Genomic DNA, 138,635 nt, shown 5'->3' with positions numbered 1-138,635 from the left:
CTCGATTTCTCATAATCAATAAGAATATATGACATGAATTTTTGAAAAACATCCTTTATGAAACTGTGTTAACTACTAAATTTATGAAATATACAATTATTATTTATTACTATAAAAATTTGACCCTACATTTAATTTTGTGTTGAAATTTAACAAATTTCACATGATTATATTTTTTATTCACATATATGAATTATTGTTATGATAAATGCTGATGATTGAAGTTTTCCACTCTTCAAAGATTTCAATTTCAAAGAAAACAAACAAAAGAGTCACGAGTATAAAACTACAAACAAAACAATAACAGTAAGGAACATATACTTTTGTTAAAACTGTTATATCACATTGACAAATTTTAACAACCATATAGTCACAAGTCAAGTAAGGAGTATACATGAATACATGATGCATGTCCTAGTTTTATTTAGAAGCAAAGTGATAGACCTACCTTATTATGTGTATATTTACATCAAGTATTTACTTTTTATGTTGGCATATTATTCACAAGATAGAAACAAGGCAGTAATATCCTATGATAGCCTCAAGGCCCTCAACCAGCAGCAGAATTTCCTCACTTTTGTTTTCCTACATAGAATTTCATTAATCTGGTGAAACAAACTCCCAGGTGCCATACTTAGAGCTGAAAGTTTCTCCTCCATGACTAACGATATAGTCGGAAATAACCGATCGAGCACAATCATTCCAAGCTCGAGCCATGTCTCCTAGTCCTAGTGACACAAGACCTTTAAGGCGCCTGTCAAATATAGCTCTTGCCTTCTCCAACAAGTCTTTAGTCTCTTTACTGAAACAGAATAGCCAATTTGAGTTAAATTCATCGAAACCCAACTTTAATTTATTAGTCATGATACACATTTCAAGCATGACATTAAAATAAAAACGGAGGAAGTATTCACTCACCAGCATTCGTCAGGTACCCTGTCTAAGATCTTAAGTGGAGTGTTAGGGTAGTTAGAAGGAACAAGAATCTTGATTGAAAGAGTCAAGATCTGCAAGTTAAATGTGAAAAGTCGTCAATCATAAGTAGGGTCGGCTACATGAACCAAAAGTGATTATTCCATATAGCAAAAACGATGATCTAATGAGTATGTATATAATAAATACAAGAACAAAGCACAGCTGTGAGCAGAGAATGAAAAAACATACTGATTCCATAAATCCAAAATGTCTCTTAAAACTTTCACTGTAGTACACAGGTTTATAGGTACATTTGATGATGGTCTCATCGTTACTAGAATCAGAATCACAATCTACTTTTAGCACTGTCTCAATAAGTCTCTGGTTTATCTGTCTGATTTCATCCATTAAGTCGTTGTTGACCTGCACAAAGTTGAGAGATTACGAAACAGCATAAGCACGCGCTTTCCAAGAACCTTACAGACATTTATAAGGCCTCAAAACTCTAGTTCAAAGATGATTTTGCTGTAGTAAACATACATCTTGTCTATGACTAAAAACAATACATTTTGCTCATGCTAAATTATGCTGCAGGAAAGTGTATTATACCTCCTTTCTCAACTTTTTTCTGCAGGAACCATAATTATCCAAGGCTGACACAACCCCTCTCACTGAATTTATGTCACGTTTCATTTTTTTACAGGATGTGTATCCATCACCAGTACTACAATATACTGCTGGTGAATCAACATCAATTGCATACGCGGGCAAGTTATTCACAGCACTCATGGCCGAGGCAATGTCATCCATGGAACTCCTCAGAGCTTCCTTAGAAATACGCTGCACCTGATAGATAAAGATAAACATCTCTGATTATACTTGGCTCTTCCCTATCTTATTAAACAGAATGTTGTTAAGAAGTGATTAAGTAAAGCATAAACAGAACAAGAATTGAAAGACATACTGCTTGAATTAAGCGCTCAAGAGGCGGCTTTGCAGAATGCGGAAGTTGGTTATTTACTTGGCCACTGGAATCAGAAGGCAAGGGAGAAGCTAATACCGCTGGTGCTTCAAAGTCAAGATCCTTGTCTTGGACCTCAGTCGTCTCACATTGAGCAGTGCTTGCTTGAAAGTTTGTTGGCGAAACAGACATAGCAGGTGTCCCAATTTCCTTTGGTGCAGAAGTTGGTGTAATAGGAGATGAAGGTGAATCAACTGTAATGATTATGGGCTTAGGATGTTGCATTTCTGTTTCCATTTCTGGCAGCTTCTGTGGCTTCCTTGTTTGCGGAATTTCTGTATTTTGGTTCATACTTGTAATCTGATTTTATTGTGGATTTTGTTTCAAATTGAGATGCTGTAATAAGCAGTAGGAAGCTCACATCAGAACTTAGCATAGCTTATGAGTTTATACTTTGAACTTATCTAAACTCAAGGTCAAAACAAAATTAGAAAAAAGCATAATACAAGCAAGATCAATCTACAAATGTAGATTGTGTTAAGTGTATTCATGGCTAATTTGGTATATTGAACTAAAAATTTTGTAAATGAAAAATGGATGGGAAATACATATTCCATATAGGATCAGCAGTTCAGCACAGCACAAATATCAGTACACTCAGCCACGCAGGCGCGAGCACAGACACACACACACAGTCAAGAACTAAAAGTTGAGGTCGATCAAGTAATCTGCATCTTCTGGCAGGTGATTTGGCATTGTTGGTTTCGTCATTTTTAGAGTTTAAATGACTGAAATTGGTTCAGATTGTAATTCAGATTTATTTTTTTTTATCAAAATAGTAAGAAAACATGTTTTGTTCCTCTAAGTTGCCATTTTAAAAAATGTAAAGAAAATTCTATCAATCTTTTACAAAAAAATATGATGAAAATTAAAATTGCCTATAATTTAACAACAAACAATTAAATATACCTATAATATTACCCTTTTATCAAAATAGAAAGAAAAACACGTTTTGTTCCTTGAATTAATGAAGTTGCCATAATAAAAAACATCAAGAAAACTCAATCAATCTTTTACAAAAATATGATGAAAATTAAAGTGCCTATAATTTAATTACAAACGATAAATGTAGTCTTCTTCTTATTATCATTCCTGAATTGTGGGTAACTTTTTCAACTTACAAAGTAAAAAATCTAAGTAGCCATTTTACGTAAGATCATCATTATTCATCAAATCATCAAATAACATAAAAAAAATTGACAAAATTACTAAGAATATGAAATAATTAGTAAAGAAAAAACGAAAACAATTAAATGAAAGAACCCATGCATAAATTTGCACGAGAACAAAAACCCACCAAAAAAAATCAATTAATCGATCAAACTCTAAGCTAAGAACTCAAAGTAAAATAGAGCAGAATTATACCTTTCCAGCGAGAAATTCTCCAGAAAAAGCTAAAACCCAGAAGAATATGATGAAGAAGAGCAAGTTTGTTCTGCAAGAAAATTATGAATATTCAAGAAAATATGAAGAAATTGTAGTAAGAGAAGTGAGAATAAGAGGGAAATGAAGATATAAAGAGTAGAATATAAATGAGAAATTACAGTTTGTTAATTGCTATTATTATTAGGTAATGAAGCTTTAGTTAAATTTGTTTCTCTTTTATAAGCTTGACTTGAAATTAAATTGTTGGAGTTTGGAACGAACTAATTTGACGACTATGAGACTTCTGAATGTATGAGTGTATGACCGTGACTATGTGAGTTTACGTACGTACGATTAGGCCCGCGCTTGGATACGTGAAATTTCAATTGTTATAATAACTAGTAAAAACGGAAAAAGTATTTTAATTGATGTTACGAGTCGTATAGGTGTCAATTAAGATACTCTAATCATTTCGGTGAAGGTGGGGTCGGGCTTATTTCAAAGTTAAGTAATGTTAAATTATTGTGTTTATACGAGTCAAAATCTGAAATGGATTTTTTCGAGTTAGATCAGATCAGATTAATCGGGGAAGTTTTGACAACTCTTGGTAACTATTTAACACTCTATACTACACTTAAACTAAACACGCATGACAAAACACAATTTTGCCCATTAATTTATCTAAATATATGAAAATAAAATTATAAAAAATATTAATATTATAAAAGTATACACTATAACAGACAAATACAACAATGTATTATATACAATAATATTTGCTTTAATATATTACTCTTGTAGTAAAAATAACCAAGTCAAAACCATTACGTGAATGTAATGGAAAAAGTCAAAGAGTAACACTTTAAACATGGAAGTAGTACATAAATTCATTCTATTTCTACTTATCTGATTTCTACATTTGACGGTTTGGCCTCTCCTATCCTTTATAGATACAGCTCCTCTTTCGTATCAAAGAAGTATACAAAATTTCAATCAACAAACACCCTCTACATTGTCCACCAAAGAGACTAGTGTTAGCTAGCAGCCTAGCACCATCGAAATATGATAGTCCAACAGTTTGTAACCTTGCACGATAATTGATGGGCTCTTGCTCAGCCTCATACACACACTTCACCAAGAGTTCGGAAATTACAGAAGACATGGCTGAAGAAATGGGTTACACCGAGCTAAGCTTCCATAAAAAAATTGGCCTAAAAGCATTTTTTACCCAACATGGCTTGATGGCTTCGTGCTGTCATGAACTAGTAATTTATAGGTTAATCTCAAGCTATTGGAAACTAACATAGTTTCTAACAAATGTCACAACCTTCAGTCCACAGGCCATGTTACCAGCAATATTCAATAGATCTTGATTCCCAAACAATGTCACAACACCAGTTTGCTTCAAAAGAAACTGTACCAGCTGTCACCTCGAAGAATAGGGAAACAAGTACCAGTTAGATTGACATACCTCAGAATAAGAAAAATCTAATGTACAGAGTGATGAGAAAAGCATCCTCTGATGATATGCAAATACATTAGTAAATACATTCTTCATGCAGTGAGGACAGTCAAATGAAGTTCGAGTTCTTCAATTAATTGACAATACTAAAACTAGATTTCAAAGAGCAAACCAGACAAACTAAGCAGATGTACACAATCAAGTAAGTTGTAGCACAGAAAATTCAGAGTCAATGTCAATTTAGCTGCATTACCCCAGGCTTGTACTTTTGCAGATTTGGAAGCAAGCTTGTTGAAAAGTTGCATCAGCTGGACATGACTTTCCTTTTCAAAGTGCAAAGCATACAACATTACCAGCCTTCAACGATTAATGTCGGAGACATTTTCATTGTTGAGAAGAGTTGTCACAGCCTACAGAGCAATGCATTAGATAACGCCATATGCATACCAGTAATTTCAATACTAAACACATTGTCGATGTCATCATTCCTAATCATCAAGAAATATTGAATAGGCATTGCAAACACACAGCACAGCTCCTTTTTTTGAAAGATTTATCACGACAAACAGATATGCAGGTAGACAAACAGCTACATAGGTAACAAGCATCCCATACTACAAACAAGGACATAAATCACTATTAAATGAAGAAAAAATATCTGAGGAACCACCTTGTATACATCAGCATACTTCAACTTTTCTAAAAATGCAGTAAATTACGGGAACAGATCAATGTATAGTTTCAGCATCGGTCATCCAAGGATTCCAAGCAATTATGATTAACCATATAGACTCTATGACCAACAATAATTATATAAAAACCAATAGCGTTTTAATAAGTGTTACACTTCCTGTTTTTGCAAAAAGCTACATTAAAATATTATATCTCTCTCCTCTCATGGTCCCCACCCAAACCCTCTATTACTTTCTTTATTATATCTCTCCTCTCACATTCATTACTTTTCAATAAATTATTAACCCCACTATTTTTTTTTTTTACAATTTTTTAATACTCCAACTACTCCACTTACCTGTTATTTTATTTAAGTCAATTAAATTGCCTAAAATTATGTGTTGGTCAAACTGTAACAATTAAAAAAACACGAAGGGAGTAACTGTTTATTTTTATTTTTTATATACACCCGGGTATATAGTACACCCAACAAACCTAAAGTTAGTTTTTGCTCTTCATTTAATGAAAAAATGAAAAATAATTATCGAAATGAGAACAAATATTCATGGGTATACGGTACAACCGGGTGTATATAACAGCCTCTTAACGTATTTACCATAAAGTACTTTATATTTATATTGGCATATTCACAAGATAGACAAGGCAGTAATTTACTAATTGCCTCAACTGAGCATCAGAAATTCAGGAGCCACACCCAGGCAATCAACCTGATTTACAAAATTTTGTAAATCAGCGCTTTTCGTGGGCCCCACAGCGTACTTCATAATATTTTTATATTCTTCTGTAGTTTTTGTCGTTAAGGACGGATTTATGCCGTTACTGTGGTCGATTAGATCCGTTGGAAGATCAGTCGTGGGTTCGGAGTATGACATAGTGGAAAGGTCGTCGATCTTCTCAATTAAAGTGCTTACCCGTGATTCCAGGTTTTTTCAATTCGGTTTTTTGATTCCGGTTTGAATGTACTGGTTAGATCTGTTTTTGGGTGTGGTGTGTTTCGAGCAGATTGATTTGTTTAATTCAAAAGTATATGATTTGTAATTTCGAGCAGATTGATTTGTTTAGCTACTACCCATGATTGGCTACCTTATTTTCAATACAATTATCCAATTTTGGCATTTTGTAGAATATAATGGCTTGGGGTAGAAGATGGTAATTCAGGGTGTTCTTGGTCTCGGGGAAGATGTTTCTCCCAGTAGAAAAATAAGGGTTCTTCAAAATTGGGAAAGTGATGTTAACGATGTTAACGCTTTGACTATGGAAGACGTTAGTCAACATTTATCAACAAACATTAACGACTCGCTAATTTTACTTGTTTACCCTTACCTTTAATAGCAAATTGACAATACTACCCCCTGATTGACATTATTTGCCAATCAGGCTGATGTACTTGTATTTCCCCAATTTTTCGTTTGAGTAGTCTAGGAGTGCTGATGCTAGTAATCGTCTTTCAGCATTGATCATTGATATGTTTGCCCACTCTACACTCTGCACACACACTTATAATATTAGGATCCATATAAGAAGAAGGTAAAAGTACGTAGTGTAATGTTAATCAATAACCAATCATTAAGGACTCATTTGACGTTGCTGTGATTTTCTGTTTTTTAGTTTTTTGTTTATTAAAAGTATATAATATATGTCACATAATGAATAAAAAATTATTTAAACTTATTAAAATCATAATAATATTAAAACTGTCAATAGAAAAGTGAACGCACTTCTTTTTTGTTTCTTGTTTTTAGTTTTTAGTTTTTAGTTTTAAAAAAAAAACAAGAAACAGATGATAGATGCATTGCATACACCAAATTAAATTAGTGTAACATTTGTATCGATTGATGTAAAAGAATTAACGTACCTTCCTAGGAATCCTTCTACCATGGAAGACAGAATCCTTAGGCATAGGATCAGTGTAATTAGGATGAGTATGGATGTAAATAGAAAATCTATCTTCATGTCCTTTAAAGAACATCTCCCATAGAGGAGCTAAAGGCAGGGGACCTCTTGTCAAGAACAAGAAGGCAAGCTTTGGAACACGTCGAAAAGGGTACTCCGGTATCTGAGACACCAATGACCCCCTCCATAACAACTCTGCATCGTCCTCAATATAATGCAGCAGTTTCTCCCCTGCAGACTCGTCCTCCTCTTCGCGTGGTGGAGGCGGGGATGGAGGGGGAGGGGGAGGCAGTGATGGTGGTGGTGGAGGCGGCGATGGTGTAGATGCTAATGCCTGAGTTACATGTTGTGAGGATGTTGATGTTGTGCATGCTATTGCTAACAACTGACTCTGATTTGTAACATAGTAAAAACTGAGGATGTAAAAACAGGATGTAATTCCAACAGACAAACCAACTACAAAAAAGACAAATTTAGACACTGAACTTGTTTTTTGATGTTGTTGTTGTTGATGATTTCCCATTTTTATTAATTCCCAAGTTGCATAATACAAGTAATTAAACAACCATAATATGAGTGAATAAATCGAAACGGAAGTAATTACATATATGTATAAATTATAGAGAAATGATAGATATTGTTGTGATGAGATCTGAACATTTATGTAATATGTTAATAAAGTCATGGATAGATTGCTCCGTAAAAGAAGTCGAATAAGAATTGTGGTGCAATAAATCGTGAATAAGGGCTAAATTAATTAAAGAGTCGTAAGTATACCAGATCTTAAGCAACCTACACTTTATGTAAAAACAAGCTTTCCCACTAACATTATTTCAGTTAGAAGGCACATAATTAAAACAAGTCAACATATCATTAAACTTAATATATTATATATTAAGGGTAAGACTCATTAGTCGTTAGTAGAAAGCTTAATGAAAATTTCTAGACCGACTCTCTTGGTTTGATCCTTAGAGGGTATTAAATAACATTCACTTATCAATTATCATTTCAAGTTTTCAACCAATTATAATTAATTTATTACGAGTTTGTAATAAAATTTAAGGGGTTTTTTTTTTTTTTTTTTTTAAATAATTTTTATGGGGGTAATTAAACTTAGGAATTAAAGTATAAAACAATGACAATTGTATGTGTGTTAGGTCCATGGGCACCTTCAGCCAATTATTTGGTTGACTTTTTCCAAGTAAAATGCATGTTATATGAAAGTTGAGCAGAATGGAGGATCAAATGAAGTCAAAGTCTTCAGCTATAGCCTAGAAGAGGAAGCCATTTATGGACTTCATCATTTATGGAAGGCTCATGCAGCATCCATAGTCCAACCACTCCAAAAAGGAACTCTCTTGTGAGGAGATATGATAGATTATAGGAAAATTTGTAATTATTAATCCCAACTTTCACCCATTTTCTTTCATTAATCCCAACTTTCAGTTATTACAGATTAATCCCAACTTTCAGTTATTACTGATTAACCCCAACTTTAGTACCCTTTTTTTTTTATCCGGCCATTTTGACTGGTGACCGGTTTAAGAAGTCAACATATTCCTTTGTTGACTTAGGAAGGTGATTTCCCTCCCTAATTAAATGTCGAGTCACCTCCTTCAACCACCCCTCTGTTCTAATTAATTCCCCGCCATTACTCCTCCCCTTTAAGCTTCTCTTCTTTGCCATAAACAGGAAAAAAATTTCTCAACAGCCCACACTAAAGGCGAAAGCGACTGTTCATCCATATTTGCAAGTGATCGAGTTTCCTTTTTGGGTAAAAGCGCTGAATTTGGAGCAAGACTCTGCTGATCTTCCATTTGAGGTAAAACCCTAAATCCGTACTTGTTATGATGCTTGAATGGTGTTTGTTTGCATCTTTATATGGAAAATGTGATAAATTTAGGTCATTTGTAGTTTAATTTGATGAATGTATGCTGTTTTTGTTTTGTGGAATGATTAAAAGTTTATGGGTGATTGAATGGTAGGTAATTGTTATTGTTTGCGAATTTTTGGAATTCTGGGTGTAATTGTTGCTTATTTGTCTAGGCTTTGGTAGAATTGATTGCTTTGTTGTTTAATGTTGATGCAAATTGTAAGGTTAACATGGTTGGTACCTTTACTCTGAAGATATGGTATGGGGGAGTGTTTAAGCTTGTTAGTAACGGTGAATTAGTGTATCGGGGAGGGTCTTCTTGGACAAAGCAATTAGAACCTGATGTTTTATCGTATTCTGAGCTAATTAAACTGGTTGAGGGGATTTGTGGAAAGAATTATGGGGGTCTGTGTTATTTAGTCCCTAAAGTGAGTTTAACCACTGGGTTGAGGAAGTTGATGGATGAAGATGATGTTTGGGAGGTTTCATATTTTGGAGACAAACATAGATGTGTGGAGGTATATGTACAGCCTGTTCAAGAGGCATCTGTATTTGAAACAATTGAAACCCCACGTGTTGAAACACACTTCCAACCCCTAACCCAAGCTTCTCAATCTTATGCAGCTACTACAAAAGCCAAAAAAACATACCCTAAAAAAGGCCCCACCACAAAGTAAAGATGCTTTGACTCTAGGAGTTAGGTTTAGTGGTAGAAGAAAACAGCCCACTGCCCCACATTTATCATAAAAAAAACCCCATTGGATACTGATGCCTCCTCACCTACTGAAAAGCAAACCCCTAGCTCACTCATTCATAATGCACCTAAACAAAAAGCAGATCTAGTTTTTCCTTCAGGTTTTAAACAACCAACCGCATCCATCAAAACCCCTTCCACCAAAACAAATAAGAAAACCCCTTCACCAGTTGAACCACCAGTTGAACATCAAAGAGAACCAAGTGCAGCTATTGATGACTTTGAGTGGTATGATAATAGGCCTGACAGTCCACTCACTTTGAATGAGTTGATTGGAGATTACAGTGAAAAGAGTGATAGTGGAGATCCAAAATTTGTGCCTGAGTGTACTACAGATAAGGGGAAGGGAGTTGGTTTGGGAGACAGGTAGTAAAGGGAAGGGAGTAGTTTTGGGAGACAGTAGTAAGGGGAAAGGAGTAGTTTTGGGAGACAATAGTAAGGGGAAGGGAAAAGCTGTTGCTGAAGTGTACAGTGATGTGGATACTGATGATGATTCGGGGTTTGAAGATGAGGGAGATGTTTTTTAGAGCATTTAGATCCAGAGGTTGAGGATGAGTTTGAGGAAGAAATCTTAGAGGAACAACAACAATTTGATTCAGATGTCAGTGATGATGAATACAACACTGCTAGAGAGAGAGTGAATGATTGGAACAAGGGGATAGTAGAGCTAGCCCAGAATTTGCAAAGGGAAGCAGCTGCAGGGAGGCTTAGTTCACAGGATATATGAGCCAACAGAAGGAGAAGGTACTGTCACTGGTGCTCATGCAAATTTGAGTGATGAAGACAGTGAGGAAGATAAAGATACCCCACCATCTTCTGAAGTTGAGGATGATGGTGTAGGTAGAAGAAGGAGATCTGGTCTTTTAGTAGGCCCTAACACTGATTTTAGTCAATTTAAGTGGAAAGTGGGGTTGAGATTTGCTAGCAGGGAGGATTTTAAGGAGGCAATAGCAAAATATGTCATTCTGCAGGGGAAGAATTTGTTTATAGCTGATAGTAACAAAAAAAGAGGGCAAAGGGTAGGGGTGAAGTACAGTGAGGGCTGCCCTTTTTATGTCTATGCTTCATGGCATTCTAGAAAAGCTGCATTGATGGTGAAGAGGGTTGTTAGTTAGTGTAACACCCTAGAAATTCCTTTCTTTTAAAATACCTGTTTTGCCATGTTTAAAAATTTAAATAGGAATATCTAAGATATTACCGCCACCGTGAAAACGACTAAGGCAACCATCAATGACACGCAGCGGAAGACTAATTTCAAAACCATTCAAAACATGTCAACCAACAAAAATAAAGTCAAAACCAAAGTCAAACGAAGTAAATAAAACCATCCTACAACTTGGAACCCTTGTAGGCCCTTATTAAAACCAAACCAACTTTAAAACTTTTGCGTTAGTCATGCATGATAATAATATCTTAAATAATTAAAACATTAAACAGATCATATACTTATAGAAACTAGCATGATTCGCTCTTCACTCATGCCCATTCATGAATATGCTTCATCACCTGAAAACCTCCTCTCTACTTGTCCCCACTACTCGCCATTAGAAAATGGGTCGTCGTAGGGTCAAAGTAAAGACATGGCCAAACACACAAACACACACAATCAGCAAAGCTGAGTACATAAGCGTAATTAAACACACTAACATGCTTTCACCTATCAACACACACTTACTTCATTGCACCTGTTTACAAGCACACACAACAATCAACAAGACACATTAACTAGACACTAAATAATTCATTTAGCGTGATTACGCATCGAACGGGTTTCCAACTATACCTCCCCCAAATAAATTGAGGTTAACTGACACGGGAGCTAACCGTGCCAGCGACAAAACCACTCAAAGGTGGCGGAATTCCTGCGCATAATAATAAATAAAAAGGAATGTAAAGCGTCCTGTACTCCATTAGAAGTTATGGTTACATATAAAACCCCATAACTCCCCCCATTGTTCATACTCAAGGTATATACGTTCCAAGAGTTTTGGTGCGTAATCTCTTTCACTTTACGTTATTTACGCGTTATTGGACTTGGTGATGACTCTCAAAGCATAATAAATCAATCAACAATAATTATTCAATCAAACAAACATACCAATTTAATTCTTGAATAATTAGTGACCACATATTATTTAATGTTGAACCCCTTTTAATTCTAACTCAGTGTCAAAGACACCTTAAACGCATAAAGCGCCAAAAATCCTATCCCTCGGTGTTAAAAACACCTTAAGTGCACAAAGGCACCAACATACAATTTATTCCTCGTGTACATAGACATTTATATAGCTCCTTCCTCATCCTTAAAGCATCAATAAAAATTATTTGAACCATAATAAAATTCTTTTTCAATATTCCAAACATAATTAAACATGTAGTTTAATTAATCATGCACTCTAACATGCCATAAATAAAAGTGTGGTTCAAACACAACATGCCCAAAATATAATTTTCCAATCCATAAACCATCAAAAATAATTCATGCTTCACAATTCAATCACCAACACCATTAATTCACAATTCCATACATAAACCTTAGCATGATACTACTTGTAATTGATTGAAATCAAGCCTAGCATGATTCTACATCATCAAAATATGCTAAGTACGCGAACGTACCTCAAATAAGCCCTTAAAGTAGCCGATTACACTACAACAATTCCCGAACCAAGTCTCCTACATAAAGGGACAATAATACTATATTAATTACCCTTGTATACACAATTTTCAGCAACTTAAACTCATTTTAAATATCTTATAATAATCTGAAAATTATTTAAAAACCCCTAATTAAACTCCTTTTTAATGGATAATCACACCCTTTTATTAAAAATCACAATTATACTACTTTAAATAAAATTCCAACATTTTAAACTAGTAAAAAATCCTTTAAAAGTTCATCAAAATACATCTATATACTTAAATTATCCATAGAGACATTAAATTATCTCTTACTCTTTAAACTCAAGGATAAAATTTAAAGCATAAAAAAAAAACTTTGTTAAAATCAAAAACTGACCGAAAATCATATTTAGAGGCTGAATTTGGCCACGAGAGGATGGTGCTCACTACCATAGGTAGTGAGTCTTTCTTAAAACGTTGTTTTCACATGGAAAACACTACTTCTTTTTTTTTTTTTATCAAAATCGGACGAGTTCAGAACCTGATCGGGATTAAGACGGGATTAATATTAACGAACGAAAATCTAATTATTAAAACATGAATTTACGTGTTCAAAATAATCTGGAATTAAGTTAAACTAATCACCAAAATTTCAAAACATCATTACTATAAAAGCTCTAAATCAATTGTTCATAAAAACCCTAAAATCATGATTTTCAATAATTAAAAACCCTAGGTTATAAAATTTACAAAATCTGAAAATTATGACATTTATAAAATCTAAAATTATAAAGTTTAATCATCAAAATACAATTTGATACTAATTAAATTAATTTCAAACAATAAAATCAAAATCCATAAATCAATAATTATAATTACACAAAATAATAAAACAAAGGAGAGAGAAAATAAGACTAACCTTTTTGTGTGGGAAATTTTTGGGGATTCATGGGGTATTTATAGAGTAGAGAGTGTAGGGTTAAATTTGGACTTATAAAAATGTGGGCTTGAGTTATGGGATAGGGCTTAAGTTATGGGTTTTGAAATGGGTTATTCTAATAAATAATTTACATTGCCCAATAATTAATAAACGTTTGGCCCAAAACATATTTTACTTTTATAAAACTTTATATTTAAAATACTTTAACCCTTTAAAATATTTAATTAAAATATTTGAGCCCTTGAAAATACATTTTATTAATACTTAAATACTTCATAAAAATACATAAAAATACGGGGTATTACAGTCAGCACACTTGCCAGAGATGAAGGAGTTATGTCTTCGATAAGTGCAATTACTACATATATCAAGGATCATTATTATGGAGATAATAAGTTCGTTCTTTTGGGTCATCATTGTTTGTTGCTAGATATGACAAATGATCTTTGGGCTAGTTAAATAGTCCAAAGCCCAATAGAATGGATCTTATGAGGTCACACACAAGGGTATTGGGTTAAGCAAGTTAGAGGCCCATTAATGGGCCTCATGAGAAATTAACTAATCATGAAATGGATTGGGCTAGCATAGTTAGATGAGAATTAGGTTTTGGGATTTTGACATGGGCTCTTATTTAGAGATAGGATCTATAAATAAGATCCATGCCCAGGGTTGTAGGAAAGCAGTCATAATTCACACATAGTGAATTTTGACATCAAGGCAACCAATCCCAAAACCCTAATTCCCTCTATATTTCACGGCTCCCTCTCCTTCCCCTTTGGACTCACGGCCGGCCACCCTTAGTGGCGCGTGTGGTGGTTCGTGGTGGTTTGTTGCTCGCTCAAATCTCCGTTGAAGGTTGATTGAAGTGTTCAGTCACAACTAACTAGCATTAGTGGAGGTCTTAATCTGTGCCCGTGGACTAAGTAGAGGAATCACGCTTGGGGTTCTTTATCTCCCATTGTTCTTGCTCGATCGCATGTGGAATCACGCTTCAAAGGTACGGTTATATGTTCTTTATTTGTTATGCATTAGATCTTGGGATTAGGTACTATATGAATATGATTCATGTTTTTCCGCTGCGTAGTACCTATAAACTCCTACAGTGGTATCAGTTAGCCTATTGCATTTACGCATACTGACTATAATTCTTTGATAGTCCACAATTTTAATTCAATTAGGAGGGGGAATAATTTAACTATGGGTCAATTATTATATTAAATGTGATTTAACTCTTGGAATTGATTAAATGTGATTTAATAATGCTCAAAATAGCCATGAAGAGATCTGAATTTTGCCTTAGATTACTCGAAAATTTTGAACCCCCACCTTATTTTTTCGAAAATTTCGAAACCCTAACCCTAAATTATGAATTTTGTGTTTTGGTTTTGATTTAATTCGTTTACTATGTAACTAATGATTTTAATCTATTTTATTTCATGATAAATTATGAAATTTTCATGATCAAATCATTTAATTTAAGAGTTAAATTAAATTGGAGATTAATTTCATGAAGAACCCTTATTTCAAGATTGAATGTGATTTAATCTTGAAATTAATTGGACCACATTAACATTAATTTAATTTTACAAAAGATGTTTTGTTTTTTTTTTTTTTTAAAGAAAGGGTTTTTTAGCGGCGGCAACCGCGGCTGGGTGGCGCAGCCACGGCGGCTGCCGCGGTAGGTGGTCCAGAGGGAGGGGCGGGGCAGGGCAGCAGGTCGGGTCAGGGGTGCAGCAACAGCAGCATCGTGCAACAGTTGCACGGAACTACTGCTGCTGCAGAGCAGCGTACACCTCACGGTGTACGGCCACCGTGGCCGGCTTTGGCTGGCCACACCACGGTGGCTGGTGCACGTTTTTCAAAAAAAAATATTTTAAAAATATTTCAAGATAAATATGATTTATTTTGGATGAGATAAAATATTTTGAAAATATGATCTTTTATTTTGAAAGATAAATTCGGTTTTATTTGGATAAAATCTTTTATTTTAGGATAAAGTCAAATCTTTCAAAAGTTGTTATATTTGATATTATCCATTTTAAAGTTGTTAAATTGGTAATTATCCATAATTAAAGTGGTTAATTTTGGATAAGATTTGTTAGGATATTCTGAGCATATTCCAAAAGGATAATAATTGATTTAAATAATGTGATTATCCCATAATTATTTTTGGATATAATTGATTTAAAATTTTGTGATTGGCTAGTAATTAGGATAGAATTTCCTAACTTTGTTAGGATAATATTTGAGGATAAATATGATTTATCTTTTAAGATTAAAATAAGATTTGATTCTATCTCATGACTAATTTAAAATATACGATGTTTTATTGATGGTCATGAATAATATATGATATTATTTAATTGCATTAATTAAAATATGAGATATTTAGATGCCATGTTTCCTTAATTATGATCATTCGATGTTGTAATTTAGGAAAACATGATGAGTGATTTATTATGTGGCACTTTATAATATATGATATTATTTACTACTATATAATGACTAGTATGGCCCAGTAGATTACTAAATACGATCTGCGCATCGTGATGTATTTTTATAATCTTAGTACGGTCTACGTACCGGTAAAGTATTTTTGTAATTTATTTTATTTTATTTAAGTAGTAGATAGAATAGAATATTATTACAGGTTGCAGTTAATCCAAGAAGCTCGTGAAGGCCCAAAGGAGCAAGGTGGATAAGATCCATGAAGGTTCAAGTGGGAGCTTTTGCTTTATTAGTTTTCTTAGGATTAGGGGCCATGCTATGTCTTGTTTATGCATTCAGTTTATTATGCATGTTAGATTTTATTGATGTTTTGTGATGATGCGTTAAAGTTCACTAAATAATCACAACATAATAAATCTAGGTCCTAGTAATATTGAGGTAGCTTTTCCAATCAAAAACCCGATGAAACCTTCGATATTTATGATGGGTCATGCTAAAGCTGGGTGTCATATTATATCTTAGGGGAGTGGGGGTAAAACAAATTTTACACTTTTGATTGGTTATACTCAACAAGGTTACCTAAAGAGTTTAGAACTTTGAAGCTAAGGGTAATAATTAAACATGTGATGGGTAATTATTCAACCAAGAATTACAAAGAGTTGTAATCAGTAAAGAGTTTACTCACCTTGAAAATGTAATGGTTGATGGTAGGGCCAAAGTCCGGTCAATTATTGCACAAATAAAGGATCTTGGAATCATTTTATTCAATAGGGATCAATTAAAATTGAATAAATGTTTTAAAGTTGCCAATTTAATTCGCTTATGGCACTTTAAATTTTTTTATTAAACATAATTGAATTTTGCGTTTACTTATAAGTAACATGTCGTTCTAAATTTATTATTAAATATTATCTCCTCGATTGAAAATAAAGTTGAGAAATGCTCTCAAAAGGTTAAAAGATAATCCATAAACCTATATTCCAATTTTGCTAAGATGGTTCTAAAAGGCAAGTTTTAGAAGTCCATGTCACATGTCTAAGGTTGGTTTTATTCAAAATGTTTGAGTAAAATGCCAACACATCTTCATTTTGAAAAGTGTTTCAAGGGATATAATGAGATGGGAGGTACAAACCCTCTAAAAGACAAGTATAAAAGTCCAATAAAATCTTTTATCTTAAATATGATTGAATATAAGAAAGTGATTGGAAATCTCTATGATCAAAAGTTGATCAAATGACGCTATTCTCCATCCGCTTTATATAAGAGTTAAATAGTTGATTAAACTATATTATAAATAATGATTGAATAGACTTAGAAAAATCATGAAAAGTGCTTAAAGTAGTTAAGCAAATCATCATCTTGAACCTAAGAGAAGTGCTCTAAGTGGCTCAAATGGAAAATGTTTAGGAATATATGAGGATTGCATTAAGAAGTTATAGGCCAAGAAAAGCAAACAAGTTGCTACTTCTCAAACCTAGAACTACTTACATGCTAAAAGTTGTTATGAACAACAAATGTTTGCAATTAAATGGACCAGTTCCAATTAATTACAAACTACCTCATATAGTTAGAAGGTAAAAGAACGGAAATGTTCCAATTTAAGAAGTATATTATAGAAATTGATTTAGCACATTGCTACTTCTTGGACATATGATGTCTTGTTTAGTTCTCTCTCATTGAGAATGAGGTTTAACTAAATGAAGAAGTATAATGTTGCTACTTCACAAGTAGAGTCTACGAGTCTGGAAGCAAAAGTTGCAACTTTACAAGTAGAATCTATATTTCACCTTACCTTGTTATTGGCTAGAATTAAGTAAATGTTATTCATTCTTGCCATTATCAAAACACCATTCAATGTTAGTAAGATGATTCAAAAACGTGGAATAAATGTTATTCTATGCTTCATTGAGTCATAATGTGTTTTGAGATTGCTAAATATATAAATTGTCTCTAAAATGTCAATTAATTCGAATAAAAAAAATTGAAAATTGCATGCGGAGGATCCAAAGGGATGGACTTTCAATATCATTGGATTATGAATCCATTGATATATGTAATTATCATTCTAATTTGAAATTTTTACTAAGTCACCATTTAGAGAAATGATGATGTGAACTCGAGGTCGAATACATATCGATGTAAGAAAACCAAAGGTTCAAAGGCTAGAGACTGACAATGAAACTTCATTTGTGATATGATCACTATTTATGCTTAGTTGAAGCATGGAAATGAAAATACTGAAAAGTTCAAAAGGTTCGGTATGAAGTTCAGTGATACTTGACAAGATAATGATTACATTAAAATATGATCGTAATTGTGAAAATTTAAGTCAAGACATATAATTGGCAACACATTCAAAGTATTGCGATATGATCGTAATAATGAGAATTTAAGCCAAGACCTTGATGAACATCCAAGAGTTGTGAAATCGTTTTACGACAAACTCCGAAAGAAAACCTTGTGAAGTGTTTATGACGGGAGCTATCAATCTACATAAGATATATTTTGATAATGGATGAAAATTACCTATCTTCCAACCATTGTTCAAGGGATATACTTTTAAGATAAGCTACAAAACTAAACAAAGAAACATAATTCAAATCAAAATGTAGCAAAGGTTTCATATATGATATGGATAAGAAAAGTTCTTATTAAGTCTTTCTACAAAGCAAGGAATAAGAGATGTATTAAATCATTTGATGCATGTTTGATTCCTATATAGAGCAAGGGGTACTACTATACAAACCATACTTAGCACAAAATGTTTTTTGCTCAAGTAGGTGCCCTTATGGAAATTGTTCCAAAAGGTCAAGTGGGAGTAGTGTAAATCTTGAAAGAGTTTGAGAAAAGCAACAAACAAACGTGGTTCAAACCATGATTGGTTCACCCTATGCTAAAAGTGCCTCTTCAAAAAGGCAAGTGGGAGTATAAGAATCTCGAAAAGTTCGAGAGCCTTGAAAGAGTTCAAGAAAAGCTAATTCGAAAATCTTGAAGAAATTCGAGAAGTATTTGAATAAAAGCAACAATATGAGCATGATTCACCTCATGTTACAAATGACAACGCGTGGTCTCATTAAGTGTAATGGGAATAATAACCATGTGTCGAAGGTAGTACATTCCAAGTGCACATCCTCAAATTGTCGTTTCTCATTGAAAACTAAACAAAGTTGTTGTATGAGTTTCAATTGTTGCATCAAACCCACAATGATGACTAGCATATGTAAAACTTAGTCAAGGAAATATGATTTCATATTGACTAAGAGTTCTAAAATATTTATTTTGGAACATGATGATTATGCAAGTAATGAAGATGGTTTGACAAGTTATAGCTTCAAATGGTTTAAAAACCAGGAAATCTGAAATAGATTCTAAGTCTGTAAGCAAGTGTATGACACTTGAATAATTTGCCTAATTGGGTGAGACCCATTAAGCAAAACAGACAAGAAAGAAAAATGCTTTCTAACTAAGCAAAGACTTGTTAATGGATTCAACAAATTCATAGTATGACTATGATTACGATGAAACCTTTACATTAGTCACGTTGCAAAGATCTATTAAAGATGTTTTAGTGATTTCTACCTTATAAGATTTGGTTGATGGATTTCAAAACACTTTCTTGAAATTTTTCATGAAAGAAGATTTGTATATGATACAATCAAAAGTTTGAAGATCCAATAATCCTAGGGATGCATAGCATCATGGAGTTAGTGTTCTTAATTTTGTGAGTTAATCAAATTGTTTGATGTTCTCGTAAAATGAAGAAATGGTCTTGTGTGTACAAGATGTTTAGTGGAAGCTATGAAGTCTTCTTGGTCTAGTATAAAGAGAAATTATTCATTGCTTGAAGGGTCAAGTAATGGCTAATGCATTTTGTATGAAAAACCTTGAAGAGAATGATAAGTACATTTAATTTGAGATTCAAAATCTATAGAAATAGGTTTTGATGGATGTTTGAGTTTGGTTAAGAAGCTTATATTGATAAGATTCTTATAAGGTTCAACATTATATTGAAAGGAGTTTCAATCCCATGTAACATGGCACATTGCTTAATGATTCAATACTTTGAGAAAGGTTGATGAAATTAAGGTTTTGAGTGATGATCCTTATGCAATTCTCAAAGGATGCATCATGCATGCCATGGGATATACTCGTCTATTTGATTCACGTGTTTTTAGAACAAGTGATGATAGATTTCAATCGAAATCCAATATAACTTTGGAATACAAATTAGAAATTCCAGAGTTCCTTGAGAAAGGGCGAAGAAAAATTCTTAGCGTATGGAGATGAAAATGATTATAAGATTTAGAAATTGCAAAATTCATGTTTATGAGAATGTCTCATGAACTCTACTTAGTAAACCCCTTCCATTTCCAAAGCATGAGAAACATGCTAATGAAACTGGATTGAGGCAAATGATGTAATTAGAAGTTGTATTTGTTTTTGGAGAAAAACAAGTTACATGTGTAATACATTCATTTGCAGAATTATGTTTATCAATTGAAACAATGTTTCAATCTTATTTAATCGCGGCTTCAAGATTAAATAAAATGTCCAAAATAATTATGGATTGATGGGCTCATCAGGTTAATTTATTTAAATAATCTGGTGAATGAAACCCCACAGGTAAACTAAATTCATACATTATTTAAGCTCCTAACTTAGAATCATTAAAGTGGACATAAATGATTTCATAAATTGGACTAGCATGTAAGATTGATTGGATAGCGCAGTTTCATAGGCTATAGGAGCGTAGTGAAGCTTGGTCAATCACATGGGTATGCATGAATGATGCATGATCGAACTATAGACCTACTTTGAAGTTCAAGTATAGAAATTCCGGATATATTAGTGGATTCCTTTGACATGAGTGGAACATTGATTTCATTCAATGATTGATGTAACTGTGTACATTCAAACGTCTTCTCGTAACTGGAGATTATAAAGGGTGTTTCCTAGTTACCTCATAATTTGAGTGGGAGCCTTGGTTGCCACAAGATTGGATTAAGTCTACCTATTAAATAGGAATGTGTCTTGGCCCCTTGAAGAGGGAGAATTCAGAAAATGCATGGCCGTGCTCAAATGCATTACATAGTAATCATTTGTTCTGTGAATCTAACTCAGTATTTCAAGAAAAGATTTGTAGACTAATATGATCACGACATGAGATGCAATCATATTATCAAATCGACACACATTGAATTAAGGAATTTGAATATTGCGCACTTGTCTCAGACAAGTGGGAGATTGAAGGAGATTTGTCTTCCATAAGTGCAATTACTAGATATATCAAGGATCACTATTATGGAGATAATAAGTTCGTTCTTTTGGATCGTCATTGTTTGTTGCTAGATATAACAAATGATCTTTGGGCTAGTTAAATAGTCCAAAGCCCAATAGAATGGATCCTATGAGGTCACACACAAGGGTATTGGGTTAAGCAAGTTAGAGGCCCATTAATGGGCCTCATGAGCAATTAACTAATCATGAAATGGATTGGGTTAGCATAGTTAGATGAGAATTAGGTTTTGGAATTTTGACATGGGCTCTTATTTAGAGATAGGATCTATAAATAAGATCCATGCCCAGGGTTGTAGGAAAGCAGTCATAATTCACACACAGTGAATTTTGACATCAAGGCAACCAATCCCAAAACCCTAATTCCCTCTATATTTCACGGCTCCCTCTCCTTCCCCTTTGGACTCACGTCCGGCCACCCTTGGTGGCGCGTGTGGTGGTTCGTGGTGGTTCATGGTGGTTTGCTGCTCGCTCAAATCTCCGTTGAAGGTTGATTGAAGTGTTCAGTCACAACTAACTAGCATTAGTGGAGGTCTTAATCTGTGCCCGTGGACTAAGTAGAGGAATCACGCTTGGGGTTCTTTATCTCCCATTGTTCTTGCTCGATCGCACGTGGAATCACGCTTCAAAGGTACGATTATATGTTTTTTATGTGTTATGCATTAGATCTTGGGATTAGGTACTATATGAATATGATTCATGTTTTTCCGCTGCGTAGTACCTATAAAATCCTACAAGAAAAAATGCAGATGAATAGGCAAATGAAGTGTTCATGGGTGGCCAAGCTATTTATTGAGGTGTTCAAAACTAGGCCTCACTAGCCTGCAAAAGAAATAATTGAGTGCATAAGGAGCGCATACAAGGTGGTAGTTAAAAGGGAGTTTGCTTACAGAGTCAATTATGCAGCTCACAGATTGCTACATGGTTCTATGCATGAACACTACCAGAAAGTGGGTGGATACTTAGCTGAATTGGAGAAATGTAGCCCTGGTTTTGTTTCAGAGTTGGTGACAGTCATGCCCAAGAAACCGCCACCAGTGTTTCAGAGGCTTTTTATGTGTTTTGAAGGGTTAATGAAAGGATGGAGGGAAGGATTCAGGAAGGTGATAGCTGTAGATGCATGCTTTTTGAAGACTTTCCTTGGTGGACAACTGTTATGTGCAGTTGGTAGGGATGCAAATGACCAAATGTATCCCATAGCTTGGGCTGTGACAGAGGGGGAAAACAATCTGAGTTGGGAGTGGTTTTTCATACATCTGCAAGAATGCTTGGACCTTGGTGAAGGTGAAGGATTATATGTTATCTCTGATGAGCATCAGGTTAGCCTCTCTCTGATATTGAATCATTTTTATTTAATTTCAATGACAAAGAGAAAATTTGCTCATTTTCTGGTTTTGTTTGCTTGTTTATAATGCAATTACATAGGCAATCTTGAATGTTGTTGCTTCAGTTCTGCCCAAAGCAGAACATAGGCATTGTGCAAGACACATTTTTGCCTTGTGGCACAAGACTTATAGAGGTGATGAGTTAAAATTGCAATTTTGGAAAATTGCAAAGTTATACAATGAGGCAGATTATAAGTATGCATTAACTCAGCTTGAGGTGATGAACCCTGAAGCAGCTCTAGCATTCCAAAAATACAATCCTCATCTATTCTGCAGAGCATTCTTAAGCACTAATGTGAAGACTGATGCAATAACAAGCAACATTATATTGCAGAAACTTTCAATGGATTCATCATAAATGCAAGGACAAAGCATCTGTTATTCATGCTTGAGGAGATTAGAAGTCAACTGATGCAGAGAATGGTGAAAAAAAGGCAAGACATGGAAAAGACAACTACCTATCTTTGTCCTAGAATACAATCAAAGCTTGACAAAGAGAAAAATAAAGCAGCCTACTGTGAAGTTCTCCCCTCAAGTGACACTCTATTCAATGTGTCTTACAACCTTGATCAGGTGGTTGTAAACCTTGAGGCAAAGACCTGCACTTGCAGGAAATGGGACATGCTTGGCATTCCCTGTTGTCATGCTGTAGCATGTGTTTTCTTTGCCAACAAGGAAGCTGAGTAATTTGTTCATCCCTATTACAGGAGAGAGGTTTACCTAACATCATATGCAGTTAACATGGTTTCTTTAGCTAGTTGATAAGAATTGCATGGTGTTGCTGCGAACTGATGATGTTGTGGTACAGGTTCAATTCCACCCCTTGCTCGAGAGAGATACTGGCCTAAAGTAGCCCTTGCATTGGACCCACCCCCCATCAAAATAGGTCCAGGAAGGCCTAAGAAGAATAGGATCAGAGATCCTTTTGAGAATCCAAAGAAACCTGGTTCCTTGACAAAAACTGGTGTTGAAATGACTTGCACAATTTGCAAAGTTAAGGGGCATAATAAGAGGAGGTGTCCAAATAAGGACACAACAATCCAATCTGAGCCACCTGCTAAAAGAGCAAGGGGAAGACCAAAGAAAAATGGAGAGCAACCCCATTCCACTGTATCTGCACCATGTGAGCCTTAACTGAACACAACTGCTGCAGCACAGCACCATACTGTCACAGCATAGCCTACACAGTTAGGAAGAGGGGGCAGAGCTATCAGAGTAGGAAGAGGCTCCCTGGGACAGGGAATAAGACCATCTTCTAGTGCACCTGCACCAACTGGTGGCTCAGAGAGGGGACAGGGAAGAAGTGGCAGAGCCAGAGGTAGGGGAAGACATCAATTGCCTAGAGGAATTGGTTTTTTAATTGGAAATGATGGGTTTTTAATCACTGAGGTTAGGAACAACTGAACTTTGGTGAATTATTGTTCTTTTAATGCATAATTATTTGTTACTAACTACATTCTAATTCATGTCTCAGTCAAGGAATGCAAGGTCAATTGGAAGACCAATGACCAGGTCAGTCAACCAGCTAGGTCAGTCAAGCCAGCAATCCACCCTTCACCAAGGAACACAGCCTTAATGTTTTAAGATTACAGTTTGAGGTAGTTGCAGTAATCTATTGGTACATGTGTGTACAAACTGGATGCTTAAGTAGTGTATGTTGGGAGTGGCAGCATTTTGCTTTAGTTTAGTTGCCTAACTTTGCCTAATTTTGACAGCAACAGTGCTGTATAACTTTGATATTTGGATTTGGATGTTATGTTGCGGTGACTTATATAATTAGATGCATGTTTATATGACTATTATGGTGACATGATTGCAAAATGTATAGAAAAACTAAGAGCTGCATTTTATTGATCAATGTCATTGTTACAAGATCCACCATAACCTCTTAACATTTCATTACCCCTACTTCAAGTACACAACAACTATGGCAAACAACAACCATGAGAAAAATAGAGCCATTAACAACTGAGTCTCAGTCCTTGATGCCCTTACAAGTTGCATCCTAAGTTGAGAGAGTTCTTTTTTCAACTCTTTCACCAAATCTTCCAATTTCAGTTTCTTTCCCTCCAATTTCTTCACTCTATCTTCAAATGAACTCATATGGAGCTCCATTTCTGCAATAGTTGTATCCTTCTCAAATATTTGAAAGCGTAGATCTTCCTCCACAGGATTGCAATCAACCCACTTCATAAAATTACAATTGGTTTCCTGCACATCCAAACACAACAATTTAGTCTAAATTACAAGTTTAACCCTAATTCAAAAAAAACTGAAATTCGAGTACACAACAATGAAATTAAACAACCCAACTACACATACTGGCCATTTCGGACATCCATAAAACTTAGCCCCAATATTATTATGCCCCCTTTTGACTGTTCGAACCACCGCAACCATTCCGCATGAACATCTAGTTCTTGGATATGTCCTTCCCCTTGTGTTTGAAGAAGAGCCAGAAGAACCGCCAGCCATTGAAGAAAAAGAGTGAGGAAATAGTATTTCGATTTTATTTGAAGGACAAATTACAATTCCAATTACAAAAGGGCCTAATTTTGAAAGGGGAAATTTGAAGAAGAAGAGTGATGAAACAGGGGTTGCAACGGCTAAATTCGAGGGAAATAAATAGCAAAGGGGAGTGTTTTGTTTACCGTTTTTTTAAAAAAAAAGGAAAAAAGAAATTAAATTTGCAACAGCTACTGCCACGTAAGATTAAACCGGGTATAATAGGTTTGGTAACCTGTTGGACCGGATAAAAAAAAAAGGGTACTAAAGTTGGGATTAATGAAAGAAAATGGGTGAAAGTTGGGATTAATAATTACAAATTTTCCTAAATTCTAAGCAACCCATGTGATTACTAAAATATACTTCGTACTCCTTTAAAATGGAATTTCTCACCAAATTATTTTTCTATAAAACGATTTTATTCATGTTCCCAAATTTCATTTAAGGGCTGATAAATAATCAGTGTTTTTTTTACCGAAATAAGCAGTGTAATTGACTACTTCAGATAAATAAGATTTCTCCATCAAATATAAGAATTAGAAGTGTACCCGGATATTCGGGGTTTTTTTTTTTTGGCTTGCAACCAAGCAAGTTGTATGCGTGTCAAAGTTTAATTTTTTTTTTTTTTTTAATTGATTATATGAAGTATTTTTTATTTTTAACAAATACTTCCTATATTTCTATTTACTTGACTCATAGTCTTAGACACAATATTTAAGGAGAGGAGAGAGAACTTATAGTTTTGTAGCCCTTGTTGCATATGGCTTACCTTAATACTCCTAAAAGTTGCCCTCATATGCATTTTTTGAGGGCAATTTAGAGAATTTATCCACCAAAAGCTTACTTCATATAGTAAGGGTCAAGTAATATAACATTTCCATTTAAAGAATATTAGTCAAATAAATAGAAACAGAGGAAGTATAATTTGAAAAAATTGATATTATAAAAGTATCAATCAAGATGAATCTAAAGATATTCTTCATGATTAGATTTTTTTAAGTATAAGTCATCAATGGTAGTTAAAGTAACATAGGTAAATAGTGCGAAAATCAAAATGTTACAACTAAAAAAAACATAAAGTAATTGTTGAATTAATCAATACATCTTTTCAAATATTAAAGTTTTTCAATATTCTATTTCGTTGAAGTACAAGGCGTATAACTCTTTATAGAAAATACACATAAGTACAAAAGGAGTATATATTACAATATTTATTTTATATAAATAGTTGATATTTAAAAAATATACATTAATCAAAAACATTTTACGTTATAGCATATATTTTTGTACAATCTATTGGACATTGCCTGTTAGAGAAGCAAGCTTAGACCACTAACCATAGTAAAAAGAAATACAGGGATGGGCCCTGTCGGTTTTAAATGGGCTGATATTGACAACAATGATTAAATACCCTAAATGTTAGCAAGATAATTTACTACTTTCTTCGTTTTTTTTTTATGGTTGCAACACTTCTCATAAATGAAAATGTTATAATAGTTGCAATACATTATAAAAGAAGGTTTTTATGATGAAATTGTATTATTACCATTATTTAAAATTTAATTCATGGCACACTTAATTATACTTCTATTAACCGCTTAACCTCAATTTTAAGTGTATTATATCATGTGAAGTGCATTGTTTTTAAAGATTGAGATAAAGTGTATGTTGCAAACCTGCAACTATTAAAAAGAAAACGGAGAAAGTAGTAAGTTATTTTCAATCATAAACACCTATACAAGACCATGCATTGAGCACACACATTACATCACAAATTTTTCCCTGGTTGCGAGACAAGCCATAGAAAGTTGGTCCGCACTATAAAAATGACATTTGTTAGTAACAAAATGAACATTTACTAGAAAAAAAAAATGAACATTTAGTAATTGAACATTGTAATATATAAAAATGAGCATTCATAATATGGAGCCCATTCTTATTAAGCTTATCCTTCCTCTAAACGATGTTGCTTTCTTTTTCAGTTAATATCTCCAATTTTATTTACTAGCTATATTTGTTTCCTTTGTTGAGTATATAAAGTATCCGTTTTCATTTATTTTAAACTTTCTCTCTCTTTTGGATTTTACAATATTTTCTCTCTCATTGTTCATTTTCGATTTTTTTTTTTATTTTTTTGGATTTCTGGTGTTGAGTTGTTCTACATATTCAAGGTATTCAAGAATAACTAAGGAGCTTGCTACAGATTGTTCATCTGCAATTCTTCCTTCATTATTGGATGAACATAAGTTTATTTATTGCTTTGTTGATTCAATGTAGTTTTTTTTTTTTTTTTTTTTTTTTTTTTTTTTTTTTTTTATTGAATAATTTTGTGTGTTTTTTTATCCCTTCTTTAAGGTTGATTGTGAGTATATTCCTTATTTAAGTTTATTTATTAGAAAAAAATGAACATTTAGTAATTGAACATTACAATATATAAAATGAATATTTATAATATAAGAATAAAATAAAGAGACTATGAGACTGAAAAAAGTATTGTACATTTAATGTTATATAACTGAAAATTTCAATTGTGAAAAATAAACATATCATTTCATAGCTCTTTAATGTTATTGTTTAACATCTATGCAATAAAAAGTGCACATGTTATTTTGTACACTTTCGTGTAAGTAAATGTATATTAAGTAATTGAACATTGCAACATATAAAAATAAACATTTATAATATAAGATAAAATAAAGAGACTATGACACTGAAAAAAAAATATACATCTAATATTATATAAATGAACATTTATTTATTAAAAAAGAACATCATACTGCATGAAAATGAATATGTAATTATTGAGAAATACAAAATAATTGTAAAATATATTCAGTTAGAAAATGTTCATTTTTTATTATAGTAAATATTCATTTATGAATGAGGGATCATAAATATTTACTTGGTCTCGAGACCAGCCTTCGACTACTGCAAATTACACGTATCACTGAATTGCTAATGTTGGAAATTGCCAAGCCCATTAATCCCTATTCAATACAGCTATAAGCCCAAGACAGCCATAGTTTAATAAATTGTGTATTAAAAAACTTTGTTATGATAAAAGTAGACATATTTTGGGAGCATTTGGCGCGCCACATAAGAAAATGTATTATTTTATCCAATGAAAAATTAGATTAATAATTTATTTTAGAATTAAAAAATTTACTCGTCACCTAAGCAAAAGTGACGAATAAAATTTAAGAATTTTGTAGGTAAAAACAACGAATATAGAATAATTAAAATTATCTTTTAAAAACCAATAATTATCTTTCTCTAAAAAAAAAGTAATAATTATCTTTTTACATATGTGAATGCAAATTTTTAATTGCAAATATCTTTAATCTCTCTTTAGAAAAATATTGTAAAAGTTTGATTTTAATAATGTACTCATCGATACGAATAAAATTAAATCTCATATGACTAAGAGCATCTCCAGTGGTTTATTATAGGGAACTTGCTTGCAAAACTTAAAAAGTATGAAAGATGTAGCTTGACCATTGGAACAACATTGGAAGACCTGCTTCAATGAGCAACACTGCTCACTTAAGCAACACTGCCTGAAATTTAGAGAAAATACTTTTTTTTTTATTTAAAAAATAATGCAGTTGGATACTATGTGTGTTAGATAAAATATACAGAGCTTATGATATGTTTCATTTTTTTTTTTTTTGATATTATCTTAATCACACTCTTTTTAATATTTTACTTTCTCTGAATCAATTTTTTTTTTGGTAGTATTATATATTTGTAAACTAAAAAGGTAAACATATTATATAAAAAAACATCTACAATAGTCTATGATATAGTAGTAAATAAAAAAAACATTATATTATCTAATAATTTCAATAAAATATCAAACATAAATAAATAAAAAAAATTAAATAATTGTTTGATGAGGCAAGCTACAAGATGTTGTAGCCAACCAATGTGGAACTTTGTAGCTTGAAACCTTTGTAGCTTAAAAATATGATGTGGCAAGACAAGCTACAATATGTTGTAGCTTGCCATTGGAGATGCTCTAATTTCCCATTATAGTTTATAGTTAAACGATTATAAATGAGACTAATATTTTTAAACAAAACGAGTATATTAAATAAACGCATAGGCAAAAGACTTATTTTGATCAATAAAAAATGAGATTTGTCTTTCTTTTCCGAATTAAAAATTAAAATTGTCACATCAGCAAAATTAGTGAATAAAGTTTGTGATTTTAAATTCAAGCGTCACATAAAATAAATAAAATAACAAAAAATAACTTTAGTGTTAAAATTAAAAAAATTATCTTATGATATTAGGAATTTTATCTATATATTTAATGAATGATCTTCATAAATACACACAATTTTAAATTAAATAAAATTATTACTAGAATCGTGCATCGGGCCAATTATACTGCGAAGTTTCTGACAAAGTTTCCAGCAGACTTTCACGGGTCGTCTCCAGGACATGTCAACTGAGCTGTTGTATAGTAATCGGTGAAAGACATACATAGGTACATTATGAAGGAAGACTTGTGAGTCAATGGCACAGAAGATGTGGTTAATTGGTTTGTGCCGTGAGCCTTTCAAGTTTCAATGATGTCTGAATCAAATAGTGTAGCTTTCAATGTTCAACTCAAATTCGTAAACTTGATTCAGTCGTGCGATGCGAGTCAAATAAGCCAAGGTAACCAAAAGGAAATTAAACACAAATTTCACCGAAGACAACAATTATGACAGGGAGGCTCTCACTATGCAGCAACCCATAAAGTTCCCAGAAAGATAAAATGTGGTACTCTCCGTATGTGGTCCTGTTGGGGAAATTTCCAATTTCTCATATTGAAATGGGGCAATTTTACGAATAAATCAACAACTTTTTCATGATTGTGAGCTCCACATTTGAATAAAGTTGAATACAATTGTTGGTTTATTTACGAAAATACCATGTTTTTCTATAAGAAACTGGGGCATCCTCGTCTTGTTGACTTCTATGGAAGTCAATTCTAATACGTAGTACAATAAGAAGTTTCTGAGCAAGTTTCTATAGTTCTCAGCCACTATTCAGCAAGGTACAAGGGGTCGAGTTGGGGCTCACTCTCCATTATTAATATTTTTTATCGATTTGCGCGTTGAAAAATATTCCGTCAAAGGTTTCGGGGGCTATTTTGGTCCTTAGGGATCGAAATTGAACTTAAATTTCACAAAAAAAATAAGAAAAACAGCGGAATATTTACGTTATTTTTTTGCCAAATCAGAGCTCAATTTGGATCCCTAAGGAAAAAAATAGCCCCAAAACCTTTGATGGAATATTTTTCAACGCGAAAATCGATAAAAAAATATTAATAATGGAGAGTGAGCCCCACTAACGGAATTTAGAAAGTGATATATTTTGAGACATAGAAAAGTGAAAAAAAAAAAAAAAAAACAGGGTTATTATATAGAAAAACCCAAATAATTATTACTCCCTCCGTCCTTAAGTTACATTCCTATTTTCCTCTATTATGTAAGGAATAAATGCTAGAAATAAGAACGTAATTTAGAGACGGAGGGAGTACTCCATGCACAATGTTATCAAATACTCTGTAGTAAGTCTTAATGTAAAATGAGAAAATTCATTCGCTTGATTTTCTCAATTGCTCGAACTGAGCAAAATTGGTCAAGTATATAGGTAATAAATGCAAAACTAAATCATTCATGCAAATTAGCTAATTGGCTCATTCGTGCTAATAAGTAATAAGCTAAATGGACAATTGGTTGTAGCTTATAAGGCAGAACTAAATATACGCTATAGATTTATGTATTCCACTAGGTTCTTCACGTCTAACCTTTAGATAGACAACTAGGTTAGATCCCGTATCATGCACGGTGATCGTTATAGATTATTAATAGATAAATATTATAATTATAAATTAGTCGAGAAACAATAAAAGTACGTGATATGTTAAATTTTAATTGTAGCTTCTAATATACAATTAAAAATAAAGTAGGCAAAAAATCCGAGCAATATTTTTTTTGTTGTAAAACAAATAACAAAATTTTTTTAAGAATATAATTTTTGGTTTATAGTTGTCCAATTTTCTGTTTTAGAAAAATTATTTGTGAAATCTTTTTATTTTAAATATACTACATTAATATGGAATATGTACCGTTAAAAAAAATGGAATATGTACAACAAAAATATTATTTTTGAAATTGATTTGTTTCCTTAATTAATAGATGTTTTATATAAAAAAATAATCTATAACTAATACTAAAGTAGCAACCGCTGATGTCATTTTTTTTTTCAAAGTTGTACACGTGGCGTTATCTCATGAAAATATTTCCCGCTCAAATGTTTTTTTTTTTTTTAATAAAAAACAAAATGCTAATTAATTTTAAATAGGTTATAGCTATTATTTAGATAATTAATTTAAAACAAGTATCTATTATTTTGGTAATTTATATTGATATTAGGTTGTTGGAGTCTTTATAGGAGTTGTTAGCATAGTTTAGGTCAATTAAAGTGAACTTATGAACATTTTGAACTCAAAAAAATATGAAAACAAATTTACAAAAATCCAATAATAAATTACTGTGAAATCCGTGCATCAGCACGGGTGTTAACCTAGTTAATAATTAAGGACACACCACTGAATGACACGTGTCATTGCTGGTGTGTCTTTTAGTATATAATATTGATGATTAATATACTCCATTTTTTGTAAAATAAAGTCCCAATTTGACTAGAATATTAGCCAACATCATACTTTGACTAACATAACCAGAGGCGGGGCTACAAATACTAACACTTAAAGTGGCTGGTGCAATTTTGTTGAATTGGGACCTAAAATCAATTTTGTAAGGAAAAGTATGTTACGAAATTAAAAAGTCAGGGCTCTTTTATAGTAGTTTCACTTAGGGGCCCTGTACGGTTGACCACCTTGCACATGCTCGGAACCACCCCTGAACATAACCATACCTAAATACTACTCAAGCAAGGGTTGATTTATTAGTATGTATTACTCCGTATTTAGGTATCATTATACCTAGAGGTGATCACGCACACAATAGATTTTAAAATGTTCTTAAATCACAAAATAGATGGTGCATTCGAGTGCACAATGCTGATAGTGCACTTATTTAAAATAACAATCTATGCGCTCTTTGGGTTTGAATTGTATGTTCCTACTTGTTCTTTTGAATATGGTTTTGTTCTTTTAATCATGAGTTATAAGCTATTCCCATTAAGAATTAAGGTTAGGTCAATGTTATTCTCTATTATCGTTTAAATCAAGGTGCCATGTGTGATGTGTCACTATCCCTCCATGCCATCCACATCCTTTTGATCTCATCATGACCTCAAGAATACACGAAGTGCATCAAATTCGTAATTATTAAGCTTTTCAAATTTTCAATATTTCATGTTATTCATACATATTGTTGTGGAAAATTTGCCAATTACTATCGCAAGTTAATACTACTTTGTAAATTACTACCGCAACTTAAAAAAGTTGTGAATTACTACCGCAAAAAATTTTAAGATGTTGCGATTACTACCAAACCCCCATTAAACCCAACTATAACGTCATTATATCACTTTAACCCATGGTTAAAGCGCTTAACCATGACGTCATTATATCCCTAAATCATTTTCTTTTTTTTTTGGGGGGGGGGCTGGTTAAAACCCTTAACCATGGTCAAACACGGGTTAAAGGGATATAATGACGTCATAGTTGGGTTTAATGGGGGTTTGGTAGTAATCGCAACATCTTAAAATTTTTTGCGGTAGTAGTTCATAACTTTTTAAATTTGCGGTAGTAATTTACAAAGTGGTATTAACTTGCGGTACTAATTGGCAAATTATCCTATTGTTGTACTTGTATTGTATAGTACTTCATATTAATAAGTGAAAACAAAAACATGTTGACCCATGGAAATGCATGGACCTAAAAACTATTTCTAAATTAATTGGTGTGGCAAGTTTCATTTAACATGAATACAGATAAGTTAGTGAAGAATGAGACCAGCCTTAGCTTGCTGAAAATACTAGAGGCCATGTAACCGTAAAGTAAAAGCAGAGGTGAATGAGATTCATACCATATGCTCCTCTTATGGTCTAAGAGATGGCCTTCAATGCTTGGCAATATCCAATTGGAATAGGAATATCCTCCAATAAGATAGTTAGGATTAGACTTTAAAGATGTCTTGTACGTTGTTATCTTGAAAGAGATCTCAAAGTTTACATGCGTCATCATCAATAGTGGAAATTAGCACCTAGTGTTTTAACTTTAATGCCATATCAAGCTCATTAAATCTCTCTACAAAAATTCTATTTAATTGTATACATTATAAAATAAATACGTCTTTCATCTCCAAAAGTTTTTACTGTTTTGACTTTTTTCGATCGACCATTTTGACTGTTAAATATGACTTGAAATCTAGTATAATGGCAAAGGGTCAACTTCAAACGCACATATCTCTCAATCAAGATGTAATCTAGAGGTGATTCAAGTTGGAGATGATAGTTTGTTTTAAGAGCTTTCCAACGATAGACCATATGCCCAATTCTGCTAAAAAAAATAAAGAGAAAGTTATGGCCGTTTTACGAAAGACTGTCGAAGTTGGGAAGGGACACGGACGTGCCGTGCGTAGCACGCCCATGCCTAGTCAAATGAGACGTTTTTGCTTCCTATTTTCGGGTTTGTTTATGACGGCTACTAATGATATTCCTGGGGGAATAATTTAGGTTTTCTTATGTTATAGAAGAAGTCGTTGGGCAGACAATAGCAAGTGCTAAATATTGATTAATTAGGCTAGCCAATTCAAGCCGTTATGTACGTATACTCCACTTTTGAGAGATTTTGTGAGATGGAGAGTATTGTATCTCCTTTTATTATCCCTCTTGTATATCCTTCATGAAAGCTAATAAGAATATACTATCCCTTACTCCATGGACGTAGGTTTTGTTGACCGAACCACGTATATATGTGTGTTTATCGATCTCATCTATTTTTTACTTTATTTCTCAAATTTATGTTTTATATATTGTTGTCTATGTTCCACGCATATCAAACACATAACCTAAATCAATCGATCCTCATCTATTTTCTAACATTGATTTTTAGAGACAGAGGACAATAAGGGTAAATTACATTACATATTACAATCCTAAAATAATACAAAGTAAAACAACTGTTTTTAAAAAATAAAAATAAATACAAAAAAATCAAAAATCAAAAGAACAATATTTCAAACAATAGGTTGGAAGAAAACAACATTTATTCTCAATGTGATGAACTATTTTATATAAGAATGATTTTTTTTTCAAGTTTGGACAAAATTACAAAAATTATAAGAACTTCAGAGGAAATAGCTGGAGGTAATTTTAGAAGTTGAATTCTACAAATTACGATAAATATCATGTTACAGAAAAATCATTATCACCAAACCAGTCACAATGATAAAGTACTTTTTTTTTAAAGGCAAATTATTATGTACTTGATAAAAGTTGAATTGAAGGCTAGGTGGGCATGTGCTTCACCCTACCAAAACATAATTTTAAGTATATGACAAAATACAATTATATAAAATAAAATAAAATACAAAAATAAACTCTCTAGTAACAAACTAACAACCCCCAGTCCCCCTCTAATGTCACTAGATATTTTATTGAGAAAAAGGTGGCTCTCAGTCGGACTTATGAGGCAATTACATGCTAAAATTGCATTCAAACAAGGTTGCTGAGCTTGCTACTTGGGCTAAGCCAATATAACAACCCATTGTACTAGGAAATCCATAACAAATTTCAATCAACTTTCTTGAGCAACTCTAATGGTTACTTTTAGGGACTAGCTTGTAATTTTAATAATTTTCAAGCTAATAGCCAAACCATTGAAGGATAGTTTAATAATTAGCTTGGCCAAGCTAATGCCAAGCAAATTAGCTTAGAAATTAATTATCTCTAATAAAATACTAATTATTTAAAAAATAAAGCTGAAAAATCTAAAGGCTAATCAGCTTAACCATTGTGACATAAATTAGGTAGAAGGAAGAATAGCTTTGCAATTCTAGGTGGCATGGCAAGCTAATTTGGTAATTAGCTTGCCGTTGGAGTTGCAGTCATGAATTGAATGCTTTGTAGGGTCCACAGTTAGTCATGAAATAATGAAAATTATGTGAGAACAAAAGAATTGTGTCTAACTACGGAATATAATTAACTTATTTTTCATTGGGTGGGAGGTGGGAACACTAGGAACTATTCAACAACGAGAATTTAGTCTTAAATCATAATTTAGGATGATTATGACTTTTTACAAGTTTTTGGGGGGTTTTTTTAGTACTTATATGTTTGTACTTTCTAGAATTGGACTGCTACTAACTTCGTTAATTTTAAATTTGGACAAGAAATATAAGATGTCTCACAAATAATACCCTTTGTTGCAACAAAAAAATAATGAAGATAGAATTTTTTTTTTTTATTAACATTTTTTTTTTGACAAGTTAATGGGATTACTGATTGTTTTTGTGGTAGTCAATTGTCGTAAATTTCTTTCCTATAACAAAAATTATGAGCCCTTTCCTAAATAATGTTGGGAAAACACGCAATTTCCAAAATACAGCCGATTTTTTTTAATTCCCACCGTACCGTCCACATCAGCTTAGGAAAGCAAACCGGTTTTTTTTTTCTCGATCCAGCAACAAACCGCTACTTCAAGTAGCTGCGTTGAGAGAATAAACCGCTACTTGAAGTAGCGGTTTTAATTTCATACACCGCTACTTGAAGTGGCAGTTTTCCTCAAAACACCATAATTTTGTTGAACTATTTTATAAGGGAAAAGGGGAAACTGATTTTGTTAAAAAAATACTTAGTAAATAATAGCGGTTTCTAATAAGTAAACCACTATTTGAAGTAGCGGTTTTTAGTAGCACACCACTATTTGAAGTAGCGGTTTTTAGTAGCACACCGCTACTTGAAGTAGCGGTTTTCTAATGAATCCGTTTTAAAAAAAATTCCCACTGAACCGGTGACGTGGACGGTACGGTGGAAATTAAAAAAAGATTAGCTGTAATTTGGAAATTAAATAATTTTCCAACATTATTTAGGGAAAGGGCTCAAAAATTATCCTAACATTTTTTTTTTTTGGTAGTAATGACTTATTGGCTTATTGCATGCATTCAGATTTTCATTTTAGTTTTGATTTCATATCCAAGAAAGGCTAACCATAACCTAAACCTTAAGAGCAATATTTACGCCCGGTTCAATTCACCTTAAAAATATAATATTAAGTAAAAATAATTTCAGTTTAATAAAAGTAGTTTCAGTTCATTAAAATAATTTCAATTCAGTAAAAATAATTTTAATTTATTAGTAAAAATAAGTTCAGTTTAATAAAATTCAGTTATATTATAGAAGAATTATAATAGAAAATCAGTAAAAAAATAATTTCAGTTCAGCAAAAATAATTTCAGTTCAGCAAATATAATTTTGTTTCAATAAAAATAATTTCAATTCAGCAAAAATAAGTGAAATAAACAGGACCTTATTCTTTTCCATCAAAGAAAGAAACTGGGGCGAAATCTAGGAAGTAGGGCTGCCCATCAATTTCATTATTGACTCGATTTTTTTTTTTTTTTTTTTTTTTTTGAAGACTCCTTATTGACTCGAATAATAATAAATAATGTACCTATTGTCAACATCAGACTTAATCACTGAAACTAATTAAAGGAATAAAAATTTATGAATGATCATATAAAACATACAAATCCATAAATTAGGTAAGAAAACTGAGCCACCAAAAGCATCTTCAATGGCTCCTCTTAGTTGGCTTTTTTTCTTTGGTGTACTCTATTTTTGCTGCCAACTTTGCTCTGCCATTGACAATCACAGCATCACCACCACTCAGTTTCTACAGGATTCTCAAACTTTAGTATCAAGAAATGGTACTTTCAAGCTTGGTTTTTTCAGCCCTCTAAATTCGGCCAATCGTTATGTTGGTATATGGTTTAACCAAGTTCCTGATACGACTGTTGTTTGGGTGGCGAATCGCGACAACCCCATCAGTGATTCATCCGGTGTACTGCAGATTTCTGACGACGGAAATCTTCAGTTGATCGATGGTCAGAAAAAGATCATTTGGTCAACTAATGTAACAGGTTTAGTCATTAAGAATTCTACTGCAGAGCTTCTGGATTCAGGGAACCTGGTTTTACAGAAGCCTAACACTACTGATACACCAGCAACAGTATGGAAAAGCTTTGATCATCCTACAGATACCTTTTTACCTGGTATGAGACCCACAATGTTAAGTACTTCTAACAAGAAAAATATCATTTTCCGATCATGGAAAAGCTCCTCGGATCCCTCTGTGGGGAGTATCTCAGTTGGTATTGGCACCCCAAACGGCCTTGCCCAAATCTTTATGTGGAAAGATGGTGCTAACTTCTGGCGAAGTGGTCCATTTGATGGTAACAATTTAATTGGACTCCCAAACATTGATACTACTGTGAAGGATGGATTTGTTCTTGAGGAGAATGATGGGAATGGAACATATGACATCTCGTTTGAGCCTGAGGATACGTCTCTATTGTTCAACTATCAGGTAAAGCCTAATGGTACTATTATAAAACAATATTGGAATGATGCAAGCTGGGTAGCAGGGTGGGTAGCTCCATCAGCCGTGTGTGAAGTGTATGGAACGTGTGGGGTTTTTGGCTCCTGCATTCACGACTCTGCGACTTGCAAATGCTTGCAAGGTTTTAAACCGAAATCTGATCAGGAATGGAAAAGGGGAAATACAAGCAATGGGTGTGTAAGACGGGAAAAACTTCAGTGTGGCATCCAAGGAGGCACTGAAGATAAATTTTTAAGGCTACAGACAATGAAAGTGCCAGACAAAGCAGTGCCAATATCAGCATTTAGTCAGGATGGTTGTAGAAGTCAGTGTGTGACCAACTGTTCGTGTTTAGCTTATGCATATCATTTGAATATTGGATGCATGATATGGAATGAAGCCTTAATCGACACTCAGAGTTTTTCTGCTGGTGGGGTGGATCTTTACATCCGTCTAGCAGCATCAGAGCTAGGTAAAACAACACTCATTTCTCCTTAGTATATAGTACATAAACATGAAATGATGATAATTGATGCATGCTTTACTTTCAGATAGAAGTAAAAGTCACAAAAAGACTGCAATTATTACATCAGTAACAATCATAAGTGCAATAGTAGCTGCAATATTCATGTACTTTCTGAGAAAGCGGATGAAGCAGAAAGGTAATAATATATATGCTGTTAATACTATACTAATATTGGTTATAAGCATTCCAAAATTTCTCATATTGACTCAAATAAATTAGGAAAGAGACAGCAATCAAACAGATACAATTTTGAAGTCGGGCAACTTGAACTACATGAGCCACCACTTTATACATACGATTTGCTGAGAAATGCTACAAACAATTTTGATGGAAGTAACAAACTAGGAGAAGGTGGCTTTGGTCCAGTGTACAAGGTATGTTTGATCAATCTGAAATGTGAGTTATGTGACACCAACAAAGAATTGTATATATCTTTATGTTCTATATGTTCCAGGGAACATTGGAAAATGGACAGGAAATAGCAGTGAAAAGACTTTCAAAATCTTCTGGACAAGGCCTCGAAGAGTTCATGACAGAGGTGAAGGTGATCTCAAAACTTCAGCACAGAAATCTAGTCAGACTTCTAGGATGTTGCATAGAAGGAGAGGAGAAAATGTTAGTTTATGAATACATGCCTAATAAAAGCTTGGATAGTTTTCTCTTTCGTAAGTATTATGTTATGTTGCTTCATTTCTTGCAATGTTTATACATATCATTACATTTTCTCTTTAATCTCTTTTTCTCTCTTTGAAGGGTTTACATTGCATCCTATCTTCCAACCCCTAAAGAATAAAAAGAGAGTTAAAAATAACGAACCTGGCTGGTTTTTCTTGTAAATAGATTCCCTGCATCAAGAACATCTATCATGGGAGAAACGCTTCAATATTATGGAGGGCATATGTCGTGGTCTCCTCTACCTTCACAGGGATTCAAGATTAAGAATTGTTCATAGGGATCTAAAACCAAGTAATATTTTGTTGGATGAAGATCTCAACCCTAAAATTTCTGATTTTGGCATGGCACGGATATTTGGGGGTAACCAAGATCAAGCAAACACCAAAAGAGTGGTTGGAACTTAGTAAGTAAGCATTTATTTTTTTTATTGAGAAACTGAAGACCAATAAATCTCAGAGCTTGCCTGACATTTTTCTTATGGCAGCGGTTACATGTCTCCTGAATACACAATGGGGCACTTCTCGGAAAAATCAGATATCTACAGCTTAGGAGTTATACTATTAGAAATTGTCAGTGGAAGAAAAAACTCCACCTTCCACCGCGAGGAGCAGTCTCTGACGCTGATGGGATCCGTAAGTGATCAAACTTTAGACATCTTAAAACCTTTTTTTTTTTTTTTTTTTTTTTTTTTTTTTTTTTTTTTTTTTTTTTTTTTTTGCAGTCATTGTCTAATCTTGGTTTAATGTTTTCAGGCATGGAAATTGTGGAATGAGGGGAATATGATTACATTCATTGATCCTGCGATTCTTGAGCCATGTTCTGAGAAAAGCATTCTTAAGTGCATACAGATTGGACTATTGTGTGTCCAAGAACTTTCTAAAGATAGGCCAAACATCTCAACAGTTATATCCATGCTTGAAACTGATGCAGAACACCTACCACATCCCAAAAAACCTCCATTCACAGAATGGGAGATTTCTTCGGAGGACCAGCAAAGTAGTTCTCTCCTCGGCAGTTCTACCAACACTTATTCCACAACAATTATACAGGGTCGATAATATGAGCTCTCAACATATAGCAGTCACAGGCTCAGAGGTATAGTTAATCAACGGCCTGTTAGCAAGTCCAACAGTAGTCAAAAAGTGTGATACTCTTATTGAATTGCATTGATTCCAGTAAAACAAAAAGGCAGTTAAACGATGCTATGATGTTCATTTTCTCCTGACTAACTTTACAGTATGAATTGGTTTGGACATTGATGACTGGCGTTAGCTACATATTATGCTTAGTCGCTTAGACATCAGTATAGTAGTACACACAACTGCAGTTCATTGGTTAAACTATCAAATTTTATTTTTATTTTTATTTTATTTTTATTTCTTATTTTTTTGTAATGTTTCAATTATTTCTGTAATGTTTCAATTTTTTCTGTAATGTTTCTTAGATGAAGGAGGTAATATCTCTTGCACCTTTCTAAAGTAAAGGAGAACAAGAATGATAACTCTGATACACATGCTTAAGGTTACAGCTAAGTCATCAACGACCATTAAGCTCGGGCAAAATGTGTAAAAACCAAAACACGTAAATTATACTCGTAGTAAACTTCACTAAGCTCACTCATAGATACAAATTACTTAACCTAACAAGGGACAGTAGCGATAAGAAATGAGATTTTTGAAATACAATTAACAGGATGAATTTGATAAGGTTAAAACTTAAAACTACGCACACGTTCAGGATTCAAGAAAGTGAGGATTTAGCTCTTCATCTACAGTGAAGGATAGTGATTTGGGCAGTAGGGCAATATTAGATACTATCTTATACAATTACTTGACCACTCGGACATGCTATAGACTAAATACTTCATTTTATTCGAAAAACATAAAAGAGAAAAAAAAATAACTAAAGAATGGTCGAGTCCAACACTTATCTATATTACTCATACATCAGACATGTATGTGAGGTTAAATAACATACAGCAGAAAATTGGTTCTTTTGATCAAACTCGGCTGCTAAGACCTATTGTAGTTAGCCATTGTATTAGGCCATATTGTATATATAGCTATTGAGCCGACGATAGTTTACGAGCCCTAATCTCTTTCTAGGTTGTATATATACTTGTGCATATGCTAATACAACATACACTACTCTATTCTCTCTATACTCAATATTATTGACATGGTATCGGAGCCGAAACAACGCTAAAAACCTAAAATTCTAATTTCTACATTCTAAAATTCTTAATTTCTTCACCGATTCTTCTCTATTTCTTTTCAATACTCTGTTCTAATTTCTTCTATAAGCTTCTCTGTTTTTCTCTGAATTTTTTTTTTTTTTTTTCTAATCAACAATGGTGGATGAAACGAAACTCGACCCTTCTTCTCCCTATTACCTCGGTGCTGGCGATCAGCCGGGGAATCAGATTACTAATGTCGTTCTCAAGGGTGAAAACTTTCTCGCTTGGTCTCGTGCTATCTCCCTGTCATTGAAATCAAGGCGCAAGTATGGGTTCATTGACGGTACTATCGCTAAACCTTCTGATTCCACTAAGTTGCTTGATTGGGACACTGTTAATTCTATGCTTATTTCTTGGATTCTGCGGACTATCGATCCCAAAATTGCTGCTTCTATTCCTTACTTTGAGGAGGCACGGAAGTTGTGGGTTTATTTGGAAAAGCGGTATTGCGAGGCTAGTGGCCCTCGTCTCCAACAGTTGCGGGCAGCTATTGCTACTTGTAAGCAATCGAAGGCTATGTCGGTTGAGGATTATTATACCACATTGATGGGTTACTTTGATGATTTATTGCGTCTCAAACCCCCTCATGGATGTGAATGCGGCAAGTGTACGTGTAATGTTGCCGTGAAATATGAATTGGACAGGGAGGAAGAAAAATTACACCAATTCTTGATTGGTATTGATGATGATAAGTATGCCCTTGTGCGTACGAACCTTCTTTCTCAGCAGCCCCCACCGACCTTAGACCGTGCCTATCAAGCGTTCCTTCAAGAGGAACGTTCTCGCGGGATTGCTCAAGGGAAGGCATCAATGGAGAAGGCCGAGGCTCATGTATTTGCTCTTCAAGGTGATGGTCGTCGCTCTTTTCCACCTCCTCGCACTGAAAAATCAAAGCTACATTGTTCTCATTGCAAACGCTCGGGTCATGAAAACTCTGGCTGCTTTCTTCTACACGGTTTCCCTGATTGGTGGCTAGAGAAGTACGCCAAAAAGGGGGGAACGCCACTTCTGGTCAGCAGCATACGGCATCTGGCAGCAGGCCCCCTGCTATGGCTGCTGCCCCTGCTTCTGCCCTTGTCTCCTCTGCTGCTGATTCCCCTAAGACACGGGCTGCTGCTGCTCGTGCCCATGCTGTTAGCAGCCCTCTTGGGGCTTCTTCCGGGCCCTCCCAAGACACTCTTGCTGCTCTATCCGACCTCCAACCCGAACATGTTCGTATGCTTTTGAATATGGTTAATAGTCACCAACAGGATAAGATGACTGGTGAGCCTATTTTCTTGCCTTGGATAATCGATACCGGCGCTTCTCATCATGTTACCGGGAATGATTCTTGTTTGTTGAATGTGCATTATATTTCTCCTTGTCCCGTCGGTCTCCCGGATGGTGCTCATGCTATGGCTACTAAGGAGGGCCGAGTGTGTTTAGCAGATGGCATCATACTTGAGAATGTTTTATTTGTTCCCAAATTACATTGCAATTTAATATCGGTGTCTAAAATGATTGATGATTCTAAATGTTTTGTCCAATTCACTGACTCTTTATGTGCTATACAGGACCAACTTTCGGGGAGCCTGATTGGAGCCGGTGAACGGAAAGATGGACTTTATTACTTCCGGCAAATTCCTAAAGCATGTGCGGTGACCAATACAGGAGTCTCTACCTTTGATTTGTGGCATCGTCGTATGGGGAATCCGTCGGACAACATTGTCAAGTTAGTGCCTGCTATTAGTGGTAGTTCTAGTAGTAATTCTTTGAATAAAGCATGTACTGTTTGCCCGCAAGCTAAACAATCACGGGATAGTTTTCCTATTAGTGATAGTAGAGCTAGTCGTATTTTTGAATTGATACATTGTGATTTATGGGGGTCGTATAAGACACCTTCTACCTGTGGTGCACACTATTTTTTGACTATTGTGGATGATTTTTCGAGAGGTGTTTGGGTTTATTTGTTAAATGACAAAACTGAAGTTTATTCCTCTTTTTGCTCCTTTTTTGCTATGATTAAAAATCAATTTGATGTTTCTGTGAAATGTGTGCGGAGTGATAAAGGTACAGAATTCAAACCCTTGCTCCCTTATTTTGATGAACATGGCATACTCTTTCAAACCTCTTGTGTTGGTACCCCACAACAAAATGGGAGGGTAGAGCGCAAACACCAACATATCCTAAATGTTAGTCGGGCCTTGATGTTTCAAGGTAATTTGCCAATATCTTTTTGGGGAGAGTGTGTTCTTGGGGCGGTCTATCTAATTAACCGTACTCCATCTCGTTTGTTAGATAATAAAACCCCATATGAACTTCTTTTTGGTAAACCACCTAACTTTGATGTCTTAAGGGTGTTTGGGTGTCTATGCTTTGCACACAATCAGAAAGCCAAGGGTGACAAATTTTTACCTAGGAGTAGACGTTGTGTTTTCTTGGGATATCCGCATGGGAAGAAGGGTTGGAAGGTGTATGATTTGGAGACGGGTGAAATTTTTGTGTCACGCGATGTTAAGTTTCACGAAAATGAATTCCCATTTATCCTTAATGATGCTTCAAATGATTCTAATGTTGGTAATGAACGAGTGTCTAGTGTTGATGGTGGGATCGACTTTGATTTTTTGGACGATCTTGAGCATGTTCTTGCACTTGGTGAGACCTCTAATCGGCATAGCACTAATGACAGCAGCCCCGAACAGCTCTCTGCCACTGTTACAGCTGCTTTGGGGACTGCTGCCTCTGGTACGGCTGCTGCCAGCGACAGTGACAGCTTTGCTGCTGCCTCGGGGTGTGCTGGCAGTGTGGACCCCCCCCCCCCCCCGCGGCTGCCACTGCACACCGCAGCCATGCCGCGGACAATTCTGCCAGGGGGGGCAGTCCGGGTTCTCCTACTGCGGATTCTTCTCCTCATGATTTAGGACGTGGTGACCGTCCTAGGCATCCTCCGAAGTGGCACAAGGATTATGTCGCACATGCTATTTCTAGTCCATCTATCTCCTCCCGTTCATCGTCTACTCCATGCTCCTCAGGTACTCCCTATCCTTTAGCACATTTTGTGAATTGTGATAAATTTTCTATGCGACATCGTGCTTTTATTGCAGCTGTGGATTCTGTGGTAGAGCCACGAAATTTCAAGGAGGCTATGAAAGATGCAGGGTGGAGAGAGGCAATGCAAAAAGAAATATCTGCTCTAGAAAATAATCATACATGGGTAATGGAGAAATTACCTCCAGGGAAGAAAGCTCTTGGGTGCCGATGGGTTTACAAGGTCAAGCTCAATTCTGATGGCTCTATTGAGAGATTGAAAGCTCGTCTTGTTATTTTTGGTAATCATCAGGTCGAGGGTATTGATTATAATGAGACATTTGCTCCTGTTGCTAAAATGACCAATGTTCGGGTTGTTCTTGTTGTTGCTGCTGCGAAAAATTGGGAATTGCACCAAATGGACGTTCACAATGCTTTTCTCCACGGTGACCTTGATGAGGAGGTTTATATGACACCTCCGCCTGGTTTTCATGGTTCTCAACCAGGTTTGGTGTGTCGTCTTCGCAAGTCTTTGTATGGTCTTCGGCAGGCACCTCGTTGTTGGTTCTCTAAATTAGCTACTTCTCTGAAAAGGTACGGTTTTGCCCAATCGTACTCTGATTACTCTCACTTTACTCTGCAATCTGGGTCTATTCAACTTACTATTCTGGTGTATGTTGATGATTTGATAATTTCTGGAAATAATTCTTCTGCGATCTCTTCTTTCAAGTCATATTTGAGTGACTGTTTTCACATGAAAGATCTGGGTGTTTTGAAGTATTTTCTTGGTGTTGAGGTTGCCCGAAGTCCGGAGGGCATATTCTTATGCCAACGGAAATATACTCTTGATATTATTGCAGAGTCTGGTTTACTTGGGGCACGCCCGGCAGGTACACCCATTGAGCAGAATCATACTTTGGCTAAATCAGAATCTCCTTTTATTTCTGATCCTGAGATGTATCGGCGACTTGTGGGTCGTTTGATTTATTTGTCTTTTACTAGACCTGATCTAGCTTATGCGGTGCATATTTTATCTCAATTTATGCAACAACCGCGACAGGACCATTGGGAGGCCGCTCTTCGTACAGTGCGATACTTGAAGGGATGTCCGGGTCAAGGAATCCTTTTGAGTTCAGATTGTGATTTGCATATTACTGGCTGGTGTGATTCGGACTGGGCAGGTTGTCCCTTGTCGCGTCGATCTATTTCTGGCTGGTTGGTGTTTCTTGGTGCTTCCCCTGTATCTTGGAAGACTAAGAAACAGGACACTGTGGCCAAGTCTTCTTCAGAGGCCGAATTCCGCTCAATGTCTAAAATTACAGATGAGCTGAAATGGTTAAAGGCTTTTCTTCTAAGTTTGGGTGTCTCACATCCCCGCGCAATGAGTTTGTTTTGTGATAATCAATCTGCTTTGTATATTGCGCAGAATCCGGTTTTCCATGAGCGTACCAAGCATATTGAGATGGATTGTTATTATCTTCGTGATGCAATTCAGGATGGTATAATTAGTCCGTCTTATGTGAAGACCACAGACCAATTAGCGGATATATTCACAAAGGCTTTGAGTAAAGGTCAATTCTTGTACTTACTTGGCAAGTTGGGCATTTGTGATTTGCATGCTCCAACTTGAGGGGGGGTATTAGGCCATATTGTATATATAGCTATTGGGCCGACGATAGTTTACGAGCCCTAATCTCTTTCTAGGTTGTATATATACTTGTGCATATGCTAATACAACATACACTACTCTATTCTCTCTATACTCAATATTATTGACACACTGATACTGTTCGAAATCAATGTAGAAACGTGAGCCACACCCAGGCAATCAGCCTGATTTACAAAATTTTGTAAATCAGCGCTTTTCGTGGGCCCCACAGCGTACTTCATAATATTTTTATATTCTTCTGTAGTTTTTGTCGTTAAGGACGAATTTATGCCGTTACTGTGGTCCTTTAACGTAGCAAGTAACGTCGTTACCATCAAACTCAAACAGGAAAGAATTAATTTTAAAAGTTCGACCCTCTATCTTGGATCGCCATTGTCATCCAAATTGCTATCTTTCAGATCCGTTGGAAGATCAGTCGTGGGTTCGGAGTATGACATAGTGGAAAGGTCGTCGATCTTCTCAATTAAAGTGCTTACCCGTGATTCCAGGTTTTTTCAATTCGGTTTTTTGATTCCGGTTTGAATGTACTGGTTAGATCTGTTTTTGGGTGTGGTGTGTTTCGAGCAGATTGATTTGTTTAATTCAAAAGTATATGATTTGTAATTTCGAGCAGATTGATTTGTTTAGCTACTACCCATGATTGGCTACCTTATTTTCAATACAATTATCCAATTTTGGCATTTTGTAGAATATAATGGCTTGGGGTAGAAGATGGTAATTCAGGGTGTTCTTGGTCTCGGGGAAGATGTTTCTCCCAGTAGAAAAATAAGGGTTCTTCAAAATTGGGAAAGTGATGTTAACGATGTTAACGCTTTGACTATGGAAGACGTTAGTCAACATTTATCAACAAACATTAACGACTCGCTAATTTTACTTGTTTACCCTTAACTTTAATAGCAAATTGACAATACTACCCCCTGATTGACATTATTTGCCACTCAGGCTGATGTACTAGTATTTCCCCGAAATTCAGAATGAGAGTTCCTCACTTCTGTTTTCCTACTATATATATCACTTAGATTTTCATCAAACTGCTGAAACACACTCCCAGGTGCCATACTTAGAGCTGAAAGATTCTCCTCCAAGACCAAGGGTAAAGTCGGAAATAACAGATCGAGCGCTATCATCCCAAGCTCGAGCCATGTCTCCTAGTCCTAGCGACACAAGGCCTCTAATGCACCTGTCAAATCTAGCTCTTGCCTTCTCCGTCAAATCTTTAGTCTCTTTACTGAAACAAAATGACAAATTTGAGTTTCATTTTTCGAAACCCAACCTCATTAGTCAGTATATACATTTCAAGCATGACTTGTAAAAAGTAGATAAGAAATAGAAACTGAAATATTCACTCACCAGCATCCATCAGGTTGCCTGTCCAAGATCTTAAGAGCGGTATTAGGGTAGTACGAAGGAACAAGAATCTCGATTGAAAGAGTCAACATCTGCAAGTTAAATATGAAAACAATGATCGAATGAGTATGGTTTTAAATACAAGAGCAAAGCACAGCTGTGAGCGGAGAATGAAAAAGCATACTGATTCCATAAATCCAAAATGTCTCTTAAAACTTCCACTACAGGACACAGGTTTATAGGTACATTTGATGATGGTCTCATCGTGACTAGAATCAAAATCACAATCTACTTTTAGCACTGTCTCAATAAGTCTCTGTTTGGTTTGTCTAATTCCATCCATTAAATCGTTATTGACCTGCACAAAGTCGAGATATTATGAAAGAGCATAAGCATGCCGTTCTTACAGATTTAATTTACCATGCTTTCTAAGAATGTATATCAAAATTTCACTCTTCCAATCAGTAAAATATAAAACATACAGACATTTATAAAGCCTCAAAACTCTAGTTCAAAGATGATTTTGCTGTAAAGAACATACATCTTGTCTATGACTAAAAACAATACTATTTGCTCATGCTAAATTATGCTGCAGGAAAGTGTATTATACCTCTTTTCTCGACTTTTTTCTGCACGAACCATAATTATCCAAGGCCGACACAACCCCTCTCACTGAATTTATGTCACGTTTCATTTTTTTACAGGATGTGTATCCATCGCCAGTACTACAATATACTGCTGGTGAATCAACATCATTTGCATATGCGGGCAAGTTATTCACAGCACTCATGGCTGAGGCAATGTCATCCATGGAACTCCTCAGAGCTTCCTTAGAAATACGCTTCACCTGATAGGCAAAGAAAGAAATATTTTAAAAAAATATATCCACCAGGTTTTTCACTAAATACCACTGCACAAGGCATATTCTACATAGTCATCCAAACCCCTAATAAGTATAACATTTTTTTTACTTGATCACTCCTTAATTTTAAATTTTAGATGTTACACTTGACTACACATTCCAAGATCAAAGTTTTTTTTTTTTTTTTTTTTTTTTTTTTTTTTTTTTTTTGGGCAGACACAAACCGTAAAAATACAGCTAATTAATCAAACAATATGTCTAGCTTTCCAGGCATTGGCAGGCAGATTGTAGGCAGGGGTTACTAGCGATCTAGGAACCTTTATAGTGATACTACTAAAACCTGCACACTTATTAATACTACATCATCAGATGAACACTTTCTTAACCTTGCAGCTTTGCAAGCAAGTCAACAATGATTTAGCACTCAATGAAGATAAGCATCTCTGATTATACTTGGCTCTTCCCTATCTTATTAAACAGAATGTTGTTAAGAAGTGATTAAGTAAAGCATTAATCACAAGGTGCCTTACAGGTACATGATGAAACAGAACAAGAATTGAAAGACATACTGCTTGAATTAAGCGCACAAAAGGCCGCTTTGCACAATGTGGAAGTTGGTTATTTTCTGGACCAATGGAATCAGAAGGCAAGGGAGAAGCTAATATCCCAGGTGCTTCAAAGTCAAGATCCTTGTCTTGTACCTCAGTCTCACATTGAGCTTTGCTTGCTTGAAACTTCGTAGGAGAAACAGACATAGCAGGCTTCACAATTTCCTTTGGTGCAGAAGTTGGTGTAATAGGAGTTGAAGGTGAATCAGCTGTAATGACTATGGGCTTAGGATGTGACATTTCTCTATGATCCGAAACAAATGATGCATTTCTTTTCTTCTCAGGTTGTGCAGAATAACTTTGGGGTGGTTTAGCAGACATAAGGCAGGTACCAGATGATTGCTGACAAAAAGTCCTGGAAGTAACTTTTGTCATTGGTGGGAACATTGAATTCATGTAATCACTTTTCTTTTCTGGCAGCTTTTGTGGCTTCTTTGTTTGTAGAACTTCTGTAGTCTGGTTCACACTTGTTATCTGATTTTGTTGAGGATTTTTTTTCACATTAAGATACTGGAATTAGCATGGAAGCTTGTATCAGAATTCAGCATAGCTTATGAGTAAACACTTCTAACACATCTAAAATCAACGTCATAACAAAGATTGGAGAAAAGGTATAGTACAAGCAAGATCAATCTACAAAAGTAGACTCGATAACTTAGTATACTTATGGCTCATTTAGTATATTGCACTAAATTTTCTGTGAATGAAATTGGATGGGAGATACACACACTTAAAGCATTTCCATACAGAATCGTATGAGATATTTTATGTAATCACCCCAGGTCCACAGCACAAATTTCAATAATGCTTCTAAATGTGTTACCTTGTGAGTGGCTTGTGTCAAAAGAACAGGAGATATCATGACCAAAAAAAAAACACACACACACACCCAAAAAATTGAGAACAATAAAACATTATGCATTCAAGCATTATAGACTCACAACATTTTTGTCTGCACTGTCCTCAGGACCCTGGAGCTGCAGGGTCTTCATATCCACCTGCTTTGTTGCATGTGCAGAATCATAAAGAGGTGAATTCAGAACACCTGGTTGTGAATGTGAAGACCCATCCTCTGGCCTCTGTGACATGGGTTTTCTTATCAGGGTGGTATTCACTAATGGCGTCATTTGCACATTGTTCACAAGAATCTGTCCATAAGAGGATTGTGGTGCTTGATTACTGGAAGAAGTAGTACTCTTCTTACTTAATGAATTGAAGTACTGTATAATTTGGTTCAAATACTGATACACTATTTCTTTGGAGATGTGTAACAATTCACTTTCTGGAATGTGTAAAAACTTGATCATCTGTTTAATCACATCCCTGGCACGTTTAACTGTTTCAAGTTGCTTTGCATTCTGTCCCTGCATCACAGAATACACATTCAAGCAATAGATAATCATTAAGGTTCTTCAGCAATTGTTTGAGCAGGGATAGTGTAAGCCAATTTAAAATTTAAAAATTATAAAAAAATAAATAATACATAGAGAATATAAACTACTACCAGATACCTGAAAACACTGTTCCTCAGCTCTCTTTAGTAATTTATTTAGCTCAGGTAAGTACGTCGACCTAGCACGTTGATACTGCAATGTGTCCAGCAAAACTCATTGATAATGTTTGATAAATGATGATCTACCCACTATAGAATGAGAGGTATGTATATTGTATAATATAAAAAGTTTATCTAGCCCTCATGGCAATTTAACAATCTACTGCCTTCAGCAGATGACTGGGAAAACTTTTTTCCAATTTCACAAGATTTTTTTTCCAAATTATTCCCTTTCACGAATTACATAACAGGAGTAATCCTTCAAATTACAAAATTGTTTGATTTTTAAAAAAATATATTTAATTGAAATTTGTTTGAAATGAGGGGAAATCATTCCGTAAAAAACTGTAAGAAAATTTAAAGCATATTACTTAGGAAGATCCGAAGTCATTGATAAATGAAGTTAATGAAAAAACAATGAAATATGCAGCAACTCAGGGGTTATCCTGATCCATGATAGAAATAAACCCATAATGATTAAAAAAAATTCAGACCTGTTCAATGAGAAGCTTCCAATCAGCTGCATTGATATTGCCAGCATCAGGAAAGGACACAATTGCTGAAGAGGCAATAATTTCAAAACAAAAACTTTTGCATGCCCCCGGTTTACAATAATTTTATTGTACATCGAACATTTTACGAAAAGTGACCCCTTTTTTCTTACAAAAGTGACCCTTTTTACTTGTAAAAGTGACCCTTTTTTTTCACAAAAGTGACCCTTTTTTTTTCACAAAAGTGACCTTTTTTTCACAAAAATGACCCTTTTTCACAAAAATGACCATTTTTCACAAAAGTTACCCTTTTTATTCACAAAAGTGACCTTTTTTATTCACAAAAGTGACCCTTTTTCACAAAAAAAATTTAGCTACAAATGCAAAACAGAGTATCAAAATCAACAAAAATTAACACAAAATTAACAATAGTCATGAAAAAAAATAGTACAATCACTTAAACAAATCGAAATAATAAAGATCAACATCACATAACAACAAAATCAATAATAAAAAAAAATGTACATGCATTTAGATCAACTTCATCAGAAATTGGATTAGTGAAGATCGGGAGCTCGTAGTAATTGAATTGAGATGATTGATAAGCATTTTCTGCTGATGTGATTAGCATTATGGGCAATTGAGTAAACAAACGCCGTTTGATGATGAAAATGTTCTTGAAAGATTTAAAAAACTTAGCTTTAGAGGTAATAACCATTCGAGGCTTGCAAATAAAGGATATTATGCACTAGCATTCTAGGATAAAGAAGGAAGAAAGCAAATTAAGAGTGAGAAAGCTTAGCTTGAATATCTAGAAAACGGTAAGGAAGAGAGGAGAGAGAAAAGTAATGTTATAATTGTGGGTGAAATTTTTTTGTGCTGGAATGTGAAGGGAAAACTTTTTTCTTTCATAGTACCATACAATAAATAGTGTACACCGGGTTTTTTTTAAACATTTGTGATTTCAAAATGAAAAAAGTTACAGCTTAAGATATTGGGACAATTGAGGGGACAACAAATTATAGACTATAAACAAATATACAAAATTGACAGTTGAGCATGTAAAAGAAAGTACAAATGTTAATTATGCTAAAATCTTAAGAAATAAACAAAACACTTCTTTAATTAACTGACAAATAATTAAAATGATAAAGATCGTACACACACGCACGCACGCACACACACGCGCGCACACACACACACAATACAAGCAGACTTCGAACCTTGAAGGGATTTGTGCAAAAAAGTTGACTATTTATTACTCGCTTTTTTAACAAGATGCATATTGATGAACATGAGTACAGAATAGCTTAAGCAGTACCATGATGACAAAAAAAACAGAATTTAGTCTTCTGTTTATCAACTCTTAATAAGTTCTAAGGTAGTAACCTTTTCACATGAAACAGACACAGTAAAAATTTCACACCTTTTTGTGAGTTGTTAAGCATAATATTTGACCGATAAACTAACATTGTTCTTGATGCAAACAGAAGTTAACAGAGAAGGCAGCATAACACTCAGAAATATGATCAGTATAATAGACAACTCTCACTGCACAAATTCCTCCACAACTAAACAATACAAAGAGATATATGATGTGATTCGTAATATTCTTACCTGAGGCAGCTTTTTCACTTGTCATCTGTGACTGAGAACTATGCTTATTCTTACCAACTAAGGTTTGCGAATGAGGAGAAGTACTTGGCATGTGAGATTCCTGTAGCCTAGCATCAGGAAACTCAATACTCTGCTCATGTGAGCTGACCGGCAGACTTAAGATTTGTGATGGTTGTAGGCAGCTTTCTACACGGTTTTGTTCTTTCACTGAGCAATACTGTTGAGAAGATGGAAGAACATTATGATGCCCAAATCGATGATCTTGGTGTATCTGATCCAGTTGTATAATTAGATTGTTTTGTTGCATAACTGATGATGCTGGCATAGGTGTTTGCAACACCTGTGGTTCGTTTTGAAGCAATTGGTGGCTTTGTTGAAGTGGACAGCTGCCACTGAGGTTATTTTGAGAATCATTGGAGTCAACAGCTTGCCTCTGCATTGGCGTATTCAACAGCTGATTCCCTAGGTGATAATGACAATGAGCGAAGCCAACATTACTTTAAAAATCCACTAACATGAATTTGAAACAGCACTTTTCAATGTAAATTGCAACATTGCTTTACTTATCAAATATCTAGCATAGAGTTAACAATAAATTTTACTGTGTAATATATAACATGATCAGGTAAAACTGGCTGACATAATCACATAATATATATAATACTTCGTATGAAATAGATGGAGATACACAAGATCACATCCTATAGCAAAAGACAAGTTTCTGTCAAAAGTCCAAATTAGAGCAAAGGCTGCCAATAAGTTGTTAAAAGCCAAATACTAAGCTCTATGTGAGAATTTAATAAATAGGAGAGTAAGATACAACAATATTACAAACTAGAATCCATTTTTGGTTTGAAGATTTAAGATAATTTGTGCAATCCATCATGCCAAGTCCAAATGAACATTTGTTGACTTCTGGTGTACAGCACAACCGTGCCAACCTTCTAAAGAAGCTTTCTCAGAGATCAAGGAAGTTTGTGTTTTGAACCCCTTCCTCAATGCACAATTATGACATGTTCGGACCATTTCTCATTCATCAGTTACGAAAGTCAATAGTGAACAGTTACTTCAATTTTAATTATTAGTTTTATGAAAAGTTATTGAGGAATTTATGATGGACTTATTGCATGAGTTAATGGTGATTTATAACCCTTCATCATGCAACATAACAACTTTTGGGTTCTAAAACTCATGTTTTTGGCTCTATCTGAGTCATGTTGGCTCCATAGATGAGTATGAAGAACGCTTGGATCAATTCCATAGCAATTAATCAGTAACTTGATAATTTACTGTGGTCATTTAAATTTAATCCAACTTTAGATTTAATCTTTGTGTACATGTTCTACACGTAATCAAGCACAAAGCAATAAAAACACATGACAACAAACTACCATTATGTGAATAAACTAAACCTCTTACCTGTTGTTGGTGCTGCCACAGCATCAAAAACTTTGTTTTTTACCACCAAGTTCAACTTTTGTAGCACTTTAGCTAAATAATCATCCTGCAAACAGCAAAAGATGAGAAACAAAACTTAGTTCTACATAATCAATCTTTTTACACCATCAAAACCTTTTTTGTTTACCAAAATTCAAAACTCAGAGTGTTGATGAATTAGTAGGAGCCAAGGTTCAGTACACCTAAATGAGTAAAAAAAACCTCACGCATTTTAGAGATCGAACCATCATACACCTACAACTAAACAATAAAACAGCATAATCGTTGTACACAAACTCGGTCAAAGAACGAAACTCCTCTAAGGCTTGGAAAATAGAGTAACTTCTAGAGTTCTAGATGCTTATCTTTAGAACTATATGTTCATCAATCATCTTATGCATCCTTTTACCAAGGCCAATAATTACTTTAGATTGGTTCATGCAAATCTTATAAGATAAAGAATAGTCCAAACCATCATTAACTCCATCAAGTTAATTGTCATTATAATTTGAACTACCCATATGACAACTAAATCCGAACGGAAGGAGTATAAAGGGGCAATTAACTTGTACTCTTGATCAATCTCGACCAGTTCTATGAATGTCGTCGGATACACGAAAATGGTCATATTTGACTACAACGTAGGATTATTTTAGGGGTAATTAAGCTCAGTAATAAAGATTTAAATCATAAGTTCAAAAGGATCATTGAATACTGTAATAATTTGATGAAGGTAATATTACCTTGCTTGTTGCTTTATTGAACAACTTTTCCTCTAATCTCACTGCTATGTCGTTAATTGTGCTCAGAAGTACTGGGTTTTCTGAATTCTGGGCAAATTCCTTAAATTTCTTCATGATCCTATTTTTAATAAGGAAAACATTATATTAAATTAAAATTCAATAAAAATATAAAAAAGAACAAATTTTGGGGAAAACCCAAATACAGAATCAGCAAATAATCAATTAAAATTTAAAATTGACAATATCATTCATCCTCAAAAAAAAAATGAAATAAAAATGTAGTAACTAAAAAAATAATCGAAATTTAGAAAAGTTGATGGGAAATTTACACATTATTGAGCACATTCTGGCGAAAGGTGGCATCTAATCCATTCTTCTGATTAAGGGTTTCCATTGAATTGGCTAATTACACTGCAAAAAAAAAATGAATTGATAAAAGTGACAAAATATATTTTAGAAACTAAATGGAAATTATGAAATTAATAGAAGTATAAAGGTTGAATAAAAAATAAAAGGGTATTACACTATTACTTGATGATGAAGTGTAATTGTATTAATCGATCAGCTACCTAAAGCTAAAATTTGCAATATTCTTAAGAGGATGGAATATATGGACGTTTTTAACATCAAGTTACGATAATTGATTACGTTCGTAATTACTAATTTTACGGGATACATTCGTAATATTTTTTTAAAAAAATTTAATTACTTGAATATGATGTTGTTCATCTTATTTTTTAATTATTGGTCGTTTGATACGTAAGACTAAGGAGGCGGGAATGAAAATTTATCAACATGACATATTCTCTTGTTTATTTTAAGGGAATGAAAAACAAATTCTACTCAATTCTCTTGTGGTATATGTGTATATTATAAAACTGCAATATAACTTTATACAATTATACTACTCAATATACTTCTTTTTTTTTTTGTCACATTATACTTTTTATGTACCAAAATTTTTATTATATGTATGTGTTTATATTAATTTCAATAAAGTACAATATTTGATTGCGATTGTTTTTTGGTGGTTAGAAAGATATTCCATTAAAAAAAAAATGTTTTAACTTGTAGTGTGAATAATAGCGACGATATTACATTATGCTCCTTATATCATGGTTATCAACTTATCCCATAGAGATATATTTTTTTACTAATAAGAGGCTCATATCTAATATCTCGCATGAATACCATAAATTTTCGGAATCGACACTAATACAATTCCCTTTAAGTTCAATGGGTCGATAAACAACACAACACTCACGTATACTACGTAGATCATTTTCTATCCAATCGCGTTTCGTGCTTATTTTGATTTCGCGGTAAAATTGATATACGTGACATCGTGTATTCGTGTTACACTTCCCGAACCTAATATATGTCTCATGTCTCAAATTCTCAATAATCAATACGTATAAGAAGTTAAGAACAAATTTCGTAGACCAACCTCAGATCAACTTCCTCCTGCTCCCCTCTCTCACTCTCAGAGTTCTCCAATGAATCGCACTTGACGTTCTCCATTGAATCGCACTTGACGTTCTCCATTGATGCGCCTTCTAGTGCTTGTATCCTCCATTGAAGCAGCTTCTGAGGTAATTTGTTGTTTCTTTTTGTAACCATCATGTCAATTTCGTAATCTAGGGTTTATCTTCGATTTAATTTAATTGTCATTGCAGTAAGTTTAGAGTTCGAGAATCTCAACTATTGGTTCTAATTACTAAGATCATAACTGCGATTATATATGTTGCTAGAAAAGAAAATTATGCCTAATTTGATAATTGAATCAAATTTCTCTAAAATTATGAGACTAATTTGATAATTGAATCAAATATCCTAAAATTATGAGTTTTATATATATATATATATATATATATATATATATATATATATATATATATATATATATATATATATATATATATATATATATATATATATATATATATATATATATAATTGAATCAAATTTGGTTACTAATGTATTGCAGAACCCTTAAATGTTAGGATTGAACCATAAAATTAGACCTCTTCTCTCTCTTGCCCTGGCTCAGTGCCGAGCCTGTGTAAAACGGATCATAATATTTTCATGATTTTATTTTTATTTTTTTTAAAAAAATTGGGTAATTTTCAAGTTAGATTTGTGTTGCTTAATTATTTTTATCCCAAATTAAGTTTAATTTATTCTAAATTATAGATTTTCTAATTTAAGAGAGTATCCATTGGTTAAATTACAAAGGTCACTTGTGAAATCTGTAAAAATCACAAGAATATATATTTATAGAACAAATGATTGTGAGAAAGTGTTAAATTAGTGTAATCTAGCAATAATAAGAGGATTACAATTTTTCAAAAATATAAAGACATTTGATATTCTCATGGCTCGATTTTTTTTTATTTCCTTCCTCATTAGTTCTTTGAAACAAGTGTAAAAACTCAATATGGATGAATGTAAAATATATATAGAATGTGAAAAATTTGGAAACATGACAAGTATTTTTTTGCTAGGAATAGGAATGTTTTCTTCACATTCTAAATGTGACAAGTATTTTTCCTAACTTGGCTTTTTACTCTCATTTTCTCAAGAAATGTTAACAAATAGTACTACTTTCTTGTAATAAATGAACCCATCTTATTAATCATGCCCATATTGTTTTTATGAGACTAAGCTATATTAAACATCTAGGTCTTGAACGTTTTCTTACTTTCAAAATTGTAGACTTTGAAACCCCCTAGGTATAATGTATTTTATGTTCTCATGCAGCATAGAAATAGCCTGAACATTCAATTGAAAAGAAGTGATAGATATTATTTTCTAATTGATCTCTTGTTCAGGCTGGTTATGAATGGAGGTTTTTATGTAGGTTGCTTAGATTAACCTCTCAAATAGTTTAAAGTGCTTAGAGGGAGGGCGAGGTACGTCTAGACCTCCTTGAACCCTATCTTAACAGGATTCAAACAGCATTGCTCATATAAGATCAGGATCTTAGTATTTATTTCAAGGCTAATATGTTAAAAACAAAGTCAAAAGAATATTTAGTTTGGAACAATTCTGCCCTAGTCTTTATTTGATATTATAGGATGACTAGTTAGAACTTAGAACCATTTGCTGGTATGTGTGTTATTCACATGTCTTTGAAGTTAAGGTGTTATTTATTTTATTTATCTAATTATCTATTTTGTATTTTTGAGGAAAGTTCTGGTGATTAAGTTAAAAGAAGATTCAAATATTACTATACTAGTGTCAAGCAATTCGACATCATCTTGTGAGATGTTTGGTACTCATTTAATTATACAATAGGACCATGAAGTGTTACAACCTTTTTGCTAGTGTGTGTAATATTCATAAGTCTATTAAGTTCGAGGAGATTGTTTACTTTGGTAATTACAGTCAAAATAAATGATTTAATAATGAAGTTGATTTCACCTAAGACTCAATCTTTAATTACATATCTCTTCCTTAGGATAGCATGTCCTTTGACTTGACTTTAAGATGCATTATTGTTATAATTCTGTCTAATACATTTTCTCAAACTGTCACTTGTGACGTGGCGCCTTTATTCTTGTATCCTTATTATTTATCTCTATCTCTTATCTTGATTTGGTGAATGGGGATTATTGGGGACTATTAAGTACTTCCTCGGTTTTTTTTTTTTTTACTTGACCTACTTTGACTTTTACATTGTTCATATATGCTCATTTGACCGTCTTACATGAGTTATATAAGGAAAAGCATATTATCTTGTTAAAATTGTCTCGAAAAATACTATCACAATTTCTATTTTTTACTTATCAATAAATAAAATTATTGAAGGATAAATTTATGCATTGGTAAACATGATAAATGAAAAAGGTCAAGTAAAAAAGAACGAAGGAAGGAGGAAGTATTAATATAATCTTTTCTGGTAAGTTAATATATGATTTTGGGTGTTATATATCACATATTCACATGTATATCATTTTTGATCCGCTGACGTGTAGAAGAATAAGTTTGATATCAATCTTTAGCTAAGAAATGGAAACTGAAATTCTAAGAGGACTCAAAATGGGCCGCATGTCTACATGTATTAATTTTAAGATAATTTGGCATACATCTTAGCAAACTAATGGGCCGCATGGCCGCATGGCTACATGCATTGATTTTAAGATAATTTGGCATACATCTTAGCAAACTAATGGGCCGCATGGCCGCATGGCTACATGTATTAATTTTAAGATAATTTGGCACATCCTAGCAAACTAAAGTTTAATTGAGACATTGCCTGTGGATGATTTGGTATGCCTGAACATACAACTGAGTACATGTTTGTTCAATAAAAAAAGGGGAAAATGGTTTGAATTAATGTCCATAGGCTCAAAGCAATAACAATAAATGGGCCGCATGGCTACATGTATTTAAATTTAAGATAATTTGGCATACATCTTAGCAAACTAAAGTTTAACTGACACAACATCGCCGGTAGGAAAATTGGTATGCCTAAACATTCAACTAGAGTATATGGCTGAAATTCATGTCCAGAGTTTTAGGGTGAGATCAAGTTCTGAATTTTTGGTTTGCTTGTTCTCAAAGGACAAGGTGAGCCAAGTTGACTCAACACACTGTTTCTTTGCAAGACCTTCTTCATTCTGCCTTGGCTGCGAAAAAGTTGTCATGTTTGGAGCAGCAGAAGGATCAAAGGTTGTGGTCACTCTGGGGCTTAATATGGGATTTGGAGCATTGACATAAGGGCTTGGCCACCCCGGTTTGTATGCAGGATCAACTGCCTGCATCATAGAGGATGGCCTTATGAACCCATTTAGGTCTTGAGAAAATTCGGATGGATCCTGATTAAGATCCATTGCAGGATTACAGTACACTGGCTTTGGCTGCCATCCACTGTGGTCATTTCCATGGTAAGGAGGATGTGGGAATTGTTTTCCGTAGTCACGATCCTGAAGCAGAGGTACCCTTGCTTGATAAGGGAGTGGATTTTCGGCATTTTCCTGTGCTTCTTTCATTGCTTGCTCCATCTCCCTCTCTTTCCTGTGTACTCTTAAGTGGCCACCAAGCGCCTTTGAAGTCGGGAATTTCAGGTAACAGTATTTGCAGACTATGGGATATTGACTTGAAGGTGGAGAGGCAGGCAAAACAAAACCAGAGAGGTGTTTGGATGATTCTCCTTTTTCACCCTTATTGGGGTATAAAAATAACTTGGAAGGTAGCCCTGACTCTTGCTTTTTCTGTGGTATCTCTGGTTTGGCATCACCTTCTGGGGATAATTGCTCAAACATAGCTTTTTCCTGAGGATAAATTTCTGAGGACCAGGAAAGGGTTGGTATTTCTGAGTAGTTCAGGTCTGGCTTAAAGCCATTTCTCTCGATTGCCTCATAAGCAATTGTCTTCCCCTTGTCCAATGTGCGTTTCTTCGGGGGTAGTACTGCTGACCCCAAGAAACCCAAATTGGCTCGGAATGAGGCTTGACATAATTTTGCTTCCATGGTGGCTTTCAAATTTTTTTACTCTGAACTCTGTTTGGTGGATTGTATTGTGGGGTGAGGAAGAGGGTTGAAAATCAAGTATTTATTGACAAGAAGAAATTATTTGGTATCTATCCTAATGAATCTGTAAAGGTGTGTAATCAATTAAATACAAGAATCCTCTTCATTATACTACTACAGATTTTTAAAGCCTTGACTTGATTATTTCACATTTTGCATGATACTGTATTATCCAAGTTATCCTTCTGAGTTGTGATCATGATCCTATCTTTACTTTTCTATGATATTATTTCACATTTTAAAGGTTTTCCATGATTTCATTCCATATTTGCCGATCATTTCCTTTTTTATGGTGATTTTTTCCTTTTTTAGGGATTACTACTTATACTATTTTTTTTTTTTTGAAAGAACTACTAATACTATTTATTTGTCTTATTTGCCTTTTTGCACTATTTTAGTTAAAGGTTTTTTTTTTTTTTAGGTAAATTAAAGGAAAAGGATATATGTTATATAAAAAAACTAAAAATGGAAAGAATTGACAATTAATAAATACGGAGTATTTATTACACAGATTTACTCGTGAATTGTCGATAAATTCCCAAATTAATACTACAAAATGAAGTATATTAAATTATTATATGCAGCCCTCATTACCCTTTTTAATAGTATTTAATAGTATAGTGCATATAGTATGTTTATTCAATACTTTTATAGTATAACTAGTTTTGTGCCCCGTACGATGTCCGAGTTGTTTATTGAATTTTAAGATCAAAATATATTATTGATACAAAATTAGTAAGGAATTGATGTTCTTTTATAATAATTTGTTATCTAGTTGGCATGTAATGATTAATAATAATGTTGGTGGAAATATTTAATTTAATACATTAAAAAAATTAAAAAAAATAGCAAAATAAAATAAATGTTCAAAACCCATTGGGTTGACCCAAACCCAAAACTTTGGGCAAGGGTTGAACATTTCTTGACTCGTAACCTAAAGTGATCATATCCGAGATGACTCATGAGTCATGACCCGACTCTGATTGCTCTCCATAGTAATAAAATTCTATTAGATTGTGAAGTATATTTTTCTAACCGATTAGTATATATTATAAATGGACATTTTACGCTTTTTTGAATAAAATTATAATTAAATTTGTACCTTTGAAATATTGGTATTTTATCGAAAATAAAACTATAACAATTTTATCCTAAAATCTTATCCAAATAAAATTCTAAATTAACTTTTTTATCTTATTAAATCTATTTAAATCTATCCAATGTGTCGCCAACTTGGCGAAAAGTTGGTTTATACAAGTATCGCTACCTCCTCACCTGGCTAAAAGTTTAGCTTTATATATTAGTTAGTGTGCAACATTAAAGCTAAATCGACTATTTGCCTAGATGGTTAAACAATAATTTTTCTTCAAAGAGGTCAAGGGTTCAAACCTTTTCATTCATATGTTTTTTTCAATATAGTTGAGGCAACATCAAGTATTGTTGGCGATGCGGATGATGTGGCATATTGAGGAATTGAGTGGATGACGTGGCATAATAAGGAGTTGAGTGGGAGACGTGGCGTAGAGACATTTTTAGGAACGTCTTTTAATAAATTAGTATAGATATTTGACTCTAAGCGGTCACCTTTTGGCTAAATTTTAGTGGGTGAACGCTTAATTAATGAAAAATTAAACACGCTTTTGGCAAGTGGGAATTGAGGGTGGGATTGGAAATTTTAATCCCAATTGAAAAAATAAGCCTTGTTTGTTTGGTGGGAATGAGAATAAAAAAGGGTTTGGGAATGGGAATATTTATGGGTGAATTCCCACCATTTTATTACCTAGGGAGGGTAGGTAATAAATGGATGGGGATGGGAATGGGAATAGGGGAAAAATGACATTTTTGCCATTAATGAAAAGAATGAAATAATAATCTTAGTAAGGGTATTTTTGTAAAATTGTTATTTATTCCCTATATATTCTCACCCACTATCCAAACAAGGTATTGACATATTTTCATGTATTCCCATCAATAAATTCTCAATCCTATTCCCACCTTTTAATCCCCAAACTCCCATTCCCACAATCCAAACGCCATAGTAGAAAGATTGATTCCATTATAGGGTAAACACTTATAAAGATAAATATCGGCATAAGAAAAATTAGACAAAAGTAGAAAGATCAATTGTTGCAAATTGTAGAGAATTTTGGTAAAAAAAATTGATATTAATGTTACTTGAAAAAAGCAAATGGGATTATCATTTTGGGATTTAAAATTGGCCATATGAGACTATCAATATGGAATGGAGGGAGTACAATCAAAATGATGTTTAAAAAAAAATAGATAAAATTAAATTAAATAAGATGTTCTAATAAATTCAAATTTGACGTGATAAATTTAGTAGAAATAAGTACACGGTAGTAAATTTAAATTTGACATGATTGAATTTAAGTGTAATTTACTTAATACAAGCACGTTGTAATTAATTTAAACCATTTAATTGTAAATTTACTAAATACAAGTATGTTGTAGTAAATTTACTAAATACAAGTACGCTATAATAAATTTAATTTAAATTTATTATAACGTACTTGCATTTAGTAAATTGCAGTTAAATTTAATCACGTCAAAAATGAATTTATTAGAACATCTCATTTTAAACGTCTTTGTAATTCTTGATTCATAAATGCCGAAGTTATCTATTTCAACCCCCACCCCCCTTCTCTTTAATTAAAACAACCTTAAATCGTGATTCAATTTCACTAAGCAACATGCAACTAAACGAATCCAATCAACCCTTTTTGGGCCGACTCATAAACATAGCATAACCAAGATAGCCCACATAAACATAATACAATTCCAATTTCCAACCAAGAATTCACATCTATACTACTATTATAAAACCCAGTGAAAAAGAACTGATAATAAATAAATATTTATTGCATATATAGCATTACCCTAAATTTAATGGGTCGATCAACAACACGACACAACTCACAATATCGATCATTTCCAATCCAATCGCGTTTTCGCGTATAAAAAGGTCCCGTTTGGTTTAATGTAAAACATTTTCAATTGAAAATTGGTTTTCATGGAAAACATATTTTCAAGGAAAAACACAATTGCAAATTAGTTTTCCTTTGTTTGGTTGCATACAAGAAAAAAAAAATAAAAATAAAAATAAGAGTGGAAATGTAAAGATGAATGAGAGGGAAGTAAAAAAAAGAGGTAAGGAGGAGAGAGGAAAATGTTGTTTTGGGAAGGAAAATATTTTCCGTCATTAAGGATGGAATTTTCCACCCTTGAAAAAATTGTATTTCCACCCCTTAACAAACCAAACAAAGGAAAATGAGAAAAAATGGAAAATTCATTTTTCATGAAAACCTTTTACATCAAACCAAAATAGGGCCTAATTTACGCGGTAAAATTTATATCCTTATATCGTGTTATACTTCCCGAATCTAATACGGAGTAAATGTCTCACGTCTCATAATTCAATACGGTATTAGTACAAATGAACGTATCTTCCTCTTGCTCTCCTCTCTCACTTTCAGAGTTCTCCATTGAATCGCACTTGACGTTCTCCATTGATGCGCCTTCTAGTTCTTGTATCCTCCATTGAAGCAGCTTCTGAGGTAATTTGTTGTTTCTTTTTGTAATTATCATATCAATTTCGCAATCTAGGGTTTATCTTTGTTCAAAAATCTCAACTATTGATTCTAATTACTATGATCATGACCTGCGATTATATATGTTGTTAGAAAAGAAAATTATGAGCTTAATTTGATAATTGAATCAAATATCTCTAAAATTTTGAGCCTAATTTGATAATTGAATCAAATTTCCCTAAAAGTATGAGCTTTTTTGATAATTGAATCATATATCCCTAAAATTATCAGCTTAATTTGATAATAGAATCAAATTTCCCTAAAATTATGAGCTTTTTTTATAATTGAATCAAATGTGGTTGCTAATGTATTGCAGAACCCTTAAATGTTAAGATTGAGTTATGAAATTAGACCTCTTCTCTCTCCTGCCCTGGCTCAGGGACGAGCCTGGGCAAAACAGATCAAATTATTTTCTAGGTATGATTTTTTTTTTGGGTAATTTTTGAGTAAGATTTGTGTTGATTTATTATTTTTTATCCCAATTTAAGTTTAATTTTACTTGTGAAATCTTGAAAAATCACAAGAACATAATTATATAGAACCAATGAATGTGAGAAAGTGTTAAAATTAGTGCAATCTAACAATAATTAGAGGATTACAATTTTTCAAAAATATAAAAGACATTTGATATTCTCAGGGCTCGATTCCTTTTGATTTCCTTCCTCGTTGATTCATTAAAACCAGTGTCAAAACTCAAAATAGATTAATGTAAAGTATATATAGAATGTGACAAATTTGGAAACATGAAAAGTAATTTTTGTTAGGAAAAGGAATGTTTTCTTCACATTCTAATTGTGACAATTATTTTTCCTAACTTGGCCTTTTACTGTTATATGTCTCAAGAAACGTTGACAAATATTACTACTTTCTTGTAATAAATGAACCCATCTTATTAATCATGCCCATATTGTTTTTTTTATCATTCATTGAGACTAAGCTATATTAAAGATCTAGGTCTTGAATTTTTTCTTACTTTCAAAACAGTAGACTTTGAAACCCCCTAGGTAAAAATTAATTTATCTTCTCATGCAGCATAGAAATAGCTTGAACATTGAATTGAAAAGAAGGATCTCTTGTTCAGGCCGGTTATGAATGGAGATTTTTGTGTAGGTTGCTTAGATTTAACCTCTCAAATAGTTAAAAGTGCTTAGAGGGAGACGATGTACATCTAGACCTCCTTGAACCCTATCTTAACAGGAATTACACAGCATTGCTCATATAAAATCAGGATCTTAGTATTTATTTCAAGGCTAATATGTTAGAAAAAAGTCAAAAGAACACTTAGTTTGGAACAATTCTACTGTAGTCTTTATTTGATATTATAGGATCATGACTAGTTAGAACCATTTGCTGGTATGTGTGATATTCACATGTCTTTGAAGTTCAGGTGATTTTTATTTTATTTATCTAATTATCTATTTTTATTTTTGAGGGAAAGTTGTGGTGATTAAGTTAAAAGAAATTCAAATATTACTATACTAGTGTCGAGCAATTCGACGTCATCGTGTGAGATGTTTGGTACTCATTTTTGCTAGTGTGTGTAGTATTCACGAGTCTATTAAGTTGGGGGTTATTGTTTCCTTTGGTAATTACGATCAAAATAAATGATTTAATAATGAATTTGATTTCGTCTAAGACTCAGTCTTTAATTACATATCTCTTCCTTAGCATAGCATGTCCTTTGACTTCACTTTAAGATGCATTATTGTCATAATTGTGTCCAATACATTTTCTCAAACTGTTACTTGTGACGTGGCACCTTTATTTTTATTTCCTTATTATCTATCTCTATCACATATCTTGATTTGGTGAATGGGGATTATTAGGGGACTATTAAGTACCTCCTCTCTTGTAAAAAAAAAGTACCTTCTCTGATTTTTTTTATTTTTTTTTTACTCGACTTACTTTGACTCTTACATTGTTCATACACGCTCATTTGACCGTCTTTCATGAATTATATGCTAGGAAAAGCATATTATGTTGTTAAAATCGTCTAAAAAAAATTACTATCACAATTTCTGTTTTTTACTTATTGATAAATAAAATTATTGAAGGATAAATTTATGCATTGGTAAACATGATAAATGAAATAGTTCAAGTAAAAAAGAACGAAGGAAGGAGGAAGTATCAATATAATCTTTTCTTGTAAGTTAATATATGATTTTCGGTGTTATATATCGCATGTATATCATTTTTGATCCGCTAACATGTAGAAGGATAAGTTTGATATCAATCTTTAGCCAAGAAATGGAAACTGAAATTCTAAGAGGGCTCAAAATGGGCCGCATGGCCGCATGGCTACAAAGTATGATAATTTGGCATACATCTTAGCAAAGTAATGGGCCGCTACATGTATTGATTTTATGATAATTTGGCATACATCTTAGCATACTAATGGGCCGCATGGCTACATGTATTAATTTATTTTAAGATAATTTGGCATACATCTTAGCAAACTAATGGGCCACATGGCCGCATGGCTACATGTATTAATTTTAAGATAATTTGGCATAAATCTTAGCGAACTAAAGTTTAATTGACACAACATCACCGGTAGGAAAATTGGTATGCCTAAACATTTAGCTAGAGTATATGGCTGAAATTCATGTCCAAAGTTTTAGGGTGAGATCAAGTTCTGGTGTTTTTTTTTGCTTGTTCTCAAAGGACATAGTGAGCCAAGTTGGCTCAACACACTGTTTCTTTGCAAGGCCTTCATCATTCTGCCTTGCTTGCAAAAAAGTTGTGATGTTTGGAGCAGCAGAAGGATCAAAGGTTGTGGTCACTCTGGGGCTTAATATGGGATTTGGAGCATTGACACAAGGGCTTGGCCACCCCGGTATGTATGCAGGATCAACGGCCTGCATCATAGAGGATGGCCTCATGAACCCATCTAGGGATTGAGAAAAATCGGATGGAGCCTGGTTAAGATCCATTTTAGGGTTACAGTTAACTAGCCTTGGCTGCCATCCACTGTGGCCATTTCCATGGTAAGGAGGATGCGGGAATTGTTTTCCATAGTCGGGATCCTGAAGCAGAGGTACCCTTGCACGATAAGAGATTGGATTTTCGGCATTTCCCTGTGCTTCTTTCATTGCTTGCTCCGTCTTCCTCTCTTGCTTGTGTACTCTTGAGTGGGCGCGAAGCGCCTCTATAGTCGGGAGTCTCAGGTAACAGATTTTGCAGACTATGGGATATTGACTTGGAGGTGGAGAGGCAGGCAAAACATAACCAGAGAGGTGTTTGGATGATTCTCCTGTTTCACCCTTGTTGGGCTTTTTCTGTGGTATCTCTGGTTTGGCATCACCTTCTGGGGATAAATATTGCTTAATCATGGCTTTCACCTGACGATGAATTTCAAATTTTATGGCCTGGGAAAGGGTTGGTATTTCAGAGGAGTTCAGGTCTGGCTTAAAGCCATTTCTCTCGAATGCCTCATAAGCAATTGTCTTCCCCTTGTCCAATGTGCGTTTCTTCGGGGGTTGTACTGCTGACCTCGAGAATTTGGCTCGGAAGGAGGCTTGACCATTGTTTGCTTCCATGATGGCTTTCAAAATTTTTACTCTGAACTCTCTCTGGTGGATTGTATTGTGTTGTGACTTGTGAGGAAGAGGGGGTCAAAATCAAGTATTTATTGACAAGAAAAAATTATTGCCCTACACCCATATATGGTATGTATCCTGATGAATTTGTAAAGGTGTGAAATCAATTAAATACAAAATCATGATTTTATCTATGTAATCTTTTATTATTATCTTATCTTAGCTTTTCTATGTTGGAGGAAATAAATGAAATTGAGATGTGTTTTTAATTTTTTAAGGTTTTCCATTATTTCATTCCATATTTGCAGATTCTTTCTTTTTTTTGTTGATTTATTTCCTTATTATGTTGATTTATTTCCTTATTTAGAGATTACTACCTATACTATTTATTTGTCTTATTTGCCTTTTACACTATTTTAATTAAAATATCTCAAATTACGTATTATAAGAAATTATAAAAACTACTCCGTAGTAACTAGTACATATTTATAAACTAAAAAGTGAGGCAAAATTTAAAAGGACAAAGATGTAAACATTAATTAACTTTTTAAAATTTTTGTAACAAGAGAGCATTATAGTCATTTTCCATTACTCCAATTCCTTAAGACATTACCAAGCAAAGTTTGGTGGAGTTGGTGGGGAACTCACATTGTGACTGTGAGGTCACGAGTTCAAGCCCCACTAACTACAAAATGCTTCGGAGTAGGGGGATTCTCTTACCTCCCCCTCCACTCTCAAGTGACGACCTGTGGACCTGGGTTGGTTAAACCTGTGAGAGATGTCGGTTCAGTAGAATACTTCTTACCTTTAAAAAAAAATAATAATAAATTGCTCGTACACTCACCACTTAATTATAATAAAATATGTCCTTGTCAAAAACAAATTCATTTATTTGAAGTACGTGAGAGTGGTCATCACTTGCTCTTGTGGCTCTAAACGGTACTAAAAAAAATAGTACAATATTATCAAATACTACATTTGATTTATATTTTGGGGAGTATTGCTTTTCAAAATCAGATTGTATGAAACCCACTTGGATAATGTTACTAGTTTGATATTATACCTTTTCATCTTCATAGTACGAAGTATGTAACACTATACCAGGGTAATCATGTGTGTAAATTATGACCTATGAAAAATTGGAAATATAAATCTATACTCCGTACATAAGAGTACGATTTTACGATGCGAGTATATCAATGAATCCAATGATAGATAATGACGAAGATCATTAAATAAATCGGTTTTTAAAATGATATTCCCGTACTACGTACGGAATATTAATTACTGTAGTCATTTTATTTGGCAGAGCATAAGGTGTATAATCCGTACAACACAATTAATCAAGTGAAACGAATAATTTCGGCATTTAAGTGAAAATAAAATGTTCTACAGAGTAATAAATTCATTTTTGACGTGATTAAATAAAATGGTTAATTTATTAAATTCAAGTACGTTATAATAAATTTAATTAAATTTATTACATCGTACTTGTATTTATAATACTCTGTTCCAAAAAGAACGACTCATTTGGTCAAAACTTTGTCCCTACAAGAATGACTCATTTGCATTAAAACACCACCAATTTGCAACAATATTTGTGCAAAATTAGCTTCCCCATATAAAAATTTGATTTTCCATGTTATTTTATTACTTTCTCTCTCTATTTTTTAATAAACCCCATGTAAATTTATCTTTCCAATATACTTTTACTTCTTTTTACTTAACTTCTTTAATACCCGCGTAATCAACCCAAATGAGTCGTTCTTTTTGGGACGGAGGGAGTATTTATTAAGGCACGGCAAAAAATATAATCTAAATGCCTTTATTTGTATGTCAAGATATAACATAATTAAGACGTAAAATGAGGCAAATATGATTTATTTTTTTTGGCTGATTTTGGGTTCAGTTTGGACTCTTTTAAACTCAAATGACTCCTAAAATCTTACTTGACTAATGTTCGCAACATAGAAAATGACATGGAAATTGAGATATTTAATGACACGCAAAAGGAGTCATTTATTTTATTTTTATTTTTATTTTTCTTATTTTGAGCTCAATTTGAACCCTTAAAGACTAAAATAACCCCCCAAAAACTTAACGGGACATTTTCGGCATGCAAATCAAATAATAAAAATTTAATTATATATAAAAAAAAAAAAAAAAAAAGGTTCACTAGCTCTAACGAGAATAGTGGCCAAAAAGTTTGCTAAAGGCACACTTTGCACCCAAGTCATTAGTTTGTAGTGTTTTGACTATTATGTAAAGTATAGGGTGTTGAACGCACCCAAACCCATAGTTCAGAATGTTAAAGCCAATTTTGCCTTTTAAAGATTATTACGGAGTAGATTGACATAAACACAACTCTGGACCAATTAAAGGATTGTTCAACACATTGGATATAAAACTTTTACCCTAATTATAATTATACTTCAAAAATATTGCTAAATTCAAATAAAGAAAGTTTAATTTTAAAGGATACTTGGTGAAATATTTTTTTATGTACAACCAATTGCATAGTACAAGTATACAACCAAAGCTTTCTCCATTTTATGGAGTACAATATGCGGACAAATTTACTTTCATAGAAAAGATAAATCAACTACCTCTTATACCACTTTAGCAAAATGCTAGTAAACTGAAGATATGGTTCTCTTTGCATTGTCTTCAGAATGCCTAGCTCCTAAACAGCTCGTCTCTATAAAACAACAAATTGAATATCAAATGTTTTCGCTTCATCATCACCTCATAGCCACAGTCCTCAGCCATCAGCAAATCTTCACTGTTCCAACAAACAAGCCCGATGCATAAATGCAAAGAACAGGATGTCAAAGATGTTACCGAAAAGGCGAAAAGTATAATTTGCCAGGAAACACTGCATAGTCCATCAACAAGGGAGCAGCTGATAAAATGAGCATTGTGCTAATAAATCCTCTCAGCAGTAGTGACTGGACGCAGAAACACCACGATCACCGTGATGTTGTCCTTGCTTCCGCGTTGTACAGCTTCTGTTGCTAATCTTTTGGAGCACATACTAGGTTCTTTAACTGTGTCCCTAATTATGCTCACAACTTCTTGATTGCTTATCACATCCCATAATCCGTCACTAGCCATGACCTAATGATTCAGCAAACAAAAAAAAAAATGTAGGCCAAGTAAGTTATTTGGAGTATATACTCATCATCTGCACATCCGCCAAGAATTTTTTTTTCTTATTTTCTTATTAAATAATTATCTTAGCTAGTTTAGACTTATCATATTGTTAACTAGTTAAGGGGTAACTAGTTAAACTACAGAGTATTGTGCAGCAACTTTATATGATCCGTATTATGTTTAGAGACCTTTTTTTGAGGGGGTGACTAATTATATTCTTGAGATGCTTCTTTGCTAGTGTTCCTTTCCATGCCTGAGATCAATTGCATCTAAGACCAGTTGATGCAGATGTGGGTGTGACAAAAATAACATTAATTATGACCATGAAGCATTTTATGTCTGACAAGGCAATTCCAGATGATAGTACCAACCTAAATGAACAGTTGAACACTTCAAACTGTATCCATTTTGATGGTCTAGAGTCTAGAAATTTCATTTTTGACATCTATAACACATTAACATTTGACCAACAAAACAAAGAGATTATGAGAAATGAGACAGAAGTCACAGAATGCTTATGTTATAGTCCATTTGTAAATATTGTATTCATATTTTATTGTATGAACAAGCCAAACAATTTATATACTGTAATTTTTTGTAATTGTTCTTTTATAACATCCACAATGAACCATTACAAATTAGTCAAGGCATGAAAGCCTAGGATGACTAAAAAGACATTGAGCAATACGCATTCCATAGCTTGCAAAGAGACATGAGAGACACCACTGCTTATTTACTGTTTTAACCCATAGCAAGGTTGAATAACACTCATCAGTCATCAACTTTGAAAGAAATCTTTTTAACAACTATAAACACTTGACATTAAGCAGATCGATTCCAATTTCATAAATTTCGAACAATTGTTGAGACAATTGTGTTAGAACAAAGATGGATAAAGTAAAAAAAAAAAAGAGAGAAAAGGTTCAAAACTTTATTTCAAGATATCTTAAATGCAGAAAAGCCTCTGGCATAAAATAGAATAATCTCTATTCAAAATAAGAATTTGCATAGCTGCAGAGATTATAGCTAGTGATAAAACACCAAAATACATCTAAATACTGAAAACGACAGAAATAATAATGAGCAAGAATTGTGAAGGTCAAAGCTTTTAAAGATAATGGACCTTACCAGGTATTCATCTTCTAAAGATAAACCTGTCTCTGTAATCTCAGGTTCTGCAGTCACGGCAGGTTTAAGATCATCATCACCAATGGAGCGTGTAACCTTCACAAAACAGGGGAAAATTAGCTATTCTCAACTTCTATGTGTACCCTATTCCTATCAAGATTATCTCATTCCAAAAGAAAAAACTATAAAGAGAGCAAACAAGCACAGCAGAAACACGTCAGAAACAGCCAAATTCATTGCTTCTGATTAGATGTCAACAGCAAAACAGAAACTGAGTTATTCTATATCACCCAGGTAATGAAGATCATCATATTTCATGGTCACTGTATGTTTCCCTTTACTTTTTTCCTGTGAGTAGCCAGCTGGCTATCATAAGCAGGTTGAAATCTGACTTGTATACTTTACTGATTAAGAGAAAATTTCAAGGGAAAGCTTGGAAATTTGATTACAGAGATTAATGATTTCTTACAAAAGGTAGTAGGTTTAGCCTACAAATCTCATATTTTAGTGACTTGAGGTCGCAACTCTCCTAATAGTGACTTAAGGTCACAACTCTCCCAAGGAATCACTCCAAAATTCTGACTGCCTTCTGCTTTTGCCCTCTCTATCTATTTATACTAAAGCTAAGGACTATAAACCTAATAATACTAGACTACCAATATTCCCATAGGTTAATCTATTACACAGGTCCAATAAGTTATGTGAATAAACAATGACGGCTCACCCTGTACAGGAGCCCCGACATATATACATAAGAATATGGCTTACACCATACTACATATGTAACACTAGTATTCCGCAGATAAGTTCTCTATAAGGAGCAAATTAACCTAGCTATTAAGAAGAGAAGATCCCAAAATAATACTCACCACAGAGGGCGTCTTTTTAAGAGAGGGGGGAGGGGGGTTGTCATCGTTAGCTGCAATAGTTACAATTGGTAATGTTCATTGTCACTTATACTCAGCAGGTAGGGATCCGTTAAGATAGAAAGAAAGTGATTGGTGGAAGGGAGCAGTTGAAGCATGCCAGCATCTGAAACTACAAAACTACAAATGCAAGCCTAATCCAAGTCCTAGTAACTAACAGATGTAATCAAAATATATAACATATAATCCAATTCCAATAAAATTCCATGTAATCAAAATATATAATATGTCATACAACCTGAAGAGCTGCTGCACCGACCCTCCATGTATCCAGTTGCCATTTCACAACTCCCCCTGCCTTAATTATGCGATCTCTCTCCTCCAGACAGCTAGCAACATGATCCTGTCATATTAACTCCAATTATAAGCAGTTACTTTTCTCGAGTTAATTTCTAATCCACACATAAATTCTACTCACCCTGCTTAGAGCAACAGCATGGCCAGCCCTACACAAAATAGCTCTACAGTCCCCAGCATTTGCAATGTAAAGCTTATTTTTGACAAGAAAAGCAGCTATTGCTGTACAGCCAGGATGATAATCTTTCTTTATTGAACCCTTTGATTTACGATGGGAATCCAGTGCACTTCTAAATTCAATATCAGTTTCAACAAATGCTCTTACAAGAGACTCAGCAGGGCTGCAATTTAAAATTCATAATTTCAGAACCTTGAGCAGATAGAAAGAATAAATAGCAAGAGACAAAATGACCTGCCGCCACTGTAATGGGAACTCTGAAGTAATTTTGGTAAAGCTTGAGCAGAAAATTCAGCAGCAGCAGCACCTGTACAAGCTTTCAAGTCATGCACACGGCATAGAAGACAGCACAATTCACAGTAGCATGTAGTATCACAACATACACTCAGTGGACTATATTAACACTACAAATCCTACACATGACATTTGATTGTCTTAATGTAAGACATAATAAATATCAAACAAAATCCCTATCTACTAGTGGGAAAGCTCACAAACAAGACACGTAAAATGAAAGCCAAATGTCATCACATATCCTAGATATCTCATAAAAAGTCACCTTAATGTCAGCGCAAACCTGCATATTGCAAGGCTAGCTCCTATTATTATGATATTACTCCTAGCTTCAAATTGTCGCCTTTGAGGCTTTGACTAGCCCCTCAGACCTTTTCAACACAAAATCATTTAGCATTTTATGTAAGTTGACACTGGAACTTTGTACAACAAGGAGAGACTGGGGCTAGTAAAAGTGGACACATACTTATATCACATCAGAGTGAGATCTCTCTGTGAAACTTTCATATGAGAAGGCAGCAGAGTAACTGTAAAGCACTGTACAAGTTCCTAGCCACTGGTCAACAGCTTCTATATTAGTTGAGTAAAAAAAATCCCGAACATTAAAGATTCGAAAAGTGAAACTTTTTGCTCCTACTTTGCATAAATATAATATGCGAAGTCCTTGAAAAGAAGATTCAAATTTGTGATCTTCAATTTTGAAATAGGAGACTGGCAAACCTTCATTAATCATAAGTGGACAGGTAGTACAGTGTTAATTCACAATTTTCTCACCTCGATGACCATCAAAGACACCGAAAAAGTAGATATTCTTCTGATCACAAAGCCATGGATTTAGGAAATGAGTATCTTCCATTGTCTCCCTTTGTCCACATGCAGCAAAGGAGCCATAAGACAGCACTGGATTGTAAGAGGATATATCATTTGGATTATCAACTGAAGCTGGAGTTCTAGAAGTCACACCAAGATAAATCTTTTTGGAGATTTCTGCCCCCTGATTAGACCAGTTAATACTCTCTCCATAAAGTTGAGAGTTGGAGGTCTGCCCCATGAATTGTTTAGAAGCTGTACGTTCAACAGATGTATTTTTTTCCACCATGTTTTTCACCTCATCACAAATTGATTTAAGCTCAGAAACTACATCTGTGAAAGAGGGCCTAGTGTTGGGATCAGCATCCCAACATCGCTGAATCAATGACAATAAACTCAAAGGTGCACCTGATTCAAAATCAGCCAAAACAGGACGCAGCCCATCAGACACCACTGCTGCGATGAGTTTCTGCTCTGTATAGTTCATTTCTAACACGGTATGGGCCTACAAGAATCACATGCATTATGCACCAATCAGGAACCTGTTTGATACCATTTCATAAAGAATCAATCATATTAATAGTAGATGTATGCCAGAGGCTAAAGAGTGATCAATATAAGTAGGCAACAAAACTTTTAAGAATTTCACCACAAGCTTGACTTTAATCTCCAAAAAGACAAAGAAAGCAACAAATAATTAGATGGCACTAGATTGAAGTTTTCCCAAACCACTTCCATGCTCTGAAAAAATAAAGCTCATATGCCCATTAATAGATACTATGGATTAAACCTTGTGAAATTCTCATCTTCATAGAAGCACTCCTTAAGTTACAAAATAATAGCCAACTTTTTAAGGAATAGTACAAAAATATTGCATGTGCAATAAAGGGAACATAATCTCAAAGGAAGGATCTAGAATAGGAAACTAGAGTTACAAAATGAAGTAGGATACAAAAAATGTTATCTGGTGCAAAACGCACGATATTCATCCATATTTAGTCATGAGCCCTCGATGTACAAGCGACAGAATTGCCTTCCGGCAAGAGATGTTAAGCATATACAATAAGAATTAAGAAGCTGCGGCAACTATGACCGGATCAATAGACATGCTAGCATGATAGACACTATTATTCAGGAGAAAAGAAAAGGCAAAATAATGCATTTGTAAAGTACTAACTGTTAAGTAAGATAAAAACTTAAAAGATGAATACATAAAGTCTATATAAAACAGTCTCATTAGAATAATCAATTAATATAAGTACTATATAATATTCAAGTTTACATCTAGTATCCAAGTATTGAGCATAAAAATCTCTTATAAAAGTACAAAAAGAACGAGTCCATGTAACATATATAGGAGTAAGTCATCAAGGCTAACCTCAGCTTCAGCACGAACATCAGTGTACGGAACGACCCCCGTAAGAAGCTCACTGCAGATAATGAGGATTTACAAATGAGGGAGAGAAAAAATCATGAGGAAAACAAAATTCAACCTATTCAAGTTTCAATATGACTATTGCTTTCAACTTCTAACAAAATAAAACTTAATACTTATATAGCCCATCCATGCAACCAAGCAAGCAATTGAGTAACACATTAAATCAAACTGTTTCTAATTTAAGATTAGAAGAGAAATTGAAGCAAGCCAATATGACTATATGACCACCAATATGCAACTAAATACCAAATTCTCACTTGACAGATACTGCAAAACTGTAGACATCTGATTTTTCAGTGTGTATTTCCTTCTTCAGGATTTCAGGAGCCATATAAATAAGAGTCCCAACCATATTTTTCTTGTGAAATCCTCCAGTCGGCTTTCCAGATGATTTCCAGTTCAGTAAAGAAGATTTTTTAAGATCTTTGCCATACTCTGCCAAGCCAAAATCTGCTAGGTGTGGAGAAAGATTTTCTCCTAGCTTCATTTACAAAACAAATTCATAGCAGTGGAAATAAAATTAGTCAGATGATTAGTATGTTGTAGGAATAAATAACTCGGTTCACGACTTCACGTAAATATAAAATGATACCAATCAGTGGAACAGTTTTGAAATAGTTGATGATTACAAGAATATTGTCAGGTTTGACATCCCTATGTACAATCCCAAGGTTGTGTAGATACTGCAAAGCCTCCGCTGTACAGGAAAAAACGAGCATTATAAACATATTATTCATCAGATTAATGTGTGCTCTCTCTCATAAAAATTCAAATAAAAATTCAAAACTATAGCAAATCAATGTATTACAAAATTGACTATGACTAATAGAATAACAAGACCAGAAAAAGAATAACTAGACTTACTCCGAAGTCCCAACATAGATCATACAGAAAAAGAAAAAAAGAGAGGGGAAAAAAAAGTATATATACAACCCTTTCTTATGGTGAAAAAATCACATTAAGTTGTCATGCATGATGAGATGAACCCCCCAACTCTCTGAAAAATACAAACCCTGGCTACCATTTCTTTGCATGTGCCTTGTATTAGTCGTATATATACAGCCCTTTAATTCCAGCAATGCAAATAAGAGGAATTCAGGTTTTCATCAGCTTAATTAAGATCAGGTCTGTCAAGAAGACATTGATAACTCCGATTTTGAATTCAACATACCTGCTATTCTAGATCAATTTATCTCTACAACTTCAATTCTGTGAGGTGGGCCTTGAAAATTTATCACAAGTGCAACAGGGATTCACAAATAGCCAACCTAAATATGCTACCTGTATGATTTTAATTTAAGCTATAAAAAACATTGTAAACTTATGACTACTACCATCCGAAGGAAAAGGTTAACAACTTAACCTGAATGAAAAATGAAAGAAAACAAAATTTCCAATCCTAAGAATGGCAGTAGTAATACAGGCAGAGGTTTGAATCTTTCTAACCACGAGAAGTTCATGCATTTCTATCCTCAAGGAGAAAACTAATCATTCTAAATTTCTGATGCCCTGATATTGATATTGCCTAAAACAGTTTTGGGTAATGATCGCAACATTTCCTTCATGACAATGATCTGAAGCTTACAATTTAACAAGACAAACTACAACCTTGAGTTCTCGCATAATTTCTAACTTCAGAGCTGCACTGCCATTTACACATTCTATTTTGGATAACTATTGGATTGATGCACAACAAATTTCTAGATAAAACATCACCATTTGAATCATTCGTTCTCACACCAAGCATATCAATAATCATAAATTACAAATACGCATTAAATTTAGGATAACAGATAATCAGTCGGTTAATCCAAATCTCAAGCTATGGATAATTTATTCACTTGGGGGAAAAAATCACATGATAAGTTCTACTGCACGAGTTTAAAGCAACTAGTACTGTATGTCAAACATATACTACCTCATTAACTATTATGAGATGGAATAGATTAGAATAAGATGACAATTCAGATTTTATTGTTATTTGTCAGATTACATTGGAACCCAAGAAGAAGTACCTAGCTCAAGAGTGATAGCAAGAGCCTGATCAACACTTGGGACCCACTCCTCTACATGTAGCTTATGAGCAAGACTACCCAACTCATAGAATTCAAAAAAGAACATGTAATTGGGTGGCTTCGCGTGAGCTGCAATCAACCTCCCGAGTCCTGGATGATCCAGTTTGCTTCATGAAGATAATACATGGAACAGCAATATAAAAAAATTACTAGAATCGAAAATACCAACTTTTTATAAAGATATAGTAGTCAAAATTGTGCTTTGGAAAATACATCAAGTCAAAATGTTACAACAAATGAATACAGCAGAATTAGTTCGAACAATTGTATAAGTGACTTTGCAAATTACAACCTTTTCAAAACTAAATTGCAATTTTTGTGATGGTTGATTCTAGTTTTCTAAATTAAATCATAATTCATAGTTACATCATTTTATGTTAACAAAGCCAATTAAAAAATCAATCAATAAAATTATATAAATAAAAAATCATCAGAGACTAACCATAACAACTGCAATTGTTTATGAAATCTATCAATATCATCAGAAGTTGACAAAATGGGCTTCTTAATTGCAACTTTCTGACCATCCAAACTTCCTTCATATACAACACTCTCACTCCCTGCAATTCAGAAAAAATACCCAGAATCAGAATTCCATAAAAACACCCAGAATTGGAAAAAAAATTAAAAAAATTGCTGGAAAGTTAATGGAAATTACACACACCTCGAGCAATTGGGGAGGAGAGAGAAAATGAAGAAGGTGGGAGATGAAGAGGGATGGAATTGCTGTGACAACACCCTCTAATGCAAGTGTTTGGCTCGATGATTTCTAACCCCATTTTTCTGGGGTTGTTTGCTGTTCTTCTCTTTGGCGCTCTCTTTGTTTCTCTCTGTGTTTATGTTGATGAATTAGTGTGTGCAAATGCATATTTTTGGGGTGGAAGGGAGTAACACGATACACGATATCCATTTGTGCATTTGAGAATTAATCTAGTATAGCTGTATAGACCCGGTTCACAACTTGCGATTAATATAGACTCGGATTTGGTTTTGTAAAAAATTGTGTTTCGAGGAGGTTAAAATTATGCTTCTACTTATTTTTATGAAAGCTGCCTAGACAATTTATGGTGTACGTGTATGTGCTAATGCACGGGTTATAACTAATACGGAATAAAAGGGACGGGTTACAACTAATACGGAATAAAAGGGTAAAAAATTTATCTTAAAAACTGCAAAGGGTTTTGTCGCTAAAAAACACAAAATGTGGTAAGAAGGATATGTTTGGGTATTTTTTTTTCACCTAATTTGTTTCCAAAATGTTGAATTTGTGAATGTTGGAGAGATTCAATGTAATACTTCCACTATAAATCTAGGGGGTTACTAAATGGCACAATAGAATTACTTAGGGTGCGGTATTAAATGACTCATCTACCCTTATAAATTTCATGTTTGACATCATTCAATTTTTCTCACCAACCATACTCCTTCCACCACCATCACCCTAAACACCATCACCACCACCACCCTAAGGTCGCCAGAATCACCATCACCCTAAACATCACCACCACCCTAAGGTCGCCAGAATCATCCAATTTGTCACTATCTATCACACCAAATCAACCACTGATCATACCAAATAAACCGGAAAAAGGAAGAGGTTGACGACAATGGCATCGCGACGTGTGAAAGGGGGTTCGTTTGCCGGGAAACGTGGGGAAAACGCTGGCCAATTCGTCGGTAAGTTTTTTTATTTTTTTTTTATTTTCGCATAGATTCGTATAGTCGCGTGCTATATGCGACTCCACCACGGCACAATCGTATATAGCGTGCGATTATGCCACTGTACAGTCGCATACAACACGTGACTCTACCACGGTGTAGTCGCATTTGACATGCAACTATGCCGTGGTGGAATCCTATATAGCATGCGACTATGGTTTTTGGTTTTTGAATTTTGAAATTGAATTTAAATTTCGAATTATGGTTGTAATTTGTTTTTTTTTAAAAAAAATTTCGAATTAGCATCAATAAATTAATTTCGAATCTGTGATTAAATTAGTAATGTAATTTGAATTATGGTTATTTTTTTTTTAAATTCCAATGTGAATTTAATTTTGTCAAGGTGGAGTCGTGTTGTATGATGATCAAGGTAGAGTCATGGTGGACCAGTCAAGGTGGAGTCGTGGTGGTGGACCAGTTAAGGTGAGTGGGTGGTATGGGTGGTGGAGCTAATGTTCAAGGTGGAGCTAAGGCTTGACTATGGTCAAGGTAGGACAAAGTTAAATTAGTAGTTAATAATGGTTGGATTGTTATGTAATATTCAAAATTATAAGGGGCATAGAAATCTTTTAATACCATAGCTTGAGTAATTTCATTGTGGCAAATAACAATTCACTAAATCTGTTCTCCTCTAAACAAAGCTTGAGAAAATTGGTCTCAAATGGTGAAATTTTGTCAAATTTGTGAGAAAATGGATTGGAGGTGGTAGACGGAGTGTGTAGTGTAAAGTGCAACAAAGAGAAAGAAGAGTGAAAAGGAAAAAGAGAATGCATTCAGGCGATTTTGGGCAAAAAATTGAATAGGGGGTTAATTGACAAGTTTATAAAACTATTTTGATTGCAATTTACAATTTTTTATTTTAGAAGAATGCAATTGACATAGTTAATAGTTTGGTACTTTAAAAAATTGTATTTGGCAAAATTTCCAACTTTAAGATGCCAACTAATTTTTGAATCATAATACAAACCAAAAAAGGTTTCGAATATGGTTGGCTGTGGTGAGCTAGCCGCCCTAGTTTTTTTTCGTAAAAAGTTTTGGTACGAGTACTTGTAAGTACGGCTGTTCATCAGTCAAAGACCGAACCAGACCAGACTAGGACTTGACCAAAGACCGAAAATTAGAATTTTAAGAACAAAATATCGGATCGATTAATCAAGGACTAACTCCGGACCAGACCGAAAGAATCGGTCCAAAACCTGGATCAGATCGCTTTGGACCGATTTAAGTTTTATTTTTATATAAAAAATTCTAATTTTTTATTAATTTTTTGGAAAACTTGAAAAAGTAATGGAAAATCTACCCTTTAATCTTTTTTTTTGTAGTTATTGTATATTTAGGACAAAAAGTTCATAAATTTAAAGTTTTTTAAACTCATTAAGATAATCTTAACCATTATTTAAAGTTTCACATATTTTTTTAATAAAATTAGACCGATTTTTATAGGATTTTCAAATGGAACGAACCGAAGGCCAGAAAAATAAATTTCTAGACCCGAAGACCGGTCCGGGGTCGGTCTGGACCGATTAACACCCCTACTAGTTGTAACTCTCGTCTCTCGTAAAGTGATGTGCTTACCGAGTTTACCCTCGTCTCCCTGCAGAAGAGAGTTGAAGGCAACCTCAAACGTAAACCCGCCTCCTTTTTTACAACACTCTGCTATTACACCATCTTCGATTTCTGCAACTCTCTCTCTCTCTCTTCCATTCTCACCATATTCAACTCCCAAAAACTCCATTCTTTTCCCACTGAGAAAGCTTATTAGGGTTTATCTAGGGTTTTAGCTTCAATGGGGAACGAAGAACAGTCTCACAAATCTCACAGGTTTCGGCAAGCTGGTCCCAAAAAATTGGCTAAAAAAAACAAGAAGGCAGCGGGAGATGATGGTTTTGATGATACCAAGAAAAACCCAACTCGAAACCCTAAGGTTTATTGATTATTGCATTTGAATTCCTTTTTAATTTTCGTGAAATTTTGTTTTTTGGGGGTGTAAATTGATACTGATATAGGTTTGAAATTGTAAATTTTGTTCTTGTTAAGATGTTGCATTTTGATATTGATATTGGTTCTTACTGTAAAATTTGTTTAATTGGGATTATTAGGCATTTGCTTTCCGTTCAAATGTGAAAGCAAAGCGTTTACAGTCGCGCTCCACGGAGAAAGAGCAGCGGAAGCTTCACATTCCGACGATAGACCGCAATATCGGCGATCCCCCGCCTTTTGTTGTTGTAGTTCATGGCCCTCCTCAGGTGGGGTTTTGATATATTTGACTAGATGAATTTTAATTTGTGTTAATGTGTTTGATAATTGGGGGTTGATATTGTTGCTGACTTTTTTGTGTTGTAATTTTGTTGTAGGTAGGGAAATCTTTGCTGATTAAGTGTCTTGTGAAACATTACACCAGGCACAATTTGCCTGATGTTCGGGGTCCAATTACCATCGTATCAGGTTTGCTCGATTCACAGTTGCTTAAATTCCATGTCTAATTTATGAGGCAATATGTTTCAAGTTTGTTTGTCTTCATTTAGGTGTTTGTTTGAATGGTGATGTTTTTGATAGGATTTAGCTTCAAAAATGAAATATTGAAGACTATGGATTTCTTGAAATGGATTAAAATATGGTGCCTTCTTATTATAGGTAAACAAAGACGTCTTCAGTTTGTGGAGTGCCCTAATGAAATAAATGCCATGATTGACTGTGCGAAATTTGCTGATTTGGCTCTGCTTCTAATTGACGGGAGTTATGGCTTTGAAATGGTGAGTTTTTGTTCCTTTTTCTACAAAATAGGCTTTCCTTCAGATGTTATTCTCAATTGAAATTACAGGGGTGTTGTCTTTAGAAAACTATCTAATGGCAAAGCTAAGAATTCCAAGTGAATCATATCTACTTCTTTGCCATGCAAGTATTTATTTGTTTGATTTAGCTTAGTTTTTCGTTATTTTTATCCAAACTAGTCAATTGTAAGTATCTGATTTTTTATTGCTCTTAGGAAACATTTGAATTTCTCAATGTCATGCAAGTTCATGGATTTCCGAAAGTTATGGGAGTCCTTACACACCTTGATAAGTTCAAGGATGTAAAGAGATTAAGAAAGACAAAGCAGCGTCTCAAACATCGTTTTTGGACTGAAATATACGATGGAGCCAAATTATTTTACTTATCTGGTCTTATTCATGAGAAGTGAGTACCATTTATTTGTTATTGCCTTTCTTAGATCTTATTTGTTTAATTGCGTTGGGTCTTTTCTAAATTGTATCTACCAAATGCAGGTACAATAAGCGTGAAATCCATAATCTTGCAAGATTCATCTCTGTTATGAAATTTCATCCATTGTCTTGGCGAACTGCTCATCCTTATGTGCTAGCAGACCGTTTTGAAGATGTCACTCCACCGGAGAGAGTGCAGCTAGACAAGAAATGTGACAGGAATGTCACAGTTTATGGTTATTTGCGGGGTTGTAATTTGAAGAAGGGAACTAAAGTAGGTGACTTTGAATTTTTTTTCTTGAATATGACATGCCAAAACACATCTGGGTTTTATTCGTTATCATCAATTTATATAAATCTAAATCAAATGATTTTTCTCTTTAGGTTCACATTGCTGGTGTTGGTGATTATAACCTGGCCAGCATTACAAGCTTGGCTGATCCATGTCCTTTACCATCAGCTGCTAAAAAGAAAGGATTGCGTGACAAGGAAAAATTATTTTATGCTCCTATGTCTGGTGTTGGCGACCTCCTTTATGATAAAGATGCTGTCTATATAAACATAAACGACCACTTTGTACAATATTCTAAAGGAGCTGATGAAAATGAGAGCACTGCACGTAAAGGTCTGCTCTTTAGTTGCTGTTTTTTCCCTTCTCATTGCTATCAATGTTTATTATTTTGTTGTTGCTTTGCCAAACTTCTGTGTCTTCTGATATCTTCAACCATACCCTGTGTAACTAGGAAAACGCCATGATGTTGGTGAGGAGTTGGTAAAACAGCTTCAGAATGTGAAGTATTCTATTGATGAGCAGTTACAAGAACGCTTCATCAATCTTTTTAGCCAGAAACAAGATAAAAGTGATGCTGATGTTCCTGTTGCCGGAGGTCGGATTCATGAACATGATGATGCTGCTGGATCTGACAAAGAAAGTTCAGATTCTTCAGATGACGATACAGATGCTGAAGAAAATAACAATATGATGAATCTGGGAGATGGGTCTAGTGATGCTAAAAAGGAATTGGGGAAAAACTTCAAGGAACATGTTGAGTTTTCTGATGGTAGGATCAGAAGGAAAGCGATATTCGGAAATAGCGATAATGATGCTGATGAAAAGGTATTTTGTTCTTAGCACGTTGTATTGTGATTAAGGTGATAAAATATGGGTTCATGTCATGGTCTTCTATTTCCAAGTTGTCCTCCTTATATATGTTCTCCCCTATCTCTCCCTCTGGATTCTCTTCCTTGACGGCCTTTCATAAGAGAGTAAAATTATAAATTAGATTACACTACAGTTGACATTTGTAGTTCTAGTAACCTTATAAAATTAAAGATTTAAGGAGCTAGTAAATTTGCAAACTGTTCTCCTTAAGTAGGCTTTAATAATTTAAAGCAGCTTTCGCTATTACTTAATATTGTTACTTAGTATGTTTTTCACGTTGTTTGTTTCTATGCTGATTTTTAAGGGGTAGGGAGCTGGTCAGGGTCCATGTTATTGTAAGGTTTTGAATCAGAAGTTTGATTATTGGTTTTAGCTTACTGTTCTTCTGGACTTCTGATACTATACCTGCACTCTTGTGTCTGTCAGGCATAAGCTCCTCTATAATGAAAGATTTAGAAATCTTGATTAATCTCTCTTGGAAGAATTTTCTTCCTCATTTGAAATTATTATTATTTGGTGTCAGTAAATTTCACAAGTGCTTATTGTCTTACCTTTTTTGTCTTGTCATATACGTAGTGAAAGGTTTCTCATTTCTTTATCACTTAGAGAAGCCTCCACTAGACTTTGGGATATCCAATGGTGAAATATATGATTAATGGTCACTAATATCCGTTACTCCTAAATTCGTTTCATCTATTTATCTAGACCATGAACTTTGGTATGTTAGGAAAGCCTGCAGTTATCCCCAATCAGCCATAAAAAAATGTGTTTTTTCTATTATATCATTTTTTTTCCCTATATTCGGTACAGTGGCATTATAATGACAATTTTGACACTCATGCAGAAATTTTAAATTATTTCTATCATTTTGTTTACTGCATAATGAAATGCCAACTTTGGATTTTGATGTATTCCAAATTCAGGATTCCATGTTTGCGTTTAATTTGTTCTTATCATATTTATTACTTTATCATACCTTTTTTTTACTCTTTAAGATGTTCCATATAGTTGATAGTTAAGAAGTCTTAGTAAATAAATTTTGTTTTTGGTGAACAAGTTAGCAGTTTAGCACAGAAGTTTAGAGTTTCATCTTTAGAAAATTTGACTGCAGTATTCAGATGACGATGATGAAGAAGAAGAAGATGATGACAGTGACGGGAAGGAGGAGGATGAAGTAGGAAGTTCCGGTACAGATCCTTCTGAAGATGATGGGCCTGATGAAGATATGGAAGGTAACCTTCATTGATCTTAGAATAGAAAGATTTAGAATCTTATGGTGATACTTTCTAGATGGTTATCAAGCATGGGCCATTGAATCTGTGATAACTTTGATATTTTTACTATTCTTTATAAGAGCTGTAGATCTTTCGATCTGTTGCCTACTTCTATCCCTTTTTTCTGGGCCAAACGTAGAATTGTTTTTTATTGTTCTTTCATGAGTTCAGATCAATGCAATTTGCCAAGAATACCAAATTACCAACTTCTATAAAAGGAAAAATAATGCAATTACATACAAGGTTCAATAATTATTTTTGCAGAGGAAGATGTTAGGTTGGGGCCTCTAGAGTTGTAATAAGTGTCATCTTTGCTTGGATACATAGATAAAGAAATTTTCATGCATGTCGTTGGTTTTGATTAATAAATAGGAGTTGTTACATAATGTTATATAGTGGAAGCTTGTGTTTGAAATTGGTTTGATCTTTGGTACTAATAGTAGTTACTGAAATTTGGAAATGCCCTTTTAGGTTTTGAAAAAGACTTTCTTTCTCCAGTGATAAAATGAGTAAAAGGCCTGGAAAGAATACCTCCATGGACATGGACATAAAAGGGCATTCGTTTCTACTGAAAGTATACTTTGCATCATTAATCGTTTTCATTCTCAGAGCAGGGGAATTTTATGCCCAACCCCTAGAGTGATCAGAGTTGAATGCCTGAGAAATAGAGCCCATTGTCAAGTCAAATGCTAGAGTGTGAGTTTGCTGGAATATTCTTTCCACCAAGCCCTTGGTCCTACATGTACACCCTCTGTACCACTAATAATGTCCCATATTCCTATTTTAGATGTCCCATTGAGTTTTTTCCATTCCCCTTACAGTGTATTTCCTCAGTCAACAACCCCACAGCAACAGCTTTAAAGCGTTTGTTCCAAAAGGATTTAGGGTCAGTTAACATGAACCATCATTCCAAACCGTCTGTGAAAAGTGTAGCAAAGAATTTTAGCTAAGAAATTAGAGTAATGTGTAGAGTGCAAAAGTGAAAGTAGGGCAAGATAGATCAGATAGAACACAAAGAATTTAAAAAAACAGAGGGTGACGGATAAAGCTCAAAAAGTAAGGTATAAAAATTATTGCAAGTAGAATCAGGCAATCAACAACTCTTCATGCTTTCAAGTGAACAAACTTTTTAAAAAAGTGATGTAGGGGATATGGGGCAATCTCTGTCATTTAGTGGGATGGAGGGAGTATCTTGAAAAGAGAGAAAGATGGTGCCCAAAGAGACAAGATTATGTCAAGAGGTGTTGCATATTATTAGTTAAATTTAGGACAAATCCTACATGACCTAAATAACTAGATCTTAATAAAATTTACCAAAGAATTGTTTTTTTTATTTTATATATATATATATATATATATATATATATATATATATATATATATTTATTTATTTATTTATTTATATATATATAGATATTTTACCCTCATTTAAAAAATTAAAACACAATTACTAACTATAATCAAATTTAATTAATCACTAATTCTCACCCAATTTTCACCCCAACCAACCCAATCTAATTCATCAACTCTTCATCTTCAATTTAAGAAACCCAAAGCCATCTTCATCATCTTCTTTCCTCATATTTTCTCTCTCCTCTTTCAATCAAATTATCTCTTTGAATTTTTTATAGATCTTTTTTCTCTCTCTTCAACTTCAATAATTTCGTAGGATTTCTGGGATTCTAGGGTGGTTTTTGTTTGGGATTTCGTAGGGCTTTCGCGGTGGGATTTCATCTGGATTTCGTGGTGGTATTTCGTGAGAATGGCGGTTTCATGGGGTTGGTAGTGGTGGTGGTTTCGTGGGGGTTCATCTTCTCCATCATCTTCCCCCATATTTTCTCTCCCCTCTTTCAATCTCATTATCTTTTACATCTTTTTTAGATCTTCTTTCTCTCTTCAACTTTCAAGAACTTTGTAGTGGGTTTCATGGGTTTGAGATCTTTCTCTTTCTTCAACTTTCAAAAAATTCAATTTGTAATGCGTTTGTCGAATTGGTGGGGATGATTTTGTGGGTTTGGTTTTTCGTGGGGGTGGGTTTTGTATAGGTGGGTTTAATTGGGGGTGGTGGTGGTTTCGTGGGAAGTAGTGGTGTGGGTTTCTTGGGAGTGTTGGTGGTGGGTTTTGTGGGAAGTTGTGGTGGGTTTTGTGGGGAGTGGTGGTGGTTTCGTGGGGGTGGTAGTGTTGGCGGTGAAGCCGGCGGTGGTGTTGATGAAGGCGGTATGGATGGTGTTGGCTGGTCTTGGTGGTGGCAGTGGGTGGTTGATTAATTATCCAAACATTCTCTCTCTACCTTAATTACATACCCTTAGAATACATCAATCACCTTTATCAAATTTTGCACTGGCGACCGTGTCAAGCCCCAAAGTTGCACATAACTATTAACGGAGGTAGTACAATAAATAAAAATCTCTAAAGAAGGGTATTGAGTATTGCGTTAACCTGATCATCTATAAGTCTGCATAAAATTCTGGTAGACTTCTTTTGCCTTTGTGTTCTAAAGCTGTTAGCTGGACTAACCCGTCTATTTCTTACATACCTAGAAGCTTCTGCCTGACTATTGCAGTATGCAAGATGATACTGACTTCTCCGAGCCAGCTCCGTGCTTGTTTCTGATTTAGGCTTTGTTCTCTTTGCCTGAAATAAGATGTTCTGGTCTGTATTTTCTAAAATCTGGGTCTGATCGGATTGTCTAATTTGACTAAACTTTGACCTTAATGTAAATGAAAAAACATTATCAAGTGAGATCTTGTTAGATTTTTTTTAACATTTATTTTTCAAATATATAATTTTCATAATTTTTACAAATAAGATATTATTGATATATGACAGTAACCAGACAAAATTAAGAAGATCTGATCTAGTCTGGTATGAAATTTCATGATCTAGTCTGATTTAAACAAGGATAAGTATTAGTTATTTTAGATTGAGGTGAAGAGAACAAAGTGTAGTCATATTAGTCCTTTTTTTACAAAAAATTGTTCCAGTATGCTTTTGGCTAGTGCATCTATTTCTTTGATTCTAGTATTTATTTATTTGGGGGGTGGGGCCGTGGGGGTGGGAGTGGTGGTGTATTAGTACGTGTGCATCTACTACATTGCCATGCTTGTGTCTTGTGCATGTATATAGATATATCAATACATGTTTGGGTATTCTTGTGGCTTGTCCATGTTATTTCTTAGGATTTTGTTTATTTGTTTGATTTGGAGGTGGGGACTGGGTGTGGGTGGGGCGCTGTTGGTACGTGAACATCTACTACAGTTGCCATCTAAGAACATCACCTCATATATATTTATTTGAGAAGTGGGGTGAGGTGGGGCAAAGGGAAGTGATTTATTGTTCTACATTTATGAAAATTGTCTTCAGATAGAACTGATTTTGAGTCCATCTAGTCATGAGAAAGGAGTCCCCCATTCATATGTTTCATTAATACCCAAATTCCCAATCTTATGCTGTGATCTCTCTTCTAACTCTTCTCCTTCTATGTGCTAGTGGACGAAGATATTGGAAATGCCTCCAAATGGAAAGATTCTTTGTTGGAACGAACAGTGTCCCGACAGAATATGAATCTCATGCAAATTGTATATGGAAAACCCATACCAAATCTTGCATCTGATATAGGTGAATCACAAGGAAGCAGTGATGATGAAAGTGAAGATGATGACTTCTTCAAACCGAAGGGAGAGGGAGCCAAGGTTTGTGGCTGACATCTTTCAAATTTAGATTTTCAAGTAGACATCTCATACTTATAATTGTAACTAAATTAGTATTGAACTATGAGTCAATTAGAAAGAGTACTTTAGTGAATTGGTGATTTACTTCTATCTTACCTGATTAATATCAAATGCCTGAATCTGATGTATCTGTTCACTTTTTGAGCAATAGAAGTTGACAGATGGTCTGGGTGCTGGTGATGTGAATGTTGATGATTGTTCAAAATCCACGAGTAATATGGATGCCAAGAATTGGAATGATGATGATGTTGTTCAAAGCATCCGAGACCGTTTTGTTACCGGTGATTGGTCAAAAGCAGCCCAAAGAGCTACGGTGTCTGAGACTGGCGGCAGTGGTGATGGTGATGATGATGTCTATGGTGATTTTGAAGATTTAGAAACAGGTGAAGAGGGTGGTGTAGCTGTAAAAGCTGGTGAGGCACAGAAAGAAGATGATGCAATAATTGCAGAACGCAAGCTGAAAAAGCTTGCTCTTCGTGCAAAGTTTAATTCCCAATATCCTTTTCAAAATGTTTATGTCTTAATCACCTACATTTACTTCATTTAACTTTCCACACATTCACACACAAACATCCTCCCTTGTGGAAAAACAACGGTTTGTACTGATCTTTTCTGCCAAATGAGTTGACAAAATGAGGCTTGTCTCTCCAGTCTTTACTTGTTCTAGAACTGAGATAGGGTAGAGGAAAGAAGGAAGCAGATGCTGAAGATTAGTAGTCTGTATTTCTGTGTAGCTGTGTGGCATCTAATATGCATTATTAGTTTTATGTCTGTCATAATTTGTGGCTTCTGTAGCTAGTTAGATTTCAATCCTAATTTTTTCTATATCATCCCAGCATCAATATCTTTCTTCTATTCTCTACTTTGAATTAGATTAGCGATTGAAAAATATATATTCTAAGTATTTTTTTTTTGTTTGTTTACCTTAATCAAGTATTACATTTAATAAATCTGAGTTACCTGATGGAGAAACTGGTGAAGAAGCTGAGGCAAAATCTGATCGCAGCAAGGCCAATGATAGTGGGTTTATTGAGAAGGTGGAAATGATGGCCTTCTATTGAATTTGATTTTGAATTTGAGCACTTATTTTTATTTTTTTTATTTTATTTTTTTATAAAAAAAACTGTTACTTCATGTTTGTGTATGCAGTTAAGAGATGAAATTGAACTTCAAAAGCAAATAAATTTAGCTGAGCTCAATGATCTGGATGAAGCCACTAGGATAGAAATAGAGGGCTTTAGAACAGGGACATATGTGAGATTGGAAATTCAAGCCGTTCCTTGTGAGATGGTTGAGTTTTTTGACCCCTCACACCCTATCCTAGTTGGAGGAATTAGCCTTGCGGAAGAGAATGTTGGATACATGCAGGTATGTATTCCATTTCTGTGCTTTGTTTTGGTTCCATCCTTGAATTATTTGTAAATATGTATTTAAAGTACTACGTACATAATTAATGTATGTCTGCACGGCTGCACCTTTGTTGCACTACATATTTATTCTATATCTCTGTGATATAATGTTTTTTTTTTGTTTTTTTTTGTTTTTTTTTGTTTTTTTTTTTTGTTTTTTTTTTTTTTATCATGAGCATGGCCTTTCTTATTGAATCTAGATGCAGTTTCTCGAAATCTTTGATCTTAACAGTGGATGCAGATGATTACACTTTCTTATTACTGTCTCTTGCAGGTCAGGTTAAAACGACATAGATGGCATAAGAAAGTTCTTAAGACTAGGGATCCTATAATTGTATCTATGGGATGGAGGCGCTACCAGACAATACCTGTTTATGCAATTGAGGATCGTGATGGTCGGGTCCGTATGCTCAAGTACACCCCTGAGCACATGCACTGCCTTGCAATGTTTTATGGTCCTCTTGCTCCCCCGAACACTGGAGTTGTTGCTGTACAGAATCTAACGAACAATCAGGTTAGATTCATTTTGGCAAATTTGATTAATGGTTGGGTATCAAATTTGTATTTGGCAAGAGGTGTGGGGTTGGGGGTCAGGGGGTCGGGGAGGGTAATATATGCCCACTTTTGTGGGGCCAGTGGGAGATAATTATGAACAATGCATGTTTGCATGGGATTAGCTTCTTCTAAACACATAATTTGTACCTGATTTGTATGAACCAACACCCCGAGTGCCTAGCTACCTCAGTGTATTAGATAATGCACTGTATACGCTATATCATGTGTCCCTACTGTGTGTTGAAATTTGCATATCCTATACATCAGGCTGCCTATATTTTTAAAAATTATTTATTGGCCGTCATGTGAACCTCACTAGTCACCACTCTATGACAACTTGTTAAGTTCTTACCTTTGAAGTATATATAGTTTTGTTTTCGAATATATTAATTTTTGCAGTTTGGTTTGTTGATCATATTTCTTGTAACACTTGCTGTTGGTGAGACATTTCTATTTCTCTTTATATTATTCTATCTGACTTATTTTACTTGAACTCATTTTTTTTGAACTTATATTGTTCGTGAATCAAATTGTCTTAAGAAATTTAGTTTGTATTAAGTTGTCTACTATAAATTTATTTTGTATGAACTTATTTTGTTCAATCTTATCCTTGAAATAAGTCGAACAAATCAGAGTCTATGGTTCTGTTTGGCCAAACTTTTAGAAAACTGTTCTACTTTTTAAAAGTAGCTTTCCTGATTAGTTAATAAATTTGTTTGGCCACCGAATTTCATTTTTTTTTATTAAGAAAAAGAAGTAAATTGGTATGGTTTAGATGTTACTCTTTTTTTTTTTAATACATATTTTATGGTGCAAATTGACCCATTGTTTATGTCTAAGTATCTAAGACATAAGGAATAGTTGTTTGATACCACTTGAAATGTGTATGAACATGAGTTGCTATAAGCTTGTGAGCAACTCAATATATTTTATTAATATACAATTTAAAGAAAAAGGAATTGATGCTTACATTTTTTTTTTAAAATGTGAAGTGAAGAAAATTAAAAAGAATTCCGAAAGGACCAAAACTTTAATGAGCAAATCGTGAGCTAATAGACTAGCCTCGACTCCAAACTTTTATGGGCTTGAGTCAAGCAAGGCCTTTTTGAGCTTAGTGAGTAGCGATCACATGTAAAAAGTTTTTGATTCCAGTCAAGCCCCTCAGCTCGTGATTGACTCGCTCGATTAGTGCCTCTACACTTAAGCGCAAAGTTGTTTTTGTTTTTGTTTTTTTTTGTTTTTGTTTTTTTTTGTTTTTTTTTTTTGTTTTTTTTTTTTGTTTTTTTTTAAAAAATAATCTGTATTGAAAAACTAACTATTTGAAGAATGAATGTTACAAATACGAGCATATAATCTAGCTTTACGCTTTACACATGAAAATGATGGAGGTTTTGGACAATAGTTGTTAGAGAGGATGAGTTTTATATATAATTAGCTTTAGATTATACAATTTTAAAAGGTCAGTATAGTAAATATTTTGTTTAATCCTCAATTTATTTCTTCTATCATGCCAAAAAAGATATAAATATTGAGTCCTCTATCCCTATCCCCAGCTCATTCTAAACATCCTAACCCTGTTAGTGCTATTCCAAATGATGGTTGGTGCTATTCCAAATTTGATAGTTGGTGCTCATCAGAAAATTGCCTTCAAAATTAAGTGTAGCAGCATCAGAAATTGCCTTCAAAATTTCTTCTATCATGCTTGATGATGTTTATTATTTATTTCGTGCTCTAATTTCTTCTCCTTGTTCTATGAAATTTCTCAGTCATCATTTAGAATCACAGCAACTGCTGTTGTATTAGAGTTCAACCATGCTGCCCAGATAAAGAAGAAAATAAAGTTTACTGGTGAACCTTGCAAGATCTACAAGAAAACAGCATATATCAAAAATATGTTTACTTCAGATCTTGAAATAGCCAAATATGAAGGTGTAGCAATTCGAACTGTCAGTGGAATTCGTGGACAAGTAAAAAAGGTAAGGGAATGAGGAATAAACTTAAGTAAATTGCGGTTGGTATTAGTCTTTGTAGTAGTTAACAATTGAGTTTCTTTTCTTGTTTATTTGGGCTTTAGCTATTTCTTTTATATTTATTGTGGAGCTGCCTGCCATGTTATAAGACTTATAACTAGTCAGGCATAAAATGAAATTGAACTTCTCATCTTCTACTTTATATTTCTCATTGGTTGTTTTATTCCTATTTCCACCCCCTCGATATTCTTTTTGATTCTTAACAAAGCTGGGTGGGGTCAGGAACTGGGATGGTGGCAGGAGAATAAACTCCTGGAACAAGCAAAGGCAGACATAATATTAATGGAATACTGTTTTGTGATAGTTGGTGCCTCTTAATTAAGGTTATATTTGACTTAGATTTGTGCACGGGCAGTTCTTCTGATATGAGAGGCTGTATGATTTGGCAGGCTGCAAAAGAAGTGATTGGCAATAAATCAAAGAACGATGACATCCTGTCAAAGGGAGGGATTGCAAGGTGCACATTTGAGGACAAGATCCTTATGAGTGATGTAGTATTCTTCACAACATGGGTTAATGTGGACGTTCCAAAATTTTTTAATCCATTGACAACAGCTTTGCAACCTCGTGATCGAGCTTGGAAAGGAATGAAAACTGTTGCAGAATTGAGGAGAGAACTGGCTCTTCCAGTTCCTGTCAATAAGGATTCTCTGTACAAGGTAGGGTAAACACACAGTTTCTTTTTCTTCTAGCTTCAAGAAATTCTTGTACAATCTTTTTATATTTGGTTGTATGCGTGTATCTAATTAGAATTTTCACGTCTTTATGTATATTTTTCACAGCCAATTGAGAGACAACCGAAGAAATTCAATCCACTGATCATTCCCAAGTCTCTGCAACAAGCACTCCCGTTCAAAACAAAGCCCAAAGATATTCCTAAAAGAGTTAATGGACTTCTTAAAGATAGGAGACCTGTTATCGCAGAACCTGATGAGAAGAAAACCCTAAAGCTGGTTCAACACTATCAGCTGATTCGTCACAGCAAGGTATGCTTTACATTGATGGCCATGACAGTAGTACACATGCTTGTAGAGTTTTGCATCGTTTTGTGCTAATATGAACTATAAATGTTATATCCTTTTGATTTACTCTTCTCGGACTGTCAGCAGCAGTAATTTTTGTCATTTATAAAAATGATCACAGTTTGGTATTTCTTCGCCTAGCTCCAAGCATTGTGTAGATGTTGCCAAAGGATTGATCTATTGACCTAAATTTACATAGGAAAATAAGACTGTTCCCGTGTTTGTGCTTGCATTGCTGGCCAAAGTAATCTTTTTGAATGGGCACAAGGTCTGTATTTGTGACATAGTTGGTCAATGATAAACTTCAGATGTTCGAGTATTTTTAGCATACTAAAGTTGTCAATGATAAACTGATTTTATTATTTTTAGTACGATGACTTGTGGACTTGAAGTTACTGAGCTAGCAAGAAAAGGTTTGGCAATATTAATCTATGATGCTGAAACAGTCTTGATTTGTGATGTTTGTTGGTGTGCAGGAAAAGAAGAGAAAACAAAAGGATGAAGAAAAGAGAAAAAAGTTGGAGGCTCAAAAGGCAAAAGAAGAGGTGGTGTCAAGAAAACGGCAGAGAGAGGAACGGCGAGAAAGATACCGTCAACAAGATAAACTAAGCAAGAGAGCACGCAAAACATCTGAAGACTAGATATATCTCTACAAATACTACCAGTTTTACATTTTCCATCCAGATTTATTTGGGAGTATTTCCTTGAACACTGAAGCGGTGAGTTTCAGAACTGCTTCCTACTCGTTAATCGTTTGCTTCCATTACACCATCTTCAGATGGAGAAGGACAGTACCAGTTAGAGGCAACTTGTGCTTTGTAGCCTTTAGAGAATGGTATTCTAGGAAAAATAGATAAATTTTGCTCTTGTTTTCTACCTGTAAGTAAAACAACAGGGCATTTTTGTAATAGCCCTCTGTACTCTAGTATCACGATAATTCGTTCACTGCTTTATGTGGCTTTTCCGTTCAGTTTCATTTTATTATTTTTTTTTCTTTTGGTGATAAAACTAAGTTTTCAGCAGTTAGTGAACTAATTCCATACAAGTTTTTTCGTTTTTTTATTTAAAAAATAAATAGTTCTTTATATCAAAATTTGTTGGATAATCGGATACCCAATCAGTTTCTGTTGCGGTTCAAAAAAATGCAGATTGGAACCTGCGGATTCTTGCTTTTATTATGCGGAATTAAAACAGCTGAATTTATTTCTGATTTTAAAGCCTCAACAATTCAACATACCTGTAATTGGCTCCAATTCTTTTGCAAGTTTTTTTTTTTTTTTAGGTTACCGAGATTGCTCATTAGCAACTATTGCACCTCACCACTTAGTCTTATGTAGTGTAAACTATAGAAGTATAGGGAGTAGTATAAATCCGATTATAATTCAATTATAATACGAAGTAGTTTTATAAATCATAACATCAAATCAAATCAGATCAGACCAAATTAAATAGAAAAAATCCCATTAAACCGATCTTATTCGCAAGTTATTCACAAACGTATGCGCTATCGATATCTTTACCACCCCTACTAAAATACCTCTTCTCAAACGAAGCCAAAAAAAAGAATCGTTATTTGTTTTTGTCTTTTAGTAAGACTCACACTCCTCGCCATTTCCATCTTTCTCCTTGTTATACAGTACTGCACTACACTGTACACCCACTTAATTGGGCTCCAAGGCAACCAAAACTACTGTAAGAAAAAAGAAAAAAAAAAATTACTCTTTTAATATATAAGAAATCCATTTTTTCTTTGTTGTATTTTCATTTTTCTAATGCTAAAAAAATCTGCAGTTTTTCTCACTCATCAATGAAGAGCTTCAAAATCATTCCATAAAATCAAGCTGAAGGTATCTCTCTTAACCACTTTTCTCTCTCCAACCCAGATTTTGAAATGTTGCAGAAATTTTACTTTTATATAAAAAAAAATTATGTTTCATAGAATTTTCCAGCTGTTTGATTTGTGTTTTTGCTCCTTCTATAATGTTAAGCTTAAAATATTTTTGTGCAAAATACTTGAGTTTGGAATTGTTAAAATTTTCTTATAGTTTGGATTTTGTATTGATGCTCTGTTTTTGGCTAAAATATGAACTTGCTTGTGTTAAACCTGCTTGATTGTTGTTCTTGACGGACTCAAATTATATTCTAAGTGACTTAACCCACATTTTTCCAGATTCTGTGTATTTGAAGGTTATAGCTCAAATTTAAGGTTTTTTTTTTAAAAAAAAAAAATCAGCTTCCCAGAATTTTCTTCCCTTTTTTTTTTTTTTGATATTTTGTTTTGTTTATTATTTTTTACTATGCTCTTGTTGTTGTTGATAATTTCCTGTGAAAATTTTTGGTTTAAAAGATCTGTGTATTTTTAATTTTTTTTTCTTTTTCATATTGCTGAATGTATACATTTAAGTATTCCTTTTCAACCATACCCAGATCTTTATTTAAAAGTATTTTTTAAAAATTTATAACAGATTTCTTGTACATTGTGTTCTTACTATTAAATTTTGTGATTTTGATCTGGTTGTCCATTTTTTTAAGGTAAAAAATCTAAACAAATACCCTTGCAATTCATGTTTATGTGTGATTGTGTGCTGTATTAAAGTAGTTTAAATTATGTATGGTATAATCTTTGTATTAGTAACATTAAATACATGTTTCAAAACCATTGATTTCAGGATAACAGTATTACCTGATTTTGGAGGAAGTCTGAAACAATTGTTGGTCAATATATTGTTCTTTGTCAAAAATGTCTGATGAAAAAACCCTTAAAATCCCTCCAGAAATCTGGTTGACAATCTGGCAAAAACTGCCAGTGAAAACTATAGGCCAATGTCTGTGTGTGTGCAAACCCTGGAACACTCTCATTACTTCCTCTTCGTTTGTGGCTGCCCACACCGAGAATTCCTCTCAAGTGGAGGGTAATTCTCTTCTCTTGTATAGGCAATTCACAAATGCTCCCAAGAAAAATGAAGAGTACATGTTTATGCTCGATTCATCCCAAAAAGAATCAGACCTTGAGCCTTGCTACACCTTAACTTGCCCCTTTGTAATTGGAGAAGTTGGGAATTATTTCCGTGTGGTTGGTTCTGTTAATGGTCTGATATGTCTCTCTGATGATCTGTTTGGGTACACCTACCTTACAATCCTTTGGAATCCCTTGCTTCGCAAATACATCAGACTTCCTGTGCCAAGAGTGAATTATGTTGTTAAAGGTGCCCACATATCTTCTTTTGGCTTTGGGTATGATACTAGGAAGGCTTCTCACAAGGTGGTGAGAATAAGCTACATGCGCGAAAAAAATGCCATGTATGATGTGACTCCTCCTACTGTTGAGCTGTATTCGGTTAAGGAAGGTAGATGGAGGTACGTGCCTGCTGACAGTCTGGTTAATATTTGCATATGTGACTACTGGTGGTCTCAATGTTTTCTCAATGGCGCTGTTCACTGGGTTGCTTGGGAGAGGGATGCTAGTACCCTTGCTTTCAGCAGAAACTGGTTTCTGATTTTTGATGTGGAAGAAGAGAAGTTCAAGAAGATGAAATTGCCTAATGCTCTTGCCAAAGTATGCACATTAGATCTGAGTGTTGCAGATTATTGCTCTAAGTTGTCGGTCCTTCACTCTGTACTCAAAGGAGGCGCAGTAGGGAATGAAATGGAACGTTGTGAGATCTGGGTCAAGGGAGAATATACTGTGGGGAGCTCATGGAGCAAAGTGGTTAGTATTGACATCAATTCAAGTGCTGGTTTAGGCTGGGTCCAGTGCTTGAGGAAAAATGGGGATGTTTTGGGGTTTTCCAAGAAAGGAGAGCTAGTGTCCTATGATCCACTGATGGAAAGGACTAAGGGCCTTGGTGTTCGTGGGTGTTGGCGCTCCTGGTTCACCTGTTCATTTACGGAGAGTCTCATTTTGCTGGACAGAAAGAAAGGTGTAGGTACTTATGACAAGACTGGAGGGAAGAAGAAGAAGTAAGTTTAAAAATATATTTTTTAGACAGATTGCTATGCTTTTCCTAGTGTATTTTTTTCTGTGACATGTTTACTATATAATTTTGTTGGGTCTAATGAGTGGCAGTGCATAATACGATCATTGATTCTTAATTCACAGAATCATAGGTCATTGTTGTCTGGTTGCTTTTAGCCTCAAGTTTGGAAAAATTTATGACATATCTGTTGCAATATTGTTTTGTCTATAGATTTAAAACGGTTTTCTCCAATGGCATGCTAGACATGGAAGAAATAGAGGTTGACGGAAGCAGTGTAGGTGAAAAAGACCAGTCTTCAGGACAATGTAACTCTGTGTAAGTCCTTAATTCCTTGCTGTTAGCAAAATCACTGGGGATTTTCACTCAGACTCTGATTTGTTTCATACAGTTTGCTTATACCTTATATCTCTACAATGTCCTTATGTCTCACTGTCTCAGTGTGTTTATATTATATGATTACTGAGCAAACTTATAGCTCTATTGCTTCTATTTGACCCCTAAAACAATCTTGTAACACAATCATTTTGCTTTTGTTCTGCATAATATTTATCATTGTCCAATTTATGACTAAGCTTATCTTTTTTATTTCAAAATGTCTTTTTTGGGTCCACAATGTCACCACCTTCAAGTGAGACTGAAGATCTGATTATCTCTTAGGGGTTGGTTTAACTTTCCAACTATGTTTAAATGGCTGTAAAGGTTATATAAATTTTAAGGCTACCCAGATTCAATTTGTAGTTGACAGTGAAATGGAGTGTCTTGATTGGATTCAACTAATTTTTCTGGCTACCAATCCCAAACCGAATACTGTCTCTGCTTGATAGCATCAAACAGATACAATGAAATACTTAAATACATAAATTAAGTTAATGTATAATAATCATATCATTCATATGTATAATAATCATATCATTCATCTATACATCATCATTCATTCATCTATACATCATCAGTTAATGTATAATAATCATATCATTCATATGTATATGCATTCTTACATGTTCAATCTGAGAGTTAAAAGGTTTTCTGGTTGGTCCAGTGACTTGTGAACTCATAGACCCAAGTCTTATTGGCTTTACATAGTGACACATAGTACTCATTTGTAATACACAATAAGGCTTTCTGTGCTGCATCTTCAGATCTCACAAAGAGTATTTGCTCCAGCGAAATAAGGTTAAACAACATCATACTGATCAATTTTAACAATGATAATATCAGGTTTTTAGTGCCAGTAGTTTAGTCAAATTACATGCAAAACCTCCTATCTGTATGTCTGCTTCTTGTAGCTTCAATAATAGTGAGAAGTATCTGAATTAATCGTGATTTGTAATGATGCTGTTGAGAAACTATGATCATTTTCGTCACTTTTGCAGTTATCATCAGGGAAAGTTCGTATTACTGGAGCAGCTGAGTAAATTTGATGGAACTAGCATTACAAGAGATCCCTCGGAGTATATGTCTATGGCTGGTTTTGAATTTTCTGAGTTCATGTCAATGGCTGAGTCCGTGGCTTGGTCTATGTCCATCGGTATAGTTTCATATCCTCATCTGTGATGGTTAACAGTTATATGAACTTGATCTTTATTTTGTTTGCGTGATGTTATGTGGGAGGGGTGTACTATACCCCTTTTATACTAAGTTCATGAGGATCCTTTAGATGTAATCATGTGTCAAGCGATATTCACTCACTGGCCTTCTCAGGTACCGGTATACTCCTTTCCTAGAACCAGGAACGATATCTGCTCTATTAGACATGCCAAACTCAGAAAACCATTCCATGAATTTTTTTGACATGTATTTGATAATAATTTTCATTCGTGAATTTAAACATCAATGCATGTTTCAATACATGCTATGTTGTTCATTAATCTTTTCATGTGTGATTCCAATATTATGCAGGTCATGGCTGAAGCTCCTCAGATTCAAGCCTTCAATCTGCAGCTGCAAATTTGTTCTTTGGCTGTCATTTTCGAAATGCTAACACTATGTTTACACTCTAGTTAAGCTTAAGGAGAAACAATTGTAAACTTCTAGCTTTTTTGGAACATGGATTTGGAAACTTTGGTTCTTTCAAGTTTAAGTTGCCTGTAATTAACTATAATCCGACTTTTGTGTACCGTGTCCTTCCTTATGACAGGTTACTGTTTTACGCGCTAATTACTCAAGCCCGAGCAGCAGAAATTGTTTATAGCTTTTGCAAGAAGTATGATGGTGATTAGAAATGTACCAAAAAGAGTATTTGTTCAGTAAGATTGAATTGTGGTGCAACCGTTGTATAAAAAATTTTCAGCTAAAGTGATGCACTAAACCATTTGGAAGTAAATCATAACAAGGTGAAACTCCTGTTTCTCTTGTACACAGAAATTACACATGGTAAAAATACAAAAAATATATAGTGGCCTTGCATTATTTCTTTTCCTTCCTTCTTTTGATCAACTCAGGTATGCAAACTACAAATGCTACGAAAATTACACATCGACTGGTACACGTTTATACAAGTGCTCTGCTGGTAACCTTGGCGAAAATATAGCTTGTAGAGGGGTGCTCATGTAGGTGACAATTCCGGGGGCTTCCTTCATTTCAATTTCCTCATCATTTGGTGGTTTCCAATCGAAATGATGCAAAAGATGACCCAACATTGATGTGACCAAATTTATGCCTAGTTGTGTTCCCGGGCAGATACGTCTACCTGCACCAAAGGGAAGTAACCGGAAATCATGACCCTTCATGTCGATATCCTCTTCAAAGAACCGTTCTGGCCTGAACTCTTGAGGATCGCGCCAAGCATTGGGGTCACGGCCCAAACCCCAAACATTTACGTAGACAATCGAGCCCTTAGGAACGTCATATCCACCAATCTTGACATGAGCTTTGGCCTTGTGGGGCAACATAAGAGGGGTTGGAGGATGAAGCCTTAGGGACTCCTTGGCTAGAGCTTGTAAGTAGGGAAGGTTCGAGAAATCTTCTTCAGTCATGATTCGATCCTGCCCAATAACCCGGTCTAGCTCTTCTTGAGCCTTCTTTTGTACTCTTGGGTTCTTTATTAGCTCGGCTAAAGCCCACTCAACCGAGATGGAAACTGTGTCCATTCCAGCAATGACCATGTCCTGCACCAAATCAAAAGAATGGACATCTTAGCTACTATAACATATAAACTTAGAAATTGAATTTTATAAATGTTATCAAAGAATGCATACGTACCCAAAGAAGCCCAATCACGGTGTCTTCACTAAGATCATACTCATCCTTTAGGCCAAGCAAGGCATCAACAAAATGTTGCTTTACACCACCAATGTTTTGAGACTTGGCTTTAGCATGCTCCTCCATGATTTCTCGAGTGAATCGATCCAACCGAGCATTGTGCACAGCAGCCTCACCCTTTTCTTTGTCGAGAGGCACCAACAACCATCTTAGCCACGGTAGGTGCTCGGCCAAGAAGCTTGTCTTGCTACTTTTAAACCCACTAGATAATATACCCTTGAATTCCTTTCCTAAGGGATCCAATTCTCCCTTATCATTTATAAACCTCTTCCCAAAAGTTAGCCTTGTGATGTTGTTAAATGACACTGTCCCTATGTATCGCCTTACTTTAAGGGGCTTTCCTTTGTTTTCTGCACGAACAAAAAATAAAAAACATGTTTTTAGTATCAAAGTTTACCATAATTTCTAGATCAAATTTTGTTCAACTATAATCAAACTTCATGTAATGAACGTACGTGAAAGTTGCAATTGATATGGTGTGTAAGTTAACATTCACGACGTTTTAGTGGTAGTAAACCAAACAAGGCCAACACCGGGTGTTGATTGGTAAACTCGTGCACAAATATGAAAATCGTGTCAAATTTTTCTTTAATATTCGACGATTATTTTCAAATGGAGTATATGTATGTCTTTTAGCTAGGGAATAGTCATGAGGTTTAGGTGATATGTTGGTAATCAAGCAATTGTTTTATAGTCAAATTGAATGGTTTTGTTCAATTAGCTAAAATCAAAATCAAATGAGACTAAAAAAGATAGTTCACCTAACTTAATTATTCCTTCCAAGGAAAAATAAAGCAAGGTATACTAATCTTTGATCTACTCCAACCCAAAAGTCGGCTTATATGGCTCAATATGCTTGACTTTAGCCAGTGTGTCTAGCCTAGTAAAAAATGGGCCGAGTCAAGCGAACCAAAGTTTAGATATGCGTACGTATCAAACTATGTGGTTCAAACCACACTTGACAATCACATAGTTAAAGAATACTTTGTACATTATATTGTGAAACGGAGGAAGCAGAAACTAGCTAGCATAACAATTATTAAAGCGAAAACAGTACTCTTAACGTTGTCGAATGGCTATTGGTATATAGATAAATTAAAGAAGACGTTAAGTATTCAATTTTCTAATCAAGAAGATGACACTTGAAAAGGTGTTTGCCCACTAACTTTCACATGCCCAAATTCATCATTGTGACTTGTGAGATTTGTGACAAAATATTAAGTTTGTACCACAAAATTAAACAGGTAAGATGAGATTAATAATTTGTACATTGCACATGGCTCATAATTATCAATATAATTATTGAAAATATGTACGCTTAACGTGCTATACCATCCTATATTAATTGTATAAGTACGTAGTTCAATCAAGTTTGACCCTATACATTGCATATTTCAGCACATATATAATATTTTCAATTATAGTCTCTGTGATCAACTACTCGCAACTTAATTAAAATCGATTTGATCTAGGTTAAAGTCAAATTAGTATGTTATATATCTCGAGTAAAGTTGTACGGTCAATTTAAGTCTAGGTCAATTTTGAGTTATGTTATCTTAGATAAAGTTATACGACTCCGTATATCAAATTTCTCAATGTAGGTACTCCGTAATAAGGTGATGATGTGTTTGACATGTGAAACAGTGTATACCATTATTATCGAAGAATTATTGAGCTCTATATAATATTCCTACCACATATCCATACGCAGTACAAAAATTATTAAAAAAAATTTAAAACTAAACAAAGATCATGCTAATTAATTAAATATTTAATTATTTACTAATCAACAAATTAGCTGACCCGCAAAGTACGTAGCTGGCATATGGAATACTTGTATTTAGTTGGTATATTTGCAAGTGTCGGGTTTGTCGGCGGGTCATGCTAGGACTAGTATAAGCCAAATACTCGTAGCTCAGCGCATCTTAGTCTTAGATCAGACGGACTTACAAAAAACGTAATAAGACATAAATATAAGTCAATAATTACATAAAAGAATTTGTCAAGTTTAAAGTATAATTTAATTTTAATACTATAACCTCATATTCTTATAAATGACAATCAATGAGTTATTTTTTAATATCATTTAATTATTTTGTAGCTCCTCTTACATGAAAGTTCATTATCAAAGTGGAAAATTTTGGTACATTTTCAGCCAATAATTCCTTTGCTCCACCTAGAAAATGATATAACTCCATAAAGGATGTGGTGTCACATGTTTGTGGTGGCATGTTATTTATATGGTTCCAAAAAAAATTTCATATTTATTTCCAATAGTTTATATTTTACAAACAATCAATTATTAAATAATAAATAAATTGTCTAAAAGCTCCTTCCCCACCACAATATTATGTCGCCTTATGGTTAATTCTAAAAATTCTATGCAAGTGAAAAAATAGAAAAAAAAAATTACATCATAAGACTCTCGTACTCAAAAGATTATGTAGATATTACTAATATTAGTTTGTAGTCAAGCACGCTAATATTATCATTAACTGTATATTTTTTTATGTTTTACCCGGTTCACCCTCTAGATTAATACTCCGTATTAATTTGTAGTCAAGCATGCTAATATTGATCATATTTCACACTCCTATGTTTTTATTATTAGAATTAAAAGTGAAAAGAAAATCTGACAAGAAAAGAAGCCAGGTCAGTCGCCCGCCAATTTTGATGTTGTGAATGAAATAACATTAAATGATCAAACACTTGAAACCTGACTTTTTAATGGGCCCTTCAATTTTGCCGGTTAGCTTAATTTAACAAATTGTTGGTGCCGCACATTCAAACAATTTCACAAGGATTCACAACCATTTTAAGCAACATTAAAACTTGCAACTCCTTTTTCTCTGGCTATTACATGACTCTTGATTGGTAATACCCTCGCTCTTACTTTATCTACCTTTTTCTATTCCGATATCACGCCAACATCAGATTTGCAACCCGTGTAATTGGATGCATGATTATTTCCATAGTGGTTGCGTACAAATACAACTTCTTTTGTGTGTCTTTGTCATATCAAATTTAAGATATGCACTATAGATTAATTAAAAGCATCCTTCCAAAATGCTTGCACTTAAAAAAGAAAAAAAAAATGCTAATTGTAGGATAAAACTTAATTATATTAAGCCATGGTCCCCATTTCTTCCAAATGCTCACTTCTTTCACACAAATTATTTATCCCCCATAAATTCGGATAAAAATATTTAATAGTTCATCAAATTATTCTTTTTATTTCCTAAAGCAAATAAAAGTATTTTACATCCATTAAAAAAATGCATTTATACTTCAACCTACATAAAATTTCCCTAAAATCATTTAAATCACCACAAATATTTCAGATAATGACCCGATTATATATATTAATGGTTAAAGTTATGTTTTAACAGACGTCCTAGAATAGAAACATCGCAACTAAAAAAACAGATAAAATATTCAAAATATAATTATAAAAAAAAAAAAAAAAAAAAAAAAGACATACCAGGTTTAGTGCAATCGTTGAAGAGAGATTCAATCATAGCAGTAACTTCATCTTCTCTAATGGGCCGAAGAGCCTCAAGTCTTTTCTGGGTAAAAAGCTCCAAAGTACAGGCCTTCCTAACCTTAACATAATGAGGCCCATAATCGGCCCAAATAAGATCTTTACCATCTTTACTAAATCTAGCAGATGATCTACTTCTATGTCTATCAGCCAATGTTTGATCATTTTCTTTCAATACTTGTTTTGCAAGTTCCGCATTCGAAACGACGACGTTCAGCTTCGTCCCTAGTCGAAACGAGAGTATTGGGCCGTACTTTTGGGCCCATTCGTGGAAACACTGGCACCGAACCGGCCCGATGTCGTATATGTTACCGACTACCGGCCACGGTTTCGGGCCGGGCGGTAACTTGTATCTAAATCGTTCGAATAAGTTATAGGCCAAGAAAAGCAAGAGCAGTGAAGCAGGGATAATAACAAGAAGAGTCATGATATATGATTTTATGTACTACTAATTTGTTTTTTTTTTTTTTTTTTTTTTTTTTTTTGGTTGTGTAAATTGGTGTTTATTTTTAAAGGAGAGAGAAATAAAAGGGTGTGTTTGGAAAAGTGGGAGGGGGAGAAATAAGGGTTTTAAGGTGAAGTGGGTGGAGAGGGGGTTGGTGATGGAAAAGGACAGGTGGAGGAGAGAGAGAGGGGAGAAGAAGAGGTGAAGGAAGAAAGTTAAACTAAGCTAATTAAGTTAAGCACCTTGTTTTGAATGACTATAATTTGGTGTAATGTAGATGGGATCTAGGAGTTTAATTTAATTTATAGTATTATCTATATGTATTTATTATTATAAACTACAAGTATTATTTATAGTATGGATCCCTTAATATGTATGTAGGCTTTGCTCTTAATATCTTATACTAGTCCGATACAAATTTTCTACTTGATTCATTGTTTGATTAGACCCTGTTTATTTTAACTTTAAAGGAGAGCACGACAGAGCAGAGTAAATTTCGGTAAAGTAGAGCAACTTATTTATAGTAAGCAAAGCAGATCACAACAGGTCAAAAGAAAAGGACCTAATTAGTTATAAAATATGTAAAACTGATTTGCGTGATTCATGTTCACGCTAGATTAAACTATCAAACTTAGTCACACTTTTTCTATATCTCGATCTTTCTCCTAAAGTGGAGTGCTCATGCATGAATACTTCATACTAGTGAACCAATTTGGTCATAGTTGAGTCGAACATTAAAGAACAAACAAAATAGTATGCTTATTATGATTAAAGTGTGCATTAAAAACTGCATAAATTAAACCGCAATATAAAGCAAGTAATTTAATCGATTATATTATATGGACAAGAAGCAATGTCACCTACCATGTGTAGGGTAGACCATCGATTTGATCCAAACAAAGTCAGGAAGACAAAATCTTAATCTTCCAAGGTATGGCACCACACTACAAATCGTAACTAAGAAACAACCAACAAAAATTTAAAAAAAAAAGTAATAATAATTCCTAAAAAGGCAGAAACAATTTGATGACGATAACAAAAACAGTGAGGTGGCTCGGTCTATCTAAGTGTTTATAAGGTTATGTTAGTATGTTTAATTTACCTTATTTTTTCTTATCTGTTCCGATTTAATTTTTTTTGTACGACATATATGCTTTTATTTGATTTGACTAAATTTTCAATCTCGTGACTTTGTATGAGCTAAGGAAAAAATACATCATACAAAGTCTTAATATTAGATTTTTTATTAATGTGTATTTTATTAATTAATATGTAATTATCATTTTTTTTTCATCACGACAGTAAAGATATTTTAGCAATAAAATTAAAAATCACATACTTAAAGTATTTTTAATTCATTTTTATGATCTAATAACAACTTATTTTTGTAGATCTAATTTAATATAAGTAAAAAGGTTTTGAAATAAGTTAAACTAAACATATTCTAAGTCGTCAATCGTTAAGTGATAAGAATTTAATTTGGTTCCATAAAAAATAAACAAAAAAGAATTTGTAATTCTGTGCATGGAAAAATTATGACACAACCAATATTTTAAAATTTTCTCCATTCACAAGTTTATGTTGGTGATTGTGCACATAAATGATTACATTATTTATATTTACAACTTTGTTGTTTGTGAAAATATATATAAAAAATCTATACCAATATATTAAAAGACGTTATTAAGAATGTTAATGTATGTGTCATATAAACCCTGACCTTTTTTCATTACGTCACGTCACCTATCCAACCTTTGATCTCATTATATCTCAGGTTTGAACACCTAACCTCTTATAATCATAATGTTGGTTATTCAACCATCTAAGCCAATCAGCAATCATGTTATAAACATAAAAATATATTAATATAATTGCAAATAACAAGCTAAATAAAAAAAGACACCATAAATATCAAATACATATAATTAATCACAAAGAATAATTAACGTAACAACTCGGTGCAACGGTGCCTGGACTAGACACTAGTTTAATACCCTAAGGTATGTATTTATATAAGTTAAATATGTTATAGTTTATATAGAACATTAAAATAATTTAGTTGAGACTTGAGATTTATAGTAAATCACTGTTTGAGTAAGATATTTATATTACCTTAAAAAAAAAAAAAAAAAAAAAAAAAAAAAAAAAATCTCAGCTCGTATATATGTATGTTTTTATTAGATGATATGTTTTAACTTTGAATACATATAAATTCAGAATAAATTGTGAGTTTTTTCTGTTATTTATACTTGATAATTATCATAATCAATTATGTGGGATCATGTTGGATTATTATTAGTACAACAGTACATGCATGGTCTCAATTTAAATTCTCTATTGGGTGTTCGAAAATCACCCTAGCTAGGTGAGAAGTAGGGACAACAATCCAATCCAATTTCGACCCTACTTCGCCCCGATCCGAGGTAAAAAAATCCGCTCCGAGTTCGAGAAAAAAGTAATCCGAGTTCGACTCCGTTAAAATAATCCAACTCCGAGTCGGAGGAAGGTCAGAGTCGGATCCTACAAAAAATTCGAGAAAAAAAATCCGACTTCCACAAATGTCCGACTCTGACGAATTATCTGACTCTAACTCCAATAGATAGTGGATTTTTGTGTGGGTCATGGTGGCATTGGGTGTGGGTTGTAAAGGCCCAAATAACCCAATTTCTCAAAGTATATTGAATAATGAAAAAAAAACTCATAGTTGGATTGGAGTTGGAGTCGGATATTGAAATCAAAGTCGGAGTCGGAGTCTTGAAGTCGGATGTCGGAGTCTCCGACTTCCGGTCGGGTCGAAGTCGGATTTAGCATAATCCACTCTAAGTCCAACCCGTTGCCATCCCTAGTGTGAAGAAATTGGCTATTTTCAACCATTTTTTTCTTAGATTTATCTACATACTCCGTAATATTTTCAACCATTGTTAGTTTTGTTAATTACAATGTTATAGAATCCTGAAATATTATAGTAATGGCCAATGGGTACGTGGGGCACGTAACAATGTAGCATGGGGGTGGGGAATTAATTATTTTCGGTGTTGGTAAAGGTGGTAGATTTACATATATATATTAGAAAATAAATAAAAAGTAGGAATATGATGAGGAAAATGATGGATAATATAGAGTGGATGGGGGTAGGTGAGTTTTGAAGTGGAAGAAAGTGATAAAAGCTTCAAAAGTGGGACAAAAAGACTAGTGTTTTGGGTTGGCAGTGGTTGGTGGATTTTGCTTTTGATTTACTTATCATTATATTATAAAATTACAAAATTAACCGTTCTTTCAGCTTAATTAGTGATGATAGAGTATATAAAACGAGCTTCGGTTTCAACCATGTTTTTTACGATTAATTTATAGATTTTTTAAAACTGAAGGCCGGACTTCAAGATCAGTTTATGTATCATATATCAATTAAGTTGCTCCATTTGAGAATTATTACTTTTTGATAGTACAATATAAGATAATATATAGAATAATTTCAGTAGAATGGAGAGAGTATGAATGAGTTGATCTCAAATATCCAAAAATTCCTCAAGTTTGTGGAAATGAAGCTCTCTAGATTTTTGTCCAAGTCAAATATGGTTGCCTAGTTCAATTAGCTTGTTTCTCCTCTTGTCAAAAGCCAAAAGTTGACCTCAATTTTATCACATTATAGATTTATAGTACCAACAAATTTGTATGTTTGGTGTTACATATGTACGTCATAAATCATTTTTATCTTTCGGCGTTTTTAATATACTCCGTAGTTAGTACAAACTTTTTACAATGTACTAAAAAGTCTAAAATTGATATGTACATGTGGTGTTGGGCTTTTGTCACTTTATTAATCATCATTTATTATTATTATTATTATTATTATTATTATTATTATTTTCTTACAATGGTTTAAGCAAATATAAAAACATTACAAACTACGAGTCTTGCTAGCTCTTCTATTACAAAAGAGAAAATATCAAACTACGGTACTTTCATGTTTGATCTTGCCGATTTGAATATCTGCCACTTGACTTTGAGCATGCGACGAGGAACACACCGGTATAATATGTACTTCGTAAATAACTATATAGCGTCATAAATCATTTTTGTCCAAAATGGGATAATATTGGATTGATTCATTTAATAAAATTGTTCATTATCTCAGATGTGCGACATGTGGGGTTTGAATCTTGCCATGTCAAGATGATTTAGGATTTTTATAATCTTAATTAACTACTAGTCTTGTAATATTGATTTAATCTAATGTATAGTATCAATTTTTATAATTTTTTTTCCTAATCTATGATTTGTATATAATGAAGGTTATTAATAGCCGAATTGTGCTACAATTTGACAATTGTAAAAGCCAAATTAATATGATACATGCGTATGTAGAAACAATTTAAGAAATTAATTTGTTAAATAAGCTTATCATCTATAAACTTTGAGATAAACTAAACTGATTGTCAAAATCTGAAATAAAGTAGAGATTTTTTTTTTTCCCCTTAAAGAGGGAGGTGTCATTGCATGTTTTTTATTTTTCAATTGACAAGTAATATTCCATAACAATACAAGTCATCTTATTCTAAAAACGACGGTCTATTTATCTTATCAAGTAATACGTTTTTTTGTAGAAGAAATTGCATTATAAGACATATTGAACGAGTGCAAGTCAAAACTTGATAAAATGATGACACATTATCTATTAAATAGGGGCTGTTTCTTGACAGTTGAGCTATATAATTATATGGTTTAATTTAATATTGTTGTTGATATTTGATTTGGGTCATTTAGTTATTTTATCCTTTTAATTTCCTAACATTGAAAAATTTATGCTTGTTGTTGACAATCTTGACATTTTGGCTAATTGTTCACTAAATTATTAATGTGTGATTGTGTGAACCTTAGACAACTCTAGTTGCAATCAAATTAAATGTTCGAGCTATCTTTATTGGAACGGCACAAAATCGGCTAGCTTGCCTTTGCTTGCAACTAGTTGAGGTTTATTAATTATAGAATTGATGAACTTAAGAATTCTCAATTATTCAATAAGGTTGTTGTAGAGGTTATGCTTAGTTTAATTGTTTTAGATCTTATCTTTTCTTTTTCATGCTTTCAACATGGAAAGTAAGATTCTGAAAAATGTCATAACACAAAGTATTGGGTGAGTCCGTTTCACCATATATAATTCTTCTCACCAAAAACTAATATATAGATCCAATAAAATGTATAAAACTTTAAAAAATTAATATGAATATAAATGCCCATAACTTATACATAAATTTCAAAAGTTGAGAAAACAAAAAACTTAAATGGAATTGTCAAATACCTTATGTCCGTCTTATTGTGAGTCCGGACTCACAAAATAACTATTCAAGCCATAATGATATTATTGGTGTTCTTTCTCATACATGATAAGAAGTACTGTATATGAGAAAATTGGTTGAGCTATTTTGCTACTCATAAATTAACTCTAATCATTTTTTTTTTCATATTATATAAAAATATGAATAGTAGATGTTTTTTTTAGATGTTATTAGGTTAAAGGTTGTTGGATTAATTTTTAATTATTCTTTTCCTTATTATAATTTTTTATTGATAGAGATTTAAAAATATTAATAACTAAATTTCTTATTAATTAAGGTAAAAGATGAACTAAAGTATTACATTACAAAATTTGGAGCGAATATAATGAAGCCGTACATGTTTTACCAATTTATTAAAAAGTACTTTATATGTGGTGCATGTTTTTCCAAATTGAAAAAGTACATACTTCATATATGGTTGTTGAGTCAAGCTTGATATTAGAGGTGTATAGTAGAGATTCTAAGTCATACGTAGTACATGATATTGTGCTATGAATGTGTGACAAAGTTACATATATAAATTTGAATGAGACATGGGTTCGTTATATCATCAAAGTATATCAAACGATTTGAAAAGAAGAGAGTCTAAAGTAGTCATTTAATATTATACGTGTATTTTAAATTAATATTAAACAAGAATGTATAACAACATTGTATATCAATTAATGTATAATTAATATTTGATTTTAACTTAATATTACAACGTTTGGCTCATCGTGTACATATCGTTTTCTTTAAATTGTATAACACATTATCACTATAATTAGGTAGCGGAATAAAGTGGGTAATATAATGCTAGAATAACTTGCCAAGTATTTTCAATCTAAGACAATTAAGTGAAATTGACTTAATTTTACATGCTCCAAACAAGTAATCAATCATAGTCGTGTTATTCTCTTTTTTTGACTAACCAATAATTTTAAAACACTATAAATTAAGAAAAGTTAACTTGCACTCTGCCAAACTAGTCTTACTTGCATGTATAAATATGTTTAGAGTACCTAATTAGTAAGAACCTAACACAATTTATTATCTTAAAGAATTAATCAATTTGATGTTAGTCAATTGATATTCACCTACTACTACATATGTCTCATTCAATAATCTTTTATGGGTGGTGTAAAACAATTTTTTTTTTTTTTTGACAAAAGCAACTCAAAGAAAACTTACAACGAGAAATTAACTAAATTACATCTACACCAACCCGCAATATTATGCGCTTTTGTAAGCTGATCCCTACTCACTTTCCAGATAGTACACATATCCAAAAGTCCACCCTCCTTCACTAAGACACCAGTAGTCCAAAGAAGTCTCACCTCCCGTCTGTTGGGACAACGTAAAAGCTGAATGAGAGCCATCGAATCAGTGAAGATTGTGATGCGTCGGAAACTTTTTAGGCGAGCCCATTTGATGGCTTCTATACAAGCTAAGAGTTCAGCATGTAAAGCTGAAATGGCTTTACCATAACCTCCTCTCCCATCCTCGTAATTAACTGCATCCAAAGAATAAGCCCAGCCAAAACCCGCATTTCCAGTATGTTTCTGCCAAGAACCATCCACCATGATAATTATCTCCATATTCCCTTCTAGAGGGGTACCTGGGAGAAAATTTTGTCTTCCAATGTTGATTCTGCAAAAACCCGGTGGATGATCTCCTGTACTTTCCAGATTACGGGGGACCATCCTATATCTTCCTGTAGGATTTAGGAAAGTGTCAAGACTATTCATTGTTTGGTCATAATGTCTGTAGTAGTCTGCTAAGTAACCCCGCTCGTTTCTAAAGACCCTCCCATTCCTGGTTAACCATAGACTCCACAATACTCCTATGAAAGTATGAAGTCTCTTACTATTGTTGGATGTAGAATATCTTCTTACTGCAAAATATTTGAATAAATAATTCTTCCGTTTTTATAGATAAGTTACTTTTGTTTTTTTTAGAACAAACACTTTTGTTACACTATTACATATTGTTCTTACACTATATTTGGTGGTTTATATATAAGAAGTAAAATGATAAGGTCTTATTTGATTCACTTGGGATTGTTTGGTTACAAGAAGAAAATGGGGAAGTGGAAAAAATACTATACATAAACCTCAGGGCTATATGTAATGAGCTAATGAAAAAATTAATGAAAATATAACATCTATCTATAATATATATTAAAATGTGTTCCTAATCAAGGACATACGCCATGTGTCACCCCTCTCATCAACCAAGAAGATGTCACGTCAACAAGAAGAATTGATATATATCAAATAAAAAATATTTATGTCAAGAATTAGACTCGAATCCATGAGAATATAGATAAGAAGCTAGACCATCTTTGCTATCTAATACTTTTGCTTATTTATTCTTCTTAAATATAGTGAATGTAGGGCTCAAGTTTATTTTTATTTTTATTTTTATTTTTACAAATTATTTTCTTCAACTAAATATATAATAAAAGTATTTTAGATTAATAAAATTCATGAAAACTATAATACGAAATAAATAATATTTAATGTATAGACCCGGGGCATCACCCGGGTTATTAAACACTAGTTAATTATACTATGGTGCGCGTGATTTCATCATGCATTTCTAAATTAATTGTATACCAAATAAGGAATGAAAGATCTTAAATGTCTATATTCATACCCCTAAGAGCTACATATAGCATTATCCTTTATTTTATTTATTTATTTAATATTTTTTTTACTTGATGATTATACGGAGTATTATTTAAAATTATTATAAAATTATATTCTAGTTTCATATATATTTATAAAATATTTTTTTAATAATTTTTTTTATAATTTAAGTTATGAACAATGTAAGTTACAAAGGTATGTATTTGCACACGTAAAAAGAAATCGTTTCATTTAAAAGCGGAGGAATTAGAAAAATACCATTATATTGACTATTATATTGTTGACTTCTTTGAGAGATTGTTATATGCATTCGGGTGCACTGTACACCCATGACTCCATGAGTATTTTGTTCTCATTTTGATGATTGTTTTTCATTTAATTTAATCATCATCAAATGAGAGCAACAATTAACCTTGGGTATACGGTGCACCTGTGTGTATATAACATATTCCAGATTTTTGTTCCCAATCCTTTTCGAAATTGACATCTAGAATTTTTATGACATCATATTATATCAGCATCTTGTATTATTCAAAGCATGATTAATTTATAAAAAATTAATTCCACTTTTGGATTATTCAACGATACTTTTTAAGTGTCAATTTTCTTAATCTTATTAGTGTTTTTGGGTTGTTCACTTAACCTTGGTCTAATAGTGTGGAGTGATGCTGCAAATTTGACATTTTTATTCTTCTTTTGTACTCGCCCACCGTTCCATTATAATGAGCACTATTTTCTCCAAGAGACTAAAGGCTATGTTGGCTCCAATGAACACCATTGGGCCAAGCCGAATAAAAGCCCACATTAGAGGGAAAAAGACCCATGTAAAGCCAGTATGGTTCTTTCCTAAAATCAATTGGTAATAGGTGGAGTAACACACTAACAACCGTAACTTATCATCGATGATTTAGTGGGTTTGATAGATTTCCCTCTCTAATTATATTTCTGATCAATCACTACTTATTAGTAGTTAGCAAACACAATACTCGTTTTTACTTCGGGGACGAATTATAATACTATACCTAATTTTACACATTTGTAACATGTTAACATGGCACATATACTACATGACTAACGTTATTAAATTCTACTTGAAAAAGCATGAAAATCTGAAGTATAAAGCTTGGAGATCTTATTATAAGAAGTATATATACTACATCCGGATAATATATTGAGACTAACTTTTGGATTGTTCATTAATTTAAACTTATAGTATCTAAATTTTAATTTAATGTTAAAAATAACACTATATAGATGCATTCGTAACATATCATATTCAAGTTTTGTATTGGTTCACTCAAATTTTACGAATTTTAAATTATTAAAAGTACGAAATGATTAATCAATCAGAGAAGTGCATGTCTTTAATAACTTTCATCGATAACACCATTTATATAATAAATGTACGTATGACATTCTTTGATAAGATCATTTAGATGTAACGACAATAATTTAGTTACAAATAAACAAATTTAAACCATTTTTGAAATCATTGTACCAAACAATTGAGCTTGGTACAAAGCATGCTCCTTTTGTTTAGTCTTAATCATCTGATACACAAGCTTGATTTCCCTGTTAATCCAAAGTAATTAAGAAAGAAAATGTCAATTTTTGTTACATGAAAACATGATTATTAGTGTGTAATAATGAGGTTTCGAGATAATTAATTAAAAAATTAAAGTACCTATTATTTGGATCAATTGTCAAAGCTCTTCTGCTATCAGCTTCAGCTTTGTCTAAATCAGAAGTTTGCAAATATGCTTGAGCTCTTCTAAATAAGGCCTTTGTGTTAACTTGATCAATCTCCAAAACCTACCACATTAAATTATATCCAAATGTTTAGTAGTTAGAATTACTTCAATTAGCATTAATCTAAATATGTCAAACCTATGTGTCTAAAACGAGTATAAGTTGTGGAAAGTTGAATGATTTCTGTTAATGAAATTCGCCTTAAAATAGGTGTATAGGATATATAAGACTAAGAGTAGGGAAGCGGGAAACAACTTGTATCACATCGCATTATTCTTGTTGTTGATACGCTAAGAGTTTTCCTCGTAAAAAGGGTCTTATACTGTCACTTTCTTTACCTTTTATGCAAAAGTAATACTAAAGTTAAAGAGTATACGTGGTTTGTTAAAATATTGTACTTTGTATATAACTTTATTTCCCGGGGTTTGTTTTGACATAAAACTGGAGCAAAATATGGGCATTTAGGCTGCCAATTCCTAGCCCAAATACAAACTTTTGATGTTGTAAGACTAGTTTTAGCCTTACACCAGTGTGACATGGCTTGATTTTACCGGGTTTAGGCCGAGTTTTTTGGGTGTGATCCGAGCCATGATCAGCTCCACACAAGATTGATTAGTAAAAAAAGGGTTAGAACAGACCTTAGTGCATAGTGTTGCAGCTCCAACATAGTCCTCCAATTTAAGTTTACAGGCTGCATTGTTTAGATTGCAAGATGATAGTAGCGCCTTTGTTTGTTGCTTTTCCTCATCTGAGAAATTGTGGTTGAATTCAATACATTTTACAGCCTGCATATACAAAGTGTACACCAGATTATGAGTAAATTTCCTATCAGAAAACTATTGTTAATTAATTAATACTTGTATTAGTCACTAGTTAAGTCAGATTTCTTGCCTTTTCATATTTCTTGGAAGCAAGCCAGAACTTCCCTGCTTTGAACAATTCATTTCCTTCCTGCTTCTTCTTCTCACACGCTTCGATCTTCTCCTGCTTGTCCATCTTCCAGACGGGTTTATCCTGCAGAACTTCCTTGCCTTAAACAATGGTATAATGCATTTTATTTGGACATTTCATTTTAATTTGAAGTGGTGTAGATAAATTTTCAGATTTTTTTTTTCCTTGTTTGTGCTAGACAGGAGAATGTGGTAGACTCGGCTATTTTGAAGATAAATGTGAGATCACATTAGTGATCTTACCCATCGAATCCCTAAGATATTCGAGTGTCATGGATCCTTGTGGTCAAATGAAGAGTCCGAGTAACAGAGGTCACCCCACTACTTGAAGTTACCTGGGACTTAAAAGTTGCAAGAGCGCGTTTTTACCTTGGTGAAATCAAGCAGCTCAACCTCATATATAACTTTTGGATTAGCAAAAACGGTATCTGATGCTTCAGGACTTTCTTGCACATGATCAGAAAACACGAACACTTGGGACTTTTCTCCCTTCTTCATTGTCATTATTGCTTTGTCTAAGCTCTCCTCTACTTGATCTGTTACAAAATATGACAAGCATAAGATTTTGAACATATATTTTGATGATTTTGAACACATGTTTTGATGTATACATGTATTTATAATGTACCTTCTAAGCACATATACTCGAATGGCTCATCGTTAGACCCCTTTTGCTCGAAAATTACTCCATCTTCTCGTTTGCCAACATATATCACTATGAAATTGCCAATTATGCTTAAGAATTGAGAATGTAAATCCTAATCATAGTAATCAAAGGATGAAAAATGCTCGAATAGTTCAGCACCTTTTACCAAAGAACCCTCATTCGGATACACAAAACCTTCACCAGCAGAAATAACCTTCTTTAGGATCTTTTTGTCACCTAGGACATCCACAACACTTCTCCAAGATAACAGCTCAAGAAGGATAGTTATGTTGGAACTTCGGGCTTCTTCGCGTCCAAATTCTACTTCAAATCCATCTGTAAATCTATCTTATAGTTGGTGTATGATCTTGTCAAAGAATTAAGCATTACATAATTACATTACCTTAAGAAAATATATTGTTTGAAGATAACTTACAAGAGAACCTAACAGAGAGCTCTGCTTTTTCGTTCCTTCTCATTGTTTTCACTGCTTTATGGATGGCAGGACATAGCTTTCCTGTGAACATACATAATCCTGGTAATTAACGACGTCTATTGACAAGAGGGTGCCCCAGTTTCTCACGGTGAGAAACAAATTTTGTTTCTCACATGGCATTTTCGTAAATAAATCAACAACTTTATTCAACTGTGGAGCCCACAATAATGAAAAAGTTATTGATTTATTCACGAAAATGTCCCCATGAGAAACAGGGAATTTCTCCTATTGACAATATGATTCAGAGAAATTTCGAGTGAACTGTATGTGTTTGATTGAACGAACTTACCATCGCCTACATGAAGTTGCACACTCTCGGAGGTAGAATGTACCGTGCCATTTTCAAGCTTTGCTTCATACTTGACTAGCAATACAAGGAAAGAACAACTTAATTTGAGTAATAAATCAATGTAATTTTAACAAGAACATTTTTTAGGCACACGTCAAATAAACTTTGACTTAGTTTAGAAAGTGACCTATTATTTTGAACACATCTAACTATTTATTGTAGACACGTTCACAAAACTTGTGCACAAAAAACAATCCTATCGCGTATGTATGATCACCTGAAACCTCGTCGCCATCTTTAGGAGTCGCCCAACCATCACCTTCGGTTATGATCTTCTTTAGTACACCTCCATCTCCTGTAATATCCCTAATGGTGCTCCAAGATATCATCTCAACATCAAAGATGACGGTTGAATGAGGCGGAATGAGGGGCGAAAAACCGGCCTCTCCATAGGCTAAATGAGGCGGTACCTTGAAAACGGCCTTCTCCCCTTTCTTCATTGTGACAACCCCTTCATCCAGACCCTTTATAACTTCACCTGTATTATTTATATTCTTCTATAAATCTTGTCATTTGATGAGCAAAATGAATGATTTTACATTCGAAAACTAAATTATAGTTCTAACCTTGTCCCAATTTGAACTTGAAAGGAGTTCCGTTTTCATGACTTGATCCCAATGAAGAACCATCCTCAACGTGCCCACTGTAATGAACTGTTTAACACACTTAACAATGTAATAACATACATATGTAATTACTTCTTTTTTATTTAGCAGTTTGACTTTTACACTATTCTTTTGTTTCACTTTGACTAGTTTTGATGATTTATGGCTAATACAGAAATATACTCATGTGGAATCTTGTTATATTTGTCTCGATTTATACTGTTTTAATATCAAATGTTTGTAATTTTTACGCATCGATAATTAAAGATTAAAATCAAGTATCAACAAACGTGAAAAGATTAGAGAAGTGGTACAACTATGAAAAAAAAAAGAGGAAGTATAACTTATTGCTCTCTTAAGTTAAGAATATGAAATGATTTTACAAAAAGACCATTAGTAATGGTAAAATCACTTCATTAATATAATTTAGCTAATTACATATATATATATATACATATATATATATAACCGTAAAGTGGTACAACTATGAAAAAAAAAAAGAGGAAGTATAACTTATCGCTCTCTTAAGTTAAGAATATAAAATGATTTTACAAAAAGACAATTAATAATGGTAAAATCACTTCATTCATATAATTTAGCTAAATACATATATATGTATATAGATATCTAACCGTAAACTACTTTTTCTTACAAAGAATTAATTATGACGACAATACATTTTTTTCTTCATCCTAGACATCTACGAATAACATAAAATTGGGGTGATGACTAACTAACAAACATATAATCACATTAAAGTCGATAAATATATTTCTAGTTTTCATTTACCTTATTATGTGATTAATTTAGGAAGTTGATGAAGAATAAATAATGAACTCTACATGTAAGAACAAAATAACACAATAAATGTAATATAACATGGCTAGTTAGTGTAAAGTGCATAATATAAGTGTATTACATTAGAAAATCAACTTCAAGGTGAAATAATCAAAACTCTACGTAACAACAACAACAACAGAGCGTTAGTCCCAAAATGATTTGGGTAAGCTAACATGAATAGTCATAAAGAATCGTACAATAAAGAAACAGACAAAACTTTATGTAACCAATAATAATAAAAATTACAAGCTAAGATAGATTATTGAGGATTACCTTCAACTTCATCACCGGGAAATGGTGTTTGCCAAGAGTTTCCATGACGTAGAATCCTCTTGGTAAGTCCATGGTTTCCGATTTCTTTCTCGGCTAACGGTGAAGTTAGAGGTTGTTGCTCATGAGTTTGTGGGTTGGAAATGGTTGGGAGGGAGTCCTCCATGTTTGTTGAAACTGAGAAGGACAAGGAGATAAGCCGTTTGTTTCCCTCCTTTGGATTTTTTGTTTCAAGAAAGATTGAAATAAAAGCAATAAATCTATGTATTCATTAAACGACACCGTTCCAAATTTTACTATCTTGTAAAATCATCTTAAGGTTTGGGCCACAAATTGGTTTTGGTCTTGGGCTTAGGTATGGATTTGGGCCTGACCCTTTGATATGAAAGTCTTAAGGTTGGGCCACAATTTGGTTTTACTATCCTTTAATTTGATATCATCATATGAAATTTTGTTTGAATCAAATATCAATATTTTATATTTTAGCTATGCATAACTAAAACTATTCATATCAAAATTTGTCTTAGACTCATAGGAGTTAAGGTGAAAAACTGTACATATGTTGCATGTAAAGGATTGTGATTGACAATCTAAAGTCAAACACAATATTAGAGGCATAATCATGAGCTGTAGCTATGCCTTGATTTAAGGAATTCAATTCCATTATCATAGCTGTAATTATTCCTTTGATATTATCCTCCTTGATTCAAGAGGTTGTAATCTTGTATTACCGTATTTAGTTAACTCTTATACTACTAAATATATACTTTGTGAATATTCAATGACAAAAGTATCCTTTTTCCATCACTCTCTATATGGTATCAGTCGCTTGATCCAAATTAAAACTCAAATTAATTCAATTTTTTTCCTACTTCAATGGCTCTGTCAAACCCCAACACCTCCTATCAAATTCCCAATGGCAATGATCCCACAAAACCATTCACCTTTCTCAACATTAACAATGCCATCAGGCTTACCGCTACAAACTATCTTTCATGGAAAATGCAAATTGAGGCCATTCTAGTTGGTCATGATCTCTACCAGTATGTTGACGGCACTCTCCCTTGCCCTCCTCCTACTATCACCACTGATGGTGTGGAAAAACTCAATCCCGACTTTTCCTTTTGGACTCGTCAGGATAAGCTTCTAATAGGTGCTTTAATTGGTACCCTCTCACAAAACCAATACCCTCTTGTCTCCGAAGCTCGAAGCTCTAAGCAACTTTGGGACATTCTTGCCAAGACATACGCCACACCTAGCCGTGGTCACATTATGCAACTCAAAGATCAGTTCAACCGCATCACTAAATTCAACCGAACCATCACCGAGTTCATGCAATCTGTCAAGGCTTGTGTAGATCAACTTGCTGCCCTTGGAAAGAAGATGGAGCGTGAAGATATAATTGATCGAGTACTCCTTGGTTTAGATGACTCATACACCTCTGTCATTGAATCAGTGAATGCTAGGGACATCCCCATCTCCTTTGAAGAGCTACATGAAAAGCTAATCAACAAGGAGCTAGCAATTCAACAAGCTCGTGCAGACACATCCCTCCCTGCCACCGCCTTTGCTACGACCACAAGGAACCAGAATCGCAACTATAGCCGCAACAATGCATCAGGTATCCTCCCTACACCTACCACTTATAACAAACAACCTCGTCCCTTTCTCGGCAAATGTCAGTGGTGTCGAGAACAAGGGCATGTTGTTTCCCATTGCTCCTTGTTTAAACAACAATTCCCTACTGCCACACCTCCTCCTCAACCACCAATGCAACAAAATCGTCCTTACTCCAAACCGCAAGCACACACTAGTGAACTTGTTGCCTCCACCTCCACGTCCCCTTGGTTGCTTGATAGTGGAGCCTCTCATCACGTTACTTCAGACCTCAATAATCTCTCTCTCCATGCTCCTTATGATGGTACTGAGGAACTAGTCATTGGTGACGGTACGGGTCTTAAAATAACTCACTATGGTTCTATAGATCTCTCTTCCTCTCTTAAACTCCATAATGTTCTAGTTGTTCCTGCCATATCTAAAAATATCATTTCTATATCTCAATTATGTCAAGATAATAATGTCTCTGTTATATTCTCATCCAATTCTTTCCTTGTGAAGGATCTCAAAACGGGGGAATCTCTCTTCCGGGGGCCAACTAAGTCAAATGTTTATGAAGTTCAAGCACATTCTCCTAAGGTCTATACAAGCATAAAAACCACTCCTCTTGATTGGCATCATCGTCTAGGACATCCGTCCAAAAATGCTTTTAGGCAACTTATATCTAAAAATAAACTCAATGTTGCTAGTATTTCTACCTTAGATTGTAATTCATGTGCTTGCAATAAAAGTCATCGTCTTCCTTTTTCTAAATCTTCTATAAAGTCTACTGCTCCCCTTGAATATGTGTATACTGACTTATGGACCTCCCCCGTCTATTCCCACGATGGATTCAAATATTATGTCATATTTGTTGATCATTATACTAAATATATTTGGCTCTACAATCTCAAGAAAAAATCTGACACGAAAAATGTGTTCATTCGGTATAAAGCTCTAGTTGAGAAATTTTTTCAACTACCTCTCAAAACACTTTACTCTGATAATGGGGGGGAATATGAGTCTTTACAAAAATATTTATCTATCGACGGGATTTCTCATCTTACAACTCCTCCTCATACACCCCAACATAATGGCTACTCCGAACGCTGTCATCGTCACATTGTTGAGACATTTCTATCTCTCTTATCTCATGCCAATATGCCACTTGAATATTGGTCTCATGCTTGTTCAACCGCTGCTTATCTCATAAATCGTTTGCCTACACCCACTCTTAACAATGAATCTCCATACTACAAGTTATTCGACACTCAACCGAATTACACAAAACTTAGGAGTTTCGGCTGTCTTTGTTATCCATGGTTAAAGCCATATACTTCCCACAAATTAGACCCAAAATCAAAACCTTGTGTCTTTATAGGCTACTCCCCCACTCAAAGTGCCTACTATTGCTTGGAGTTAGATTCCCACCGAATATATACATCTAGGCATGTGCATTTTATTGAAAATAAATTTCCTTTCTCTGAGAAAACTACTACCCCAATCTCTCTGCCTACATTACTAGAGGAATGGGCCCCTCTAACTTTATCAATATTAACTCCTCCATCCCAACCACTTACTCCACGTACTACGCCTTCTCCACTCCACTCACATTCCTCTACCGCTGACGAAACTGAACATACTACACCAAACTATAATGACACACCATCTTCTCCCATCATATCACCTTCTAATCCACAGAACCATACCCCATCCTACTCTAAACCATCTTCTCCTAAACCCACACATCAAATGTCCACCCGTCTCAAACATGGCATTCGAAAACCAATCGACAAGCTCAACTTAAATGCTGAAGTTGTCACTGTCGACGTACCTAAAAACATCACTTAAGCTCTAAAAAGCCCTGTCTGGAGGAAAGTTATGGATGAGGAAATAAATGCTCTTGTGAAAAATCACACATGGGATCTTGTTCCGCCAGACACATCACAAAATGTGATAGGTTGCAAGTGGATTTATCGAATCAAAAGGGATAAGGATGGTAACATTGTTCAATATAAAGCTCGCTATGTAGCTAGAGGTTTTAATCAAAGACCAGGCATCGACTACGGTGAAACTTTCAGCCCCGTAGTGAAGCCTTCCACAGTCAGACTCATTCTCTATTTAGCCGTATGTCAAGGTTGGCCATTACGTCAACTAGACATAAACAATGCATTTCTACAAGGCACTCTCACTGACAATGTCTACACAATTCAACCACCCGGTTATAGTGATCCGAACCATCCCACCTATGTGTGTAAACTAAACAAGGCTCTCTACGGATTGAAGCAAGCACCAAGGGCATGATACTATGAATTGCGGCAACATTTGATTAAATTAGGGTTTCGAAATACAATTTCGGATTCATCACTGTTCGTGCTTCACAAAAATGGTAATATCATTTACTTACTAGTATATGTTGATGACATCATTGTGACTAGTAATAATAATTCATTTTTGGAGGATTTTGTCAACAATCTAGCTACACGTTTCTCACTCAAAGATTTAGGGGACCTCTCCTATTTTTTGGGTGTTGAAGTTGTGCCACATCCACATGGACTTTTCTTAAGTCAGAAGAAGTATATTAATGACATTCTTTGTAAAGCAAGTATGGATGAGGCAAAGCTTGTTGCAACTCCTCTAGCAACTCATCCACCTTTGTCTCTTCATGGTGAACCACCGACAACTCATTGGCAGTCTTCAATATCTAAATCTTACAAGGCCAGACGTAGCATTTGCGGTAAACAAACTAGCTCAATACATGCAAAGGCCAACTGACCAACACATGCAAGCTCTTCATCGGCTACTTCGATATCTTAAAGGCACAATGAACATGGGTCTAATTATACACAAAAACTCTCCTCTCACTCTTCATGCATTCTCGGATGCAGACTGGGCCCGTGACAAAGATGATTATATATCAACAACAGCTTATATTGTCTACCTAGGCAAAAATCCAATATCTTGGACCTCCAGGAAGCAACGCACAAGAGCGAGATCATCTACCGAGGCTGAGTACAGAGCAGTAGCAAATGCAACTGCTGAAATCTTGTGGGTACAAAATTTGTTCGAAGAGCTTGGTCACAAAGTTAATATGGCACCAGTCGTCTACTATGATAATGCGGGTGCAACCTATGTAAGTGCAAACCCTGTGTTCCACTCTAAAATGAAGCACTTAGCCTTGGATTATCATTTTGTTAGAGAAAACGTACAATGTGGGAAACTAAGAGTTGCATACATCTCAACAAATGACCAGCTCGCAGATACATTAACTAAACCTCTTCCTCGTCAACCTTACCATACTCTGATCAGCAAAATCGGTCTTTCTGCTTACCCGACCGTTTTTGAGGGGGCGTGTAAAGGATTGTGATTGACAATCTAAAGTCAAACACAATATTAGCGGCATAATCATGAGCTGTAGCTATGCCTTGATTTAAGGAATTCAATTCCATTATCATAGCTGTAATTATTCCTTTGATATTGTCCTCCTTGATTCAAGAGGTTGTAATCTTGTATTACCGTATTTAGTTAACTCTTGTACTACTATATATACTTTGTGAATATTCAATGACAAAAGTATCCTTCTTCCATCACTCTCTATATTGCAAACTTGCAATTAATTAAAATGAAGTATATGTTCATAATCATTATCATATATAGTACTTGCTTTTAAGGGGTAAATTAACATTTACTCTTTACATTGCCAATAGTTCAGGGCCAAACCAAGGCATCTTAAGACGAGATAGCTAAGGATGGACCAAAGCATGAATGAGATTGTTCTAGCATCAAGTAGGCCTCTCATGTTCTTTGGGTGTTTGGGAACCCTCGGAAGCACCTTGATGAAAAACCTTGATAGGTCTAATAGTATTCTCCGAAAGCTAAATTTGAAGGCTATAATGCAAATTAGACTAATTTTAGTTTTGGGATACTGTGTCAAAAAATCTCGGGATTGTTGGGGATTCATACCGGAGTTATATAATATTGTTGAAATCGTGTATGGGTAGTAGTCGGTCACATATATAATGGCTCGTGGTGACCTTGAGTCGTCAAATTCACAATTTAAAGGTAAAGTAGACTGTTCCAACCACCTAAATGGCCTCTTGGAGTCTTATGAGGTCCATGAAAAGAACCTAAGCTTGTCTCCTTATAGGGTTCTGGAAAAGTAAATAAATTGTTTAAATTTAATTTAAAGGTTATAATACACGCTTTAAGGCCAATTTTAGAGTTATCGAGACCCAATATCCAAAACTCTCGAGATGGTAAGAAATGCACCCCAAGGTCATATAATGTGGTTTGGTATGCTATTTATGACCGCTTGTTGGTCACTTAAAGGCAAGTGGTTCCCAAGAGTTAATAATTATTAAGGGAGATGTGTACATACACAACCAAATTGACTATATAAATAATAATTGGATGGTAACAACCACTCAAATAGACTCTGGACTTCTCGGGGTGTCATGGGGTCCATGAAAAGCACCCAATTTGTTTCCTATATGGGTTCAAAATAATAAAAAAAAAAAAGTCCAAAACAATACACGAAATAGAACCTTGGCCATTTTGAAAGTTTTGGGACCCGATGTTAAAACTTCTAAAGTGATTATAGAAAATCTATCCAAAGAACATATAATATTGTTTTGAACCATATGTGCTACCACTTACCTAATTTTACCAAACACGATGATTAAAAGAAGCAAAATTAAATTCCAATATCAATTAACCCTAACTCTAAGTCTCTAATAAGATTCTCAAGCTATTACAACACTTCAATTAGTCTAAGGTACACCCTTGTGCACCTTAAATAGGTGTAACAACGTACCCCAAAAGCCTAATTACACACACCTTGTAACATCCTAGAAATTCCTTTATTTTAAAATACATGTTTTGCCCTGTATAAAACTTTAAATAGGAATATCTAAGACATTACCGCCACTGTGAAAACGGTTAAGGCAAATATCAAAGATACACAGCGGAAGACTAACTTTAAAAACCTTTCCAAAACGAACCAACTTGAAAAGCTAACCAAACGAAAGTAAAGTTAAAACCAAAATGAGCGAAGTAAAATGAAAATCAACCTACAACTTGGAACCATTAAAGGCCCTTATTAAAAACCAAACCAAATCCAAACTTGATATTAGCTCCACATATAAATATTAGCATAAATAATTAAAGCAGAAACACATTGTAACTAATATAAACTAGCATGATTCGCTCTTCACTCGTGCCCCATCATGAATATGCCTCAATACCTGAAAAGCTTATCTCTACTTGTCTCCACTACTCTCCATTAAAAATGGGTCATCATAGGGCCAAGATAAAGTCATGGCCAAATACACAAACACACACACAATCAGCAAAGCTGAGTACATAAGCGTAAATTAGCCACACTAACATGCTTTCACCTATCAACACACACTTACCTCATTGCACCTGTTCACAAGCATACACACCAATGACCAAGACACAATGACTAGACACTAATTAATTCATTTTGCATTGATTACGCATCGAACGGGTTTCCAACTATACCTCTCCCAATAAATTGGGGTTAACTGACACGGGAGCTAACCGTGCCAGCAACAAACCTGTGCCACACATAGGTGGCGGAATTCCAGCGCATAATAATAATAAAAAGGAATATACAGCGTCCTGTACTCCATTAGAAGTTATGTTCAAATATAAAGTCACATAACTCCCCCCATATGTTCATACTCAAGGTATATACGTTCCAAGAGTTTTGGTGCGTAATCTCTTTCACTTTACGTTATTACATATTATTAGACTTGGTGATAACCCTCAAAGCATAACAATTCAATCATCAATAATAATTCAATCACTCAAACATACCAATTTAATTCTTGAATATTTAGTGACCACATAATATTTAATGTTGAACCCTTTTTAATTCTACCTCAGTGTCAAAGACACCTTAAACGCATAATGCGCCAAAAATCCTATCCCTCGGTGTTAAAAACACCTTAAGTGCACAAAGGCACCAACATACAATTTATTCCTTGTGTACCCAGACACTTATATAGCTCCTTCCTCATGCTTAAAGCATCGATAAAAATTATTTGAACCATAATAAAATTCCTTTTCAATATTCCAAACATAATTAAACATGTAGTTTAATTAATCATGCCTTCTAACACGCCATAAATAAAAATGTGGTTCAAACACAACATGCCAAAAATACAATTTTCCAATCCATAAACCATCACAAATAATTCATGCTTCACCATTCAATCACAAACACCATAAACTCACAATTCCATACATAAACCTTAGCATGATTCTACTTATAATCAATTACAAACAAACCTAGCATAATTCTACATCACCAAATTATGCTAAGTACGCGTACGTACCTCAAATAAGCTCTTAAAATAACCGAGTACTCTACAACAATTCTCGAACCAAGTCTCCTACATAAAGGGACAATAATACTATATTAATTACCCTTGTATACACAATTTCCAGCAACTTAAACTCACTTTAAATAACTTATAATAATCTGAAAATTATTTAAAAACCCCTAATTAAACTCCTTTTTAATGGATAATCACACCCTTTTATTAAAAATCACGATTATACTACTTTAAATAAAATTCCAACATTTTAAACTAATCAAAAATCCTTTAAAACTTCATCAAAATACATCTTTATACTTAAATTATCCATAGGAACATTAAATTATCTCTTACCCCTTTTAAACTCAAAGATAAAATTTAAAGCATAAAAAAAACTTCGTTAAAAATCAAAAACTGCTCGAAAATCGTATTTAGAGGCTGAATTTGGCCACGACAGGGTAGTGCTCACTATCAAAGGTAGTGAGTCTTTCTTTAAATGTTGTTTCCACTCGAAAAACACTACTTTTTTTATCAAAATCGGAGGAGTTTAGAACCTGATCGGGATTAAAACGAGATTAAAATTAACGAACGGAAATCTAATTATTAAAACATGAATTTGCGTGTTCATATAAAAATTCCAGCATACTTTTTAAGGCTTAAACCCCTTAAATAAATCTGAAAATTATATTAAAACCACTTAAAATATTCTCTACTTATGGGTAATCAACTCCTTTTAATTAATACACAAAAGTAGTATGTAAATAAAAATTCCAGCATTATTCTATTAACAAAAACCCATTAAAATTTCATTAAAACTCCATAAAGATACAATCTTTAAGCTTTATTACCACTTACAATCAATGGGTATATAAAACCCCCAAATCAACTGTAAGTTAGAACCCTAAAAATCAACACTTTAATAATTAAAACCCTAACTTTTAATACTTCATAAAATCTGAAAATTAAACACTTTATAATCTAAAATTTACAACCTTTAATCATCAAAACACAATTGTAGAACATACTAATCATGTTTAAATAATTTAAAATCAAAACCCCAAAGTATATATTATAGGAATAATTATTAAAACAAAATAAAAGAGGAGAGAGAAGGGAAGAACCACTGTGGGTGGTGGCCGGCCAGCCGGCGGCGGCGTGGCAGGTGGTGGCAGCCGACGGTGGGCAGTGGCAGCCGGTGTTGAAATTTGGGTGGGTTTATGTCACCCAAAACCCACGTAAATGCAAGAATAAAAAGAAAGAATAAGAAAAGGAAAAAGGAAAAGAAGAAAGAAAGAATAAAAATAAAAAGAAAATAGCTTACCTTGACCATTTGACCTTTTTGGGTGGTAAAATTTTGGGGATAAGTAGAGTATTTATAGTGTAGAGTAGGTTAGGGTAGGTTTGGGGTTCATAAAAATAATGGACTTAAATGTGATGAAGTAGGTGGCCCAAAAGTAAAAAATAAGATGATTGGGTTCAATAAAGATGGGCTACGTTTGGATTGAATACTTATTGACCCAAATATAAATACTTGCTGTATTCATAATTCAATAATTAAAATAGTTTGACCCAAAATATATTTTATAATTAAATAAATAATTTATAAAATACATTAAAAATACGGGGTATTACACACCTAATTAAAAAAAGCCCTAAAACCGTTTTTAAAAAAAAATCCTAAAACCAAAAAAACACGAAAATTGCAATACACCCACCCATACCCAATACACCCACCCACACCCAATAAATGTAACGTCATTTCCAAACTCAAAAATCTTCTTCTTCTATATGATTTTCTCTCTCCTCTTTTTCACATTCTCTCTCCTCTATTTCATTCTTTCACTAAAAAACTGCAAAAACTTCAATGGACATTAGGAAAGAGATGCAAAATAAAAAAAAGATCCTTCCCAAAAAGGCTATTTTATGTAAATTTCACTTAATTTTGTTTGAATTTATATGATTATCACTTAATTTTGTTTGAATATTGTTCGAAATTTATTATTGGAATTGTCAAAAAAAATTAGTGAAATCAAACGGATATTTTATGTTCACATTTCGAAATGCATATGTTTATATTTTGAATTCTTATGTTCATATTTTGAATCCGTTTGTAAACTTTCTGAAATGCTTATATTCACTTTCTAAATTCATATGTTCATATTTTTTTATGTATATGTTCACCTTCTGAAATGCTTATGTTCATACGCATTCAAAAATGAACCAATGCATATGTTCATATTTTGAATTCATATGTTCATATTTTTAATACTTATGAATTAAGATGCATATGTTTCATAATCATATTATTTTTATTTCTTCAATTTTTTATGTTCATAATAAAATGCCTTATATTCATAATAATATTTTATATGTTCATAATGTAAATATTCATAGTAAATATTTGTTGTTCTCATTAAGTCTGTTTATGCATATGTTCTCTCTCTTAAATGCATATGATCATATTTTTTACGCATATGTTCATCTTTTAAATGATTATATTCACTTTAAGGGAACCAATGCTTACGTTCATATTTTGAATTGTTATGTTTACTTTCTGAAATGCATATGTTCACTTTCTGAAAAGCTAATGTTTACATTTAAGGGAACCGATGCATATGTTCATATTTTGCATGATTATGTTCATTGATAAAAAAATGCAGAAAATCAAATGAAATTCATACACAAATGAAATTGATCGAAGCTAAAAAAAAAAAAAAATCAATTAATATGAATTCAAAAAATCTAATAAACAACCAATTCCATATTGTAAGTAACATATTCAATCGTTAAATCGAAAAAACGAGAAAAATAGAAAAAAAAAACAGAGGAAAAAGGAATTAAAGAAGGAAGGAGAAAAAATAGAGTATAATTTGTGAATTCAAAGATTCATATATACCTTAATCAATCAAAATTAAAGCACAAAATCGAAATTCACACAAAAATTCATACTTAATAACTACTTTCATGTTGTAAGAAACAAATTTTATCAAAAAAGTGTAAAAAAGGGGGGAAAATAAAAAAAAACAGAGGAGAGAGAAAATAAAAAATGAAGGAGAAAAATAAAGAAGAAGAAACCTAATGTTCACTTTCTAAAAAGCTAATGTCCATATTGTACTGTTATTACACCTATTTCTAGGTGCATGAGTGTGCACCTAAGAATATGCGACAACACTTGGTTTATTAGAGGCCTATCAAGAAGTAAAAGGTTGTTGGACCTCAAACTCAAGAACACCGGATCATTGTTTAGCCAGTTTAGTGCAGTTGGTCCGGCCCATTTATACATAACTTTAAAAGCCTAATTTAAGTAGTATTCCCTCCTTAGTCCTTACCAATATATAATGCTGGTTGTTAATTTATTTTATATTTATTTTTCTTTATTTTTTTTAGCATGAATTAAGTGCAGTTAGTAGGAGTGTGTTGATCTTATTTGATCTGATGTCTTGGTCCTTTGCGGCTTTGCCTATATAATTAAATTTAAATATTAAAAAAATAATCAATTAAAATTTAAAGACTCCTTTCAAATATTGTAAATTCTAAATATCGAGTTTTTATAACTTTTATTGATAAGAATATAAATAGTTTTGTAATAATTAAATGGAGAATATCATTTTAACTTGATGTGGTATAATTTGAGTCTTTCTAGTTTATTCTGACCTGATTTGATCGATTTTGCCTAGTTGAAATTAAATTAATATGGAGTAATATTTTAAATTAAGATGAGATAGTAAGATTTAACTTCTAAGGTTTTCTAGAGAGTGAGGGATACCTCAAGTGGTTAGAGCTTCCCTCCCGATTCTAGGAGATCCTAGGAACAATTCTCACCCCCGCCCTTGTGTGGCTCTCTAAGCACCAAAAAAAAAAAAACTTCTAAGGTTTTCCTACCTTTCCAAATAGGTCATCGAAGAAATGATTCTTACCTAATATGTAGAGATGAATCAAATGAAAGCAAGGTGATACCATTTAATTGTGGGCGGCCGGAGGTTTAATTTGTAGTTTGGAGTTTAAAGTCTCAAGAAAAGGTGAATATGTAAACTTGTTTTTATTATGTAAGTTGATTTATTTTTTCTCTAATTATTATCTTTCGTTTTCCTTATTTAATGTCACAACTTTATCTAATTCGATTGTAAAGTTCAGATAAGCATATTCGGAGAATAATTTATATTCAATAGCGACATCTTTACGCTCTCGATTTTATTCAACTTGGAAACATATGATCAAAATTTCCCAACACATGCTAAAATTTCATATGAAACGGATAGTACACTAAAAGGAAAAGAAATACAATTCCACAAAAATTCAACTCACATAAAAGTTTATCAAGTTTCATTTTAAGGAAAATAAAATAAAAAAACTTTATTTTAGTATTAAGAGCAAATCCAAACTCTATTTTATTAAAAAGCAAACACTAGTAAATCCATAAATAAAAATGACCATAAATTATCTAAGCTAGTGGTGGCTGACGCAAAATGTTGTGGAAAAATGGGATTTGTTGAGTGTCTCCTAATAATAGGACAAACTAAATGACCAATTACTATCACTAAGCAGTTTACCAAGTTAAGATTAGAAAACAAAAGCACATAAAATTTGTTCAAAAAGCATATAATAAAATATGTATAATATGGTAGTAAAAGTACATTTATGTGGAGAATCGATGTTGCTAGATGATGTTAAAGTCAATTTGCTCTAGCTATAGTGATTTCCAGTGCATAAAAATGATGCATATGGATAGTAGGTGAATTATAAACATTTGTTATCTTTTTTTTTTTTCCTAAAGTGCTAGTAATGCTATAATTATTATTACTATTTATCTCAAGAAATCTAGAATAGAAATAAATTTGATCTTCTTAAGATTAGGCGTTTAGCTAGGGTGGATGTTGTATCTTAACATGGTAAATTGGTTTTAGTGTTTTTGGTCGTTTTCCATTTGTTTCTAAAAGTTTAACTCTGTTATTGTAAACTCTTAGCTCACTAAGCTTTTAAAAGGCCGAGTTATAAAAAAAATGCATTTATAAAATTAAAATGGTTGAACTAAGAATTTAAGACAGATAAGTAAAAACTAAAAATATAATGGATTGGTCGGGGTAAGATATAGTCATTTAAGAGATAATGATTGTCAAAAATATGTCTTCAAAACTGTGTAAAAAAAAAAAAAAAAAAAAACAAAAAAAAAAAAAAAAAAAAAAAACAAACAAACTATAATATGGAACAACCGAACAATGGGAATATTATATATTGCCTATATTTAGAAATTATTTATATACTTTCATTTCACCGTTGTTAAAGTAATAGTTCATTTAAGAGTTAATTAATAAGACTTTGTCCATTTCACCTTAAAAAATTAATATTTAGTAAAAAAATAATTTCATTTTAGTAAAAATAAGCTTAGTTTAGTTTAGTTCAGTTTAGTAAATTTAATTTCAAACCAGTAAAAATAATTATAGTTTAGTAAATATCAGTAATTTTAGAAAAGAATTATAATAAAATTAGTAAAAATAATTCTAGTTCAGTAAAATAATTTCAATTCAGTAAAATTAAATTTAGTTTAGTAAAAATAATTTAAGTTTAGTATTAAGTTCAATTCAGTAAAATAATTTCAATTGAGCAAAAATTAGGTGAAATGAACAGGGCTTTACTCTAATTAATATTTTATTAAATTATTAAAAATTGATATTTTACAAGTGTATATTAAGTTGAATCCAACAAAATATTACATGACTTTATAGTAAAAATTATAAACAACGATATATACGTATATATTGTTTAAATTGTATATACAACTGTATATATGTTAATTTGGAACGGAGAGAGTATTCAAATAGACATTATGGCCCTTGCACTAAAAAATTCCCCTCGTTTATAACATGAAGTACTACGTTAGAGAAAATATATAGATGTGGAGAATCGAAGTTGCTAGATGATGTTAAAGTCAATTAGCAATAGCCATAGTGATTTCCAGTGCATAAAAGATGCATATGGATGGTATGTTAATTATGAACATTATTCAACTTTTTTTAAAAATGCTCTATTTATGATCATTATCTCAACAAGGCTAAAACAGAAATAAATTTGATTTTCTTTAGTGTTAGGAGTTTAGGGTACGGTAGATCAAGGTTGTAATTTTGCAAGATTGGTTGTTTTTTAGTGCATTTGGTTGTATTTCTTTTTAAGATATTGCATAATTGAAACCTCTTTTGTTTAGGATGGAGTATTTGGTTGAAATTTCTCTAGAGTGTATCAATATAATATTAACTTTTGAATGTATGATGATATAAAACAATTTTTGAAAGGATATACCAATTAAGTATATTGTTTATTTAACTATATATTGATGCAAATCTGGATGCTTTGCTCAACTTATTTAATTTGGCTAATATTAAGGGTCTGTTCTCTTCAATTTATTTTCAGTTCAGTTCAGCTCCAATAGGTTCAGTTCAGTCTAGTTCTTAATTTCATTCTCTTATAAAATATTCAGTTCAGTTAAATTCAGTACAGTTCGGCTTCAATAAGTTCAGCTCAGTTCAGTCAATCAGAACAGACCCTAACTTATTCAATCTATTTGTATTTTTCATAACTCTATAAATCAATGTATGTATCTAATATTATCTAGTCTAAAATTTTTATAAATTTATCTATCACAATAAAATATTTAGCTGAATAATGTCAAATAAATTGAGGAGAGTATAACTTTATAATATTGTTCAGCCATGATTCTATATTTCTATGTAATAATCTTAACTCTTAAGCACAAGTTTTGCTACTTACATACTTCGTATATAGAACCCTCGTGATCCGAATCTTAAAAAGTTTAAGATTAAGATCATACATAGATGCAAATAGAATATATATATTTCTTCTATTTCAAAATAGCTACATAATTTTTATTATAAATTTTTTTTATAATAAATTTTCACTGTTAAGTAAGATGAATTATATACAAATATACTCATGTGAGATCTAGTAAATTAATCTCAAATATGTTAAAGATATTTTCAAGAGCGCAAGGTGCAACTACCTTTTTTTTTATTGAAGAAAACATTAGTAGTTTTTTACAATAATTAAACGCCAATATAATTTTGAAAAGCACATTAAACAATCTATTATACTCATAGGCCAAGAAAATGTACGACTTGTCATATAATGAGCAAATTAATTAGGGGAAGAATCTCTAAACCACTAGTATACTTTATTAATAAAATCACCCATGCATCAATAATAGCATATCTTTTGTGGTAACTAGAGTCAATTTGTTGTTATTCATCACCAACTTAATTATGTTATACTTAATATAATTAAATTGCATGTATGTATGGCCCTTGAACTATACAATAATGTTTCTTTTTCCCTACTTTTCATATGTACATTTCTAACTCTTATTCTCTTAATTAGCCTACTACAGGGTCGTCACTACATGATTATTTTGTAACCTAAATCTTTACTATATGCAAGTATTAAAAAGTGTTAATTATAAAGTTGATGTGTCACATGACATTCTTCTAAATTTTGGTTTGAGTCGGTTATTTTACGTACTGACTACAACTTGCATTGTAACCTCATGTTTTAAACCACTAAATTATGTCAAATTGTATGATCAATACTTATTTATGTTCAGTTGCAACATATGAATGAAATGTGATTTATATTATATGTATAGAATAGTAATATAATGTGAGACCCTGTTAGAATCGTATCAATACATATTCTCATAAAATCAAATTTTATTTATAACTATTATTTATGTATAACAATAATGAAAGGCTTACATTGTGCATTGGTAAGCATGATGAAATTCAAAACGAAAACACGGAAAGTGTAGTTGATTAGACATTATGCCCCTTGAACTATATATTTATACATACATGTTTCTCCCTACTTCTGCTTATGTACTTTTCACCTCTTAACTAGCCTACATGATCATTATCTTTTAATTTGGTACATAGTTAATTAGATGACTCGATTTCCACTACTTGTTAGTTTATAAACAGGTGTAAACTTAACTAGGGTTTGGTTTTGGTTATATTGCTCTTTCACAGAAACATGCATTTATGTAATATTGTAATATGGTGAATTTTTTTAATGGTGTGCTTCCAAATCCAATGACATAATCATTCCACAGATATTTGCTTGTTTTATTTGGTGACATTGCAAAGTAATTGCAATTTTTCAACCATTATGTTCAATGTTGTGAGAGAAACACTTCATCTATATTCCTCTCTTGGAATTCATTGCTGGTTTCCATCTTACAATTTGGCCAAATTGATTTATTATAAAGTACATGAAATACTAGTTGATTGATATCTTTACCTTACATTATTGTACTCGTAGTACCACTATATATTATACTCATCTTGTTTAGAATCAATATTGTGTTCTTATTCTTATTCTTATTATCATATATTCATATCTTGTTAAAGTTATACCAAATCATGTTAGACTAGACAAAATTATGAAGATAAATATTCAAACCAGACTAAACCAGGCCATATCAAAGTTTAATAATTCAAATTATAATATCTTAACTATGGTTAAAATAAAGGACATGCATAACATAAGTGTTACATTATAGGTTTATGTCTAGACTACACACCACTCCTTATATTTAAAAATGTATTAGCATCCTATAATACTACTAATAATATATCATTATTTTTTTCCTTAAAAAAAAGAATAAATTATTTTTTAATTCCATATATATATATATATATATATATATATATATATATATATATATATAGGGGAGGGATCCGGTGAGAATAGGTCCATATGTGAGAATTCATACTTATATGAGAACTGATTTAAAATTTAGAACATGTGAGTAAAACTTTAGAACATGTGAGTAAAAAAATTTAGAACATGCGAGTTAAAATTTAGAACATGTGACTCAAATTAAAATTCTGAACATATGAGTAATAAATTAGAACATTTGTGTGAGTAATATGTTTAGAACATCTGATTTTAGAATATAATTAGAACAAGTGATTAAAAATTTTTAAAATTTGCATTATGAAATTTTAAACATATGAGTAAAATTTAGAACATCTGACTTAAGATTATGAACATGTGAATAAAAATTTAGAACAAACTGATATAGAATATAGAAAGTGTGAGTAAAGAATTTAGAACATACGTGTAAAAAAAAAAAATAGAACATACGTTTTAAAATCTGGAACATATAATTAAAAATCTTAGAACACACGTTTTAAAATTTAGAACATATAAGTTAAAATTTTGGAACAAGTTATTTAAAATTTATGACATCAAACTTAACTAATTTATTGTTTAGAACATGTGAGTACTAAATTAGAACATTTGATTTAATTTAGAACACCTAAGGAAAAGTTTAGAACATCAGATTTAAAATTTAGAACATACGAGTAAAAATTTAGAACATAAAGAGTGTTCTCACATATGAAAAATTCTTACATAAGAAAAATTCTCACAAGAGCCTTCCCCTATATATATATATATATATATATATATATATATATATATGTATATATACATAAGAAAAATTCTCACAAGAGCCTTCCCCTATATATATATATATATATATATATATATATATATATATATATATATATATATATATATATATATATATATATATATATATATATATATATATATATATATATATATATATATATATATATATATATATATATATATATATATATATATATATATAGACTTTCATCAAACCTATTTTCTTAAATTCCCACCTGCAAAATATAATCGTCAAAACAAACACTATATTATAGATTTATAGGTTGGAGGGAGTATTAATTTAATAATTCCAATTCAATACTCAGTATCCTGACCAATGTCTTGGGTTAATATATACTTTTCTTAAATTTTGGTTTAAGGATGGAGAAATTTTTGATGCCATCAAATGATAAGTATAGTAATTGCTAGATCACAAGAAAACCCTCAAAAGTATGGGAATAAAAAATATTTTTTAAAAAAATCTTGTTAATGGTTAATATTTGTTGTTTACAACAGAGTACAAATAGAGAATGTAGGCCATTTTCCTATCCTTTGCTCACATATATTAACATATTTTCTACAATATATAGGTTGGAGGTCTAATTAACTATTTAAATCTTACAAGGATGTTTTTACAAGAGTTATTATTATTTGTTCTTGTGATACATTTCAAAATATATACTTCGTATTACATTATTATATTACTGATATGGTGGTTAGTTCTCAATTTTCATTTCCATGGTTACATGCATTGCATGTTTGATGCCTTACCATAATATTGATTACTTTTAACATGATAGGTTGACACAAAATTAAAGCCTTTGTATGACATAGGGTGGCACGTAGCACATAATTTTATTTAGAAACACTATTTGACATATTAATGTAGCCGTGTAGGTAATTTATTCACAAATTAATTAGTGTTTTTGATGGGTTAATTATATTTTTAAAAAAGAAACAGTTCTACTAGCTATTGAGGGCTTGGGGAAAAATACTTATGGATAAACCCTTTTTTTTTTTTGTAAGAAATTTAAAAAATAAATAATAAAAAATAGAAACATTCATTGAGCTAGCTATAAGTTGGTAGCCAATGATTGTGAAATCTCTTTGATTGAGAAATCTCAAATGGATTTTCAAATCCAAGCAATAAAACGTCATATATGGTGCTAGATAGGTGTCAAAAAAGAAGTGGATAATTCTTAGGAAAATCTGAGTCATAAAATTTTTTAAATAAAAAAAAAATTAATATAGTGATTATTATTGTTGTTTTGATCCATATAAATTCAATGAAATGCTCAAACGAATGGAGTTCTATTGAAGATGGTAGATGATGTCATTCTCGTGGGGGCTTATGTCGTTTTAATAGCTATTAATCTAGACAATTATTTAAATTATTGATTTTGACTTTTTAAAAACAAGTTTGTGTTGTTTACATCAGATTTTTTTTTATTTTTTTATTTTTTTATTTTTTTTATTTTTTATTTCTAGAACATTATCCATTGTTATTGTGTAGAAGATCTTTTATATGCTATCATGACATGGGAACATCTAATTATAGTATGTAAGTGTTACATTGTTATAGTTAACAATGAAAATCACCACAAAGAATTACATCAAGACATAATTGAAGTATCCTTTTAAAATATTAGGCTTGTTGACGAAAAGTCCAAGATCAGTGTATATACTCTATCAAAACCCGTTTTAATGGCCATTTAGTTAATTGTTTTTTAATACACAAACATGTCCCTAGCTCACAAGCATGCACTTCCTCACTAATTATCAACGGTATTACCTTAATTAATCTATAACTCAGCTGATGAACACAACCCTTAATTAGCAATAGGTTTAAGAATAAGCAATCAAATGTATTGATAAGAATCACTATTTGTTTATTGGGGTTTAATAAATTCGTTTTTAATTATTAGCTACTAAAATCACTACTCGTTTTTAATTCTCTTCAATAGTGAAGTGCTTTAAATTTTAGCTCTATGCTCAATCTTTTTGTTAGGGTATATGTAAATAAATAAAGTGTTAAGTACGGGTCTGGGCTGCGCCTGCAAATCAAGAGAGAAAGTCCACTTCTCGCAAGTCTAAAAAAAGTTCCTTCCCAAAATCATATGGAAATAGGAGGAGTAGCCTCTTAGCCTGATAAACCGATTAACCTTATCTTATTCAATCAATGTGGGACACTTACGTACGGTGATACTTAAGAGGTCTATTCTTCAACATAAAGGTTATGTCATTATTAATAAGTTTTAGTATTCCTATATATTTATATACATAACGCTAGGGCTTCTTAACCGTATTTACCAAATAAATACTCATACATTCTACATATTGATATAAAACCTCTATTTTTGTTTTTCTATACATACGAAGTATAATATAGAATGCCATCGATAAACAAGAGATACACTTCACATCCCCTATATATGTTCTATCTCTCTTGTTGCTCCCAATACTTTGGTTGATTAGCTTGCTAGTTGCTAAATACCGACGGCTAGGTTAAACTGTCGGTTATTA

The 138,635-nt window shown here is 33.4% G+C and overlaps 7 protein-coding genes across 9 annotated transcripts; 3 read left to right on the top strand and 4 right to left on the bottom strand.

Moving 5' to 3' along the window:
* Window positions 1–36,935: 36,935 nt before the first annotated feature.
* LOC145633203 (G-type lectin S-receptor-like serine/threonine-protein kinase At1g11330) lies at window positions 36,936–40,309 on the top strand. The gene is made up of 7 exons (XM_081685477.1): window positions 36,936–38,211; window positions 38,291–38,401; window positions 38,485–38,639; window positions 38,720–38,930; window positions 39,106–39,343; window positions 39,425–39,572; window positions 39,693–40,309. Exons 1-7 carry the CDS (start codon window positions 36,936–36,938, stop codon window positions 39,996–39,998), a joined length of 2,445 nt encoding a protein of 814 aa, XP_081541603.1. The 3' UTR covers window positions 39,999–40,309.
* Window positions 40,310–46,845: 6,536 nt separating this feature from the next.
* On the bottom strand, window positions 46,846–47,686 carry LOC145633202 (mediator of RNA polymerase II transcription subunit 15a-like). Its single transcript, XM_081685476.1, has 4 exons — window positions 47,681–47,686; window positions 47,383–47,556; window positions 47,202–47,290; window positions 46,846–47,079 (listed from the first exon to the last, which is right to left on the bottom strand). Exons 1-4 carry the CDS (start codon window positions 47,684–47,686, stop codon window positions 46,878–46,880), a joined length of 471 nt encoding a protein of 156 aa, XP_081541602.1. The 3' UTR covers window positions 46,846–46,877.
* Window positions 47,687–69,654: 21,968 nt separating this feature from the next.
* Window positions 69,655–78,425, bottom strand: LOC145632348 (protein kinase and PP2C-like domain-containing protein). 2 transcript variants are annotated; one of them, XM_081684701.1, is made up of 12 exons: window positions 78,154–78,425; window positions 77,932–78,049; window positions 77,430–77,596; window positions 76,044–76,111; window positions 75,672–75,895; window positions 75,355–75,406; window positions 73,941–74,481; window positions 73,107–73,179; window positions 72,816–73,035; window positions 72,636–72,740; window positions 71,472–71,567; window positions 69,655–70,307 (listed from the first exon to the last, which is right to left on the bottom strand). In XM_081684701.1, exons 1-12 carry the CDS (start codon window positions 78,266–78,268, stop codon window positions 70,113–70,115), a joined length of 1,974 nt encoding a protein of 657 aa, XP_081540827.1. In that variant the 5' UTR covers window positions 78,269–78,425; the 3' UTR covers window positions 69,655–70,112. The 2 variants fall into 2 exon arrangements, with proteins under 2 accessions (XP_081540827.1, XP_081540828.1); XM_081684702.1 differs by having other exon boundaries at window positions 77,430–77,579; window positions 78,154–78,291.
* A 2,387-nt stretch (window positions 78,426–80,812) lies between these two features.
* On the top strand, window positions 80,813–94,760 carry LOC145632345 (uncharacterized). Of its 2 annotated transcripts, none has more exons than XM_081684698.1 (18): window positions 80,813–81,132; window positions 81,308–81,454; window positions 81,563–81,653; window positions 81,843–81,961; window positions 82,195–82,385; window positions 82,475–82,685; window positions 82,796–83,036; window positions 83,155–83,528; window positions 84,685–84,805; window positions 88,337–88,539; window positions 88,733–89,075; window positions 89,521–89,615; window positions 89,728–89,946; window positions 90,262–90,501; window positions 92,309–92,518; window positions 92,962–93,231; window positions 93,355–93,558; window positions 94,071–94,760. In XM_081684698.1, exons 1-18 carry the CDS (start codon window positions 80,995–80,997, stop codon window positions 94,233–94,235), a joined length of 3,582 nt encoding a protein of 1,193 aa, XP_081540824.1. In that variant the 5' UTR covers window positions 80,813–80,994; the 3' UTR covers window positions 94,236–94,760. The 2 variants fall into 2 exon arrangements, with proteins under 2 accessions (XP_081540824.1, XP_081540823.1); XM_081684697.1 differs by having other exon boundaries at window positions 88,730–89,075.
* A 506-nt stretch (window positions 94,761–95,266) lies between these two features.
* On the top strand, window positions 95,267–99,770 carry LOC145632347 (F-box/kelch-repeat protein At3g23880-like). The gene is made up of 5 exons (XM_081684700.1): window positions 95,267–95,441; window positions 96,264–97,554; window positions 97,782–97,886; window positions 98,945–99,099; window positions 99,471–99,770. The coding sequence occupies exons 2-5, from the start codon at window positions 96,335–96,337 to the stop codon at window positions 99,479–99,481; spliced, it is 1,491 nt and encodes a 496-aa protein (XP_081540826.1). The 5' UTR covers window positions 95,267–95,441; window positions 96,264–96,334; the 3' UTR covers window positions 99,482–99,770.
* A 120-nt stretch (window positions 99,771–99,890) lies between these two features.
* On the bottom strand, window positions 99,891–104,964 carry LOC145632346 (cytochrome P450 98A2-like). The gene is made up of 3 exons (XM_081684699.1): window positions 104,314–104,964; window positions 100,773–101,182; window positions 99,891–100,678 (listed from the first exon to the last, which is right to left on the bottom strand). The coding sequence occupies exons 1-3, from the start codon at window positions 104,798–104,800 to the stop codon at window positions 100,040–100,042; spliced, it is 1,536 nt and encodes a 511-aa protein (XP_081540825.1). The 5' UTR covers window positions 104,801–104,964; the 3' UTR covers window positions 99,891–100,039.
* Window positions 104,965–114,147: 9,183 nt separating this feature from the next.
* Window positions 114,148–118,901, bottom strand: LOC145631143 (70 kDa peptidyl-prolyl isomerase-like). The gene is made up of 12 exons (XM_081683235.1): window positions 118,693–118,901; window positions 117,541–117,627; window positions 117,192–117,452; window positions 116,915–116,989; window positions 116,566–116,646; window positions 116,289–116,465; window positions 116,112–116,198; window positions 115,853–116,019; window positions 115,425–115,547; window positions 115,172–115,318; window positions 114,469–114,596; window positions 114,148–114,356 (listed from the first exon to the last, which is right to left on the bottom strand). The coding sequence occupies exons 1-12, from the start codon at window positions 118,853–118,855 to the stop codon at window positions 114,257–114,259; spliced, it is 1,596 nt and encodes a 531-aa protein (XP_081539361.1). The 5' UTR covers window positions 118,856–118,901; the 3' UTR covers window positions 114,148–114,256.
* Window positions 118,902–138,635: the final 19,734 nt, after the last annotated feature.

The sequence above is a fragment of the Chenopodium album genome, chromosome 5 (assembly GCF_948465745.1).
Source record: "Chenopodium album chromosome 5, dcCheAlbu1.1, whole genome shotgun sequence".
NCBI classification, from domain to species: Eukaryota; Viridiplantae; Streptophyta; class Magnoliopsida; order Caryophyllales; family Amaranthaceae; genus Chenopodium; species Chenopodium album.
Note: the sequence above shows the minus strand (reverse complement) of the source record. Positions and strands in the feature narration are given on the sequence as shown.

Coding starts and splice junctions, on each gene's coding strand:
- LOC145631143 (XM_081683235.1), bottom strand. CDS start 118,855: ATGGAGGACTCCCTCCCAACCATTTCCAACCCACAAACTCATGAGCAA. Junction 116,020..116,111: donor CGAGTATATGTGCTTAGAAG/GTACATTATAAA, acceptor ATTTTGTAACAG/ATCAAGTAGAGGAGAGCTTA. Junction 114,357..114,468: donor ACAATTGATCCAAATAATAG/GTACTTTAATTT, acceptor TTGGATTAACAG/GGAAATCAAGCTTGTGTATC.
- LOC145632348 (XM_081684701.1), bottom strand. CDS start 78,268: ATGGGGTTAGAAATCATCGAGCCAAACACTTGCATTAGAGGGTGTTGT. Junction 76,112..77,429: donor TGCTATCACTCTTGAGCTAG/GTACTTCTTCTT, acceptor TTTCCTGTACAG/CGGAGGCTTTGCAGTATCTA. Junction 75,896..76,043: donor TCAAACCTGACAATATTCTT/GTAATCATCAAC, acceptor TTGTAAATGAAG/CTAGGAGAAAATCTTTCTCC.
- LOC145633203 (XM_081685477.1), top strand. CDS start 36,936: ATGGCTCCTCTTAGTTGGCTTTTTTTCTTTGGTGTACTCTATTTTTGC. Junction 38,931..39,105: donor CTTGGATAGTTTTCTCTTTC/GTAAGTATTATG, acceptor TCTTGTAAATAG/ATTCCCTGCATCAAGAACAT. Junction 39,344..39,424: donor AAAAGAGTGGTTGGAACTTA/GTAAGTAAGCAT, acceptor TTCTTATGGCAG/CGGTTACATGTCTCCTGAAT.
- LOC145632345 (XM_081684697.1), top strand. CDS start 80,995: ATGGGGAACGAAGAACAGTCTCACAAATCTCACAGGTTTCGGCAAGCT. Junction 81,962..82,194: donor GGAGTTATGGCTTTGAAATG/GTGAGTTTTTGT, acceptor TATTGCTCTTAG/GAAACATTTGAATTTCTCAA. Junction 88,540..88,729: donor CGAAGGGAGAGGGAGCCAAG/GTTTGTGGCTGA, acceptor TTTGAGCAATAG/AAGTTGACAGATGGTCTGGG.
- LOC145633202 (XM_081685476.1), bottom strand. Junction 47,291..47,382: donor ATTTTGGATTTATGGAATCA/GTATGCTTTTTC, acceptor TTTAACTTGCAG/ATGTTGACTCTTTCAATCGA. Junction 47,080..47,201: donor AGGCAACCTGATGGATGCTG/GTGAGTGAATAT, acceptor ATTTTGTTTCAG/TAAAGAGACTAAAGATTTGA.
- LOC145632346 (XM_081684699.1), bottom strand. CDS start 104,800: ATGACTCTTCTTGTTATTATCCCTGCTTCACTGCTCTTGCTTTTCTTG. Junction 101,183..104,313: donor CAACGATTGCACTAAACCTG/GTATGTCTTTTT, acceptor TTGTTCGTGCAG/AAAACAAAGGAAAGCCCCTT. Junction 100,679..100,772: donor CCGTGATTGGGCTTCTTTGG/GTACGTATGCAT, acceptor GATTTGGTGCAG/GACATGGTCATTGCTGGAAT.
- LOC145632347 (XM_081684700.1), top strand. CDS start 96,335: ATGTCTGATGAAAAAACCCTTAAAATCCCTCCAGAAATCTGGTTGACA. Junction 97,555..97,781: donor ACTGGAGGGAAGAAGAAGAA/GTAAGTTTAAAA, acceptor TTTTGTCTATAG/ATTTAAAACGGTTTTCTCCA. Junction 97,887..98,944: donor TCAGGACAATGTAACTCTGT/GTAAGTCCTTAA, acceptor TCACTTTTGCAG/TTATCATCAGGGAAAGTTCG.